At 36.9% G+C, this 125,411-nt stretch overlaps 1 protein-coding gene across 1 annotated transcript; it reads left to right on the top strand.

Annotated features, from left to right (window-relative positions):
* The first annotated feature begins 42,723 nt into the window (after window positions 1-42,723).
* Window positions 42,724-114,996, top strand: ZDBF2 (zinc finger DBF-type containing 2). Its single transcript, XM_078147467.1, is given in 13 exon segments — window positions 42,724-43,196; window positions 51,585-51,625; window positions 51,995-52,049; window positions 64,621-64,745; window positions 65,757-65,843; window positions 75,302-75,353; window positions 76,309-76,354; window positions 78,030-78,135; window positions 80,632-80,759; window positions 102,067-102,454; window positions 102,456-102,545; window positions 102,547-102,691; window positions 112,504-114,996. Coding segments are annotated over 8 exon segments (3,075 nt in total). The 5' UTR covers window positions 42,724-43,196; window positions 51,585-51,625; window positions 51,995-52,049; window positions 64,621-64,745; window positions 65,757-65,843; the 3' UTR covers window positions 114,624-114,996.
* The last annotated feature ends 10,415 nt before the right edge of the window (window positions 114,997-125,411 follow it).

Here is a 125,411-nt window from a genome sequence, read left to right as displayed (position 1 = left end):
AGGGTGGTTCTATTAAGTGAGATAATATTGGCAAAGTGTTTAATACAGTTCTTGGCATGTAGCAGATGTCTAATAAATGCTTTTTCCTTCTTTCCCTGAAACAGCCTAGGACACTCAGCATTTCTCCACTGGATCCCTCACTGCCAGGACAATATTAGTGGAATTCCAAATTCATAGGATGCCCATCAGTTGGGCATGGCTGAACAACCTATGGTACATGAAAGTGACAGAATACCATTATGTGATAAGAAATGAGGAAATAGATGATTTCAAATAGACACGGCAAGACTTATATGAACCAATCCTGAGTGAAATGGGGCAGAACCAGAACATTTTATACTATAATATCAGTGTTATAAAAAAACAATATTAGGACTTTTATAAACTAATGAAGAATGAAATGAACAGAACCAGAGGATCAGTTAATACAATAACATTTTAAAGACAAATAGTTTTGAAAGCTGTGAGAACTTTGATCAATGCAATGACAATCCCGCTGAGACTACCTCTAATTTGCTCTTTCTATATCTACTATGTTCATAGTTGTTTGCATGTGAATTCCCCTACTAGAATATGAGTTTGCTTGAGGACTAGATTAAATGATGAAAAAGCAGGAAATATTAGGATAAAATCCAAAAATTGAAAATAAAATAGAAGAAAATGTAAGATATCAAATATCAGAAACACTAACCTGGACAATATCTCAAGGAGAAGAGAAAATTTAAGAATCATTTGACCCCCTTGAAAACCATGATTTAAAAAAAATGCCTAGATGCTAATGCCAAGAAATCGTTAGTGGAGCTGTCCAGCTATATAAGAACAAGAGTAAAGTAAAGATAATAAAAATCTACCATCACTCCCTGAAAGGAATCCCCAAAGGAATGTTATAGTCAAAATCTAGATCTTCCTTGTCAAAGAAAAAATACTGTAAATATCCATAAAGAAGTAGTTTTTCCAAAATTTTTAAAAATAAATATTAAAAATTGTTTTTACATGTAACTGGGGAAAAATAAAATACTAAATAAATAATTATTAAAATGGGGCTAAAAAAAAAAGTAGTTCAAACCAAGGAACTACAAGCAGGATTGCACAAGACCTGGGTTTCTAATACAAGTGAGAGAAAACCTTCAAATACAATATTTTAAAAGGTAAAAGAGATTGGTGTTCAACCAAGCAAATTGAGGAACTGGGAAATTACAGTGTTTGTGGAAAAATTAATATGTATGTTAAAGTCCTCTAGTATGAGAGCATAAATTGGGTTGCATAAAAAGACTATGAACCAGATAATGAACTCATTGATCAAGGAACAAGAGATGAACACACACAGACACAGAGACACAAACCCACAGACACACAGACACACACACACACACACACACACACACACCACACAGAGTTTAGTTTAGAATTACATAAAAATAAACAGAGAAATAAGTAGAGATGGTGGGGGAGGAGGGAAGTGGTTAGGGGAAGGATAATAATGGGAAAAGAATAGTCATAAGCAAAACTAATTTCCTGATCCTCAGTCAAGGATTAGAAGGTGGAAAAAAATAGAAAAGTACATAACAGAAGGAGTTCTAGCCTTTGAGCAAGGAAGATGTGAATTCACATTCTGCCTTATACATTTATTAACTATGTGACCCTAGGTAAGTCCCTTAATCTCTCTCAGCCTCAGTTTTTTTTTTCAACAGAAAAAAAAGTGTAATAGTAGTACCTACCCCACAGGATTGAGAACATTAAATCAATAAATCAATCCATAAACATTTATTAAGCACCTGCTTTGTTCCAGGAGCTGTACTAAGTATTGAGATAACAAAAAAGATAACATAGATCAAGTATTTTGCAAACCTCGAAGTGCTACATAAACATTAGCAATTATTATTGGCATTTTCCTTCATTTTCCAATGTTCTTTGTTTCTGCGTGCTCTATTTCAGTTTGAAGTTATGGTCCTTGACATAGGTGATGACTGAGTATAGCACACTTGGTCTTTTGCACAAGACTTTTCTTATGTACTTACTTGTATGGTCTATTATTCTGCATCACATACTTGACCAGGTGGATATTATATTGACATGGAGTTGAAATGGCTGGCTCATTCAGCTACTGAAGGGAATAACCAGACCAATTAATGCACCTAAGCTATTTTGTTCTAGTATATCTTGGATGTGCTTGTCTTCCAGATGTCAGAAGTTTGTAATGTTTTCAGGACATCATTACCTAAGAGACGAAGATGATCTCCAGGCCCTTCAAATAAACACACAGGCTTATTTGTGCTAGCGTTAAAAGAATCACAAGAGAGGAAAATAACCTGTATCCTGGCATCTTTCTGTTAAGAGCATATCTATGTTACAAAGAGAGGAATCATTAAAATCTTCTATAACTGAGGTCAATTTAACATTTGCCTTTTGGATCTTAACCAGACATCTCAATACACATTCCTCCACCTAGGAAACTCTACCATTTAAGGACACCTCAAGGGAAGCTATTGGAAGAATGGAGGTTAGAGAAGGCTTGACAGATGTAGGCCTCTCTGTCATTCTTTCTTTCAGCTATACTTTCAGATTGGGAACTCCTGTGACCATGCTATGAAAATAGTGGACAAAAAGTTGTTCAGAGAGTAGGCTCTATAATCAGAACACTGAAATTCTTGCTTATGGGAGTTGGATGGTGTTCAGAATATTTGGAAAGATGCATCTGTTTTGAGTTAGTGACTGCATCTGGTGATTTCAGGCATGCTTTCTGTTAAATGGTATGAGCCAATGGTGCCTTCTAGATCACCTAAGAAAGTATTGCTTAAAAAACAACAGCAACAACTTAAAACACCTGAACTAAACCCAACCCTTAACCCACCAATTGCAGTGCAGCTACACTGCAGTAAATTCAGGATTGTTCATGGAGACAAAATTGTGGAAGGTCACCTCAGCTGTCGACATTTTAACATTTAAAAAATTTATCTGAGATTGGATGTATTTTCTCATTCTAACTAATCTAAAAGGCAGGATGTATTACGTGGTACAGTTTTGCCAAACCACAAGTTGAAAAACAGCTGGCTGGAAACATCCAGGGACATGACCCATCATCTTGTAACTTGATTCTAGTCAGGTTTCTACTACAAATCAGATCTGGCAGGAGACTGGGGACATGATCTCATAAATCTACAATACAACAAAAATGTGTTGGATTTAGTAGAAGAAATTTTTTTTTAAGGGAGAAAGGATGAAGAAGAGTCAGAAAGCCAAGAATGTTATAAAGAGCAATGAAGTCTAAAGCTATGTCCCCTTTTGGTTTCTAAGAAGTTTTAAAAAACTTGTTAAATCAAAAATTTTAATTAGACTTTATGGAAAAATAAAATGAAAGCATTTCCCGCATTCAAAGACTCTATTCAAGATATGTTCCCAACCAATCCCTGGAAGGAATACTTGTACTTGTGTTTTTTCTACGACATTTGAAAATGAAACAAACATTGAATCTAAATTCCCATGTTCTTCAAGAAGGACCTGAAGTATGTCTCCATGGGACATACTTATTAAGTAGACAGCTTGAAATAGAAGTGCAGGTGTTCTTTGATGTATGCAACAGCTACATTTCTGAAAAGTTAAGTATATCCTGCGTTTAAATTTTGCGGGTTTATGTATGCTGATTAGTTAAAACTGACAGCATAAACAAAGGGAAGAACTTGGAGACAACTAACCACCATCTGGAATTCTCTACTTGATTTGGAAATTAACTTGATTTCGAAAAGGCCACTGAGGAACTCTTGGTTTCAGAGAATCTATTGTCTTCTGATTTCTCTACCTTCCTTATAAACCATACCTTCTGTCCTTAGCTTCTACTCCCCTCTTTGCCTACATTCTCTCCTTAGCAAACTCATTGACTTCTCCAACTTGAACTATCCTTTCTACAAAGATGATTCTGAAATCAGTATTTCCAATCCTCACATCTCATCTGAGTATCATACCTGCATCTCAAGACACAGCTCAAATTCTGCCTTATAAAAGAGGCCTTTCTTAATCTGCTCAAGCTCCTAATGCCTTTCTTCTGAGATTGCCTTTCATTTATCTTGTATGTTTATATCTTGTATGTATATAGTTATTTGCATATTTTTTTCACCCATTAGAACTTGAGCTCCTTGGTAGCTAGGGGCTATGTTTTTTGCCTTTCTTTGAATATTCAGCACTTCTTACAGTTCCTGGTACACAGTAAGCACTTAATAACTACCTATTGACTGACAGCAAGTGGAAATGCAGGTACTTGGGTGATGGTGCACCAGCACTTCAAACTCAAAATGTACAAAACCAAACTTATATCTTTTACCAAAACTGATCCTTCTTCTGATTTCACTATTTTATCAATAATAGTGCCATATACCTAATCTCTTATGTTCAAGTTTGGTGTTATTTTTGACTTGTCCAGCACTTAGTATAGTGCCTGGCACATAGTAGGTACTTAATAAATGTTTATTGACTTGACTGACTTGTTATTATCAATCAACAAACATTTACTAAGTGCTGGCTATGTGTCAGGCTAGGCTTTGTAGACAAATGGACAAAAATGTCTATCTTTTGTTTCTTACTTTCTTTTTTTTTTTCTTTCTTTCTTTCTTTCTTTCTTTCTTTCTTTCTTTCTTTCTTTCTCTTTCTTTCTCTCTTTCTTTCTTTCTTCTTTCTTTCTTTCTTTCTTTCTTCAGAAACAACCTTTTCTTTAATCCATGGCTAAGTCCAAAGTTATCCTTCCTCTCATGAAACAGACCTAGCTGCCTTTTCCTAGGGGACAGGAGAGGGAGGACAGGGGACTTTTTATTTATCTCAGTTTTTTAAAAAATTTATCTCACTTTTCACATCACATTGCCCCTCTTTCATTTAGTTTCTTTCTTGGGTAACCAATTAAGCCCCTACTCCCTTTCCTTTCTTTCTTTTCTTTCTTTTTTTTTTTTGAGTGACTGGCAGCCATGCTGAAGCTATTTTCTTTGGGCTGAAGCTCTACATTTGGAAATCCAGATAGACTGCTTGTTAAGGAATGTATATTCTCTGGTAAGTAGGTAGTTGTGTAGTAGTGGGAGAGAGCTGAGCTGTACCATTTCCTCCCAATCTGACATCGATTCAGTCTATCAATTAGTTTTTACAAAGACATATTTACTTAGAAGATATAGTAAGAACAGCCTACAACATTTTATACCTCCCTTAACATTTCAGGAGCACTCTTTCCCCCATACCATCTCCATCCCTAGGGAGAGTAGATTCAGACTTAATGAAGGTTCCACAAAGTATTGATCTCATAATGTGCATGACCAAATAAAATACTGAAGCTTGATGAGTTGTCTCAGATAACACCAGGCTGGGAAACAAAGATCATTTCCTCCTCCTCAAGGTCTGAGAGTTAGACCAGCTGGCTTCAAACCCTGGCTGGATTCTACTACTGAATCTCTTGGTGGCTAGCTCTCCTGAGCTTTTAAAACTCAAAAGATCAGACAATCTTCTTCCCCAAATTTACAGATGACACAAAGCTGAGAAAGATTTCTAATACATTGGATAATAATCAGGATCCAAAGAATATTGATAGGCTAGAAGCTCTGGGATGAACGTTCCAGTCACATTTGGTGAAGAGCTTGGTATTAGGCAGTTTTTCCCGGCGAACCATAGGATGAGGTCTAAAGGTCAGGGTGCTGGAACCCCAAGATCACAACGTATAAGGCCTGCCCAAAAGAATTTGACCCAAACCTTTTTTTGCCAAAAACAAGGTTTATTAAAGATCCACCATATTGCCAGACTCTTGAGGAATCTAGGAGTCTGCAAGTATTGGCTAGATTCTAAGAATCTGAGCAGTGGCTAGATTATAAGAATCCAAGCCTCTTATTTTCTTTTTCAATGGAAGATAGAGAAATACCTGTTACTGAAAAAAAAATACACTCTTAAAGAATGATTCTTAAAGGATATTTACATAAAAGAAAATTTATAAATAATTTTATTTAATATAAATTTTACTTACCTATATAATATAATATGGCAAGCATTATTATTTGCAAAATAACAAATTTTGACTATTATGCCCTAACCTCAAAACATATTGTACCTTGAACTTGCAAAGAAACCCAGCAAAAATGTCTGCTTATGCTAAAATGAAGCCATGAATGCCTAAGTCTCCCAAATCTCCCATAATGTTTCCCGTATAAACATTCAGTGTGCTTCATTCCTTGTGGCAAAGAATACTGTGCCATGAACAAATAAAAGGTTGAGCAAAACTGCCTTTGAAAGGATTGTCTAAAAATCAGGGAGGTAAAATGCCTAACAAAGTCCTTTCTCACTATTTCCTTGGTTATTCTTGAGTAGAATATCAAGAATGTTGTCTCAGTATTTACATAGGGAAACAAGTTTTGTTTTGTTTTGGTCAAAATATAGCAGCAAACCAACTAAGTTTTTCTAGGAACAGATCTACATAATAAAGGGAAGAATCTGGAGTACATAAGTAGAGAAGAATGACCATACTTCCTTAGTTCAACTTTTGTTCTGGCTCACATTCAAGAGAGGAGCCTGGGAATGTCTAATCCTAAGTCATATAGTTATCTGGAACAAAGGGCTATGATTCCTTTCCAGTCATAAAGTGTCAAAAAGAAAAGAAGATCTTAGCCTTTCAGGTGTGAGTAGACAATGGCTTTTATTAGTTATGTGAGTGGCATTGACTAAGGACTTGTGGGTTTACCCTTACCAGAGAAAAGTTCTGTGTACTATACCCTAGTAGACTTGAGCTGAAATGGGCCATAGGTAGTTTTGAACAGAACAAGTCCAGAAGCAAGGAGCCATTTCCAGAAGAGACTCCATGCCTAGCAGCCACCAAGAGACAACTAGCGACAAGTGAAGCATGACCCAGATGGACTCCATGCTCATTACCAGTTGAGGAAACATCAAGTGGAAATGCCATATTCAGTGAGGAACAGACCCAGAGCTTCATACCGACAGAAATTGTCAAAAGCATGAATTGTTCCTCTGCTCACGTGCCACATGTGTTTCCTAACTATGTTCAATAGTGTGTGATCCCTATGCATACAAATCTCCCCATTATATATTTCTGGGAAAATATGACCAGATTTATGGAGAAAAAATATACTGGGACTTTCTTGTTAGGCATTTCCACTAATACCTTTCTTTGAATGAATTGCATCTCTTACTGAGCAGAGAAAAAAAGTAAATACCTCAGTAGTGGCTCACAAGCTATGGTTTTGAATGGATGTGGCCCCACAGAGTACTTTGAACCTGCGGTATCTATTCTGGGGGTCCATGCATGAGAAAAGGGTACCCTAAGTAATACATTTCTATCTCATACAATGAACCTACCTACTCTTGTAACCCACATCACTACATTGTACTTTCATTGCTAGGATCACAGAAAACTGTATTTCAGAGGATAGTGCTGAAACAGACTGTTGGAAGGAATTCCAGAAACCATCTAGTTCAGTTTCCTACTTTTACTGATGATACCCTGAGTGATCAATCCACTCATACATATTTGAAACCTCTGAGTCATCTTTAACTGTTCTCAGGTCTCCTGTTGTTTATCCAGCATTGGATCGAATTAAAGGATCTGAGCCTGAATCCCAGTTCTGACACATACTCCCTATGTGACCTTGCACAAGTCAATTTAATGAGTCTGGGCCTCAGTTTCCTTATCTATAAAATCAAGTTTAGACTAGATTATGTTTTATTGGGTGTCCTTTCCAGATTTTAATCTGTGCTCCAAAGATCTTTTTCTTTCAAATTTGCCCTCTCTTTTCTGTCACTTTTGGTACTGCCACCATAGTACATGGCTTTCTCCATCCCAAATCTATCTTTCACAATATTGCCAGATTAATCTTCCTTATACAAAAATCTAAGTTCTTTACTTGACTGTTCAAAACCCTTCAATGATTCCCTCCTGTCTGTCAAATAAAGTCTAATTTCTTAAATTGACATTGATTGCTCACCATAACCTTGTGCTACCCTCCCTTTCCAGCCTTATCTCATGCTATTGCTAAGCCTCTTGATTCCTAGGCCAGTCATCTTTCCATGATGCCATGCTGCATCATGCTATCAGAAGAAAATAGGCCAGTACTATTTTAGGCTACATAGGAAGTGTCCTTCATCATAGCGCAGAGAAAGAAATGAGACAATTTTCTTTTAAGCAGACATCAAGCAATAATGAAGGTTTTCAATGGTAGGTGTGACAGCATGATGGAATCTGGGGTAGGTGGGACAGGGAGCAGCAACTACCACGTGAAATAATTAATACAAAATGCAGACATAATTATAATAGGTGATATTTTTGACACTTTATAGTTCACAACACATTTTCAGATATATCATCTTTTTTGATTTTCTAGAAGAGTTAAATAGCATGCTAAAATTGGCATGAATAGTAAGTATCTGAGTGGTAACTAGGACCAAGGTCTTCTGGACTCTCAGTCTACCTAGTACTTTGTCTACAAAACAAATGGATTAGACATTTCATATGGATTTGTCTCAAGAAGTTAAATACATCTCTACAGCCTTTGTGGCTCAGATCATTGGCCATCTATGGTATTTATCCAGGAGTGTTACACCTTGTCAGAGAGTCAATTGTTAAAATTTCAGTGTGAGCCTTTAAACTTGGAAATCTACAAAGGCTACAAATCAGGATTTAATTTATTGTTTTATTGATTGTTTAGATGTAAGACAGTGATGGATCAAACATTAACAATGTAGATTAAACTTAAAATGAGTCCTACTTTGGAGAGCCAATGGTTTTACATTTCCTAGCACAGCCCTGTGTCTATCCTAGATATATCTACTGATACACTAACTGCATATCAGAATCAAACTGGAGTGAATGGACTGGATTGCATTTGGGAAGTTGTACAATGCTTCTAAATGTCCCAAACTGCTCCCAACAATCATCTTTTTTTAATTACCATTTCACTTCTAGTGATTCCATATGATTGTAAATCTTGGAACAGCAGTCTCTGAAAAATCAAATTTCATGTGACTAGAAAAGCAATGTAGGTTGTAACATATTACCAAGGATGAACTATGCACAAGAAATGACTAGGAAATGAATAATTGGAAAAGAAGATAGGCTGATTGCATGCCAGAGTAAGATATTCCAGTTGGACAGTTTAAGTGTTGTACTGACATCCATGACACTTTTAAATTAAATTTTACTTTTTCAGTTAATAAGTATTTGTTTTCTCTTCCTTCCAACCCCTCCCCAACCCTCTCACTAGAAAAAGAAAACCCTTGTAACAATAAACACAGTCAAGCAAAATAAATTCCCATATGGGCCATGCCCCAAACATTTCTCGTTATGCATTATCTCTCTGTCAGGACAGTACCCACAAAATTTAAAAAGACCTTGAGGAAGACCAGTGGGAGAACATGGACAAGAATTTCACAGATGAAAGGCTATGGATAAGTTAGGATCTACATGGATGGAGGGAATATCTACATTGATGAGATCACAGATCTGTTAAAATAAGTGTACCAAGCATGCATGAGAACCAGCAGTAATCAGCTTAGCTTTTTCCTCCACGTTCCTACTTTACAAGGGTTGGTGAAGGGAGGAAGGAAGGCACATGAACTGATAGGAAAAGGATTTGTTTCCCCATAATGCTGAGGGCTGAGACACATGTTATTGATGTCGTTATCCATTCTTCATTCTCAAAAAGAACCAATGATATCATGAGGGTGATGCCCGTGCACAAAAAGACAGCAACAAAGCCTTCTGGAGACTGGGGAGTTCTGGATAGGAGGAGACTTCTGAGAGGTGGGGCAGCAGTGGTAATGTTGAATAGACATATGGCTGTAGTTAGTAGAGACTATATCTGGAAATGTGTAGCCAGAAGTATCTGAGGTAAGCAGTAAATATCTACAAAGCTGGTGAGATTGCAGACTTGGCCAAAAGATACGCACCATTGTTATGACAGAAGACAGATATCAATGCGGACTGCAGTAGGTGTGGAAAGCTTGAGGAGGTAAATGTTCAATGGAGACGAAGAACCTGAACCTGTCATAGGATTTGTCTAAGTGTATCCTGACTACTGAGATACATTCTTTTGGTGCTCTTTTTGTGGAGACCTAGATTGGGATGTTGGGGGGAGAGGAATAGAAGGAGGCAAGAATCAATGGCACTTAAGGAGAGGTGGAATATATAACTATTCTTTTGTTAAAGTAGCTGGGATTCTAGTCCTCCTCTAATCATTTTCTTAAATAATCTAATTTTAAATTTTTGGTAGCCACCATTGATTGCGGAAAGTGAATGACCCTAGAACTAAAAGAGAAAAATCTGGGTGTTGGTTACAATCAACTGGTATGATTATTGAGAAACTCCCAGGATTGAATTCAGGTCTGTGAGAGTACAGAGCTATTTTGGGCAATGGTTTACATAGATACCGATGCATATAGATCTTACAGAAAGTCCACATATTCATTAAGCTTATTAAATAAAGACCACTTGAACTGGCCATCAATAGAAAGTCTCTTGGAAGGAGGCATACTAAGGGAATGGAAAAAGATGGGGCTTCCAAATAAATTCTAAAACCCATAGATATTTACCAAAAGAAAATTTGTAAGCAGCCTCGTATGTAACATAGTGCTTGGCACGTGGGTAGCACTTAATAAATGTTTATTGTTTGATTGATTGATCTTACTTCAAAGCATGTACATTTTAGTGAGGATAAAATGGACTATTTGTAATCTTGTTCCTGAATCCCCACCCATAGATTCTCTTATAGAGATGTAGTAGCACCTGACACCCTGAAAATGTACTATCTTACTGTGGAGTATCTTGATGTCTTTAGGGGTAGAGATGACTATAGGATGAGAGATTGAGAGCCTTGAATATATAGATAGAATCAGGGCTCATTTTCTGCTTTTGGTCAATTGTTACCTGTTATTCCAATTAGAGTATTATATTTATATTGGAATTCTTCATTTTTTTTCTTTGCAAAAAAATGTTCCATGTAAAAATTATACAAAATATTTTATTTTCTTAATAAATAGCTAGGCCACTTGCCCTGCCACTAACTCACAGCCCTTTGTGTGTGTTGGAGGGAAGGAAAAGGCAGTAGGAGAGTAATCAATTGCATCTCAAGACAATACAGCAGCACTGGGAAAGGATGAGTTGATTAAGATGAGGGTAGCAACAACAGGCTGATTGTGAAACTCAGTTTCTTTTCCTGAGTTTTGTTTTTGTCATTTTCATAATAGTAACAGTAGAAATGTATACAGTGCTTTAAGTTTGCAAATCACTTTATATACATTTCTAACGCTTACAATCTTGTGGAGAAGACACTCTTATTATTCCCATCTTAAAGGTATGAAAATGGAAGCTGAAAGGTTAAGAGTAAGGGAATTGAAAAGATTAAGACAGCAAGTGTTTAATTGTGTGGGAATTGAGTGAACCACATTGACGCCATCTTGTGACTCAATTCTGGAGCTAGCTTAGTTTCTATTCAATTATGGACCAGTCCAATTCCTGTTTTGTAAAGAAAACTTTATTCAATTGTGGGAACTGGCAGAAAGCTTATTGCACTGTTTAAACCTAGTACTAAGTGGCTGGAAAGTGAACCACTCTCTGTGCTTCTTAGAGACCCTTAACCAAGGACCTAGGTCACGCTGACCAAAAACTCAGATCCAAAGATTGATGCACAGAGTTTTCTCACAATTGTACCTTTCTTTTTTTTTTAATATAAATTTATTTGTTTTTAGTTTTCAGCATTCACTTCCACAAGTTTTGAGTTCAAAATTTTCACCCCATCTCACCCCTCCCCCCACCCCAAGATGGCATGCATTCTGAATATCCTTTCCCCTAGTCTGTCCTCTCTTCTATCTTCCCCCCTTCTCTTATCCCTTCCTCTTCATTTTCCTGTAGGGCAGGATAGACTTCTGTACCCATTTCCTGTATTTCTTATTTCCCAGTAGCATGTGGAAATATTTTTTTAAACATATGTTTTTAAAATTTTAGGATTCAAATTTTCTCTCTCCTCCTCCCCATCCACCCTCATTGAAAAGGCAAGCAACTCAACATAGGCTGTACATGTGCAGTCATACAAAACACTTCCATAGTAGACATGTTGTGAAAAACTAACTCTATTTCCCTCAATCCTATCCTGCCCTCCCATTTATTCTATTCTTTCTTTTGACCCTGTCCCCTCAGAAGTATTTACTTCTGATTACCCTCTTTCCCAATCTGCCCTCCTCTCTATCATCCCCCTGCTCTCTTGTCCCTTTCTCCCCCTAATTTCCTGTAGGGTAAGACAGATTTCCATACCTAATTGAATGTGTATGTTATTCCCTCCTTAAGCCAAATCCTATGAGAATAAGATTCACTCATTCCCTCTCACCTTCCCTGTTTCCCTCCACTGTAAGAGACTTTCTTTTCTACAACTGTACCTTTCAAGCAACCCATATGTCTTATCGAAAATTGGCCCATACTGATCTATCAGTTTATTGCTTCCATGTTCTTTTGATTATTTACAGAAACTTAGGGGGGTGATACCTCTTTTTCTGATTTCAAAAATTGTACCTGTTTGCTCTCCCTCCCAATTTGGAAAATCTCCAATCTTTCATCCAATTAGAAATCAGATTGCCTAATGTATTGTTTCCTTTTAATTAACTGGACTTATTTGATTAATTATTTTTTAGTATAAAAGTCTGTCTTCCCCTGTATTCTGGGCCAGGCCTAAGTTGAGGAGGTCTGGTCCTGCTTTGTTAGGCAATTAGCATGCATTGCTTAATATGTGGATATACTTGGAAGATCAAACCTTTGTTCCCTTGGTCATTTCATCTATCACTTGCTACAAGAGGCTTTCCAGAACCATTACAACTATTAAATATCTGAGCCAGGATCTGAACTCAAGTCTTCCTGATTTGAAGTCTGGGGCTCATCCACTAGATCATGCTGCTTTCTTTAATTTGTAATTTTAAATTTTAAATTTTATTTTTTATCATGCTGCTTTCTATCCCCTTTACTTGCCAGACACAAGTTGCAGTACTGGCCATTGTAACTTACAACAATTTTACATATTTGGACATATTTTTCAATTTCATATCTTTGGGTTAAAGCCAAACAAACACTGGAAAACACTAACATACTACTTATTTCATACTTACATAATTGAATAAAATGATAGAACTGATGTTTTGAGTTTAAACATTATAGTTCATTGAATCTCCAGTTGTTTCCACCATTTACCTCCCACTCTTTCTAGGCAGCTCTCCAGATTACTGGATTTTGGCCTCTGGGAAGGCCAAGGAAAACATACTTTGTTTAAACTTTTACATTGATATGTCATTGCTCTTTTTCTTTATAATACAGGAATAAGAGTAAAGATTCTGGTTCAAGGCAGATACACTTCTAAGTATCTAAAGGCATAATGTTCAAATATTTTCCATTTATCGTATTAATCAGGTATAAAATGTCACATAAAAATAATATACAACAACATTTTTGTAAAAGAAACATTTAAAGAAAATATTTTAATTTAAAAACTTTGTTTACCTTACAAAAAGTCAACAATCCCTAAATAAATCTGAATTTCTTTGATGTAGCGTGACATGATTTGGGATAATCATCCCTAACCCCATTCACCACTCCTATAATGTGAGATTGTATTAGATCTGGGAACCAGGACTTCTTCCAAAGTATTTACATTTTATATGGTGAAAGAAATAATTTAGAACTCGGTTATTAAAGTTTTGCTTCAGAGTGCTCCACCCTATATTAACCATGACTTTCCACTCTTATTTCTCATTAGTCACCCATATGACTTTGTTCTAGTTAAAGGTAACAAGTCATCATCTCTTGGGCATATCTTATATCCCTTTCCCTCTATCCTTTTCCTCACCATATTGTTTATCCACCCCCACCCAAACCAGTGCCCTCACCAGAATTCCCATCTCTGTTACTATCTCTGGAAATCTGCCTTCTTCTCCTCCCTAACAACCCTAACTAGAAATGATCTCACAAAATCATAGAAGCTCTAATTTGGAAAGGATTTCAGAGGTCATCTACTCCAATTACCTCCTGACCAGAAAGCATCTCTACAATATGCCTGACAAGTGGTAGCCTTTTCATTTTTGGACAGTCTGATTTTTTTAGGTAAGTTTAAATATATGTATATATATATATATATATGTATATATATATATATATGTATATATATATATACATATATACATATGTATATATATATATATGTGTGTGTGTATATATGTATATATACACACACATATGTGTGTGTGTGTGTGTATATATGTGTACATACATACATATATATATATATAAGCCCTAAATAATCCTATCTTCGATTTCCATCTGCATTTTTTCTTTCCTTGAACTTCCAAATATTTATTATTTCTATCAGTTATCTGATACTTTATTATTATTGTGCAATATTTTCACCTTATTTTCCCAATTCAATTCAACCACATGCAGAATACTATGCAAGGTAATTGGTAAAACCCAAAATTTAAGTCCCTAAGATTCTAAATCAATGATCTTATGATCCTCTCCCTCAGATATCTTACAGTCTACAAAGGAGGATAAAACATGAACATACAAAAGTCACTACTTTTGCATGAGTACCCCTTGATTTTGGAACCCTGCTACCCCTGGCTCAGCATGGGATAGTTTAGGTAATCATAATTTTGCAAATTTGGTTCAAGCCTCCACCTTGTTCATTCTTTACTAACAGGTCATGTGGGAACCATAGATCATAGAGCAAAGCACTTAACTGAACCAATGGCAAGGTAAATTATGAGGGAAGAAATCAATAAAATTATTCTTAGCCCCATGCAAAAATGAATAAAATCCCCCACAAATTTCCACATTAGTAGGGAAAGAAACTCCAAAGTAAGCTCACCTCCTAGAATAGGAAGGGTTGTATTCTGATTGAAACACTTCTTATGAACAGGACTTTTTTCGGCACCTGACTGTGTTTCATTACTCTCAGCTTTGCCTCTTAAAGCTCCATTTTGGGGGTTCCAGAGCTCCCCTTTGCCACTGCTGTCTATTCCAGTAGAAATGGCTAGAATATAATGACCCCTTAGGATCCATTGTCCAATGTAGCAGAACCCTCATTATTTCTATGACATGTGGTCTTGTGAACCAAGGTTGAAAAAAAAAACCCAGAAAGTTGTAATCATAGAGATTAATCTCTTAAGGATCTGGGGTAGCCCCATCCCTGGCACTGTTTTATTTATTGATGCCAATCTGGTAGATTAATTTACCAGATTCCCCTCCCAAATGGGTGCATATCTTATTCACAGTTGAAACAAAATTCCACTCAGTTTATCTTCCTCTGTTGTTCTTAAAGGGGGCTGCCTCATTATCTAAACCCAAGCCTCCTTTGGCCCTCTGGAAGCAATGATTTTAAACAATGGCCTGTCAAACAAGAGTCTTGGTTGCGTCTGCAGGTTCTCCTTTATTTCAGTCTCAATGGATGACACCTGAGTAGATTGTCTGGATCCTGTGAAATTTTATTGATTTAGCATTCTATTTGTCCATACGCTCTTCCTCTACTTCCTAGAGTGAATCAGTTCTGGGTATTAGACAGGCAATTTCATCACATTCACAACTCCTAATCAATAGTTCTATGAGGGTCTAACCCCACCACTGAAGGTCAATCTCCTGAGTAGCCTTTGTTCATTCATTCTAACACATAAGTATGCAAAATTGAAGGAAATTTCAATACAATTCTATACTAGAACCTTGAATGAACTTACTTCTTGGGTCATAAACTTTTTCTAGAAAAAAAATGCTGGTCGCCTCTTCAACCACCTTATCCAGGGTCTTCACTTAGAAAATAAATTACAAAGTTCCAAGATGGTGGAGTAAAAGGTAGTTGCTGTCACTCTCCCTATCAACCTCTGAAAACCCAGAAAACATACCCCAGAAAAAAACCTGGAACAGCTGAACTAGAGAAAGACGGGGAGCAGCAGTGCAGCAGCCCAGCAAACGGTCTCCCAGTGCCTCAGCAAAAATAAGGGAGCAGACTACAAAGGGCCCCAGGCGGATAAGCACCCTGCAGCATTCATCTGAAAGGAGCTGAAGAAAGCAACCTAAAGTCTTCCTAAAGCCCAGCCTTGCTGATTCCAGCCCAACACCAGGTAGCTGTCAGAACCCTACAGCCTCCAATCATGGAAGAAATCCTGAAGCCCAGGTGGTAGAGCAGGCAAACACCAACACCTGGACCTCCGAGTGCTCAGTGAGGGCGGGGAACCGGTGGAAACCAGCTCAGAAAACCACCAGGTGCCTCGGCACTCTACTGCAAAGGAATCTCCCAGTGCATTAGCAGAAACAAGGGAGGCAGCACTGCAGGGCCCCAGGCAGATAAACACCCTGCAGCACCATCTAAAAGGAGCTGAAGAAAGCTAAAGGAAAGGAAAAGCAGGCAACCTAGAATTGCTGCTAGAAGAAAGTTCCAGCCTTGCTGATTCCAGCCCAACATAGGTAAGCTGCCAGAAACCTACAGCCTCCAATTGCCAATAAGAGGCCCAGCCACAAAGCCAGTGACCAAGACCTAGGCTCCCAACAAAGAAGCTTGGGTCAGTGCCCTCTGTCCCAGCAGGAGAGCTCAATCTCTTTAAAGGCCAGGGAATAAAGAAACACCATGAGTAAAAAGAAACGTACCATAGATTCATATTATGAGAAGAGTGAAGATCAAGACAGAAATTCTGAAGAGGACAACATTGTCAACAAACCCACATCTGCAACATCAAAAGGAATATGAACTGGTCTGAAGCCCAAAAAGCCTTCTTAGAAGAGCTCAAGAAGGATTTTAAAGTCAAATGAGAGAGGTAGAAGAGTCCTTCAAAAATACAATTGGCCAATTGGAAAAAAATACACTGAAGAAAACAAGTCCCTAAAAAACACAATTGGCCAATTGAAGAAGGAAGTACAAAAACTAACAGAAGAAAACAATCTGTTAAAAACTAGAATTGGACAAATGGAAACTAATGTCTCTATGAGCAAGAATCAGTCAAACAGAAACAAAAAAATGAAAAAATAGATGAAAAGTAAAATACCTCATTGTAAAACAACTGACCTGGAAAATCGATTCAGGAGAGACAATTTAAAAATTATTGGACTACCTGAAAAATCATGATGAAAAAAAGAGCCTGGACAGTATCTTTCAGGAAATCATAAAGGAAAACTGCCCTGAAGTCCTAGAACCAGAAGGTAAAATAACCATAGAAAGAATCACCGTCACCACCTGAAAGAGATCCCAAATTGACAAACCAAGGAATATAATAGCAAAATTCCAAAATTACCAGATGAAAGAGAAGGTGCTGCAAGCAGCCAGAAAGAAACAATTTAAATCATGGAACCACAGTCAGGATTACACAGGACCTTGCAGCTTCTACATTAAAAGACAGGGCATGGAACATGATATTCCATAAGGCAAAGGAGCTTGGAATGCAGCCAAGGATCAATTACCCAGCAAAAATGAGCATCATTTTTCAAGGGAGAGATGGATATTCAATGAAATAGGAGACTTCCAAACTTTCCTGATAAAAAGACCAGAGCTCAACAAAAAATTTGATCTTCAAGTACAACTCAAGAAGGACATAAAAAGGTAAATGGGACAGAAAGATACAATATGTTGTTAATAAGGGGGGCTGTTTATCCCTACAAGGGAATATGACACTTGCAACTCTTGAGAACTGTATTGTTATTACACCATGTTAAAGGTATACATAAAGAGGGTGGATATTAGTTGACTTTGATGTAATGATAAAAAAAATCTAATCAAGTGGGTTAAATGGATCCAAATAAGTGGATCAATCTGATCTTAGAAAAGTACTGAGAAAGGAGGAGGCAGACAAGGGTAAATTACATTACAGGAAAAGACACAAAATCCTATTACAGCAGAGGGAAAGAAGGGGGGGGAGCATTGTTTGAACCTTACTCTCATCAGATTTGGCTCAAGAAGGGCATAATAAATCAGTTAGGTATAGAAATCTAACTTGCCCTATAGGCAGTAGGAGGGAAAAGGGGAAAGAAAAGGGAGGGGGAAGAAGGGAGGGAAGAAGCAGTAAGAAAGGGGAAGAAAAGGGAAAGGGATAATAAAAGGGGAGGGACTGAAGGAGGCGTGGTCAAAAGCAAAACACTAGTGAAGGGGGAAAGGAAAAAGGAGAAAGAAAAGCATAAATGGGGGAAAAGGATGGAGAAAAAAACAGATAGTAATCATAACTGTGAATGTGAATGGGATGAACTCTCCCATAAAACAGAAAGATTGCAGAATGGATTAAAAACCATAATCCTACAATATGTTGTTTACAGGAAACACATTTGAAAAAGAGTGACACATACAGGGTAAAGGTAAAAGGCTGGAGCAGAATATATTATGCTCAGCTGAAGTAAAAAAGCAGGGGTAGCAATCCTGATCTCAGACAAAGCAAAAGCAAAAATAGATCTAATCAAAAGAGATAAGGAAGGAAACTACATCCTGCTAAAAGGCACCATAGACAATGAAGTAATATCATTACTAAACATATATGCACCAAATGGTATAGCATCCAAATTCTTAGAGGAGAAGTTCAGGGAGTTACAGGAAGAAATAGACAGCAAAACTATACTAGTGGGGGACCTGAACCTCCCCTCTCTGTAGATAAATCTAACCACAAAATAAACAAGAAAGAAGTTAAGGAGGTGAATAGAACATTAGAAAAGTTAGGTATGATAGACCTCTGGAGAAAACTGAATGGGGATAGAAAGGAATATACTTTTTTCTCAGCAGTACATGGCACATACACAAAAATTGACCATGTACTAGGGCATAAAAACCTCACAATCCAATGCAGAAAGGCAGAAATATTAAATGCATCCTTTTCAGATCATGATGCAATAAAAATTATATGTAATAAAGGGCCATGGAAAGATAGACTAAAAAATAATTGGAAACTAAATAATCTAATCCTAAAAAATGATTGGGTCAAACAAAAGCACATAGAAACAATCAATAATTTCATTCAAGAGAATGACAATAATGAGATAACATACCAAAACTTATGGGATGCAGCGAAAGCAGTTCTTAGGGGAAGTTTTATATCTCTAAATGCTTACATAAATAGAAAAAAGAGGAGATTAATGAATTGGGCATACAACTAAAAAAACTAGAAAAAGAACAAATTAAAAATCCTCAACTAAACACCAAATTAGAAATATTGAAAACCAAAGGAAAATTTAATAAAACTGAAATTAAGAAAGCTATTGAACTAATAAATAAAACTAAGAGTTGGTTTTATGAAGAAACAATAAAATAGATAAATCTTTTGTTAATTTAATTTTAAAAAAAAAAGAAAGAAGAAAACCAAAGTACTAGTATCAAGAATGAAAAGGGTGAAGCTACCACCAAGGAAGAGGAAATTAAAACAATAATTAGGAATTATTTTGCCCAACTATATGCCAACAAATTTGACAATCTTAGTGAAATGGATACATATTTACAAAAATATAATTGCCCAGATTAACCAGAGGAAGTAAAATACTTAAATAACCCCATCTCAGAAAAAGAAATTGAACAAGCCATTGATGAACTCCCTAGGAAAAAATCTCCAGGGCCAGATGGATTTACATGAATTCTATCAAACATTTAAAGAACAATTAATTCCAATACTATATAGACTATTTGGGAAAATAGGTGAAGAAGGAGTCTTACCAAATTCTTTTTATGATACAAATATGGTGTTGATACCTAAACCAGGAAGAGTCAAAATAGAGAAAGAAAATTATAGACCAATTTCTCTAATGAATATAGATGCAAAAATTTTAAACAAAATACTAGCAAATAGATTGCAGCAACTTATCACAAGAATAATACACTATGACCAGGTAGGATTTATACCAGGAATGCAGGGTTGGTTCAATATTAGGAAAACTATCAGCATCATTGAGCATATCAACACCAAAACCAACAGAAACCACATGATCATCTCAATAGATGCAGAAAAAGCTTTTGATAAAATACAACACCCATTCCTATTAAAAACACTAGAAAGCATAGGTATAAATGGAGTCTTCCTTAAAATAATAAATAGCATCTATCTAAAACCTTCAGCAAGCATTATATGTAATGGGGACAGGCTAGAAGCATTTCCAATAAGATCGGGGTGAAACAAGGATGTCCATTATCACCACTGTTATTCAATATTGTACTGGAAACCTTAGCTTTAGCAATAAGAGAAGAAAAAGAAATTGAAGGCATTAGAATAGGCAAAGAAGAAAAAAGCTATCACTCTTTGCAGATGACATGATGATATACTTAGAGAATCCTAGAGAATCAAGTAAAAAACTACTTGAAATAATAAACAACTTTAGCAAAGTTGCAGGCTATAAAATAAACCCACATAAATCATCAGCATTTCTATATATTACCAACAAAGCCCAACAGCAAGAGATAGAAAGAGAAATCCCATTTAAACTTACTGTAGACATTATAAAATATTTAGGAGTCTACCTCCTGAAACAAACCCAGGAACTCTATGAACACAATTACAAAACACTTTTCACACAAATAAAATCAGATCTAAATAACTGGAAAAACATCAGTTGCTCACGGGTAGGCTGAGCTAATATAATAAAAATGAAAATCCTACATAAGCTAATTTACTTATTCAGTGCCATACCAATCAAACTACCAAAATTATTTTATAGAGTTAGAAAAAATAATAACAAGATTCATTTGGAAGAACAAAAGGTCCAGAATATCAAAGGAACTAATGAAAAGAAATGCAGGGGAAGGTGGCCTAGCAATTCCAGATCTTAAATTGTATTATAAAGCAGCAATCATCAAAACTGCTTGGTACTGGCTAAGAAATAGGGAGGTGGATCAGTGGAATAGGTTAAATATGCAAGACACAGTAGTCAATGACTATAGTAATCTATTATTTGATAAACCCAAAGACCCCAGCTTCTGGGATAAGAACCCACTCTTTGAAAAAAACTGCTGGGAAAACTGGAAAAGAGTATGGCAGAAACCTAGCATAGACCCAAATCTCACACCACATACCAAAATAGTCAAAATGGGTTCGTGATTGAGATATAAAGGCTGATGCTATAAGCAAACTGGGAGAACAAGGAATAGTTTACCTATCAGATCTATGGAGAACAGAAGAATTCATGACAAACAGGAGATAGAGAACATTACAAAAAGCAAAATGGATAATTTTGATTACATTAAATTGAAAAGTTTTTGCACAAACAAAGCCAATGCAACTAAGATTAGAAGGAAGGTAGAAAATTGGGAAAGAATTTTTACAACCAGTCTCTCTGATAAAGGCCTCATTTCTAAAACATATAGAGAATGAAGACAAATTTATAAGAATACAAGCCATTCCCCAATTGATAAATGGTCAAAGGATATGAACAGACAGTTCTCAGATGAAGAAATTAAAGCCATCTATAGTCATATGAAAAAATGCTCTAAATCATTATTGATTAGAGAAATGCAAATCAAAACAACTCTGAGGTACCACATCACACCTATCAGATTGGCCAACATGACAAAACAGGAAAATGATAAATGTTGGAGAAGATGTGGGAAAATTGGAACACTAATGCATTGTTGGTGGAGTTGTGAAATGATCCAACCATTTTGGAGAACAATTTGGAACTATGCCCAAAGGGCTATAAAAATGTGCATACCCTTTGACCCAGCAATAGCACTTCTAGGGCTATATCCCAAAGAGATCATACAAATGGGAAAAGGACCCACATGTACAAAAATATTCATAGCAGCTCTTTTTGTGGTGGCAAAGAATTGGAAATTGAGAGGATGCCCATCAATTGGGGAATGGCTGAGCAAGTTGTGGTATATGAATGTAATGGAATACTATTGTGCTTTAAGAAATGATGAACAGGCTGACTTCAGAAAAACCTGGAAAGACTTGTATGGTCTGATGCTGAGTGAAGTGAGCAGAACCAAGAGAACGTTGTACACAATAACAGCCATGTTGTGTGATGACTAATATTGATAAACTTAACCCTTCTCAGCAATACAAGGATCTAAGACATCTCCAGAGGCCTAGTGATGGAAAATGCTATCCACATCCAAAGAAAGAACTATGGAAGTTGAATTGCTATCATTTTTTTTCTCTTCTGTTGAGTTTTGTTTCCTTTTTCTGATGGTTCCTCCTATTGGTTTTAATTTTTACTTACAACTTCACTAATGTGAAAATTTGCTTAATAGGAATGTAAATGTATAGCCTATATCAGATTGTGTGCCGTCTTGGGGAGGGTGGTGGGGAGGAAGGGGGAGAAAAATTTCAAACTCAAAAGCATATGGAAGTGATTGTTGACTATTCAAAATAAATTAATAAAATTTGAAAAAAAAGAAAAAGAAAAAAAATGCTGCCAAATTATAGCCCGGACCTTGATGGGAAAAAATATCTTCATAAATTTTAGCAATACCAATCTAGGTAGCTTTCATCATCAAGAGATGAATGACAAAAACACTTATTAAGTCAAGTATTGTTTCAAGTTCTGAAGATGAAAACACAAAAGCCCTCCTAGAGCTTACATTTTAAAAGGGAGTGACAACATATTTAAGGGTGTAATGGCCTGAGTGGCAATTTTGTCCAGAAAGTTACAGGGATGGTGTGTAGGCTAATAGGGGAATAAAGGGATTAAGAAATTACATGATTCTTGACACATCCTTTCCTGAAACAATGGCAGAGTTGATTTGACTCTGGTTCCAAAAAAAGGAGAGGAGAGTGTGTTTTGGAGAGGTGGAAAGGCTGTTGGGGAGGACGTGAAGAATTTAGCTAGGGAGTGAGTGAAGAGTGCGTGGCACTGGCTTGTCATCATGGCAACTGAGACTGAGGCCAGGAAACCCAGGAAGGGGAAGCCCTGTAATATTCTAGGGATCTTGGACAACCAAAATGTACTCTGTGCACGAGACTCTGTACTCTATGGCTCATCAGGATCTGTCGTAGCTGGCTTTGGACATTTTTTTATTTATCAGTAGAGTTAGAAGATCTTGTGACATTGCGGTAGGAGTGTTTATTTTGGGAACTTTAGGATGCTGATATAATTATGCAAAGCAAAGAATGCAGCAAAGAATTGTCCAGGAAGGACTGCAAAACAAGATTTTGTTTGAAAGCACCCACCTTGATCTTAAAGAAAATAAATCAGAAGGAAAACCAGCAATTCTTAATCTAGGCCAGAAGGCTGAGGAACAACTTAGAGCCTTCCTTGAAATCACGGACTATGAGCAAAGTTGATCAGCTGTAGAAACATTTAACAGGGACACTTGAAAAAAATGCAAATTTTATTTTTAAAATATCTGCAGTGTATAAAGGTGGTTTACATTTCATTCTCTGTATTGTAAATGTCAAACCTTTCTGCTAGTACAACATGATCTAGAATTTGTTAGCATTATAATGGTGAAATAAAGGACAAAATTAAGTGTCTAGATACTTGGGGGAAAAAAAAGAAGATAGCTAGGGAGAGAAATGAAACATGGTTCTGAAAAAGTGGGCTAGGTGAACAAGTCACCAGTCAGGACAGTAGAGCCCCAGGGTAGAAATTCCAGAGAGTAAAGGGTTAAAACTTCCAGCTTGTGTTTTCTAGTCCAGGCAGCAAGGCTGCTTCAGGTCTTTAAAAATCATAAGCAACCCTTAGTGAGGCCCTAGAAATATAGCAATGGTCTCTCTCAATTCTGGAACTTTTTCCTATTTGAGATTCAGGGTGGTATGTTTTGGTTAGTCCTAATTATGCAAATATGATTGGTCCTTATCCAGTCCATTGTCCATCAACAGAACAGACAGACACCATAATTTAAATAGCAAAGCAGTTAATTGAGACAGAATAGCAAAGTAAATAAATAAGTGACAGAAAAAACCACACACATATTCAAAGTCTAGGCTCCCATGCATTCCCTGACAAGCTCATATTCTGAGATGAGGAATGGTTGTACTATGGCAGGAGACCCTTTTCTGGCCCTGTCTCCTAGCAACCAGCTGGGCTTCATTGCTTCAGAACTCTTCTGCTTGTAATTCCCTCAGTGCCTCTCAGAGCCATTTGTCACTGTCATTCTACTCTGCCTCCAGAATACTGTAAAATAATATATTTTGAATGTAGGAGATGTGAAACAAAATGTGAAATATGAATCTATGTGAGATTCAGGGAAGGAAAGCTAGTACTGATGGGAGAGATCAGGAGAGATTTCCCAGAAATGCTAATATTTAATTTTAGGGATATGTAGGAATTCAATATGTGATAGCAAATGGTAGGTAGAATACATCTGATGTGTAGGGTATGGTGTAAACAAAAAAATAGAAGAAGAAAAGGGCTTGTTTGGAGGAAAGGGTATAGCCTAATTTTTCCAGAGTACAGAGTACACGGCAGGTGGTATTATATCATGAGATATGACTAGAAAAGTAGGGTTGCAGCAGAATATGAAGAATCTTGAATGCCAAACAAAGGAGCATACATTTTATTTAGTAGGCAATATGGAGCCATTGCAGATTTTTTGAGCAGATGATTCTGTCAAGAAGCATTTACTAAGCACCTTCACTGTGCTAAGTACTGGAGATACAAGTAAAGGCAAAATACACACACACACACACACACACACACACACACACACACACAAATAGTTCCCGCTCTCAAGGAGTTCCCAGTCTGAAGAAGGAGATGACGTTAAAATAACTACATGCAAAAAAAAAAATATATATATATATACATGTGTATATATGTATATATATATACATATATATGTATATATACGTATATATGTATATACGTATATATACATATATGTGTATATACGTATATATGTGTGTATATATGTGTGTGTGTGTATATATATATATATACATACACACACACACAGAGGCTAAATTGGAAACAATCTCAGAGAGAATGCACTAATATCAAGGAAGACTTGGGAAAGGCTTCTTGTAGCAGGTGAGGCTTTAAGATTTGAAGGAAGCCAGGAGGAAGAGATGATGAAAATGCCAGACATGGAATTCACAGCCAGTGAAAATGAGCAGTCAGGAGATGGAGTGTCTTGTCTGAGAAACAGCAAGGGAGATCTAGACCACAGAGTATGTGTGGGTGAATAAGGTGTAAGAAGACTATAAAGGGAGGAAGTGGTCAGGTTATAAAGGGCTTCAAAAGCCAAACAGAATTTTATAGTTACAACTCAGGCTGTTCGGGGCATGTTTATTTAATACGGAGGCACCTTCAAAGGGCCTTTGGAGCACGTCCAGAATGCTTAGCATAATGGCCAGCGTGTCCTCTCCCATGTGAGTCAGAGTAGCGTACTTCGATTGGCTGACTGCGTCATTAAAACTGGTGAGATTGAGCCCATTGCTTGCTTTTTAATCACTCTTTTCAGCCTCTCTGTCTTGCTGTGTCCAGAGGATGAATATCCAGGTTCACCCACAGCAGGAGTGCCCCGAACTGAACTAGACATAGGGGAAAGACTGAGAAATGGGTCTGCAGGTGTTCGTTACTGTTTTGTTGTTTGTCCTCCCTAGTTTCAGGTGCTGGAGGTGAGATCCTCATGGGACCTGGGATTTTGAGCCATGATGACCTTGGAGCCAAAATTGCAGGGAGGATGGTGTAGTTGGAAGCCTGGTAAAGAAGCCCCAAGAAGCAAGGGTGCCTGGGACTTGAGCCTGAGGGGGATTTTTGAACTTGAAGCTGGGACTGTGCTCTAGGACTGTGCTCTATAGGAAATGAGCTAAACTAGGAGCCTAATATTCTTACTCTCCTCAGAGATAGAAGTGGTATGGGGGAGAGGGATAATCATGCCTCCCACCTTTTGAAGGGTGGGTAAATTTGTATGTTTGTGATTATATTTTTGGGGGCAAACATTCTTTTGTAAAAGCTAATCTGACTGTTACTGGCTAAATGGAAATGGTGTGAGAGGACCACCTCCTACATTTGGAGGGAATACCATTGATGAGGGCTGGAGCAATTGGGAGAGAGTTTAGACACTCCCAATCCCCTTAAGGGGACTGGAGAACCCTGGGAGAAGAGTGGAATCTAACCTACTTGACCTTCAGATAGTGGGGTCAGGATGGTCTGCGTTACATATATTCGATACTAGAAGTAATAGGGAGTCACAGGAGTTTATTGAGTAGAGGGTTGATGTGGCCAGACCTGCATTTGGGAAGATTACTTGGCAGTTGAGTTCAGACATCTCTCATCTGTCTAATCCATTCTATTTTAACTGCTACTACTCTAATAGAGGACATTATTGTAATTTATTTGAATTATTGCAATGGCTTCTTAATAGATCTTACCCCTCTACCCATTCATCCTTCACACCATGCAGCAAGACAATCCTGTTATACTTCCCTAATTAACTCATTATCTCACTCACTACTGTGGCTTTTCCAAACCTTTCCTTGTTCTGACCTCCTCCCCACCGAGGTTCGCCATTCCCCCTCTCTCAGTTGAGATCTTTTCTCATACTTCATCTCCTTCCTTACAGTTGTCTGCATGTTCTCCCACAGCAAGGTCTTCTTCATCATTCTCTCAGGGTTCCAGGCAGGCGGTGCTGAAGCCAGCTAGAGCTGATGGGGCTAGGGAAAGGCAATTGTTAAAATTATCAGTGTGAGCACTTACGCTTTGGAGACCAGCGAATGCTACACATCAGGGCTTGATTGACTGTCTTGTTGATTTTCTAGACTTAAGGAAAGTGATGAAGAAAATTCTAACAATGCATATTAAATTTAAAAGTTAAGTCACGGTACATTTGACTCCATGAGATAACAAGAGATACTAAAACAAAGTCCAAAAGCTGTAAAAATAGAAGAAAATGTAAAGTACTCAAAGCAAAAACAATTGACCTGGAAAACAGATTGAGGAGAAAAAAAACAAAAACAAAAAAGCCCTAGATAGCACATTTCAATAAGTCTTAAAAGAAAACTGTCCAGCTCTCAGAAACAGAGGTCAGAGTAAAAACAGAAAAGAATCTACCCAGCCTCAGACACTTTACACTTACTAGCTGTGTGACCCTGGGCAAGTCACTTAACCCTGATTGCCTCACCAAAAAAAAAAAAACTCCCAGAAATATTATAACCCTAATCCAGAACTTCCAGGTCAAAGAAAAAATACTGCAAGTAGCCAGAAAGAAAGAATTCAAGTACTGAGGAGCCATAGTCAGGATCACACATGATTTAGCAGTCACCCCTATACAGGACAGGAGAAATTAGAATATGACATTCTAGAAGGCAAAGGATACGGGCTTACAAATAAGAATAACTTACTCAGCAAATTGAGTACAATGCGAAAGGGGAAAAAAGTATTTGTAATGAAATAAAGGACTTCCAAGCATTCCTGATGAAAAAATTGGAGCTGCATGGAAACTTCGAAGTTCAAACAAAGGAGTTAAGAACATAAAAACATAAACAAGAGCTAGCAATGGTAAGGGACTAACCAAGAATGAATTGCTTACATTCTAATATGGAGAGATGATAACATGTGTCCCTCAGAACCCTGTGGTCTTCACAGGCAATAGAGAGGCCTAATTAGACAAGGCCTGAGATTGGTTCTATTATGTCTTGATCATCCTAAAAGAAGAATAGAAAGAGATGTAGAAAGGAGACAAGAGAAAAAGGAAGGCTAGGGAGAATTGTTTCACATGATGATGGTGCACAACTATACAAATGAGGAGGGCATGAGGGAAGCAGCTGGTATTTCAACCTTACTGTCACCTGTACTGGTTAAAGGAAAGAACACACACACACACACACACACACACATACGCACACAGAGTAGAATACAGAAATAAATTTCACTCAACAGGGACAGAGGAGAAAAAGGGGAGGAGGGAGAAGGAATTAGAAGGAGGATAGATTAAGGGAGAGACTAGGTCTAAACAAAACAAGCTCTAAGGATGTACAAGAATATTCATAGGTCTTTTGAGGTGGCAAAGAATGGGAATCTGAGGGGGTGCCCACAAATGGGAGAATGGATGAACAAATTATGGCATATAAATGTGATAGAATACTATTATGTTGTAAGAAATGATGAAGGTGATATTTTCAGATAAACCTGGAAAGACTTGTAAGAACTAATGCAGAGTAGAGTGAAGAGAATCAGAAGGACAATTTATACAATGATAACAATAAGGTAAAGGCACAAAATTTTGAAAGAACTAGGAACTCTTCTCAATGTAATGACCAGCCATGATTCCAGAGGACTATTGATGAAACATATTACCTACCTTCTGATAGAAAGGTGAAAGACTCAAAATGCAGAATGAGACAAAATTTCCTTTGGATGTGGCTAGGGTGGAAATATGTTTAGATTGACCATACATGTTTATAACAGGTTTTATTGGGATAGAGGGAGGAATGGAAAGGTCAGAAGGAAGATTTTTGCTAATTAAAAAAATAAAATAAAAACTTTTAAAAGAATACATTGGGAGGATTGCAGAGTTCTGGTGAGGAGGCTAGGTTATGACTTATCTATTTATAGCAGGTGTATTCAGCTCAATTTTTATGAGATTATTTGTTGAAGCTCATCATGCTGGGGTCTAGAGCAGAGAATATGGGTGATGAGAATTACCTTGGGAATAGCAGAAGGCAAAGAGGGAAAAAATTCAAGGGTGGTTGACTAGTGAATCATGAAAGTGGAAAATCACGGGATCAAGTCTGGGAATAGGGATATAATAAATAAACATACACATAGTGGTATAACAAATATACATGTATAGTAAAGACATATGCATATAGCTCTCTACATTTATACTTCTAAGGAAAGTTTTTAATGTAAAGGATGGACTCCTGTGTTTAAAGCGAGCTTTTGGTTTTGATTGATCTTACATACAATAATGATTATGGCCTGAGTGTAATAATAATGCTCACAGCTAGTCTCATTTGTGAGGTTAGCTAGCTGGCCTGGTGCAAGAAATCTTTCCAGCTAGTTGACTAACTACACCAATCCAAACCCAGGCAGCCTCACTGTCAGTCAGTAGCTGCAGTATTCCTTTTCCAGCCCTCACCCTGACTGAAGTCTCCTCTCTGGCTCATATTTGCCTCAATGGTTACTCTTATTAAAGGTGTCTGCAGCATAGTGACTGACAACTAACTAATTAAACTCTCTCTCTCTTTCCCACACTGTTTCTCTCTCTTTCTCTTCCTCTCTCCCTCCCTCTCTCTCTCCCCCTCTGTTTCTCTCTTTCTCTTCTTCCTCCCCCTCTCTCTCCCTTCTGTTTCTTTCTTTTTCTCTCTCTCTCTCTCTCTCTCTCTCTCTCTCTCTCTCTCTCTCTCTCTCTCTCCTCTGTTTCTCTCTCTATCTCTGTCTCTGTCTCTCCCCTCCTCCCTCTCTGTCTCTCTCATTCAAATCCTCTTCCCAAATCTTGCCAAAACCCATCATCATTAAATTATGTCAATCAGGGCTTTATAGGCTACTGGATTTTCTTTTGGATCATTGAGAACAAGCTTATAAGCAAAAAAGGAAGATTAATCAGAGAACAATAATTTGGAATGCTGGCTGGCTGTGGCTGTACCTGGTAGGGAAGAGAGTGAGTTTTTATCACTTAGATCTTCCACTTTTTAGGAGGGCGAATAGTTTAGACTGCCAAAGGAGGACCACTTGCTGCCTGGGGGTGGAGAGGGGGTAAAGGAAGCTAAGGTGTCGAGGACTTGGTGTGTGCATTGCTCCCCATCCAATCCCGGTATGGCTCAGAGCCTTTTCTCATGTCATCACCCTCCTATTGTTTGTTTCAGACAGCAACTTGCACAGTAGTGTGTGTGTGTGTGTGTGTGTGTGTGTGTGTGTGTGTGTGTGTGTGTGTGTGTGTGTAATAGTCCAGGGGGGTCAGTAGCAACACTGATTCCACGGGCTCTCCTGAATCACTGCTTCCCTCCCTCCATGCCACTCACTTGCCGCCTCCCCCCATCCCCCACCATTGGCCAAGATGGATTCTCCACATCCTTCTTCTTCCCACAGTCCTCTCCTTCAAGGTCGGCATAACAGGTCCTATGAAAACTGGGTAAAAGCCTGCTCAGTTGCCATAGATACTCCCGGGCGTCTGCTGTTTCCATGGAAATGCTCACTAAAATGGCAAGCTAAGAGGGGTTACAGAGGCAAGTGAAGCCATAATAGGGAAGATGAATTAGGTGAACAGGAAGGAATGAAGACAACAGAGGTCATGATCAAGGTGAAGGGCAGATTTATTATGAATGAGGGAGTGGGAAAGGTGGAAAGATAAGGAGATTGTGATTAGAAAATGACATTTTGAAGTCCAAGATCTTAGAGGTGGTATAGTTGTGTAAAATGATGGGGTTTTAGGGGTGAGCCTGTTTGGTGTGAGTGGGCCCTGGGAGGAGTAAGGCTATTCTGAATAGGCAGAAGATAGTAGAGGACAGATAACTTGTATGTAAGGTGGTGAGAGTGGGTGACTGGGGCTGGTGAGCCAGAATAATAGGAAATAGATGGTCATGGCATGTTAACTGTAAGAATATTTTGAAGGCAGGGATTGTTTCCTTTCTTGCTATTGTGTTCCCAAGGCCTAGCATTGTGCTGTTTCTTTTATCAGGGAACTCAATGGGAAGGTGGTTATCAGTTTAAGTTTAAACTATAGATGTCAAAAGGGAATAGAACTCAAATTGTAGAACTTAGGAAACAATTTTTTTTTCTGTTTGGTAAATATGCCTTACTTGTAGAGCATTTTAAAATTGTCTTTGAATTGTACCATAAGAAAAAATTGCAATTATATTAATTCTGGGCAATGGTGTCATTCCTAACCCAGTGCTTCAATTTAATTTAGTTAAACACTTATTTATTCAATGCTTCCTATTGGAAGGTATCTGTATTAGGTTCTGAGGATTTATGAAGAGCAAAATAGTCCATGACCTCAAGGATTTGAAATTCCATTGGGGGCATACAACAAGAATAGTGATCTTCAAATAGGTCCATGATTTCATCCATTGAATGGGTCTCTCCAAAACTGCAAATCTCAACTTACTCTTGCCTGTCCATCCTTTGCTACTCTTGTCCATGTTCTTCTAGAAATTCGACACAGAAGGTCCACTCAGCATGCTGGAGGCTTCCCACGATTTATCCTGAAAGAGCAGCAATGAAGCACTCTGACTATTCACATGTCATACCTCACTCTTGCCATGTGACCATCTTCTTTTCCTATCATACAATTCCTTTTCTTCTTTTCCTTTCTTTTTTTAATTAATATTATTAACCACTCTCTTCTCCTCTCTTCAAAACCTTCCCTTAAAACAAGTAAGTATTGTCAAGCTAGACAAATTTCCTATTATACAATTCCTTGATGATGTCTTTTACTCCTGTTCTTTGAAGTCCCTCATTGGTTGTGTGTTCTAGCCTGTCTCCACTCGTAATGGGCCTCTCCATTGTCCTTCAGTTTGGTTTTGCAGAAGTAGCTGTGTTTCATGTGTTGCTGTCAGGTAGCAATACTTGTAAAATGTTAGCATTGAAAAGATGGGTTTTTACTTTCATGGGAAGCTTGAATTAGAAAAAGAACTTGGCAGTTTTCTGAAAACAATCCAGCCTTGTTCTCCTCCTGTTCAACTCTGGGCTCAACTCATTGTCCATCTGAACTGTCTCTCCCAGAGAGATGTACTCCCACACTGATGGAAAATCTCTATAGGATGTCTATCCAAATGCATGCCAAAATCCAAGTGACAGACCATTCTTCATTTACTTCGTCTTTCCTAGGTGGATGGGCAGGACAAACTTTGGAATGATTAAAAATCTTTTTCAGGAGGCTCTGAAATGTTCCCGGGTTTGATGCATTCAGCACAATGTCATCTGAAAATAGGAGCTTCTAGAAGACTTCACCATCCACAGGGAATCACTATCCGACCTGGAATCTACACTGGATACCCTCCATCACAGTGGCAAAACCTTTTGGTGAGAACACATCTCCCTGTTTTATTCCTAACTGTATGTTTATAATTAGAGAGCTACCGAACAGGATTATTTCTGTTGTTACATCTTCCAAGGAATCTTGAATGACTTTGATGTATGAATGGAAGATGCTTTGTAGTAAAAGAGTTTGTCATTCATTTCCCATTTTTTTTCCATTACTTATTTGAGAAGTTCAGGGGTAGGTCATATCAATTATATGCCATATTTGCCTCATTATCATTTTTTTAAAAAAAACTAATTGTGATATTAACTGACAATTTGACCGGTTAATTTGGTGCTCACCAAGTCCCATTGACTTTTTTTTTTTAAAGAAGTCATGATATAGAGATGTGAAGCTTCTGTGTAATCTATAATTCTTTGTCCTCTCTCATTCTTCTTTCCTGAACCACACCTCCTCATATATTTCTCCCAACCCTCACTTTTCCCCTTTTCCCTCATCTTTTTTTCTCATATGTGTCCCACCTTAAGGTAGATGAGAGATTTGATAACAGATTTTATATGCACGGTGAGTGAAAGTGAGGAGTTAGGATGACACCAAGATGGTAAGCCTGGGCAGTTTTTTTGGTTTGTTTTTAAGGCCATTGGGGTTAAGTGACTTGCTCAGGGGTCACACAGCTAGTAAGTGTCAGGTGTTTGGTCTGAGGTCACATTTGAACTCAGGTCCTCCTGACTTCGGGGCCGGTGCTCTACACACTGCGCCACTTAGCTGCCCCTAAGCCTGGGTAATTGGGAAGATGATGGTACCCTCGTAAAGAGGGGAAGGGTTTCTGGGAGGAAAGTTAATGAATTCTATTTTGGACATGTTGTGTTTGAAGTTAAATGGAAGAGGATGGATGAGAGAGATATTGTGATGCTTCAGCCTATGAGGTTGGTTAGGAACTCTCCTGTGAGAGTCAAGGCAGTGTAATGGAAAGACCTCAAAATGTAGAATAAGAGGACCTGAGTTAGATTTCTAACTCTGCCGTGTATTACCTGAGTGATTTTAGGCTAGTCACTTCTGCTCTGGGAGCCTCAGTTTTCTCATCTGTAAAATGAAGGAATTGGACTAGATGGCCTTCAATTTCCCTTTCCGCTTAGGACCCCCTGTATAGGCACAGAGATGAAAACAAATTCTGCATGTCTGTGGCACAATGAAGAGTTTGGTTTGAATAGAGCAGAGAGTGCATGTTTGCTGAGAAGTGAGATAGGTAGGGTGTGGCCAGATTTTAGGCAGCTTTGAAAAGAAAGCACAGTACAGTAGTTTCAACTTCATACTATAGAAAACTGAAAGACACTGAGAGAGGCTTGAGTATGGTGTGTGGTGCTTAAAGATTAGTTAAGTGATAATATAAAGAATGGATTAAACTCATAAGGAAAGGCTGAACTTGAAGGCACAGACAAGAAGTAGGGAGGAAAGGATTGATCTTCAGGCTTTATGAAGGAAAAAACTGATAGGCATTGGTGGCCAATTAGATATGGTAGATGAAGAAAAGAGATGATTCACTGGTGACGGCTAAGTTCAAGCATCAGTGACTGGGAGAACTGTGGAGTCAGTGACAGGTGAGGTGGAAAGGGAACCTGATTTTTTTGGAGGAGGAGGTGGGGTGGAACATATCTTCTGTTTTATAGACTAGGTTGTTGAATCTCCTAATGGAGTTAGGGCTTGACCCAAAGTTCAAGAGACCCCTGACTGTGGCTCTAAAATAAAGTGGAGAATACTATGAATTCTTGTGGCCCTCCAGATTGAGGGTTATGAATTTTAGATTCTCTGAGTCAATTCATTTTTAAGTTTTTAAGCACCTACAGTATTTAAGGAATTATCCTTGGTACCAGGGCATCACAGGAAAAAACAAAACAAAACTAAACTAAACAGATCCTGCTTTCACTGAACATACATTAAGCCTTCCTTAACTTTATGGTCAAGTTTAAGCCCTTTTCTTTGTGACAGCCCTTCAAATACTTGGAAGACAACTATCAGGCTATTCCTAAATCTTCTCTTCTTTAGATTAAATATTCCAAATTCAAAAGATTCTTGAATATATGATCTTGAGAATTTTCTTCATCCTAAGTCACCCTTCTCTGGTCACTCTGTAGCTCATTAATGTCTTTCTTCAAATGTGGCATCCTAAACTAATATTTCAAATACGATCAGATTTTTTAAAAAAAGGACAGTGGAACTATTATTATACTGAATAGTGAATGCCTGAGAGCATGTTAGGTTTTTTAGTTGCTGAATACTGTTGATTCATATTGAGCTTGCAGTGCACTATGACCCACTTATCTTTTTCAGGCAAACTGCTTTTTTAGTATTACTTTGTATTTGTGAAGTTGATTTTTAGGGGGTCTAAGTGTAATATTTTATCCCAATTAAATTTCATCTTATTAGAATCAACCCAATGTTCCAGCCTATTTTTGGATCTTGACAGCCCTCCAACATATTAGCTATCTCTCTTAGCTTTGTATTATCTGCAAAATGGAACTATGCCTTCATCTAAGTCATTGACAAAAATGTCAAAACAGCATAGAACAAAGGACAGGTCCCTGGATATGCCACTAGAAACTTGTTTCTAAGTTGACAATCAACCATTAATCACTACTTTTTGGGACTACTCATTTGACTAATTCTGAATCCATCTCCTGCACTGTTGTCTATGTTACATGTGTTCATCTTTTCTAAAAGAACAGCATAAGACACTTAAGTCAAATGCTTTGCTGAAATCAGGATATAGTAGGTCAAAAGCATTCCTTTATAATTCTCTAAACACTCCCTCCTCAAACCTCCTAAAAATTAGGTGAATTGGAAATGACTTATTCTTTCTTTTTCTTTTTTTACATTAAATTTTATTGATGCTATTGCTTTTTCATTAGAATAATTTCTAAATATACTTTGCTGCCCTCTCCCATACTCATCCCCTTGGCATGAAATACCTCAGTGAAACAAAGAAAAATAGTTAAGCAAATACAATCAATAGGATGATTGTTTCTAATGCATACAACATATACTTATAGCCTTCACCTTTCTAATGAAAGAAGGGAGACATGTTTCTTTATCTGTCTCTAGGACCAAAATGGGTCATTATAACTAATGTAAAACTTGTATTCCTTTTTGAGTTCTTTTTATTTATTTATTTGAATTCTTATTTATATTATTATAGTCCTTATGTATATTGATTTCCTGGTTTTGTTTACTCTGCATTACTTCACACACATTGTCCCATATTTCTCTGAATTCTCCATATTCATCATTTTTGAAGTACAATCTGTGCCATTACATTTATATATATCACAGTTTGTTCAGTTATTCTCCAGTTGATGGGCACCTCTTTTGTTTCCGGTTTATTTGCTACCACAAAAAAGCTGCTACAAATATGTAAACGATCTGTTCTCTCTTTTTTTTTGGGTTGTTTTGTTGATCATGACTTGTTCTTGATTAAACAATGCTGGCTGGCCCTTTGTGATCACTAGATCCTTTTCCAAATGTTCAATAATAAGCCCTGTTCAAGAATTTTGCCAACAATCAAAGTCGAGCTCACTGGTCTCTAGTTTGCTGACTCCATTCTTTACTTATTTGAAAGTCAGCAGAACATTAGTGCTTCTTAAAACCTTTCCCGTTCTTTACTGTTCTTCAAACATCACTTAAAAGCAACCAATCAATACCATCCACTAGTTATTTTGACATATTGGGATGGGTTTTTCTGAGCCTTAGTGACTAAACTCATTATGAACATAAAGGGTATGTTATCATATTACTAATCTTAGTTTTCAATATTCTAGTCAATAAAATGAATATTTATGAAGTATATACACTGTGAAAGGCACTACAGAGACACTACATACAAATACAAAAACATTACTTGCCCTCATGGAGCTTAGCTCAGTAAGGGGATACAACCCATACACAAATTAAATAAATACAAAATAACTACAGCAACAACACTACAACTAGAGATATTAGAAAAACCTGCCTATATGGATGTACATTCTGAGACAAGTATTTAACCACACTAGGGAGTCTGAGAATGAGAGGTAAAGAGAGAATGCATTTCAGGCAATGGGGGACAAACTACCGAAAAACATACGATACAGTGTGTTAAATTCAAGAAACAGGCAGTAGGCTGTTTTGGCTTAGTAAGTTTAGTAGGCATGCATGGAATAGAACACATGATTATTAATTATTTTCAGCCCTAGCTCCATCTTCTACATATCTTTTTAAAAACAAAATTTTATTGGTGACTTTTTTTAAAAACATCCTCCATGTTTTCTGCTGTTTCTACTCCAAACTTCTCCTACAGACCCCCTTTTGTAAAATAAAGGAAGAAAAAATGTTCAGCAAACCAATTAACCTATCTAAAAAGCTTGACATTATATACAGTGTTTAACATTTATGGTCCCTGATCTCTGCAAAGAAAGTAGGGCGGGGAGTATTGTCTTCTCATATTTCTTCTTTGAGGCTAACTTGGTCATTAGAATTTTGCAAACATTCAGTTTTGATTGTTTTATTGTTTTTCTTCCTATTATTGTATTCTGTATATATTGTTTTCTTGGTTTTGTTTACTTCTTTTTGTATGAGCTCATAGAAGTCTTTCACGCTTCTTTGTCTTCATAATCTATCATAACACAGGAATATTTCATTACATTCACATACCAAGTCTTGTTAGCTATTCTTCAATCAATAGGCATCTAATTGTTTTTAGTTCTATGCCACAACAAAAAAGGGATATGATACATATTTTTATGTATATGGAGCTTTTCTATTTGTCATTTATTTCCTTAGGGTCTATAGCAGTAGAATCTCTGGGTCTAAGAATATGGACCCAGAGATTCTAAATAAAATATATAATATTGTTGTTACTTCAAATAATTCCAGATAGCTTTCTAGATTGGATGTACTAATTCACAGCTCCAACAACAATGTATTAGTGTTCTCACCTTTGTACATGCCTTCCAACATTGAGTATTCCCATCTTTCATTATTTTTGCCAATTTTCTGTGTATGTAAGTAAGGTAAAACCTTGGTATCATGTTGATGTATATTTATTTTATCGTTAGTGATCTAGATAGCTCTTTCATATGGTTATTAACAGTTTAAAATTCTTTTGAGAACATTTCCATATCATATATTTTTATTAGTTGTCTATTGGATGTCAAACCATGATGGAGCTTTTAATATGAAGATTTTCCCCCAGTTGATCACTCCCTTCTTCTCCTTAATTGCGTTAATGCAAAAGCTTTTCAATTTCATGAAACTGAAATTAACTATTTTATTTTTTGAAATTGCTTCCGTGCTTTGTTTAAGAATTCACCACCTACCCATACCTGTGACATGTATAGAATCTTGTTTTCTTCTAATTGTTCATGGTATGATCTTTAATATTCAGGTAATGTCCATTTTCAAATTATTTTGAGATATAGTATAAGCTGTTGATCTACACCAAATTTCTGCCAGACTTCTTTCAAATTTTTTTCAGTAATTCTTGTCAAATAGAGAATTCTTTCTCTGGTAATTTATATTTTCAGGTCTTCCTGTTTCATTGGTCTAGTTTTCCATTTTTTAGCCAGTACCAATGCGTTTGATGACTACTGCTTTATAATATAGGTTGAAATCTGGAAATGTTATTCCTCCTTCATTCCTATCTTTTTTTTTCATCATTTCCTTTGATAATCTTGATCTTTTAATGCTGCTAAATGATTTTCCTTAAGCACAAACCTGCCCATATCACTTCCCTACTGATTCGACTCTGGTGACTTCCCATTGATCTAAGATAAAATATAAACCCCTCTGCTTAGTTTAAAACCTCTCCAAACCTGCCCCCCCCCAATATTTCCAGCCTTATTGTACATTACTCCCTCTCCTACACTCAGTGTGATTCAGCCAAGATCTGCCTTTTCTGTTTCTCATACATAACACTTCATCTCCAGTTTCTATGCTTTTGTACTATGTGCTCCCTATACCTGGAGTGTTCTTCTCCCCTCACCAGCACATTATGAATCCCATTTTTTCTTAAGCATCTATTTGAGGTGCTTTTACACGAAGCATTTCCTAATCTTCTCAACTGCTAACCTGCTTTTCTAAACTACCTTGTATTTACTCTCTTTGTATTGATTCTGTATATACTTCTATATGTACTCTCTCTCTCTCTTCTCCCCCACTTTCTGCCCCCACCATAGTATGTAAGCTCCTCGAGAATAGGGATATTTTTATCCTTTGTTATTTGTATCACCAGTCCCTACCTAGCACAGTGACTGATACAGAGTAAGATTTTAATGCACATTGATGGACTGTTTAATTGATCCAAATGAATTTTATTCCTTTGTATAACTCTGTTAGGTATCCCTTTGGTGGTTTGGTACTTCACTAAATTTATAAATTAGCTTTGATATTATTATCATTTTTATTATGTTGGCTTAGCTCAGCCATGAGCACTGAGTATTGTTCTTTACTTTCCTAAGGAATATTTTGTAATTACATTATCTGTACATCTCTCTCACTCTGTGCATTTATAGACTGACTCCCAGATAGTTTATGAATTTTGTAGTTATTTTGAATAGATGTCTCTTTCTATTACTGCCTCCTGGATTTTGTTATTGTTATACACAAATGCTGTTGATTTTTATGGGTTACTTTTGTAGCCTACAGCTTTACTCAAGCTAATTCATCTCAATTAATTTCTTCAATGATTCCTTAGGATTTTCTAAGAACACCATTGCGTCAGCAAATAGGGAGAGTTTTTTCTCCTTTTTGCCTGTCTTTATATCTTTAATTTCTTTCGTCATTACTATTACTGGTATTTTGAGAACCATGTTAAATGACAGTGGGGAAAGGAGTATTTTTTTTTCCTCCTCCTGTATTTATTAGGAAAACTTCTAGTGTTTCCCATTGCATATAATGAAAGCTCTTGGTTTTAGATCTATCAAAGAAAAAGATTAATACTGTACTTGTGTTTTAGGGTGAAGTTTATCATAAACACTTTTATTTAATTTAACATTAATCAACTATCCAAGAATATCTAGCTTGGAGAAAGAAATGACCAAACTGGAATAGTCTTCCATGCTCTCAGATATTACTTTCTTCCAAGATGATTTGAGGTAACATTTGTCAGAATCTTGCACAAGACAGTGATTGATAAAACACAGTTTTGGGTTAATTTTCCAAAACAGTTGAGCAATAAGGTTCCCATCTTATTACTTCTTTAATCATTCCCTTTAAGAAATTGGTGGCTGAAGCAAAAAAAAAAAGACTTTATCTCTTCCATCAATATTTTAATTCCTCTTCAATGAAGAAGGCTGGGTTCTAGCCAATCACTTCTGGGGTAAGGAGGACAATAACGTAAGCCTAATAAAAGTTGTTAGGTTATGGTTCTCAACTATTTCCCTATGAAAGGTCTCTTTGTCTTTAACCTATCACTCACCTTTTCAAGGGGCAACTTAGGAGTCTGGAAAGGATTTTAGAGTCCACAGAATCTTAATATTTTTGGTTCTACTACAAAAGAGGTTTTAAAAAGCTTCTATGGATAGATGCTTTTTAACATGTAAAAAAAAGATGCTTCTCTACCTATGCTTTGTAGGGCTTTTTCTTCTTTAGTATAAATGAGAGCATTTATTATCTAACATTTATTAATTATTCTGCATCTATTACCATGATCATGTGGTTTGGGATGTTTTAGGTTTTAACATAATTGTTTTCCTAATGTCGAACCCTCCTTCATCTCTGGTATAAATTCAACTTAAGCATAGCGGCTGATTTTTTTTTTTTTAATAAATTGCTGCAGTACATTTTGCCAGGGTTGGTTTTATTTAAAATTTTTGAATTTATATTCATTAATGATTTGGTCTGTATTTCTATCTGCCTAAAAAACAATCTACATTGGTTGAAATATTCATTGTGTACCCAAGATTGGTTTCTTTGGACATTTCCCTTTTTTTCCTCATCAGGATTGTTTCTTTGTGTCTTGAGAATTTCATTCTTGGGAGCTTCTTCTGTTCCTGGGCTGACTTGTCCCAGTAGAATTTTGGCCTGTGGGATTGGACCTATACTATCTCTTAGCCCTTTGAAATATGCTGGCACAAATTCTAATACGTGTGTTAGACCATGGTTGGCTTTCTTACCTTTATTACAAACTCTAAGATGAGAGACTACTTCCCTCCCAAGGTTACTCTCATTTCTACTTCAGCAACTAGTTCCTTCATATTAAGGAGAATCTGGTACAGCAGCATAGCAGTTTTCTTAGCTGCTACTTCTACCTTTTGAAGAGTGAAATTATCATTAGGGCAAGACAAGAAATTATTAGCAACTTTGCTTTTGGCAGAAAGCTCCAGAAAGTGTCCCAATTGTTGAAACTCTTTATGCTGTTATACCTCAGTCTTCGGTTGGTGATGTCTTTCTAAAACCTCATCTATTTCCTTTGGCACCTTCCTAACAAATAAGGCATTGCACTGGTAACTTTAGAATACAGCCACAAGTGCTATAACTTTTAAACCTGAGCCTTCAGCAAGAATATGATCAATTTGTAATCCTATTTAGCTTGTTGGGTTTTAACCTTTGAATATTACTAATGGATTTTATGTTGAATGTTTATAAAACGTAACTTACCTATAGGTCTTTTCTTTTGTTAACATATCCATATGATCTTTTAAAAAATTAACACTTTAAAAATGAATTTTATTGTAAGTCAGATACAGAGAAAGTATGGATCATTTTCAGGGTTGGAAATCAGCAAGATAAGGCTGTAATATTACAAATAAGGAATTAAACAGGAGAAATGGGATAAATAATGTCATTAAAATGCATCAGTGGTTAAAAAAAAGATGGGCTTGTCACATAACAAGAAAAATGGACAACTGATGTACAGCTTATATGCTTTTCTGACTTCTGCCCAACATACAGAGAATGAAAGGAAGGCTCCCAATACATTGAATGAATCTCTTTTGTAAAAAATGTTTGGGAGGTGGCAACTAAAAAAACATGCAGTTGCAAAGCTATTAGTTATCTGAGAGGTGATAAGGGCTTCAATTAAAAACTAAGCACTATGAATGGAAAAAAGGAGAAGGATGGGAGAGATGCTTATTAGTTCTGAGGAATGTAGGTGAAAAGAGGGAGAGGAAAAAGTCAAAGATGAAGAGGAACTGCTGAGCATGGGTGATGATAGCAAACAAAACTAGGGAAATTTGGGTGGGAAAAAGATGACGATTTTAGCTTGGGATATGTTTAGTATGGCATAGCTGGGTAATGTATAGGAAGTAGTCGGATATGTACAATTGAGTTTGTGAAACATTAGTGCCGGATATAGAGATTTTGGAATTGTTTCTGTAAAATTGAACTCATGAGAGGGATAAAAAGAGAACTCAGTTCAGAGTTTCATGCTACCACTTTCAGAATACTAGTTTGGCAGGACAGACTGCTGGTTTGACCTAATATATGCTAGGTGACATTCTTATATTTTCATGTGGCAGTATCAGAAAAAATATGATTATTCATGAATACAGGAATAAATGGGGCTGAAACATTTATTTCTAAATAAGGGCAAAATTTCTGTTGTTTTACTCACAGGTAGAAAAATTCGGAAGAAAGGTATCAGGTTAAAAGACTAGTAAGTTGGCAGCAGGAGGCACCCTTGTTTAGTGGATAGAGCTGTCCACAAAGTGAAGAAGCCAGGTGCAGATCCCATCTCTGATACAAAGTAGTTTCAGGAACTTTCGGCACTTTTTAAGACTTAAAGTTGTAGAAAAGATGCAGACCTGCAGTGGAAAGAAATTCCTTTACCACAGAAATCACAGCTCTAGTTTCTATCTTTACCTGGTAGCATTATACTCTAGGTGTTTATAAATATAACACCTCAAAACAACAGTGGTTACTTGGGAAAGAGAGCAAAGGACACCAGGAGGCAGTAGGACCCTGCAGAAAAGAGATGATGATATTAAAAAGATTGTAGGAAAGTGAAAAAATAGAACAAATCAAAAAAGTCCATTATGTTCTTTAATGAATGGAAGTGTTACTCATCTGAGCTGATTAAAATAAACTTCTGACAGATAAATATCAATAGCCGACGTGCAATTTAGCAATTTCTACAAGGAATATTAATATTACTCATCTCTTAGTGGTCAAAATTTCGAATTAGTTGTTTCATAGGTACTTATGAGAGGGTTATTTGAGCCCGCAGGGCCAGGTCTCAAGTGAATTAAAAAAAAAACTATTTGGCAAGCATCTGCTAATTATAAGGTGCTTAATGCTAGGCCCCGGGGATATAAAGCTGTACACTAATGACAAAGTAGCAACATGATTAGCTGCACATGAGCGGTTGGAGGGAATAGTCTGAGATTTGATAGGGATTACCTATAGGTAGGATAGGGAGAAATCAAAAGAGGTAGCACCTCCACGACATATAGCAGTGACCTAAATGTTGCTTGCTTTTGTTAATAATAGCTAGCATTTATATAGTGCTTTAAGATTTGCAGAGCATTATATGCATATTATCTCATTTCCTCCTAACAATCCTTCCAAGTAGGTGCTATTGTTATCCCCATTTTATAGACGAGGGTGGGCTATTATCATCCCGGTTTTATAGATGAGGCAGTCTAAGTGGCTTGCTGAGGGTCACCCAGGTGGGTCTTCCTGACTCCAGAGGTCCAGCGCCCTAGCTGCCTTACTAATAGTATGACGCTAAAAAGATGTTCGCAAATGACGTCACAGGTTCGCCTCCTTTTGGGTCTGGAGTTGCAGTCAGGAGAACCTTGGTTCTAGCTGCGTCTAGGGCTCGTTTTTCTCACGGTAACCGGACTTCGGGGGCGCGTGCGTGTCTGTGCGTGTGGTGGGGGGCGGATTCTCAGGTCCCTCTCTGGGCCTGCCCTCTTTCGTCAGTGCATTGCGGGGGTGGGTACAGCCACCTGAGGGAGCGGGGGCCGATCCCTGCAAGCTCTGCATCCTCGATGCTGATACAGAGCGGGGCCAGAACGGTCTGTGGGCGCAGCGGGGGGCCGCCTGGCTGGAGGCCCCGCCGAGAAGCGAGCGGCGGCGCGGCTGGGGGTGGGGTCAGCCGGCCGAGGGCGCCCAATCCCGAGTGGGCCGTCAAGGCCGCCGCCGCCGCCGATCCCCAGGCCCAGCCCGGGTGAGCGTGCCGGACGGCGGCAACGCTGCCTCCTTCCTTACCCTGGGGAGCGTTCGGGCTCGCGCGAGCCGACCACGGCTTCTCTCCCCCTTCCCCTCCCGCCCCTCTCCTAGCTTAGTCCAGGCACTCCCCGCCTCACTGACCCCGGAAAAGGAAAAGAGAAGGCCCCCCCTCAACCCCCCCACTCCTCAAGCTCCGACCCCACTGCGGCCCGGAAGGAGTCCGCGAGGGACTCGGCTGAGGTGAGTGTCGGGGAGGGGGAGGGGATGAGTAAAAGACAGGGGCCCAAGTCCCCCCCCCTATTCCGCGCGGGGGCCCCTAGGCGGCCGCGGAATGTCCCTGGCCATCGCCTGGGAAGGGGCCCAGGGGCCCGAGGCACTCCAGGGCGCGGCTCCGAGCGGGCGGCCGCAGACAATCCGCTCCGCCCGACGGGGGGCGCGCGGCCGCCCCTGAGCGCGCGCCGCCCAAGGGGCGGGGCCTGGTCTGCTCTCGAGGCCCGGGAGGAAGCGACTGCCTGGCTTCGGTTTGTTCTGGCTTCTGGTCCCACGTGTAGGGCGCGGGTTCCGGGCCTCCTCCGACTCGCCGGCCCTTTGCATCGACTACCCCACCTCTACTTCAATCCCTGCCCCGGCCTCACGCCGCCTGGCGGCTCTTCTCCAAACGAGGCTCGCGCCTGCGTGGGGAGAAGGGAGGGAAGAAGGGAGAGAGAGGGCCGATAGAAGCGCCGCTGTCTCCCCCCCCCCACCCGCCGCGGTCCCGCCCCTCCTGGCCCCCTGACACCTGCCGGTGTACTCAGCGCTCCGCCTAGGCTTTGGGGAGAGGAGGCGGGGAAGGCCCGGAGCGTCTCACGCCCCTCCTCCCCCTCAGTTCTCCCGGAGAGACTACGCAGCCTTCGGGGGTTGGGGCCGGAGCACTTGGGTGCCGTCCCTGTCTCCGCCACTTAGCCGCGTGGGCCACCTAGGGCCACCTTCATGTACTTCCTCCCATCTGAAAAAGGATCGGGTTGGGCCCGACGGTCCACAATCCTAAAATTTACCCTTTGCTCTTCTTTTCTCTGAGGACGAAGTCGAATCCTTCCTTCCTTCCCCCTGTCACCAGGTGGAGTCTTCATTCCATTAGTCGCCCCTTTTTGTCTTTTGAATTTTTCCGTTTTCTCTCTCTCCTCTGGCTCTTTAGGGCACAGGTTTCCTCTAGCCTTTAAAAACAAACAACTAAAAAAGTGTCTCCACTCTTGTTACCTCCCAAAATGCATCTCCATCTCTCCTCTTCACTCCCTCCTCCGACCCCCCCCAATAGTCTTTAACTTCCTTGTCACCCACCTGCAATCTTTTCCCAGCGCTTTACTGAAAATGTTTTTACAGGTGGCCCAAAACCTATTACGAACAAATCTCAAGGGGTTTTTCTCCCCTTGGCCCTTGATCCTTTAACATCTTGACACTGTGGACCATTACTTCTTCCTTGTAATTCTTCTCTTGGTTTTCTTTCTGCACTGTGCTGTTTCTTCTGTTTTTGTTTTTTGGCTGGGCAATGGGGTTAAGTGACTTGCCCAGGGTCACACAGCTAGTAAGTGTTATATGTGTGAGGCCGCATTTGAACTCAGGCCCTCCTGAATCCAGGGCCGGTGCTCTATCCACTGCGCCACCCAGCTGCCCCCATTTTTTTTAAAGCTTTTTATTGTCTTTTGTTTTTATGACAGTCATTTCCCCTTAAATCTTTTTCTCTCCTCCTTTCTCCGTTGAATTCTTCCTTGTAACACAACCAGACTGCATTTGACAGCTTAATGAACATTTTGTATTCCTAGTCTCTCACCTCCCAACTGAGTTGAGAGAAGTTTTTCATCATCAGTTCTCTGGAACCTTCTCTTATTACTTTTATTAATTTAAATTTTGTTTATTGATAGCTTTATTTTCACATATTTCCCTTATCCTTTCCCCAACGCAGAGAGCAATCCCTTAGAAGAAAGATTAAAAAGCAAAAAGGGGGGAAAAAGCAGTTTTACAAATCTAACACAACAACCAAGTGTTCATTCCATAGAACATTCCTTCAGATGTTCTGGGTTCCATACCAATATGCTTTCACTTCGGCAAAGAAAAGGGGAGAGAAGCACATTTTCTCATCTGTTCTTTAAGGTGAAGTACGATCATAATCACATAGTATTTGGTGTCACTTTAGGGGGCTTATTGTTTTCATTTCGTGAAAGTCTTCCTATGCTTTTCTGAATTCTTCCTGTTTATTATTTCTTAGAGAGTAGCAATATTCCATTACATTTATATAACTTGTTTAGTTGTTAACCGGTAGATGGGCATCTACTTTGTTTCTGTTTATTTGCTTCTACAAAATGTTCTGCTATGACTCTTTTGAAATATATGGATTTTTATGTCTTTGACCTTAACCTGTATAGGGGAGGTATATGCCTAGCAGTGTGATCTTCGGGTTAAAGGATATAGATATATTTAGTCATTTCAAATAGATTTCCATGATATCTGTGATGGGATCTGGACCCCAGGAAGGAAACCCTGGACTTTCCCACCTAGCCAAATCTCTGGATTTCACCTGAGGCCATAATCCCGTCAACTGGCCTCATCACCTATGCCCAATCTCCCAGTTCTGTTACCTTTAACCTAGCCTAGCACTCCATTGTTTTACCTCCTTATGGGCCTCTCCCCCCCTTCCCACCATTAGGTTCCATTCTCTGATGTGCGGGTGGTCTAGGTTCCAGGTGTTCAGTTCCCACTCCCATCCAGATCTTCCTGAGACACCTCCTCCTAGATCCAGCCCACAGTCTTTCTGTATATAACGTCCATCTTGTCTCCATTAGAGTGCTCAGATTGCTTAAGAACCTAGCCAATAGCTCACAAATGTTCAGATTCCAGAAGAGTCTGGTCAGTGTGGCAGATCCTTAATAAAGCTTGTCTTTGACTGAAAGAAAGCTTGAGTCGAATTCTTTTGTTGTGATGTCGGGGTCCCAGCACCTCTAGACCTCATCATCTGGAACAATTTATAGCTTTAGTATATTCATTCATAGCTTTTAGAAAATGTGGGCCTATCTTTCCACTGCCCCTCCTACACTGACTTTCTATCTTTTTTGATATTTGCCAGTTTGCCGTGTATGAAGTAAAACCTCAGTTGTTCTGATTTGCATTTCTCATTATTAGTCACTTAGAACAGTCTTGCATATAGTTAATAATTTGTAATTATTTTGAGAGATGTTTGTTCAAGTCCTTTAATCACTTATCCATTGGAGATTGACCCTTTGTCTTGTATAATTGTGTTATTTGTATAATTATGTTAGTTTTCTGTGTATCTTGGTATAGGATCCCTTATTGCATGTTTAATTTAATTTGAAGATTTTTTCCTTAGTCTGTATTCATACTTTCCTTATCTTAGTTGTGTTGATTTTCTTTGTGCAAAAACTTTTAAATGACCTGCTTTATCTTTGTGATAACCCATATGTCCCATAATTGATTGAGATATTTCCCTAGTTATAACTGAATATATCTGATCCAGTTCTCTTATAATTTTTTGTGGTGTGATCTTTAGTATTCAGGTTACATATGCATTTTGCTTTTATTGTGGCATGTGGTGTGAGATGTTGGGTTACTGTAAATCACATTTTTGCCAAACTGCTTTCCAGTCTTCTCAGAAAATCTTTTCAGTTGGGAGTTTTTTGTAAAGCATTTTATGATTTATGTTCTTACATTCTGAACACTTAGTTCAGTTGTTTCTGATGCTTCCTTATCTAATCTGTTCTGTTTTTATTTTCAATTTTTTAGAAACCAGTACCAAATAGTTTTGGTAAATACTGCTGTGTAGTGTAATTTGAGATCTAAAAGTGCAATCACCTCTTCATTCCCACATTTTTTTCTCCTTTGAATTTTTTTTTGTCTAGTTATATAAAGTGTCTCTTTGGGAATTTGGTAACATGCTAAATCTGTGAATGAATTTAGATAGTATCATCATATTTTATCATATTGCTATATTCCAAACATGAACAATGAATCATCTCTCCAATTATTTGTCATTCTTTATTTCTTTAAAGATTATTTTGTAATTGCATTTGCATGTATTTTGGGAATGCATTCTCTCATTCTTTAAGAAGACAGTGTTGGGTAGTGGAAAGAAATAATTTTGGAATTAGAGAATTTAGGTTCTAATCCCAGTCTGACCACTTATTGTAATAAGTGGGAATGTCACATTATCTCTCTGGCCTTCAATTTACTAATTTGTAAATGAAGCCCCCAATGATATCTAAGGTCCCCTCTAGCTCTAAATCATACAGATTTTTTTTTATCCTTCTTAGTTTCTTTCTTTTCTGTGAACCTGGGTATTACCCCAAGGTTGTTCTTCACTCTTTTTTCTTGTCGTTTTCTCTCCCTTGGTAGTCTCATTCATTTTTGGCTTTACTTCATGCCTTTGCTTATCCCATACTCGTGATCCAGAAGTCACCCTTGACTTATCTTTTTCTTCTCCTACATGTCCATTTAGTTGCCAAGTCCTGTTTCTACCCTCATAGTATCTCACATATCTAGCCCTTTCCTCCTTTTGACTACAGGCACTATCACACTAATTCAGACCCTCACTTTAGTGTAGACTGTAGTAATAGCAACTGGTCTTGCTGCTGGAGTAACCTTCCTTCTAACACCTTGCTTTATGATCCTTCACTTGTCCGCTCAAAAGTATTCAGTTGCTTCTCATTATCTATATAATAAGTATAACATATTCATATATTATATTGAAAATAAATATAAAAAAAATAAAAATAAAAAATAATAAAAATAATAAAGCATAAATTCCTGACATTCAAGGTTCTGTCCAGTCTGCCTTCAGCCTACTTGTTCAAGTATCTCATTCTGTGTTATTTCACATGAGATGACATGTAAAAACACTTTGCAAACCTTAAAGCACTACGCTATTCTTATAGCTGGTGGTACAGTGGATAGAATGCCGGTTCTGGAATAAGGAAGTTGTTCAGTCATGTCTGACTCTTCTTGACCCCATTTGGGGTTTTCTTGGCACAGATACTGGAGTGGTTTGTCATTTCCTTCTCCAGTTCATTTTATAGATGAGGAAACTGAGGCAAACAGAATTAAGTGACTTGCCCAGAGTCACATAGCTAGTAAGTATCTGAAGCCAGATTTGAACTCAGGATTTGACTCCCAGGCCCAGCACTCCATCCACTTTACCGTCTAGCTGCCCTATATATAATAAATACTATTTTCAAAAAGCTCTTTTGAAAACTGTGGGGGAGGAGAGGAAAAAATCAGTATAACTGATCAATGTATATTAAAAGTTTGAAAATAAGTGCAGTTGGAACACTTTTGGACCTCCCATGGGAGGTGAGGCGAGGAGAGGAGTATCTTCTCATATCTCTTCTTTCAAGTCATGCTTTTTTTTTAGAGTAATTTTGTAGCATCCACTTTTGCATTGTGTGTGTGTGTGTATGTGTGTGTGTGGTTGTTTCCATTTGTATTGTTGTAGTTGTATATATTGTGTAATTGGCTCTACTTCACTATGTCAGTTCATGTAAATATTTCCATATTTCTCTGTATTCATTACATTCATCATTCTTACAACATAGTAGTATTTTAATACATTCATGTACCACAATTTGTTTTGCTCTTTCCCAATTGATGGTCATCTCCTTTGAGTTGCTATAAATATTTTATTTTATATGGGGGCTTTCTTTTTATCAGTAGCTTCCTTAGGGTATAAGCCTAGTAATGGAATCTCTAGTTCAAAGGGCATGGACATCTTAGTCACTTTATTTACATAATTCGGTATTGTTTTCCAGAATAGTTGTATTATCTCACAGCTCCACCAACAATGTATTAGTGTGCCTATCATTCCACAGTTCCTCCAACACTGATTATTACCATTTTAAAAATCATTTTTGCCAGTTTTCAGTGTGTGAGGTGAAGCCTGAGGGATGTTTTTATTTGTGTTTCTCTTATTATTGATTTGGTGTATTCTTTCATGTGGTTGTAAATACATCACAGTTCATCTTTTGAGAGCTATTTGTTCCTGTCTTTTGACCATTTACCTATTGGAGAATGGCTATTAGTCTTATATGTATTTGTTAATTATATATCTTGAATACCAAGCGTTTTTCAGAGTAATTTGATACAAAATTTTTTTTCCTATTTAGTTGCTTCCTTTCTTATCCTAGGTTCATAGATTTTTTTTCTATGCTGAAGCTTTTCAGTTTCAAGTAATCAGAGTTATCTCTTTTATCTTTTGTAATTTTCTCTGTTTATTGTTTGATTAAGAATACATCTGTTACCCATTGCTGGGAGAAGTATGTGATCTGCTTCTCTTATTATTTTTTTATATTCTGATCATAATATTAAGGTCATATATCCCTTTAGAATGTATTGTGGAATATGACATAAGTTGTTGTTCTAAGCCTAACATAAAGCCTTTCTGTTTTCTCAGCAGTTTTGTTTTCAATTAAGATTTTTTTCCCTAGATAATTTATGTTTTCCGCTTCTGAAACAGCGGTTTATTGAATTTTTTTGTTTCTGATTCTGCCTTGTCTAGTCTCTTCCATCGATCGAACTTTCTGTTTTTTAACTAATATTAGATGATTTTGATGATTGCTATATGTTTTGAGGTCTGGAAGTTCTATAGAAAAGTATTTGATTTTTGAGGGTTTGTTTTGTAACCTGCAGCTTTGCTGAAACTGTTAATTGACTCAGTATCTTTGTTGATTCCCTAGGAATTTCCAAATTATACCATCAGATTATCAGTTTAGCACAGCACCTGGCATGGAGTAGGTACTTATAAATGTTTTTTGATTTATTGATTGATAGCTTTAGCTCCTCTTTACCTATTTTTATGCCTTTAATATCTTTTTCTTACCTTAAGGCTGTTGCTAGCATTTCCATACATGTATCAAATAATGGTGGGGAGAGTGGGCCTCCTTGCTTTACTTCCATATTTTTTGGGAATAGTTCTAGTATATCCACATTGCTTAAGATATTTGCTTCTGTTTTTATCCAGATAATTTTTGTGATATTAGAAAGGTCCCTCTATGCCTACTCTTTGTAGCATTTGTAGCATAAGAGTATGTTGCACTTTGTCAAAGGCTTTTTCTTTATTTAGATGTTCATGTGGTTTTGGATGTTTTTGTTTTTAATATTATTAATGATATTGATTGTTTTCCTAATGTTGAACCATCCTTGCATCCCTGGTATAAATCCAACTCGGTTATAATGAATGATTCCTAGGATAAATTGTGGTAGTCTAACAAGTTCTTGTTTAAAATTTTTGAGTCAATATTCATTAATGGTATTGGCCTACAGTTTTCTTTATGTATTTTTATCTTTCTCTGGTTTAGGTAATTAGGACTGTATCTGGCTCATAAAGGGATTCTGGTAGAGTACTTTCTATCTTAGTTTTTGAGAATAGTTTGTAAAGTGTTGGTACTAGCTGTTCTTTAAAAGTTTGATAAATTTCTCTGGTGAATCCATCAGGACCACTTTTTTCCTTTGTCAGTTCCTTTAAAACTAGTGATATTTCCTGTTCTGAGATTGCATTATTGAGGATCTCTATCTGGCCTTCTGATAATTTGAATATTTTATATTTTTTAAGGTAGTGCTCTATTTCTTTTGTGTTTGCAATTTTTTTTTAGGAAATAATGCTATTTTCAGATGTATCCTTGACCCATATCCATGGCATTTTATTTATTTATTTATTTTGATTTATCAACAATCACTTCCATAAGCTTTTGAGTTTTAAATTTTTCTCCCCCTTCTTCCCCACCACATTCCCTAAGACAGCGCACAATCTGATATAGGCAATACATATATATTCCTATTAAACATTTTCACATTAGTGATGTTGTTAAGTAAGAATTAGAACCAATAGGGGGAACCACTAGAAAGAGGAAACAAAACAGAAGAGAAAAAAATATAGCAAATAGTATGCTTCAATCTGCATTCAGATTCCATAGTTCGTTCTTTGGATGTGGATAGCATTTTCCATCACGAGGCCTTTGGAGATGTCTTAGATCCTTGTATTGCTGGGAAGGAAGTTTATCAATATTAGTCATCGCACAACGTGGCTGTTATGGTATACAATGTTCTCCTGGTTCTGCTCACTTCACTTAGCATCAGACCAAGTCTTTTCAGATCTTTCTGAAGTCAGCCTGTTCATCATTTCTTATAGCATGATAGCATTCCATTACATTCATATACCACAGCTTGCTCAGCCATTCCCCAGTTGATGGGCATCCTCTCAATTTCCAATTCTTTGCCACCACAAAAAGAGCTGCTTTAAGTATTTTTATACATGTGCGTCCTTTTCCCATTTGTATGATCTGTTTGGGATATAGCCCTAGAAGTGCTATTGCTGGGTTGTTTGTAATTTTTTTAAACGTATAACTGTATGTAGTATGTTATGATTATTATTTTTGTTCCGATTTTGTTGTGATTTCACTTTGCTTATTGGCTTTAATTTTATTGATTTGATTTTCTGCCTGTTTTAGTCAGATTAGCCAAAGGTTAATCACTTTCATCAGACTTTCCAAAGAACTAGATTTTACTTTTATTTATCATTTCTATAGTTTTTTTCATTCCAGTTTATCTATTTCTCTTCTAATTTATAATATCCTCTTTTTATGCTTATTTTAGGTTTATTTAAGGACTGTGTTACTGGCACCCTCAAAATTTTGGTATGTTTTTCATCATTATCATTTTCTTACACATAATTATTGTTTCCCTGATTTGTGCTTTGAAATGCTCATTATTTAGGTTTTCATTGTTCAATCTCTGAGTGTCTTTTGTTTGTGGCCCCTGAACCAATGACTATTTTTGTTAAACGTTGTGTGTAAGGATGTGTTTATTATTTCTACTTTTTTTGTTTGTTTAGACTGTCTCTGTGCCAAAATACATGGTCAAAAGTAGAATATTTCATATGGTGCTAAGACATACACATATTTTTTTAAAGTCCTATTTATAAATTACCATAGGTATTTTAAGTCTAGCTTCTTTAGCAGTTTGTTCAGGTCTGTATTTTCCCTTTTGTTTTATCTTTCCATTAGATTTATCCAGAAGTGAGGGAGAGACATTGAAAACCGTCATCTTCTTGTAACTCAGGTAATATTCACAATGTGAATTTATATCCTAAGTTATTTGGACCATATGAATTTAATACTGATATTGGTTTGTTGTCTTTGGTTCCTTTCAGTGTAATGTGACTTCCTTGTTTATTCCTTTTTATGTTTTAAATGTTTGTTTTTTGCTTTGTTGGCATGATTGCAGCTACTGCTTTTTTGGGTTTACTTCATGCATAGTAATTTTTTTCAGCCCCTTATTTTTATTCTGTGTATGTTGCCAGCAGCTGGCGGTGAAGGAAAAAGGGGAAGGGGAATTGGAGAAAGAAAAGTTGGGCTAGGCAAGTCTGAGACTGATGCTCATAAGACTAGTTTATTTTCAGGTGTTACAAGATTGTATACTATAGAAAACCGTGAGAAATGTACCGTGAGAAATGATCTACAAGCGCTAATTAATAACATAATAACATAAACAATCTAAGCAGCTAAAGATCCTCATTTCCTCATAAGAAAGTAGTTTTAATGCCAAATTTCATATCTATTGTACATAAAGTTGCAACTTCTTAGTAAGCCAAATTAATTGTTTAGGAACTGTATAACACAAACAATTTCTTTTCTCAGGGCAGATGACCTTGCCCACATAGATGGTTTCTAGGAGCCTTGGCAAGTTTACAAAGCAAAGGGAATTGCCTTGTGCCCCTCACCTCACCTCCTTTTCACTCATAAGTAATTAAAAATTCTAGGTTTTAACATTAAAACAGTAACTTCAGATAACTTAATTAACAATCTGGTAATTTTCATAAGTGATAGTCAAATTGTTTTTAGCTATAAGCTGTTTTTTAATTACAGGTAAAGATGAAAATACTTGATTTTCTAATTAACAGTTATAAAACATTATAAGACAAGATTAGCAGGGCTTGATAAAGTAATTTAACTGGCTTTACACAATTTTCCTACTATCTTTTAGTTTCTTTTAGTTCACATTTTAATAACATCCAAATTATGAAAAACTGATTGACATAACTGATACAAAAGTTTACCAGTTGGAAACAATACTAGATTTTTAAAACTTGAAATAAACACATTACCAATTAAAATGAACAAAATTATCTTTTGGTTGTGTTCCAATACATAGAAACTTTTCTTTTTGATCTGAGGGAAAAAGTTCACCCTCCTTTCCTCTTTCTCGTCCTCTGTCCCGCGCACCCCAGCCCCGGCCAAGTTGGGCGCCACAACCCGGCCAAAGCTGAATATGGGAGAGGGGAAGAGAAAATTTTCCAACAGCTTATCTTTCCATCTGCATTCAAAAACTTGGCCAGAGTTCAGAATGTAAAGAGAAAGAGAATTTTTTCCTAACGGATTGTCCAAAAGTTTCCAAATCTTTTATTCTCAAACCCTCTGTTCACACTGTTCATGCACAGATTGTGCTCTTCTTCCTACCCATACTTCTCTCATTCCTGCATGCTTAAACTTTCTTGCCTTTTACCAATCATATAACCTAAATAATAAAGTATTTTTCTCTCCTTCTCTCTCCCATTCACCCACTTCTGGGAGGCAGCTGGTATTAGGGGGGGAGAAGGGGAGAAAGAAAGTGGCATTTCAGAGTCCGGCTACAGTCCCTGGAATGCTATTCTTACTGCCTAGTTGCAAAGGTTATCAGATTACATGCACGGACACTCCACTCATACTACACAGATGAACACAGAACAAATGCAGAAAAAATATAACAGGGAAAATTCAAAAGCTCAGAGGGGTTTGTTAGAAATTCCTTGCACAAATCAAGTAATACTTATTTTTATTTTTATGTTTATTTTTTCTTTTCATGGTTTTCCAGATGTTATGGAAACCGGGCAAAATTTTCCACAAGGTCTTGGAGAATGAGTTTTCTCCAGGGAGAACATGCTTTAACCAAATGAGAGGAAAGAAAGCTTGAAGGTGTTGCTCTCTATTTTTAAACTGAGTCTGACCCATTTTAAAGGAGAGCAGAGAAATCCCCCAAATAACCCTAGTGTTGTGTTTCTTTCAACATGACTGACCCTTACCTCTTCCCATCGTTGTAGTGGAACTCCGAGTCAGTAAGGTGCCGCTGTGTCTCTCTTAACCTCTTCTACTCCCCCGGGGTCTAAAACCTTCCCATCCAAGGATCGAGAGTCCCTGTTTGGGCGCCAGCTGCCAGCAGCCAGCGTGATGTGCCACAGAGCGGTGAAGAAAAAAGGGGAAGGGGAATTGGAGAGAGAAAAGTTGGCCTAGGCAAGTCTGAGACTGATGCTCGTAAGACTAGTTTATTTTCAGGTGTTACAAGATTATATACTATAGAAAACAACTTTTACCATGAGAAATGATCTAGCGCTAATTAATAGCATAAATCTAAGCAGCTAAAGATCCTCATTTTCTCATAAGAAAGCAGTTTTAATGCCAAATTTCATATCTGTTGTTTTCCCTGCCCAGTTCTTAGTATTGTATACCCAAGTCAGCCACCTGGCCTCAAGGCTGGACTTGAGTGAGAACTTAGAATCGACAAACCATAACAAACGGAGCTAGGGCAAGCATCATGGGAGCGTTTGTCTGGAGGCAAGCCTCTGAATGTAAGGACTCCTAAAGTCTGTAAGGACTTAGAGATTTTCCATAAGGACTCGGCCTCCCACAGTATGTCTTTTAAAAAATAAGAAAAATGAAACTCTTGTTACAAACATGTATAAACAAAATGAAGTTCTATATTGGCTATCCTACATTCATCTATATTTACATGTCATTCTGTACTCTTAAGTCGTTCACCTCTCTGTCAGAGGTGGACAGCATATTTCATTCCCTACTAACAATGAGCTTATGTTCTAGTGGGGGAGACAACACACACACACACACACGCACACACGCACACACAAAGCATAAGTTAAATACATATACAAAGTAATCAGATAGAAACATTTGGGCAGGGAGAGTACTAGCAGTCAGAAGATCAGGAAAGGCTTTGTGCCTATGATGGTGCCTGGGCCGCATCTGAAAGGAAGAAAGGGATTCTGAAGTAGAAGTAAATTAGGGAGTGCTTTCTGGGCATGAGAGAAAGGGCAAAGGATGGCAGTGGGAGAGAGAATGGTGAGTGAGGAATAGACAGAACCTAAATGTCCATTGAAGCTAAAACGTTAGGTTGGGGCCAGATTTTAAAGCACTTTAAAAATGTACATTTTATTCTCGGGGTAATAGGAAACCACTGGAGTTGGTTGAGTTGGTCACATGATCAGATCAGTACATAAAGAAAATTACTTTGGCAGCAGTATGTAGGACAGATTGAAGTGATGAGAAGCAAAGCAGGGAGACCATTTAGGAAACTATTGCTAAATGTTGCAGTAGGCTAGTACATATCTGTCTTTGCACTAACAGCTCTTTGTTTTGGTGATAGACACTTTTAGAGCATGTTATTGACAGTGACATAGAGGACATTTTAGTAGTAACTTTTATGAGGAAGCTATCCATTAACCGTGAAATCATGATCCGTATTTTCCAGAAGATTATGGATTAGTGTAAAATAGCTGTGGCCCCTGTAGCCTTAGTCCAAGGCTCAAGGTCATATTTGAATCCAGATGCTTTGGCTTTGAAGCCAGGGCTCCTTCCGTTATACTGTATTGCCCACCTTTGGACAAGTGTCATACTGGCACTATTTCTTGAATGGGTCTGGAATTTAGAAGTGCTTAACTGCTGCCTCTAGTCTACTTCACTTCTTCTAAAGATGTCTTTAGCTTTAGCTTTATCTCATTCTTATGTTAGAAGCTATAGGTTATATAGATAATGTGTGATTGTGCCTCATATTTTTATTTTTTTTTCTCTCGCTAACGGTAATGCCTTTATTTTCAGGAGTATCTTAGGCTCTAATGTTGTCCATTTCAGTGTGTGTATGGTGGGAAGAGAGGAGGAGATTAACACTCTGTAGAAGCTTAGTTGGTCAGGTTTTTTTTAAGTGCTACTACTAATGCCTCACTTAAAATCTTAACTTTTCATGGTTAGTAGAGGGACCACTAGAATGGTGTAAACTGTAGTCTTAATTAAGAAACCCTTTCTTTCCATTTACCTGCACCCAGGAAGGAAAATGAAAGACATTAGTCTTTCTTCCTTTCGGAATGTATTTTTGATGTACAGGGACATATTTCACGTCAAATTATGTTTATAATTCCCCAGAATAACATTTCTTAATTTGTTGCTATGAATTCTAAGACTAAACTTAACATGTATCTTTTACAATGACTTATCATTTGCCTGCTCATTATTTCATTATACGTGAATATAAAATTTAAATTAATTCCATTTGTAAAATAAAAGAAGCTTATCTAATTCTGTGCAGGGAACTACTTTGGGTACCTATTTTCTTGGCTTTCCTAATCAATTCTCTGTGGCCTGGAGCAAGTCACTTTAGTATCTTTGCCTAGTCTATAAGATGGATAGAATTACTGTTTACTTCCTATGCTTATTGAGAAAGTGAAAGAAATTATTAGTTTTTAGTGTTGCTAATTTTCGTTTTAGTCAAAGTAAGTTGCATATGAGATAAAAACACAATATGAGTATAACTTTGAAACTTAGCTAGCACTATGTTTTACTAAATGTCCAAGATTTTTCAGGTAGTATGATTCAGAGGTAGGATTTGAACCCAGCTCTTCAGAAACCTAAGCCTGCTTCCATAATGTATATAAAGATTTGACATAAGGAAGTCTACTTTGATATAGTTAGCAGAATCTGCAGGAGAATCATTCTGTGTCAGAGTCCTTTGAAATTCCGAGGCATTTTGGGATGATGGATAGGTGTATTAGCTTCACTGGGACCTCTTATTCTACTTTAAGTTAGGGGCTGGGAGAAAGGGTTCAAGGATAGAAGGAAAGACAACAATTGGCTTTAGACAAGTCAGAAAGCCTCTAGTTAGGAGCAAGTCTGTCTGAAACACTTAGGTGATTCTAGGTGCCTAAAGGCTCCAGAATGGAGTGGGGCTCCAGAGTTATTCTGGGTATCCTTACTTTAAAGGCGACTTGTTTGGGCTGGGATGGGTGGGGAAGACAGTTGGAGGAAATGGGACTTGAGATGGTCCTTGGAGGGGTTTTGGCAAATGGAGCAAAGAGGGAAGACATTTTAGGTAGGGAGAAGCTGCGGTACACGCTGTGTGTTTGAATATCAGTGAACATTTTGACGGTGCAGAGACTTCTTGTAGGGTTGATGTGTTGGGAGTAAATTGTGGGGGAGACAGTGAAGAACCATTGAAGGGTTTTGAACAAGGTTTGTGTTCGCAGGGAAGTTGTGGGTGGGGGAGGTGGGGACTGGATTGAGTAAAAAGTTAACATGTCCAAATAGAATTTATCATTGTATCCAAATTGACTCCTCTTTCCTCCTCCCCCCCACCCCCATTCACCCTGGTATTTATGCTTGAAAACTGTATTACTTTTGTTTCTCCTTTACTTCCCATATCCCAATTATGTACTAAGGCCCGTTGATTTTACCTCCACTCTTTTTCTCAGTTCCATACATTACTTTGAATTCCCATTGTCAGCACCTTAGTACAGCAGCTCATTTCCACATGCTAGGCTATTGCTTCAACCACTTACATAATGATAATAGCTAACGTTTATGTAGCGCTTTAAGTTTTGTAAAAGGCTTTCTATGTTAATTCATTTGATTTTTACAACTGCCCTTGGAGGTAAGTGCTGCTACTATTATTATTAGCTCCATTTTACAGTTGAAGAAACTGAGGCTTAGTAAGATCTAAATGACTTACCCTGGGTCTCACAGCTAATAACTGTCTGAGGCAGGATTCAAATTCAGATCTTTCTGACTTTAAGTCCTACACTCTATCTACCTAGCTGGTTCTCCTTTTTCAGTCTTCTGCTCTAGTATATTCTTTAGACTCTTCTTGTATTGACCTTTCTTTTATACCCACAGATACAATTAGTTAACTCCTCTGCTCTTAACCCCTGAACATCTTCCTATTGCCAGCCATATAAAGTGCACATACCCTCTTAGTCTGGCATGTAAGGCCTTCCACAATCTGGTATGGCCACCTTTTCACAGTACTGCCCTCTATATTCCCTGTACTCCAACCAAATTAAATTATTCAGCATCTCTTGTATGTGTTGAGTGAATTCCCACTTTTTTACCTTTGTTTATGTTATTCCCTACATTTCCCTTCCTCTGTCTCCTCCATACTCTCTATTCCTTCAAAGGCTAACTCAGATAACCTCCATGAAATTTTCCCTAAACTCCTACTTGAAATGATTTTTCCTTTCATAACCTTCCCTGATTTTGCATGACATTTTGTGCCTCAACTCAGTGAGCATATATTAAGCACCTCCTATGTTCAGGTCACAGAAATGGGAAACATTGAATTTGTATAAAACGTGAATAATGTGATGTAGCTGGAGTGTGGGGCATGTGGAGGGGAGTGGTGTATTGTTACTAATAGCAACTGATATTTGTGCAGTATTTTAAGGGTTGCAAAGCACTTTAAAGACATTATGTCATTTGGTTTTCACAATAAAACCTGTTAGGTACTGCAAATATTCAGTTTTACAGATATGGAAAGTGATAGTCAGGTTAATTAAATTACCACATAGACCAATAATGATATATATAAATAATATGTAAATATAGTAATATATCAATATATAATAAATCATAGTCTTTTTGGAAAGAAGTTTATTATTGTTAGACACAGATACACATATATACATATATGTATGTATATAGAGTGTTCTAGTGCAATTCTAAGCTTTATAAACTCAAAACTCCAAGACTTTGCAAACACCCTATATATATTTGCAGTCACAGTGTTATATCACACACACACACACACACACACACACACACACACACACACACATATCCATCATCTGTAGTACTTCTCACAGATTTCTTGAAAAGTTATTCTGTGGGTCAGCATTCACATTAAACCATGTGAATTATAGAATTTTAAAAATTGGAAGGAATTTTAAAGAAATTCAGTTTCTTATTCAGTGTAAAAATGCTTGCTTTAGTATCCCCGAGAGATAGTTATCCAGTTTTTGCTTGAATAGCTCTTTCCTGCTATTGATCCCAGTGTTGCTGTCTATAATTTTATGATGCATTGGGGTGAGATAAAAAGCAAGGAATTTATATTTTATCATAGAAGCAGAAGGGAATCACTGGAGTTCGTTGAGCACTGGAGCTCATTAAGGGGAGGACATGATCAAACCTACACTTTAAAAAAACATAAGAAGTTAAGGGCAGCTAGGTGTCTCAGTGGACAAAGCACTGGCCCTGAAGTCAGGAGGACCTGAGTTCAAATCTGGCCTCAGACCAAACACTTGACGCTTACTAGCTGTATGATCCTGGGCAAGTCGCTTACTCCCAATTGCCTAAAAAACCAAAAAACCAAAAAAAAACCCCCCATCAGTCACCTTGGTAGGTGAGTAGGGAATGGATCAGAGTGAGGAGAGATTTGAGACAGGTAGACCAATTAGAAGGCTATTCCAGTAGTCTTGTCAAGAGGTGATAAGAGCCTGAACTAGGGTTTGGACTTTGTGAGTAGAGAGAAAGGCATGTATATAAGAGATGTTGTGAAGATAGAAAGGACAAGATTTGACAGCAGATTGACTATGTGGAGTGACTGCTAGAGAAGAGCTGAGGTTGGCAATGAGGTTGTGAGCCTGGGTAACTGGGATTATGTTGTAGACATGTTCAGTCTGAGATGTCTGCAGGACATCCTGTTTTAGATGTCTCAAAAAGAAAGTTAGTGACTGTGCTGGCTCAAGAGATGGACTGCTGGGGCTGAGTATATACATCTGGGAGACATCTGTATAGAGATGATGATGGAAGTTGATGAAACTGGGGGAGATAGTATGCCTTGAGGCCGCAGGTTCCCCACCCCTGGATAGAGGGAGAAGAGAAAGGATACAGAACAGAGTCTTAGGAACATTCACAACGAGTAGATGAAGAATCAGCAAAGGAGACTGAAGAATGGTGAAACAGATCAGGGAGGAAGCAAGGTCATGAAAACCTCAGAGAAGACAAGGTGACCATCGGTGTCAGATGCTTCAGAGAGCTCAAAAATGATTAGAATTGTGAAAAGGACATAAGATTTGGCAGTTAGTCATTTAATTAGCACCTGCTATGTGCTGGGCACTGTGCTAAACACTAGAGATTCAAAGGAAGGAGGCCAAGAAAATCAAGAGGCAGAGATGAGGAGAGAGCAATTTCATGCATGTGAGACAATGAAAGAAAATGTCAGGAGATAGAGTGCCTTGTTTGAGTAACATCATGGAGGCCAGTGTCACTGGGCTGTTGAGAAAGGGAAGGATAGGATATAAAAAGACTAGAAGAGGGGGCAGGGCTTTGGATACCAAACAGGATTTTATATTTGACTCTTTTTTTGGAAAAAATAGAGAGCCACTGGAGTTTATTGACTATGGGATGGAGTGGTGGAGTGGGAGGTAGTTAGAACAGTACTTTTAGGAAACTTGCTTTGATGGTTGAGTAGTGGATGAACTGGAGAGACTTGTGTTAGGCAGACCATCCAGCAGACTATTGCAGAGTTCAAAGGTCAGTTCCACGTTGGTGGCCAGTGTCAGAGGACAGGAGGGGGCATGTATAAGAGATATTATGAAAATAAAATTAACAGGCCTTAGAGATGGGATGGTGGTGAGAGAAAATGAGGAGTTGAGGATGACACATATGTTATAAATCTACTTGCCTGGGAGGACTGTGGCATTTTCAAAGTAATAGGCAAGTTAGGAAGTGGGGAGAGTTTGGGGGAGAAAGGTTCAGTTTTAAACATGTGAGCTTGAGAGCTCCATAGTATATCCAGTTTGAGATGTCCATTAGGCAGTTGGAGATGTGAGACTGGAGGTGTTTTTTCTAGATTTCCTGGAGAAATGTCTGGATTTCTAGAAGGTTGATGATGCTTTGAATGCATCGATTGGGGAGAAAAGCTTAATACTATTGTATCAATTGCATCTGAAGTCCTGTTTTTTTTTTCTTTTTTTCCCTTTTAAACAAGTCGGTGAATCATCATAGATGCCACTGCTATTTATCTCTCTATGGAAGATTTCAACTACTCCATACCCTGCTGGGGGCTCTAAAGCAGTGTCCAATGGATAAATATCTGGTGATATAGTGAAGGTGCCTGGGTCAAATAGGCACTTGAATTTGACTGTAAATTGATTTTATATGAATTTTTTTTTGCAAGTTATGTTATTAAAAGAAAAACCAATGGCACACCCTGGAATTGCTGCTGCTGTTGTTTTTCTTTTTCTAGAATGTATTTATCTTTTTTGAGGACTGGTTTTTAAGTTTGGCCTACTAAAGATTTGTGGCAGTGAAAATGTCTTATTTCCTGCAGAAGCCCTGCTTATTTTTATATCTCTCAATCTTTTATAATACTATTTTATAAACTTTTCTGAATATTTTCTTGTGAAAAGTTATAAGAAAATCAGAAAGTTATAGAATACTCTAAAATCATGAGCTTCTGATTTTTAAAAAAACTTTTGTTAAGTATTCATTTTATTTAATTATGAAATGGTAACAATATTTCAACGAAGTGACTTTGGTCAAACTTTGTTGTTTTTTTAACTTGGTTCTTTTTTTGCTTTTAAGTAAATGAGAAAACAATCTAGGGAAATAACTATGAGTGCACATGAACAAATATTTGACATCATGTCTAAAGTCCAAAACTGCAGTGAAAAGTTCTTTAAAAGACAATATATTTGTGGTATCTTTTGTGTCATCTATTAAACTCAGCATATAAATATATCTTTTTTATTTTTTTAAGCTAAAAAATAAAAGGGAACTAGGGATTCCAAGGAAACAAAGGTAAAAAGGAAATGTTTTGTAAATAGACTACAACAACCTATACAAGGGCACAGAAATTGGAGATGGAATGTGAAATTCTAGGAACAGTTAATAAACTCAGTTTGGCCAGAACGGCAAGTGTATGAAAGAAAATAATCTAAAATAAGTCTGGAAAGATAGATAAGGGTCAGATTGTAGAGGGCTTTCAGTGTCAAGCTCAAGAGTTTATGATCCTTGAGGTTGTAGACTGGGTCATGAAAGTGGAGGCAGGACTTGGCTGCCCGTCACAAATTCAGGCAGGTCAGAGAGAACTGAATATTCTGTAGGCATCTCAAACTCAAATCTGTCTAAAACCACACAGCCCACACCCCCAAATCTACCATTCCATCACCTCCTCTGTGGTCCGACCAGATTGATCTTGCAGTTCCTCATACACAATGTTCTGTTTCCCGTCTTTGTACATGTTGTTCTCTGTGCCTTTCTTCTCCTTCTCAAGAAAGTTCCTTGAAAGTTGTCTACACTTGCTGCCTCCTCTTCCTCTGTCACCCCTCAACCTTTTGCATTCTCACTTTTGACCTCATCAATCAGCTGAAATTGCATTCCGCAGAGTTACTAGTGATCTCTTAATAGCCAGATCTGATAATCTTTTCTCACTTGCCTTCCTTCTCAGCTCAGATCTGACATGATTGATCATCTTCTCCCTTTGCATACTCTCTCAGTTTTCATGATGTTTCCTTTCCCACCTGTTAGACCATTCCTCAGTATCCTTTGCTGGTGGAGTGGCCATCTCATGTGCGCTGATGGTGGATCCTCTTCTCCCCTCTACACTTTCTCTCTTGGTAATCTCATCAGTTCCCATGGATTAGGTGACTACCAGGGTATTCATCCAGCCCCAGTATCACCCCCAAGCTTCAGTCCCAGAATACCAATTGTTTCTAGGCATTTTGAAGTGGTTGCCCTGAAGACATCTTAAACTCAACATGTCCAAAACTGAGCTAATTATCTTTCTGTATCTTTCCCCTTTCCAAACTTAACTGTTCCTATAAAAGTACCACCTTTCATCCAAGTGTCTTAGATTTATAATTCTCTTACCTTATGAATTTATTTGATTGCCAAATCTTGCTATTTCTATCTTCACAATAACTCATATTTAACCCCTTTTCTCTACTCACACAGCTACTTGTAGTTTAGGCTGTCACTGTCAGCTATTCCTTATTGCAACAGCCTCCTAATGGGTCCTTCTGCCTTAACTGTCAACCACTTTAGTTTATCTTATACACTGCTGTCCAAATAATTTTTTTTAAGTACAAATCTGAAAATATGATTACTCTTCTTAATCACCTCCAGACTTATAGTTGCTTCTAGGATTAAAATGTAAAAACTCCTCTTTTTAGCTCTTAAAGCCCTGCACAGCTGTCCTTGTCCTATCTTCCAGCTTCATTGGACATTACTCCGTGTCCGATACTTTTCAGTCCAGCCAAACTGGCCTTCTCTGTTTCTCATACGTGGTAATCCATCTCTGGTATTTGTTCCTTTTCACTGGCTGTCACTCGTGCATGGGGGCCATCTCTAGATGTCCTGCTCTTGCAAGGACAACTTATGAAGGACTTAAAAACATTGATAATTGTAATGACCAACCACAGATCTAAGGGCCAGTGATGATTCGTATTACATATCTCCAACAGGTGATGAATTTAAGGTGCAGAATGAAACAAACATTTTTGTACGTGGCCAGTGGGGAATTTGTTTGCCTTACTATTCATATTTCTTTGAAAAGTTGTTTTTCTTTTTTCCTTTTCAAAGTAGCGGGGAAGGTAGAAAGGGAAGGAAAAAAAAGTCAGTTAGTTGGACAAAAAAAGATGCACCTCAGGCACCATCTTCATGAAGCCTTTCCTGATCTCCCCAGCTGCTAGTATCCTCCTTTCTAAATTATCTTGTACTTAATTACTTTGTATATACTTGTACTTATTAACTTTCTATTTATACTGAATATATTTTATACATACTTATTATTTCCCCCATTAAAATGTAAGCTTATTTCACCTAGGAATTGTTTCATTCTTTGTAGTTATATTCCCCACTCCTAGCACAGTGCCTGAATTCACATAGTTCTTAGTTAATACTTGTTGACTGATTGAATAAAATAAAAGTAAACTAGCTTTACCTGAGAGCAAGAGGTACTCACCTATAAAATAGAATACATGAGCTTGGTGCATGAACTTTTTGGTATCAGTAAGTTCCCTCTGAATTTCATTTATTTGTCATTTTGTATGCAACACTCTGTTATACTTTCTAATATTGTGTATTGTAGTTATTTGTGATTACTTTGATGGTAGGGGTTATGTCTTATTTAAACTTTGTTTCTTTCAGTGCCTAGACTAGTGATTTTTACACAATAGACATTTAATAAATGTTGATTTATTGAATGAATGGATGGTTGCATTGTAGATGGTCAGAGTATTTTTGCTTATTTCCTGATTCTTAGCTGTGTCCTAGATGTATGAAGTTGCAATGAAGCTAGATTCTGAATAGGTGGATAGATATGGTATTTAGCTTTATAATTAACTTATGTCTTACTTTCCCAATTAACTCTTTGAAGACAAGGGCACCATGTACCATACCTTACATAATAAGTATTTAGTAAATATTTATTGATTTGTTTTTGTCTTTTATATAAAATTATCATTAAATATCTTTATAAATTTTTCATAAACATAAGGGAGACTTATGGTTAGTATACTTTTAAGAAATTTAACCTTTTTTAATGATTGCTGGAGATGTCCATAAACAATAAGTCCTGTGGTTTTCTGCATTTTTAGGTTTCCAACTCAGATGTCTGTACTGACTTGATGTCCTAAGACTGAAGAAGGCTGCAGCTTTGAAGTCTAATGTCTGATATATTTGAAATAGTCTTAATTTTGTGGGGGAAAGGGCTACTATCAAGGTTAGTGTCTAGTAATTTTCCTTTGGTTTATATTTAAGACTTATAAGGCTAAATTAGCAATTTGGGCCCTTTGTACTTATCTTTCCAACAGGTTATTGATGAAAATACCAGCACTTACCTTTCTGGTAAGAAATGTAGGTGCCTTACTGCTTCTTCTGTTTTGCATGTGAATGTAATGTAAAATTTGCATGTAAGGAAGAAAACTTCGAAACGATTCATTTTATTTTCCAGTCTGAGTCAGAGTGGATTTGTGATCTAGGGTTTTCTTTTTCTTTTCTGGTTTTAAATAGTTATAGGAAAGCTCATCTCTTCAAAGTAATGCTAGATTAAGGGAGCTCCCTTAAAAAGTTAAAGATCTTCTTTTATTAAAATAACTTATTTTTGATTAGACTATTTTGACATATATATATATATATGTGTGTATATATATATATATATATATATATATATATATACATATATTTATTTATTTTTTTTTTGGGGGGGCAATTGGGGTTAAGTGACTTACCCAGGGTCACACAGCTAGTAAGTGTCAAATGTTTGATCTGAGGTCTGAGACTCAGGTCCTCCTGACTTCAGGGCCAGTACTCTATCCACTGTGCCACCTAGCTTCCCCTTGATGTAGTTTACTTGTGTAATTTGATAACAAAGTTATCATGAGTTTTAATTTTCTTTTGGGAGTTTTAACATTGCTGGCAAGTCTCTAAGTTTTAGTGTTATTTAAAAAAAAAGAGGAAAAATTTCGGTGAATGCTATTAAGCAGATAATAAACACAGGCGTCTTACTTTCTTGTTTGTGTTTGCTCCAAAGAGAAAATGACTTTAGATTGTGGTGATTTAAAAACATTTCTATTCCACTCCATGGTGTTGTTCTGATTTTCCTGACAATATGTAAACTCTTTGAGAATAGGTACTAGTTTGGTTTTTGTCTTTGTAATCCTGTGCCTGACGTGTGCTTAATAAATGTTTGTTGATTGATTAACTTGTGATTTTTATCCCTTTTTGATCCTAGTGTGGTGCAGTGGCAAGAGTGTTGGGTTTAATCAGAGGACCTGGATTTGATTCCTGGCTTTCCCACTTATTCACTGTGTGGCTTTGGGTAAGTCATTTAAATTTTCTAGGCCTTTATTTCCTCATTTGTAAAATGTTGAGATTGGAGCTGGTGACCTCTTTAAATTGATCTTCGAATTTACGATGCTATAAAGCCTGTGATACTAGCTGGTTAAGTTTCTTGAAAGCAAGAAGTATGTCTTATTTATCTTTCTGTTCTCATGCTTAGCAAATTGCATTGCACATGGGAGCCACTTGTTGAATTTTAGATTTGAGACTAGGAAAATGTAAAATTATAAAGATGAGAACCTTAAGTGAAGATTTTTTTTTCCCCTCATGGAGTTAAAAATATTCAACAGCAACTCATTTGATTAAATGCCCTTAATTTTTCTTTTTAAAAAGAAAAAATATAAAACAAAGTTGGCAAAAACATCAATCTGCTCTTTTAGATTGTATCCTGGAGCTTTCTTTTCTAGCACTAGTGCACTTTAGAATACTTTTTAATGTTTCTGGTTTTCCCTGCACCAGTTGCTTGATGAGTAGCTCTAACAGTTACCCTCTTTAGGTACTTGTAGTTCTTTACCTGCTTCATCAGTTTGCAAATTTTCAAAAGGAAGAGAGAATAAGAACATACCATAATAGGAATATAGTGGGCAACCTTGAGTCTTAGCTATTCTTCTTCTTTTAGACAAGACTGTAACAAGACTTAAATAGTAATGGATAAATAAGCTATATTTGAAAGACAGGGAAAGAAATGTCATAATTTTCCTCATTAAGCATTGGTATTTGATAATTTGTGCCATCAGATGGTATAGGAAAAATTATTGTCAAAATATCACATTCTTGTTTATCATGCTTGTGAAAGAAAAACTTAAAAGAACTTTGAAGATTGTAATTGAGAACTCAGAAAGGTAACCAAGTAACTGAATTGTTTGATTAAAATTAGGTATGAGTCAGAAAGATAATATTTAATTTTAAAAATCTAATAATAATCATTATAGCTAACATTTATATAGTGCTTCCATGTGCCAGGCACTGTGCTGAGCTCTTTAGAGATATTATCTCATTGGATTCTCACAACAGCCTGCAAGGTGGGTTCATCCCCATTTTATAATGTCTGAGGCTGGATTTGAACTTAGGTCTTCCTCACTCCTGGCACTCTGTATACTGTGTCACTTAACTTCGGCTAATGAATATTATTTATTTTTGGTTGGACACTAAAAGATCAGTATCCATGAAAAAGAAGTTTTAGCAGAATAATAAATTTTATATTTTGCTTTTTCTTTAAGAAATTTAAAATACATGTTTTGTTTCCCAACTTAAAATTTGTTTGATATGAATTTAAAGCTCCTTCTAGCCTTTAGAATATAGGATGACTTTGGGAGCCCTGTAGGAATGAGGTAAGATGAAATCTATGTAGTAGAAGGCATGAGACAAATAGAACCTAGAGTATTCACCACTTTGGCCCTTAAAGATCCTGGTTTTCCAGGAGAGCCTAGAAATTGCAGGAAAATTTTGATCTCTCTTTGGGGGTCTTAGTCAAATATGGATAAGTTTTGAGATACTAGACTGTACCAAGGTATACCATAACCTTTTGTGTATATTATAAACCTTTGGGAGAACCTCTAGAATTCTCACATTTGTCTGGCTTCTTCTCAGCTGAACAGTCTTTTTAGGTATTAAGGCAATTCTCAGAGAATCACTGGATCCTTTACATTAAATATATGTTTATTGTAGCCTTGTAGACTGCAGTGTGGGAAAGGGACACTTCTAATTTTACTTCAGTTTTTATCGATGCCTTTAGTTTTTACCCATAGTCTTTTTCTAATGTACTGCCCCCTTCTTCCAATTTCTGCCATTGAATTCTCTCCTTTGTAATCCAGAAAAACAGTAAATCAAAACCAACTGGCGTGGCAATTGCTTCTGACAGGTATGCACCCATCATCTCTTACTCTCCTACCAAGAGAATGGATGTGTGTTTCAGCACTCGTATGGATGTGATTGGTGATTACAATTAATCAACTGCCTTTTAGTGGCCTCTGCTTTTCATAAGAAAATTCTGAATGGTTAGTTTTTTTCACCCCTTAAAAAAACCCTCAGTAATTGTAAAATAATATAAATACGTTGGCATTGCAGTTATCTGATGTAGGTAGGGAAGTTATGTTTTCTAAATAAATGAATTTCCTATATAACTGTATTTTTGTTTTCACTCTTTTTTAATGGCAGTGTTACTCAAGTAAATAACACTGTTTTTGCTTTAGTAAACAATATATTGGACATAATTTAAATTTTGCTTGATCATAATTATGATTTATCTTATATTGCATAGATACCTTCTGCCACTATTTCTACCACCTGTCTCCCATGAAAAGGTGGCCTGTCTTGCCAAGGCAGACTCTTCTATGTACTACACAAATTGTCCAGTTCCATTCTGTCTTCTTCCATAGATAGCCCCCTCTGTTATTCCTATTCTCTCAATAAATCTTCAATCTCTTCTTGTCTACTGGTTGTTTCTCTGCTGCCTACAAACACATTCATGTGTCTGTCATCATTTTGAAACCCTCACTTGGTCTGATCTTGTCTACTACCTATTGTCCTTCATCAGTCCTCCCTTTCATGGCCAAACTCCTTGAGAAGGCCATCTATAATCATTGCTTCCACTTCTTCCCCACTCATTTTCTTTTGAACTCCCAAGAAGCAGTCTGACTTCTTCTTCTTCTTTTTTTTTTTTAAAGGCAATTGGGGTTAAGTGACTTGCCCAGAGTCACACAGCTAGTAAGTGTTATGTATCTCAGGCTAAATTTGAACTCAGGTCCTCCTGACTCCAGGGCAAGCGCTCTATCCACTGTGCCACCTAGCTGTCCCCAGTCTGCCTTCTGACGTCATAATTCAGCTGGAACTGCTCTGTCCAAAGCTACCTATGATCTCTTTGATTTCCAGATCTGATGCCTTTTTCTCAATTTTTATTCTTCTTGAGCTCTCAGCAGCCTTTTAGACTGTTGATCATTCCCCTTTCCATAGTATTCTTTTCTCTCTAGGTTTTTGTGATTTTTGGCTACCTGTCTGACTGCTCCTTCTAGTTTCCCTTACTGGATCTTCACCCAGATCATGCTTACTAGCCTAACCCTGGGTGTCCCCTATAGCTCTGTTCTGCGCCTCTTCTCTTCTCTTTCTGTACAGTATCACTTGCTGATCTTGTCCTCCCATAGATTCAGTTATCATTCTTATGTAAATGATTCTCAGATTTGTTCAGTCTGACCTTTTATTTATCTCTCTACCTCAAGTCTGACTTTTCTAGCTATAGACAGCTCAAACTCGATGTCCTAAAGACATCTTAAATTCAGCATGTTCAAAACAGTTCTCATTATCTTTCCCCCCCTTTCAAATTTTACCATCCTACTACTTACCCAGGATCACACCATAGGTGTCATCTTCCTTTCCTTAGACTTTTCCCTCTACTTCCCTCCATATCTAATCAGTTGCCAAGTCCTCTTGATTGTACTCTCATAACATCTGTCTTTCCCTTCTTTCCTCTGACACTGCCACCACCCTGAGGTAGGCCCTCCTTACTTCACGCTTGCAGTATTTCAGTAGGCTTTTGGTTGATCTCTCTGCCTTAAATCTCTTCATCTTCCAGTCAGTTTTCCACTCAACCTGTCAAAATGATCTTCCCAAAATGAAAGCCTGACCCTGTCATTGCCCTGTTCGTTCGACTCCAGTGACTCTTTATTATCTTCAGCCTTTCTACAAAATTTATTATTGAATACAAGCCCTATAAATTGTTGTTCTCATTGAAACCATTGTATTTATTTTCTCTCTAAACATTTTAGCAAGATTCAGACTTCTTTTTCTTCTGCATTAGAAATTCAGCCTTGTCATCTTCAACTCATTCTATCTTACTTTTGTCATATTATCTTATTGCTCAACTAAGTGGAGTATATTTAAAATTTTTTAATTAATTTATTTTGAATTATTAACAATCACTTCCATAAGCTTCTGAGCTTCAAATTTTTCTCCCTCTCCCTCTCCACCTCCCTCCCCAAGACTGGCACTCAATCTAATACAGGCAGTACATATACATTCCTATTAAACATATTAAACATTAGTGAAAAGTAGGGTATTTTTCTTCTCTGAGTTTACCATAGGGCTGTCTTGTCTCTCCTTAGAGAGATAGTTATATCTTTAAATGATGGAAGCAGTGACAGGGAGAAATGCTATTCTAGGTTTGATTGTGACTAATATGGATGCATTGTTGGCTGAGTAGAAATGATGGAGCCTTTGGAAGGAACTGACTCTCTTATCTTAGAGATCATAATAACAGAGAAGAAAGCTGGGCATGAATACATGATGGGAGAAGAGATTTCATATTCAGAGAAAAGAGGCAAAATTCCATGGACTAAAATTTTAGGGGGAAGTTAGTCTAGGAGTAATGTGAAATATAAGAATTTTATTTTGAAGATTAAACAGAAGTTATTCCAGTGAATAGAAAAAGAGGAATGAAAAAGGTCTAGAGAGACTTCTATAACTGCAAAGGGTATTTGCACACCAAATTAGATGAAAGGAGACATACTGAAGATAGTAAAAGGCACTCTTGGTGCAGTGGGGAGAAAGTCCACCTGGCAGTCAGGAACCCTTAGCTTCAAAGTCCTGCCTCTAACATATTCTGGCTGTGTGCCCCTGGGGCAAGGCCCTATGCAACTCTTGAGACTTGAAGTGATAGCCTTTTTAAACAAAAACCTCATTTATCTGTTTTTTCTCTCCGTGACTCTGAAGTTCAGCTGAATGAACTGTCCTTCTCATTCTTTTACATGGCACTCCATCTCCTATATCTTTGCCTTTCTTCAGGCTGTTTCTCATGTCTAGAATGCACTCCTTCCTAATCCCTGCCTCATAGAATCCCTCTCTTCCTTCAAGACCCAAGTCAAGTCTCACCTACACTAAGCCTTTCCTGATCCATTTATTTCTGTGGCCCTTCCTTCCTAAGTACTTTGTTTTTAACTGCCTTGTATTTGCTACACATATACATAAATATGTGTAAACTGTCTCCCTAAATAAAATGAAAACTCCTTGAGAGCAGAGATTGTTACAGGGCAACTAGGTGGTGCCAATGGAGCATTGGCCCTGGAGTCTGGTGGACCTGAATTCAAATGCGGCCTTAGATACATAACACTCATTAGCTATGTGACTCTGGGCAAGTCACTTAATTCCAATTGCCTTACTAGAAAAAAAATTATTTTTACATCCACAGTGCCTAGCACAGTACCTAGCGCTTAATAAGTGCTTAAATAAAAGCTTGTTGACTGATAAGGCTCAGAGAAGGTGCTTAACTACATTTATGATTGGCCAAGTCTAACTCAGGCAATTAATTTAAGCCCAGAGTGGTTGTAGGGACGTACGCTTGGACTATTAAATCAAATAAAAATAGTTTTATATGGGATATGATAAAAAAAAAAGATTCCTAATTAAATTTGTATAAAATGTTGTTTCCCTTTGACTCCATGTTTACCATATCATTTAGCAGTACTTATTCTGAAAGGAGTTCCTGCAGACAAGATGGGAGGATAATATAATTAGCTAAATTTGGAAATGATTAAATGACTGCACCTATGGGTGGCTACCCATTAGGGAGTGGATGTTGACTTGGAAGCTGTTGTTGGTTCTTTGTAGTTCTTTGTACTAATTTGTTGTCTGTGACTTAGTTGAAGGTATAAAAGGAATGCTTATTAGATCTGTGAATTAGGTGAAGCTTAGGAGACTCATCAACACATTGAATTATAAAGTTGGGACCAAAGATAGATTTGATTTGCTAAAATGATAAGCCAAATTCATAAGGCAAAATTTCATAGAGATTAATGTAAAGTCCTACTCTTAGGTTTAGAGATCAACTTTGTAAATACATGATGAGGGAGGTGTGTCTAGATAGAAACAAACTTCAAATAGAAATAATCTGCATTTCAGTACACTGCAATCTCAGGATAAAGCAATAATGGGATCAAGCAGCCAAAAAAGCTGTTTTGATCTTAGGTTGCACTGACAGTTGCAAGCAAGGTTTTTCTTTACTGTGCTGTCATTAGACCATATCTGGAATCTGCTGTTGTATTTGAGGTACCATGTTTTAAGGAGGACACTTATAAGTTGGTGAGCAACCAAAATAAGATGTTGAAGAAACTATAGAACTTGCCGTATGAGAATTGGACTGAGGAACTGGAAATGTTTAGTTTTGAAGAGGGTACAAATAGGAATAGCTGTCTTCAAGTAGTTTAAAGACTGGAATGTGCACAGGGTTACATTCTATAATGTAAATGCTTGTTGATTGATTTGACTGGGAGAGGAATTAGCTTTGTTCTACTTGGTTCCAGGGAGTCAGAACTAAGAACGATGGATAAAATTTGCAGGGGAACAGATTTTTAACTGGATTGTAAAGAAATGGTCCCTAACAGTTAGAGCTGTCCAGAAGTGGAATAGCTTGCCTCAAGAGGTAATCAAGCAGGTTTTCAGAAACTCACTGGGGCGGCGGAATAATCTCTTGTTGGAGATATTGTAGAACAGACTCCTGTTCAGTTGTGGTTGTGAATGGAATACCATTGTGAAGACTTCTCAGTGTAATTAAGATTTGGGACAAGACTATCCTGGATCTGGTAGTGGGTCCAGGAGGTGGGATAGGGTTAAGTATAGATTTCTGTAAGATCTTTTTTTTTTTCTTTTCCTGGTACCAGATATTAGTGGTTGGAATTTGTCTAGTTGTTAAAGCTCTGGCCTTTGACCTTACCTAGATGTGTGTTCTTTTTTGGCTCCCGTTTGTCTACCAGTCCCGGGAAACCCAAAATTCTTCCAGTCCCCTTATCTCCCTTTGACAGGATTTTACTTAGATGTCTTCCTGTTCCCAACATTGTCTGTTCAATCCCTAAAACCTTCCAAAACAATTGTAAATTATCTTCCTAACTGCACATTTTTTTTTATTGCTTCTTTGACATCTCAACAAACTAAGAAATATAGAGATGTATACTATGTCCTTTATCCTATGTTAGAGTCTGGCTTGTGAGATTGTGAGCCGAGTTAATGGACAGCTGTGAGGGAGGGGGAGCTGAGTCTTCAGGGTTATATAAGCTGATTTCTACCTCTGTGGGCCGTCTCCTGTCATCAGAGCTTACTGATGGACTGGTAGAGGGACACCCAAATCTCAAAATTTGAAATAATAATAATTATAGCTATAATAAATTAACTTTCTGTTTCTCCTTGTACACCTCTGTGTTTTGTTTTATTTTTGATTTGAGTGGCATCCCACACAGTTGGACATACATCTGAAATCTCTTGCAATGCTGATATTCCGTGATTTTCTCATTTTTTAAAAAGAAAACATTAGCATTAAAAATCATTAAAGTCAGACTATATTTTTGCAATTAAAACCACGGATAGCTTTCACCTTTTGGGACTGAAAAGCAGTGCCAGATTTTCATTGATATGAGTTAATTGTAGCATTGCCTGCTTTAGAGTTAGACTTATGGAAGGTGAATACTTGAGCATTTTATTATGCTAAATAATTCCTTAATGTTTAAGACCTGGTTTGGAGGAATTATTCCATTGAGTCAGGAGAGCACTAATGCCAAGAAATCTTCCTATAATACCACTTAAAATGCCTTGCTTGAAAACTTTCTCCTTATTGCCTATAGGATAAAAATCTGAATTTTTAAAGCTTGTATTCAAGGCTTTACATAAATTGAACTTAGACCATTTTTCTTTTTATTTCTTCAAAATTTTATCAATTAGAACGCATTCTTTTTCTTTATCTCTTCTTTATACTTTGTATATATTTTTATACATGCTTGCATACGTGTACTTGTCTATCTCAATAGAATATAAGCTATTTGAGGCCAGAGATGGTTTCATTTTTTTCATTGTATCCTTGTTGCCTAGCATACTGACTGACATATTTGCCAGATACTTAATAAAGTGCTTGCTTGATTGATTGAACTGCCTTGTTATGCATCTAGGCTAAGGACCATAGTTGCTACCTCCAGCTGCCTTCCAACCCCTATAGTAATTCATAGGTGGGACGAATAAGATGTTGTTTTTTCCCTCTTTGTGCTATTATTAATGTCAGTAATGGAAAATAGATTGATCCTTCACATAGTACCTAAGATTTTGGTTTATTTTGTATAGAATAATTCTTTCTTTCTTAGATAGCAGAATGCCTTCACTGGGTTTGGGTTAAAGAAGACCTGGGTTCATATCCTTCCTCAGATGTTAATAGCTATATGTCCCTTACTTAACTTCCTTGTGCCTCAGGCATGGATTATGATGTTATCTGTAGGGGTGGAAAGAATTCTCACATTGGAAATTCCTTACATTTAATGAAATAAATGATTTTTTGTGTTCAGGTAATTTATTTCTTCCTTCTGGTCTTGAAGATCTTTTGAGATTACTATTTTCTTTGCCTCCTCTTTTTTTTTTAACTTTACATATGATTTAGTCTTTTATGTTGACTTGATTATTACTTGTGCAAATAATAAAAAAGCATCAGAGGAAAAAAAGCAATTCTATGGAACTAACCAACATGTCAGTAGATTACAATTGCGTATTCTATTCAGTGTTCCACACCCATAGTCTCCCTCTTTTGAACAGAAGGAGTACATTCTCATATCTCTTTTTCAAGGCCAAATATGACCATTAAAATTCCTGTGTTCAATTTCAGTTTTTTTTTTTTGCTCTTTATATTATTGTTTTCTGGTTATCCTTAATTTCACTTTGTGTCAGTTTATATAAGTTTTCCTTTTTCTCTGTATTTTTGTTTTTTTGATTAAATTTTATTTTTTCATTTAAGCATTTTTTTCTCCTTACTATCTTTCTTTCCTCCTCCCCCCATCCCAGAAAAAAGAAAAACAAAATCCTGATAACAAATAAGTATAGTCAAGCAAAACAAATTCCCATGTTGTTTGTCACCTTTTCTTATCCTAGTTAAGAGCTATGCTATGTTCTGTATAGCTTATATTGTGTGTTGTATGTTTGGCAACTACGGTTTCTTTTTCTAAAGTTTTAGGTTTTGATAATGAGTTCAATGGCCCAAGCATCCTTACCAAACCCAGCATTCTTCTGATGAAGTTATGTTGTGAGACTCAGAGAAAAGTTGTTTGTTTGTTTGTTTTTTGCTAGGCAGTGGGGTAAAGTGACTTGCCCAGGGTCACACAGCTAGTAAGTGTTGTGTGTCTGAGCCGGATTTGAACTCAGGTCCTCTTGAATCCAGGGCCAGTGCTCTATCCACTGCGCCACCTAGCTGCCCCAAGAGAAAAGTTGTTGAAAAATAATCTTTCCAATTTTGTCTGGTTTGAAATATTGCCTAATAGTGAGACTTTATCTTTACTACTGGAGATAGCATTGGGTCTGCTTAAAATGAAAGTACTCCTTTAGTCAATGAAAGTACTCATAGTCAGTGGTAAGCTGGAGAGCAGACTGAGGGGGTACTCCAAGGTACTCTTCTAGGGATTTTCATTTTTTCTTTTTAATTCACAGATGTCTAACAGGATTAAAACGGCTGAGGTGGCCTCTGCTTCTTCCATACAAGGTGAAGTATTTGTTAATTTTGTTAAACTACTCAGTACCAGTGGAGTTCTGTAAAGCTACTAACATCAGTGCATTCAACCCAAATCCAGAGTAGTGTAAGCATAGATTCTGAGTGAAACCCTTTTCCACTGGTCTGCACTGATTAATTAGACAGGTGTTTCACTGTTCATTTGGTATCCAAATGGTAGGCTTTATTACTACAACTGTTTGGCTTTTTGGGCTAAAACCTCTGTTCTCTGTGTGTTTCCTTAGGCCTATATAGGTAGTGCATAGGATGACAAATATCTCATTATTACTTTTTTTGTCATGTTTGTGCTGTTAGTGTGTCTAATGAATTTTACTCATCATTTAAGTTTACACAGATTATACCTTAAAATTGGACATTCAAGTGCTTAAGCTCTAGTTTGAAGAAGTTTCATTATTTCTTTCATTAGAAGTCTATTTTGAGTGTTAAGTATATGTAAGAATTATAATATTTAATAATTTTATTAATAAAATAGAATTGTAATGTATATGGTAGTTCTGTGTTTTCAGGCTTGGTTTTGTTCACAGGTATTTTATGTGTAATCATTGGTGTCGTAGTGGGGAAAATTGTAAAAATATTTGCATATTATTAAATTTGGATCATTAAAGGTTGTTTTGAGGAAAACTGGAAAAATTTTATAGACTTGAGACTTTTCTGTAAAACTGCACTTTATCTTCAAGAATCTCATTGCATTTAAAAATACTTATTTTTTAATGGGCCAGATTTAAAACTAGGCTTTTGAAGTCTAGTGATTATATGTCTGTGATTATATCTATTATTATACTTGTTAAAATAAAACTATTTGAGGGATTTTGCATTGTAGTTTCCATTCAGTTAATGGTAGTAAGGCAGTACAGAGAAATATAAACTTGGAGATCATTTCTTTTGTCTTCTTATTTCCACAGTATGCTTGATTCATTTTTTTTTGTAGGTATTAGAAGGCAGGCTCTCAGAGGAGAGAAAGAAATCTCAGGTAAGTTCATTCCAGGGGTAGAAATGGACATTTTAACTTAAAGTATATAAACAGTTGAACAATTTAGGCTTTTGTATTTTGTATTTTATTGATTTTAATGATACAGATCATTTTAGTTGCAGGATAATAGCCTGTTTATTCTGCTTTAATCATAATGACCCAAATTATAGAATCATATAATAATACTTTAAGTATAAAGAGAAGCCAGTGGAAAACCAGATGTCTTCTCTATGCAGTGATTTAAATATAGGCAAGCCATCACCTTCCTTGACCTCTGTTCCTCATCAGGAAAATGGAGGGATTTGGATTAGATTTTTTCTTTTTTTGGTTAGGCAGTGGGGTTAAATGACTTGCTCAGGGTCACACAGCTAGTGAGGGTCAAGTATCTGAGGCCTGATTTGAACTTAGGCCCTCCGGACTCCAGGACTGATGCTCTATCCACTGCGTTACCTAGCTGCCCCCTGAATTAGATATTTTCTAAAGATCATTCTACCTCTAAATCCTGTGAAATCCTTTGAATAATGTCACAGAATACATAGTGCCAAATGTTTGTGAAAGATTACTATAGTGGTCTGTAGTAGAGATTACTGTAGTAGATTTTTCAAAACTATATTATTTCCAGAGAAAATGAAAACAGTTTAAAAAACACACCCATATATTGTTATTTTTTTGGTAATCTGAGAAAAATGTTTATAGTATAATTTGTCTAAAATTTCAAATATTAATTTAAAGTCCCACTAGTGTGGCATAGAGGAGAGAGACCACCATTGACATCAGGAAGATCTGCTATGAATGCATAAGTATTGGGTGACTGAGGAGGTTACATTACCTCTTAGCATCCCTGACAACTCTCTGGGACTGTAAGTAACAGAGGAGTTTCCTGTCTGCATTGATGGAGGGAATAAGACAAGTCCACTTGCGTGGACTTCCTCCTCTAATTATAAAAATCTGTAAACATTTGTGTTCTTTATTTCTGAGCTAATTAGGAAAGATCATGTGGCATGGGGACGTTTAAAATAAGGAATCAGAGATTGTAAGAGTGAGTTGTTAATATCACATTTACAGTGTTCACTTGTCATTGTATAATAAATCTTCTATTTGAATATTTAATTAAAAAGCAAAGGAACTTTGCAAAAGTAGAAATGTATTGCAAATATTAAAACAATAAGTTCAAGGTACATGCTGTAAGGTGAGTAAATTATATTAGTACACTAGTATCCTAGAAGAGTTAATTATTCTTAAAAGACTGATTGTGGTATTGCCCAGGATGATGTTTTTCCCACAGAATCAAACCCTAATGGTAAAAATGACTAGCTCTCAAAAAATTATTATAAATCTAGTCTTTACTTTTCCCAAATTCTGGAAATTATTCTTTAGAAGACCCTCATTTTTCAGCAATCATTGCAGTTGTCAAAGGGGGGCTAGATAGCCTGTTTAGCCTCACCAGATGTAGCACATACCACCTTGGGAATAGAAAAATATAGTATTCAGAATAAAGTTGTGTCCACAGATATTATTTCTTTAAATTTTTAGAAAATTTACTTTATTTCATTAAAAAGCATTTCGGTTTGCTCCCTTCATAACTTCTCCCCCCCCATTAAAACAAACAAATGAATGTAACAAATATTTAGGAAATTTCTTATTGGTATTGTGATGCTATTCATATCTCTTTGTTTTAGTTTAAGGGTTCGGAACCACGAGACAGCTAGCTTTAGTAGATCCATCATGCAGAACCGACAAGGGTATTGTAACTGTTGCCATGTGCACTATATTAACCTTGAACAGGTGAGAGCTGCCTAATAACTTAGCAGGGCATTACAGAAACTTGCTTTTAACCCGTGTTTTCTTATTTCAAGTGTTGTTGACAATAGCAGTGTTTTAGAATTTCTGTCTTTAGAAATGACATTCAGGTTTTTAAAGTTAAGACTTTCTTTGCATTCTACTTGGGCCATATACTTGAAAGGTTTCTTCAGGTTAAAAGATGTCTGATTAGATTATATAAGGTTAAATGTTATAATGAAATTCTTCTTTCCCTTTTAATTTTAAATTCATATAAAATTTTTTACATCACTTTCATTCCTGATCTGTTATCCCAGTATATATACTAAGAGACAAAAAAATTAAGAAGCAAAAAACTCTTTACCGAAACTAAGCAACATATCAACTGAGTCTGACAGTTTATGCTCTTCCACTGTAGTTTTTCAATTTCCCTAGTTCCCCACCTCTGTAAAAAAGAGAGAGGTTCATTTTTTGACGTCTTTAAGGCCAAGCTTGATCATCACAATTATGTGATATTTACTTCTTTTCCCTTTTCATTTACATTGTGGTAGTCGTGGGGCATAAAAGTTGTCCCATGCTTCTTCATTACTTCTTATGATATAGTAGTATTCAGTTACATTCACATACCACAGTACCTCAATCAGTGGATATCTATTTTGTTTCCAATTTTTTGCTACTACAAAAAGTGCTTCTGTGGATATTTTGGAGTATATGATACCTTTCTTTCTGTCTGACTTCCTTTGGAATCTATGCCTGGCGGTGGTATCTGTGCATTAGAGGGTCCATGGGTACTTTAGTCACTTTTTTTTAAAGCATAATTCTAAATTGCTTTTCATAATGGTTAGATCATTTCACAATTCCGATAACAGTGTGTCTGCCTTCCCTTCTTTAATCTTTTCCTTTCCAATATTATCACTTGATGAGGAATTTTTTGTCTCTTCTTTTGCTAAACATAACAGGTAGACGTAATAGGTTTTTACTTGTGAAGTTGACATAATAGAAATTCAAGTACATTCTCTGAAGTTTAGAATGTTAATGTTTTTTTGTTAATTTTGATTTACACGTGTATTTGGTTACAGCTTTAAAAGTCTATTTGAGGAGTCTTAGTATTTCCTGTTGAGACAGATAGTGGCTATATTGGAAACAAAGGGAGGAAAAATTAAAGTTTGTAGGTGAGTTTTTAGATGTGGCTTGTATAAGTACAGACAGAGCCATTATTTGTTATCATCTGTTTTGCTATGTGGACATAACCTTTCTTGGAGGAGGAAGATAAGGGCTAGACTAAGTTTTTAAAGTGTGGCTTTGCTTGTTTTTTCCTCTCTGGGCTTGTTCTCTTCATCTCTGAGGTTACTTTTCAGTGTCAGGGCCTAGAAGAGTAAGCCTCTGGAAGCCTGGAGCCAGATGGGGTTGTGATAGTCATGATTAGTTGAGACTATGAATGGGACAAGATTGTTGTAGGTCAGGACTTTTAGATAACCCTGGGAAGGAAGTGCTTCTAATAGTTCTCTGTGTAGATTACATTTTGGAAAACATCCTTCTCCATAAGTATATATAAGCTACCTGTTAATGAGACAATTCAGTTTTCCAATATTGTTAATGTGACTTAAGCATATCACAGTTCTAAGTCTTGTCATATTGCCAAAGATAATTAAGCAAAAGTAACTGAACCTTTAGTTATGTAATGAATTCAGTTCAATCCAGCAAACATTTATTAGCCCCTTTAGCTAGACCAGGGATGGAGAACCTGTGACCTTCTGGGTCCTTGGGTGCAGCCTTTTGACTGAGCCCAAGTTTTCCAAGTTTTATAAACAAATCGGTTTATTGAGGAGATTTGTTCTGTGAAGTTTGGATTTATTCAAGGGACCTCACTTGAGGACCGAGAGGGCCATATGTGGCCTCGAGGCCACAGATTCCGCACCCCTCAGCTAGACCAAGGCATGTGCCAGGTTTAGAAAGTGCGAAGACGAAATCAGACATAATCCTTGTGATTAAGGAGCTTGATTTCTTAGAAAAAGCATTGAATTTTTAAAAAGTGCTTGCTTTAGAACTGATACTGCTGCTGGGGTGGGGTGGGCAGTACCTTGGATGGGTTACTTTACCTTGGTGGACTTCACTTGCACCTTTCAAATTGGCAGGTTAGATCTGATGATCTCTCAGGCCTTTTCTTGCTCTAAATTATGTGTATTTACACTCTAATAGGGAGAATAAAAAATGTATAGCAGTGAATAAAAGACAAGGCAGAATGAATAGAGTGCCAAGAAATGCTCTGAAGTGTGAGAAATTCAGGGAAAGAGTAGAATTTAGAAACAACCGCTCAAGCTTTTTCTAGCATCTTTTATTTTAAAATGAGGAATTTTTGTCTTCACTACCTCACAGATAATCAGCACTCAATAAACGTTTGTTGGCTTGAATGGAATTGAACCTTATAACCTTTTCATGAATACATCTTTGTTTTATTTGTGCCTCCCTTTCAGTAATAACCCAGTCTCTCTTTCTTTGCAGCATATAATCAGCCCCCAACACAGATACTTTGCTACATACTGTAGGTATCGGCTGGGTACCAATAGCCTTTTGGATCGTTTTCTTCATGATGTCATGCAGTATCACCCACATCAGTATTATGATGACAGGTAAAATGGTGGTGGTGGGTGGGGTTAAGGAAGATATTAATAGGGCATTGCTATAGCCCACATCATGGTAAATAAAAGTGTGAAATGTTTTAGTGCAATACTACTCTAAAGGTGAATTTTTACATCAAATAACAAAGGTTAAAATGAAAAGTCTAAGTAGAAAGTTTCTTTGGTAATTATTTCAGGTTTTTAAAAATAAGAAATTTCACTTGCTTAGACTTGGTTTCTTCTCATGCTTTTTTCTAAAGAAAGCCATAGCTCATTGATTATAAAGGATGATGTCTCGCTGCCTCACATTGGAAATGAGTGTGTATCATAAGGACATCATTCACCGTCAATGTAGGATTCAACAGAAAGAAGTAATGCATTGGAAACTGGTTTTTAAAATATTAGTGAGTGAAAAGTTAGTGAAAAAGAATAACAAAGTTAGGCCAAAAGGCATTGTTAAATTTTGTAATAATAGAAAAACTGACAGAAAGGACCCTTAAAGAGAGCTGTCCTTTACTGTGATATTTTATGTAAGCTCCTTTGTGGCAGTGATTGTCTTCATCTTTTTATCCCCTACATTACCCAGCATGGTCATAATATGAACTTTAGATCAGTAGATAAATCTTTGTTGAATTAGGTGATTATATTATAGTCATTATTTTGGACTTTTTCTTTTTTTTTCTTTTGCGAAATGATAGGATAAACAAAAGTCTTACTTTCTTGGTGCTTTGTGGTTTAACAGTGATCTTGTGTTCTTGAGGCACAAGTCTGGTAGGTTCTACCAAGTGAGAAGCTTTTGACCATAGGCCTGGTACTGGATTGTGTATAAGTGTGTCTGAGGACCATCCTAGCTGAGTAGAATCTTAGTATCAGAAGGTTGGCTAAGAGGTGATGATTAAAAAAAATTATTAAAGAAAAATTTAATCATTTGGTAACACAGTGGAGGGCTTGAGTTCTACATTGTGGAGGGAAGACCTATATAGATGAAATCACACATCCTTGAAATATGTTAGAATGCAGAAAATCAAACTGGTGGTGAGTTTGCCACATTTAAACTAGTTGGCACAGATGGAAGATACGGCTGAAAATGCTGGAAGTAGGTCTACCCAAAATTAGCTATGACATGGAAGTATCAGAAGAATTTTTAAAAATGGGTGCTTGGAACATAGTGTAATAGTGAAAAGAAACTGCTATGGAAATCTCTTCATGGACCATGTAGGACCTAGTTGGGATAGTCTTTTGGCACATTCTGCATCCACATGTCAGTGCTCAGATATCTGTAAGCCCATTTAGTAGAAACTTTTTTTTGCTTCAGAAAGTGTTTTATTTTCATGATGTGGGAAATCTACCAGTATTTAATTTAACCTGTAATGGGAAAATGGTTATTTTGCACTTTTTTCCACTCTGGATAACTACATAAACTTTACATGCGTAGTGAGGATATGCAACGAATCAAAGTACTAGAAATAACTAAAAGTGTGGGATTGTACAGATTTACTATCAGGAAAATCATGAATTTTTAACACCCTAAGGTATACGTTATAATAAAGGGACAGTACTGACTCTGATGGTATAATATAAAAATCACTTTTTCCTTTCTCTGGAGCAACTAAATGATCCACTATTTAACCATTCTCTGGCAAAAGGAATCCCCAAAGAGCCCCCTCAGTATTAATATTCCATAAGGAATCCCCAAAGAGCCCCCTCAGTATTAATATTCTATAACCCTTCATGAGGAGAAGTTGACTGAAATTTCTCTTGGTCACTTAAAAAGAGGTCATCTTAGAAACGTTTTGTCTAAGGGACTACTATATGGATTCTAGTAACATTTATTGCTTTTTAAAATAATATTAATGAAAGCACAAATTTTATGGAAAATGGATAAATGGATGGATGGATGAATTTAAGAAGTATAAAATGCTTATTATGTTCCCAGCATTATCTTAAGCATCAGATATAAAAAGGAGAATAGTTTCTGCCTTCAGAGACATTATATCTGAATAAAAAGAACACATATAATGGAGTGGAGGTCAGGGAGGGGTGTTTTGACTGGTGAGAGAAGTCAAAGACAGTCATAAAGTAGATCCAGAGAGAAATTGCATAACATGTCCTTTCCAGGTTACTGGGTGATCAGTTTAGGGTTGGAGCCCTCTTCAGGTGACAGATGCATCCAATTTTCAACTCCCTTCAAATTCACAGCAGGGGATTTGGTCAGGAGGACTTTGTAGGGCCCTTTCCACTCTGGCTTCAAGGAATCCTTGTGCAGGTACCTTTTCATAACCAGTCTCTGGGTTCCAACTGCAAGGTAGACTTGATTCAGGATTGAATCCCTCATTAAGGTTGGCTCTGATATGTCACACTTGGTATGAAAATACAGTTTACCCAAGTTCAAAGGTCAGCTTCTTTGCCTTGAGCAGGATGTGTTGAACCTGGATGATGCTTCCAAGCAAAGGTTGCCCTAGGGCCCAAGGCCATTGCCATTGGGGCCCATGCTGTAGCTGCTGCCCCTTCCCCCTCCTTCCTTTCCCCAGGTGGGGGAGGGTGAAATCAAAGGTGAGGAGGAAAGAGTGAAACTCTCTTCTCCTATGAGAAGGGTTAACAGATACCCTTTTGACTCAAGGGAAGGGAGTGACCCACGTTATACAGAATTTTTTTTTTTTTGCTTTTAGGCAATTGGGGTTAAGTGACTTGCCCAGGGTCACACAGCTAGTAAGTGTCAAGTGTTTGGTCTGAGGCCGGATTTGAACTCAGGTCCTCCAGACTTCAGGGCCAGTGCTCTATCCACTGCGCCACCTAGCTGCCCCCGTTATACAGAATTTTGAAACACTCCTTAATAATCATAAAATCTCCACAATCTGCTAAGATGTTTTTTGCTGTTCTAACTTTCCCCTTTTAACCTCCATGAAGGAGGATTCAGGGATGTAGAGGGAATGGAGTAAGTAAGCTTCAGGGAACCAAAAAAGCACCTGCAGTTTTCCCATTTCCCTAGCGCCAAGAGATTTGACAGAATTGGGCATACGCTTCCAGATAGGGTGTCCATCCTTGTCCTCCTTGCTGCGGAAGGCGTACCCAGGTCCATGGCCTCAAACCAAACCAGTGGACCAAGAGCCTGAGAGTGTCAGTCCGAGTATGAGACAGCTTTGTAACTGTCTGGCTGAAAAGCACCTTCAAGCCTTCCTGGGTGCTTGGAGAGCAGCCCAACTGCAGGGCAAGAAAGAAGGGGGAGAGATTTAAATACCTTCCAGTCTTGGCTGGAGAACATCTTGGGGTTAGGCAGTTTCCCCATACAGGCCACCAAAATGTTGAGGTTTGGGGGTTCTGAGACCCCAAAATCACAACCCACGCTCCTGTCCAAGAGAATTCAGCCCAAGCCTTCTTTCAGCCAAAGACAAGATTTATTAGAACATCCTTCATAACGGCCAGGTCTTAAGGAATCCGAGCATCTGTGAGCTATTGGCTAGATTGTAAGAGTCTGAGCCCATGGCTAGATTATAAGAATCTGAGCCAGTAGAAACTTTTAAAGTAATAACTTGGAAGACACTGAATCATATTCTTTGCTTTTGGCAAGTTTTATTCATAAATACTGTTAGCCTATTTGTTGAATGCCAGTGATGCTTCAGGATCTGAGTTATTTCAATCTTGACATTCTTTTTGTAAATGAAAGCAGAAGACAAAAGGAACTTGCAGTTAAATGGAAGGACAGCTCACAGGTTTTCCTTAGAGTGGTAAATAAAGAAGTTAGGAGAGTTGGTTTAATCGTGCATCCAAGGATAATGATAAGAAAAAGATTTCATGGGACATGTTGCCTGTTTTGTTATTTCAGTGCTTGTGATAAACATTTGCAAAAGTCTTTTATGAAAATATCAGTAGCTTATTTATATACCAGCATCTGTTGTAGAGAATAAGGAGCTAGAAAAATTCTGTGAAGAACACAGTAAGATCCTTCAAATCAAATCAACATAACTTCGTGTTCCAAGACTTCAGCTACAAAGATGGGCAGAGAAGAAAGGCAAAAAATATGTCAGAAAATTTGGTTCAGGAATAATACTGAAAAAGATGCTAAAGTCTTATAGAAGACTCATACCTATTTATCATGAATATTTTCTTTGACAAAAGATTTGGAAGTGAGCACCAAATAACATCATAAAAACTTGTTAGGCAACAATAACATTAAAATGAAATTGATTGTATTTTAACCAACAGCACAAGATTAGTAACTGATGTGAGAGTCCTTTCCAAGTCAATTGCCTGTGTATAATTAGACAGCTGATTTTATAGGAGCACAAATGTAGAGCAGGAAGGGGTCCCCTTCATTTAATAGGTGAAGAAACTGAAACCCAGAGAGATCAAATGATTTATCACATAGGTATGAACCCAGATCCTTACTAAATCCAGCACTGTTTACCAAAAATCAAATTGGTATTGATGAAAGCATACTCAGTGTATTTCTTGTATGTACCTATCTATTTAGATATCTCTACCATTAGAATGTAAGCTTTTTTTTGTTTAATTAATTCATTTTGATTTATCAACAATCATTTCCATAAGTTTTTGAGTTTTAAATTTTTCTCTACCTCCCTTACCAAATCAGCACGCAATCTAATATAGGTTATACATATACATTCTTATTAAACGTATTCTCACATTAGTGATGTTGTAAGTAAGAATTAGCATTAATAAGAGGAACCACCAGAAAGGGGAAACAAAACACAACAGAAAAAAAAATAGCAAATAGTATGCTTCGATCTGCATTCAGACTCCATAGTGATTTCTTTGGATGTGGATAGCATTTACCATCATGAGGCTTTCGGAGATGTTTTAGATCCTTGTATTGCTGAGAGGGGTTAAGTCTATCAAAGTCAGTCGTCACACAATGTGGCTGTTACTGTGTACGACGTTCTTCTGGTTCTGCTCACTTCACTGAGCATCAAACCATACAAGTCTTTCCAGATTTATCTGAAGTCTGCCTGTTCATCATTTCTTATAGCACAGTAGTACTCCATTACATTCATATATCATATTCACAATTATGATAATTATATGTGTCTTTCTCTTCATCCCCCCCCATTAATGCTTTTCTTTCTCCTTTCTCCTTTGCCCTCCTCACTAATGTTTTGCTTTTGACCACCGCTTCCTCAGTCCCACCTCCCTTCTATTAGTCCCCTCCCTTTTCTTTCCCCTTTTCCTTCCTACTGCCTATAGGGCATGTTAGATTTCTATACTTAACTGATTATGTTATTCCCTTCTTAAGCCAAATCTGATGAAAGTAAGGTTCAAACAATGCTCATCTCCCTTCCTTCTTTCCCTCTGCTGTAATAGGTTTTTGTGCCTTTTCCTGTGATGTAATTTACCCTTGTCTGACTCTTCCTTTTCTTTTCTCTCAGTACATTTTCTAAGATCAGATTAATTCACTTACTTGGATCCATTTACCCTACTTGATTAGATTTTTTTCATCATTGTATCAAAGTCAATTTATACCCACCTCCTTTATGTATACCCCTTTTACACGTTGTAATAACAATACAGTTCTCAAGAGTTACAAGTGTTGTCTTCCCTTGTAGGGATGTAAAGAGTTTGCCCTTATTAATAACATGTTGTTATTTTCTGTCCCATTTACCTTTTTATGTCTCTCTTGAGTCTTGTATTTGAAGATCAAATTTTCTGTTGAGCTCTGGTCTTTTTATCAGGAAGGTATGGAAGTCCCCTATTTCCTTGAATACCCATCTGCTCCCCTGAAAGATCATGCTTATTTTCTCTGGGTAGTTGATCCTTGGTTGTAATCTAAACTCCTTTGCCTTACAGAATATCATATTCCACGCTCTACAGTCTTTTAATGTAGAAGCTGCAAGGTCCTGTGTAATCCTGACTGTGGTTCCATGATATTTAAATTGTTTCTTTCTGGCTGCTTGCAGTATTTTCTCTTTGACCTGGTAATTTTGGAATTTGGCTACTATATTCCTTGGTTTTCAATTTGGGATCTCTTTCAGGAGGTGATCAGTGGATTCTTTCTATGGCTATTTTACCCTCTGGTTCTAGGACCTCAGGGCAGTTTTCCTTTATGATTTCCTGAAAGATACTGTCCAGGCTCTTTTTTTTGTCGTGATTTTCAGGTAGACCAATAATTTTAAAATTGTTTCTCCTGGATTGGTTTCCAGGTCAGTTGCATTTTCATCTATTTTTTCATTCTTTTGTTTTTGTTTGACTGATTCTTGCTCTCTCATAGAGTCATTAACTTCCATTTGCTCAATTCTAATTTTTAACAAATTGTTTTCTTCTATTAGATTTTGTACCTCCTTCCCCATTTGGCCAATTGTATTTTTTAGGGACTTGTTTTCTTCAGTGTACTTTTTTCCAGTTGGCCAATTGTATTTTTTAAGGACTTGTTTTCTACAGTTAATTTTTGTCCTTCCTTTTCCAAGCTATTGACTCTCTCTTGCATACCTCTCATTTCTTTTCCCATTTTTTCCTTCTACTTCTCTCATTTGGCTTTTAAAATCCTTCTTGTGCTCTTCTAAGAAGGCTTTTTGGGCTTCAGACCAGTTCATATTCCCTTTTGAGGTTCCAGATGTGGGTTTGTTGACAATGTTGTCCTCTTCAGAATTTCTGCCTTGATCTTCACTCTTCCCATAATAAGAATCTATCGTATGTTTCTTTTTGCTCATGGTGTGTGCTTATTTCCTGGCCTTTAAAGAGATTGGGCTTTCCTGCTGGGGAGCAGAGGGCACTGACCCAAGCTTCTTTTGTTAGGAGCCTAGGGCCTGGTCGATGGCTTTGTGTGCTGGGGCCTCCAATGTTGGTAGTTGGAGGCTGTAGGATTCTGGCAGCTTTATCTGGTGTTGGGCTGGAAACAACAATACTAGAACTGTAGGGATAGGATTGGGTACTGTGGCTCCTGGAGATTTCCTGCTCACCCAGGCCTTTCCTTTCTTTTGCTTTCTTCAGCTCTTTTCAGATGGATGTTGTAGGGTGTTTATCTACTTGGGGCCCCTTGGAGTGCTGCTTCCCTTAGTTTTGCTGAGGCACAGGGAGAGCCAGTTGCTGTAGAATGCCGAGCCACCTGGTGTTTTTTTGAGCTGGTTTCCACTGGTTTCCACCGGTGTCGTGCCACCCTGCCTCCCCCCTAATAGGCACTCAGGGTCCAGGTGTTGGTGTTTGCTTGCTCTACCACCCGGGCTTCAGGATCTCCTCCTGGTATGCTGAGGTGGGGCTTTCCACTAGTTTGCCAGGATGCCTCCCATTCTATGCTGCTTCCCTTCCCCCAGGTTAAGAGGGGCCTTTCCAGTAATCCCTCAAGCTACCTGGCTACTGGACTGCTGTACCCCATCTTTCTTCTGGTTCAGCTGTTCCAGGGTTTTTCCTGGGGTGATATTTTCTGGGCTTTCAGGGGTTAATAAGGGAGAGTAAGAGAGACTCACCTCTTACTCCATCTTGGCTCCTCAGAATGCAAGCTTCTTGATGGCGTGAACTGCTTTTGTCTTTTTTTGCAAACCCAGTTGTTAGCCCAGTGCCTGGCACATACTTAATAAGTGCCTGTTGCACGATTGGTGAAAAAATAACGATAAAAAGATATGGTGTGCTAGTAAAACAATTTCTGTCTGATTTATTTAAACAAAATAATGTAATGGAAAATAAATGGAAATTGAAATAAAGAACATAAATTACCCAAACTATTATTATTTCTTAATGAAGTTGAACAAGGGCAAATCTGTGGCTCTAATGAGATCCAAAGTGCCTAGAAATTTCCTGTGCCATTGAAGTCTGATCTCATTGCTGAGAGATAGGACAGCCAAGGGCAATGCCGGTTTAAAATATAAACTCATTTGTAAAATCTAGTAGAGGAGGGTGGTATGGAAGATTACAAATAATATTTTCTCAGTGAGAAAAGCAGTAAAGGGGGAAAGAATTTTTTTTTTATTTTTACTTTTAGGCAGTTGGGGTTAAGTGACTTGCCCAGGGTCGCACAGCTAGTAAGTGTCAAGTGTTTGGTCTGAAGCTGGATTTGAACTCGGGTCCTCCTGACTTCACGGCTGGTGCTCTATGCACTGCACCACCTAGCTGCCCCTTGGGGGAAACTAATTTATAGAAAGCTTGATGAGAGCAAAGTTATTTTAAGGGCATTTGAGAATGAAAATAGGAGAATAGAAAACTGATGAAAAATGGAAGAGATCTGTAAATGTTTTCATAAAAACTCTTAACCCTAAGTGATGGTGGAGCTGTCACATTTGGATTGTAGCATCATAGCCCTGGGTGTATTGAGGGAGGAAAGAGAAATGTCATTGAAGAAAAAATATAAAAAGAGAACCTGGACTAAAATGATGGTACACAGAAGAAGTCCATACTGGAAGTTAAACAATTTGAATGATGTTGAGAGGTTGGTTGTCAAAGGATTTGAAGACGGCTTGAAAAAAATGTGGACCTATTACCAAAAAAGGATGATTTAAAAAAATCAATAACTATTGACCAGTATCCCAATTTTCTCGCTTCTACAAAATTTTTATGAGAATAATCTGAATACACATCAAGACCATCCTTGATGTAAGCTTGAGAAAGAAACATTGTAGATTGTAACAAATTATATTCTACTTCAAATTTCATCTTTATAGCCACTCATTGGCCTGAGAGAGAGAGAGAATTCAAGATACTGATTTCTTCTTACTTATTGGCTGTAAAAAGATTTGAGCTGGCATAGCAAATTGTTGTAAGTTATTCAACACATTATGTGAATTGGGTGTGGCTTATTGGAAGCAAGGAGTTGATCAGTCAAGCTCTCCTGCTTGTATTCCTCATGCTTTAGGATCAAATGTTTTCTGAATAGTGATTTTGTTAAGTCAGGGGCCATACCAGAAAATGAAATCTAACATATGTACATACACAAAGTTCATCTTCCTGAGTCCAAATTTATGGGAAGTATATTTTGGGGAACAGTTGCTGGCTTTTGCCCTCATAGTGAAGATATGGGAACATAGCTGTATAGTCTTCCAGGCTTTCAGTGTGTCTGGCTTTGGATCTGCTTTCTGATCCCACTGTTGTATTTATGTCAGTGCCGTCAAACTCAAATAGAAATGGAGGCCACTGCTATGTATTGATTTAGCAAAACACATATTAATACTATTTCTAGTGTATAATTTAAAATATTATTTTAAGTGTTTCTCAATTACATCTTAATCTTATTCTTGCTCTGGGTATTTGACACCTCTGATGTAAATGATAGTAGCTGGGGAACAGGTCTGTGAAGAAATCTTTAAATTTACAGTAATTATTTGTTTTCATGGACCTTGGGATTGATTCTCTAAGGAAACCTTATTATCTACCCACTATCATGTGACAGTAAGGAGTATTCTCCAGATGACTACCTTGTGTTTGCACTTATAACTCTTGTGGAGAGATAAGGCCCCTTTAGTCTTAAGTGTATAAGGTTCATCATGAGCAAAAGATCACTGGGGAATATTCGGTAGGAACAGAGTGTACAGCTGTGTGTGTGTGTGTGTGTGTGTGTTTTAGACCAGTCCTATGATTTTTCACTGGTATAGGACCTCCCAGATCCATTTTGTTGCCGGATCTTGTTGTTTCTACCTACCCAACATTTCTCAGGCATCCTCTTCTCTCTACTCATATCCGCTGCCTTTATACAGATGGCCTTTATCATCTTTTGCCTGGACTATAGCAGTAGCTTTCTAATTGGTCTTTTGGACTCAAGTCTCTCACCTCTCCAGTCTATCCTCTACTCAGTTGTAAAAGTGGTTTTCCTAAAGGAAAGGTGTGACCATATTCTCCCAAGTGGTAAAGAGGAAAAAACAAATCTTAACTAAGGTGCTTGCTCTCTCTTTCTCTCGCTCTCTCTCTCTCTCTCTCTCTCTCTGTATGTATGTATATATATATATTTTTTTATATATGCATGTACATACATACATACATACATACATACATATATCTTTCCTCCCTCCGTGGGCCATGAATGTGTTGCAGTTTGTTTAGTTTGTCATACCTCTTCATTTTTTGTTTTAGCCCTTTATATATTGTTTAGTATGGTCTTTATTTTAAAACTCTAGAAGGAGAACTTGAAGTTTAAAAAGAGCTGTGATTTCAAGACCGCAGATTCAGAGCCACCTTAGAATGAAAATAGTAAACAGAACCTTCCATTCTTCCCTTCTTATGCCCTCTTAGTGCTTTGGTTTTATAGATAATGTGTGTGTGCATGTATAGAGAGATATGTATATATGTGTATATATATATGTGTCTCTGTGTATATGTATGTACACATATGTGTATGTGAATGCATATTAATTCGTTTGTTTATTAGTCATCACAAGGTGGGCCTGAAGCTATTCTTGTCTTGAAATAATAGCTCTTTTCAGACTTTACTTTCTTCCTCTAGGGCTTTAAATTTGAAACCATACTCAGTAATTTATAAAAAACTAGTTAAGTGCTGGAACAAAAAATGGAGAGGCATAACAGACAAAACAAGCTGCAATGCATTAACAACCAAGAATTGCATGTAAGATACAGAGAAATATATGGCCATAAAGATGGATCAGTCATGTAGTGAATGATGTTGAGACATTATTGATGAATATTCTGTAGACAAGGTGACCTGAGATCCTCGCCACAGTAGAAAAGCCTTGAACAGCACCTGGTACAAGGCAGCTCCAGAGACCCATGATACTTGGCGAGATTTCTTGAGTAAAGTCCAATTTAAGTTGTCCCTGGATTCCCATCAAGGGGCAAGAGAGGGGCCCTACCAGTTGGGAAGCCTCCTGAGTTCCTGCAGTAGTAGAAGAAGGGCCCCAAACAGCACCCAGGAAAGCTCTGTTTTAGTCATAGCAGGTGACAAGGCCAAATAATTTCTTTAGTAGGTAAGACTTAGTCTTAGCAACTATGCACAGGATCAAGTTGGGCCTGCTCATGCTATACAAGAATACATGAGCAGAATTTGATTCAAGCACAAAACCTCCAAACTAGACACTTGAGGCTGGTGATATGAGCAAATCAAAGAAAATTACAAATATGTTGAAGAAATGTCTTGCACTAAAAGATCCTTAAGGCCTAAACCCAGAAAAAGAGTGTAAAACCACAACAATTCCAAGTAGAAGTTCAGAGAAAAGAACGTTCTAGGCATGAGCAATTCAGAAGTACCTGTAAGAAATTAAATGAGATACAAAATGGAATAACTAGGGAGGAAAGAACAGGAGAATTAATACCTTACAACAAATGGTGGGAAACCATACCCAAGAACTGAATACTCTGAAAATTAAAATTGACCAAATAGAAAAAATTGGATAGTAAGAAATAATAAAATAAAAACATTGAAAAAACAATAAGAAGTTGTAAGGAGTATAATATTGAAAACAACTGACCTGGAAAACAGAGGAAGAGATAATCCAAGAATTTTTGGACTACCTGAAAATCATGACTAAAAAACCCCAAAACAAAACATAAACTTTAACTCAATATTTCAAGAAATTACAAATGGAGAGACTATCCAGATCACTTAAAAACAAAGTTGAAAGTGGAACCCTAGAATGAAAACACCCAGGAATATCATAGCCAAAATCTAGTGCTTTCAGATCAGAGAAGAAATATTGCAAGCAGCTAAAAGGAAAGAGATGAACCACAGTCAGAACCATACAAGATTTGGCAGTTGTGATGTTAAAGGAGAAGGGAACTTGGAATGATATTCAAGAAGAATAACCTGTCAAAACGTGAGTATAATTTGATTGGAGGGAAAATGGATCTTTACTGAAATAGAGAATTTCCAGGAATTCCCAATGAAAAGGCTATAACTGAGTGAAATGGAAATGTGGTAGTCAAGAAGAACATAGAAAGGCACATGTTTGTTCATTTGGAAGGGACCAGATTGGATAAAGACTTATTTGTTGATAGGAGGACAAGAAATGTATTCTTGGAACCGTAATGTCTTTAGGGGTCATTGAGAGAGGTACGTAAGTTATATGGGAGGTCTGGGGCAATGAGTTTAGTTTTGTTCTGTATTTTGGTCTTAGAAGAAGACTGAAATGGGAGGGATAGGTGACAATACAGGGGAGGAAGAAGAAGAGGGAATTCACTATACAAAATAGAGATATAGGAGAGGAAGAGTATTCATGCAGGAAGGAGTAGGAGAAACCATATCTCATGAACCTCACTTTCATCTGAATTAGACAAAAAAAAAAGGTTGAACATAATTATACACACAGACACAGACACAGATCATGGTATAGAAATAGAAATCAGATTCAACAAGGAAATAGAAATCAACAGGAGATGGGTGAGAGGAGGTTTTAAGAAGGAAGGTGGGATTGGTAAGAGCAAAACAACCTCCAGTATTGGAGGTGGGGGTAGAAATGGGAAATTGAGAGGAAAGGAAAAAAAAGTTAAAAAATCTGTGACCAGGGGAGGAGAAATCATTTATCAGTCATAAGTGCTATTTGTAAAAGGGAGTGGTGAGGTGGGGGCGCAGAGAAAAGCAGGTACAAATAGATATAGAGAAATACACAATAATCATAATTTTAAACTTGAATGGGATGAACTCAGCTATAAAATGGAAGATGATAGTAGAATGGATTAGGAGGCATAGTTCAATAATATTTTCTTTACAAGAAACACATTTGAAACATTAAGATTTACATGGAGTTAAAGGAATTGGTTGTAATAGAATCCATTGTGTTTCAGGTGAACTCAGAAAAGCAGGGATTCCAGTCATGATTTCAAATAAAGGTACAGTAATTATAGACATGTTAAGAGATAAGCAGGGAAGCTATAATTATTCTTAAAGCCACCATGGATAACAAGTCAATGTAAATTTTTATTTTTGTTTTGAATAGCATAGCATCTAAATACTTAAGGGAGAGGGAGAAATAGGCAGTGTAGCTATAATAGTAGAGGACCTCAATGTAACTCTTTCAGACCTAGATACATCTTAACAAAAAGATAACCAAGAAAGAATTTAAAGACCTAAATAGTACATTAGAACAATTAAGTGTTGACAGAACTGTAATGATTATTTAATGGGAGCAGAAAGTAGTTTAAATATGTCAGCTGTATGTGCATTACACCTTTATAGAAATCAACCCTGTATCCTCATGAAAAAATGCAGAAATACTGAACATATTCTTTACTGATCATAATGTTAAAAATATATTTAATAAAAAGCCTTTGAAGAAAGAATTAAAAATTAAAATAGATTAACTCTAATAAACTAGTACATCAAAAAAATTATAGAAACAATAGAAAGCTTGATCAAGGAAAATGAAAATAGTAAACAAAAATTATTGTGTTCAGGTAAAACAATCTTGAGGGGAAAATTCATATCTTAAAGTACTTTCATTGACAAAAGAAGGAAGAAAAAGCTAATTGGAGATTCAACTAAAAAAATGAGAATGATGAAGACAAAACCCTAACTAAACCACAAAGTAGAAAATCAAAGAAGAGATTAATAAAGCTGAAAGTAAAAAAAAACCCAAACCATTGCATTGATATATTAAAAACAAAACACAATAAATAGACATGGCTAATGTGATTAAAAAGAGAAAAAATCTCCACCAGATTGTTCTTATAAAAAATGAAACGGGAGAATCCATAACAGCTGAAGAGGAAATAAAGAAAACAATCAAAAATTATTTTGCTTAAGTGTTTACTGAAGCCAGTGACTTAGATGAATTGGTGAATATACAGAAAAATATAAAATAGCCCAAATAAAAGAAGAAATAAATTGTTTAAACATCCCAATATTATGAAAAAAAATTGAATAGCTCTAATTGAACTCCCAGAATGGGGGAAAAGAGAACTAAATGCTACTACCAGATGGATTTACAAATGAATTCTATTAAATATTCAAAGAACAAATATTTCTGACATTTACAGTGTTTGCAAAAATAGGAAGACAGATCCTTCTGATCTCATTCTTTTATACCAATATGGTTTTAATAACCTAAACCAGACAGCTAGAGGAGAAAAAGAAAACTCTATAAACCAATATCCATAATCAACACTGGCATAAGATTTTTATATAAAATATTAGCAAATAGGCTACAACAACATACTTTAAAAATTATATACTATGATCAGGTTGGATTTATAAGAATTCCTTCTATCTGATTAAATATAAGGGAGACTATAAACACAATAAATCTTATTAATAACAAATAATAAAAACCCTATTATTATCATTAGATGCTAAAAACACCTTTGATAAAATCTGATATTTGTTTCTGTTAAAAACACTGGAAGGTGTGGGAACATGTTAATTTTCCCTTAAATAGAGTAAATGTGTCTTTTGAAAACCAAAGGCAAATACCACTGACAAAGGTTGGAAGTCTTTCCAGTAGGAGCAAGGTTAAAATAAGAATGTTCATGGTCACCATTGTCTATTGCATACAGTACTAGAATTTATTGGGATACCAGTAAGGGAAGGAAAATAAATTGAAGGAGTAAGCATAGGCAAAGAGGAATGAAAATTGTCACTTTTTGGAGATAAGATGGCCTACCCAGAAAATGTTAGTCAAAAATTGATTGAAATAATCAAGTCAGTGAAGTTTCAAGATATAAAATAATTTATGTAAATCATAATAATTTTAGTATATTACCAACAAAATCCTACAGGAAGAGATAATGAAATTCAATTTAAAATAACTGTGACGTGTCAAATATTTAGAAGCTAACTTACTAAGATACACCCATTATGCATATGAATGTAACTCAAAAATACACTTTACAGAAATATAGACCTAAATGTATGGAAAAACATGAGTTGTTCATGAGGAAACTGAGACAATATAATAAAAATGACAACAGTACTGAATAATTTACTTATTAAGTGCCATACCAATCAGATTACCCAAATATTATTTTATGGCATTAGAAAAAAATAATAAAAGTTAATCTAGAGGAACAAAAGTCAAGAATCTCAAAGAGAGTAATGAAAAAAGGAAGGAGACCTAGCAGTACCATATCTCAAATTGGTTGAACAGTAGAGAGGTCAATAAATGGTACATATTAGGTCCACAACATATAAAAGCATCTTAACATAGTGGCATAGTGTTCAATAAACTCAAAGACTCCAGTTAGTGTGGTAGGAACTCATATTCTACCACAAAAACTTGCATCTAAGCGAAATTAGGTGTTGACCAGCATCTTTTACCATATACCAAAATAAATTCTTAATGGCTGTATGACTTAGAGAAGTAATTGACCTTCTTATCTTTCTATAGACAGGGAAGAATTCTTGACAAAAAAGGGACTGAGAGGATTCACAGACAATAAAGTGGACAATTTTGGTTCCATAAAATTGAAATAACTTTTGTATAAACAAAGTCAATTCTGTTAAAAATCTTTTCAACAAGTTCTCTGATAAAGTGTCATATCTAAGATATATAAGAAACTGATTCAAGTTTATAAGAATTAAGGTTATTCCGTAGTTGGCAAATGGTCAAAAGATACAAACAACCAGTTTTCCAAAGAATTCCAACCCATCAACAACTATATGGGAAAAAAGACTACAAATCACTGAGAGAAATTCTCTAATTCTATTTCATATCCATCAGATTGTCAAACATGAGAGAAAAGGAAGATGACAAATGTTGATGGTGCTATGGGAAAAGAGGCACATTAATAACATTATTGAAGCTGTGATTGGTTTAACAGTTCTGAAATGCAATATGGAGTTTGCCTCCTAAAATCACTGAACTGTGCAGATCCTTTGATCTAGTGATAAAAACTAAATCACCTCAAAGAAATCAATTAAAGAGGAAAAGGAGCAACATGTACAAAAACATTTATAACTTCCCTCTTTGTAGTGGCAGAGAACTGGAAAGTAAGGGATTATCTATCTATTGTAATAATAATAACAACATCAACAATAGCTAATTACATAGTGCTTACTATGTGCCAGGCACTGTGCTAAACTCTTTACAATTATTATCTGATTTGATCCTCGTAACAGACTTGGGAGGTAGGTGCTATTACTATCCTTACTTTTACAGATGAGGAAATTGAGATAACAGATTAAGTGACTTGCCCAGGGTCACAGAGTTATAGTACATGTCTGATACCAGACTTGATCGCAGGTCTTTCTCACTACAGGTCCAGTGCTCTGTGTGCTGTATCACCTACCTGCCTCTAAGCTAAACAAATTATGGTATGTGTTTAGGGATGTTATTGTATTATAAGAAATGAGGACGTGAATGGCTTTGGGCAAAATGGGAAAGTCGCATGTGAGCTGATAACAAAGTAAAATTAATAAACATAGGAACAATCTATACAATGGCAACAACATTATAAAGAAAAACAACTTTGAAAAATTCTAGAATTCTGGTTAGTGCAATGACGAATTTATGATTCCAGAGGACTAAACATGACAGAAAATTCTGATCTCCTGACAGAGAGTTGTTGGGTTCATTTTGAGCAAAATGAGGTATAAATTTCTTGACATAGCAATGCAGGAATTTGTTTTGCTTAATTATCTATATTTGTTGAAAGGATTTTCTTTCTTTTTTTTTTCTGTTAAATTGTGAGGGGCAGAAGTGAGAGAAAAGGGAAGGGAACAAGTATTTATTAAGCACCTGCTATGTGCCAGGTCCTGTCCTAAGGGCTTTACAAATATCTCTTGCTCCTCACAACAGCCCTGGAGGTTGGTACTGTTATTGTCACCATTTCATAGTTGGGGAAACTGAAGCAAATAGAGGTTAAGTGACTAGCCCAGAGTCATACAGCTAATAATTGTCTGAGGCCAGATTTGACCTCAGTTCCTGACTTTAGGCCCAGTGCTCTAACCACTGAGCCACCTGATTACCTCTCGGTGGCATAGTGGATTAGAAGGAAGAAAAGAAAATGAATGTTTCTACAAAAACAACAAGATGATAAAAATGTAAAGCTGGGTAGAACAAGTATTGTTTTAGATAATAAAGAAACAAAACTGATACATTCTTTTCAGTATTAGAAAAGATGGGTTGCATTTTCTTTTTATTATATTAAAGCTGAAGTTATCCCAATAATAACATCTATTTTATGGACATTAACTTTGAGATAAGATAGAATAGCAATGCAGTCAAAATCATTATAAATTTTAGCTGTCATATTACATGCCTTACACACATACATAAACACAGAGCATTTCAAAGTACTAAATCACTCATGCCCAATCATTTATGAAGCTATACTATCCTATTATTTGATTTATTTTTATGATTCTTTCCTCTTCTAATCATGCTCTGTGCGACCCAGGGTTATTATTGAAACTCTAAATAAGGATGTTCTTGGGAATTAGCCAGGATTAGTAATAACTTTACTAAAGTTTATTTTGTTATAAATGAAGATATCAATACAGTTTAACTTTTAAAAATACAGCATAATATTTTAATAAAGGTATTTTATATAAGGGTAAACTTTTTGATTGCCAAAATGCAACCTAATGTTAATGAAAATGACATACTTTTCATAAGATAGGAAAGGTAGTGGCAGTAATTAAAGTTAGATTAATTATAGATGACATTCACAAAGGCATGAATACATATGCCTCTAGACAATTGTCATCAATTTCAAGATTAAAATACACTTTAAGAATAAAATGTTTTGTGGATAAAATAATTCCACTTTTTATATAATGATTTTGTAATTAGTTTACAATGAGTAAAAATAAACAGTGTTTTACACTCATCATTATATTGTGAATGTTTCATTGTCACTTTGTTTATCTATTAGGATTAGTTTTTAAGCACAATCTTCCCAATGGAAACTAGGGATATTTATCAAGAAGGCTATTTTGACATATTAGGTTTTTGAAATAATATTGCTAAATGAGCACTGATGTGTAGAGGCATTATATAACTTTTAAAGAGAGTGACGTACCAGTATGTTATTCAAATACTTTGATTTTAACTTAATTAGAATGCAAATGTACATCTTGTTTACATGCTTATATGTATGTGTGAATGCATGTGTGCATGAATATATGTGAATGAATGCATGAACAAATGAAAAAGAGTATTTTAAGTTCTTACTATATGTCAAACATTGCACTAAGTTCTGGGGATACAGATACAAAATTGAAGACAGTCTCTGCCCTCAAGGAGCTTACATACTAATAGGGGAAGACAAAACGTATAGATGAGTGATCATCATGGGGAGGTATTTTGGTTTGGAAAGTTGTGGGGATGATAAGTAACTTATAGAAAAGTATATGAATTCACTTTTTCCAATTGCAATTGCAGTATTGATTTCATTATAATTCCGGTACTGGACAGAGTGATTGGGCTGCTGAAGGGCATCCATCTTGGTAAAGTGGATGGTGAGAAGGTGGCCAGGGATTATATACATAGACAGGCAGAGATCTGTCCAGTGCATGCATGTATACATATTGCATATGTAGAGAGATAGGGAGACACACATAGATATCTATATATAGGCATATTTGGATACATATCTATATACAGATCTAATAGACACATTTTTACAGATGAACACAAATATTTTTTAATAGATGAATGTTATTTAAAATTCTGAGGGAAAGCGTTTTCTCTACAGTGCTTTTTGTTATAATGACCATAATCAATTGTAGCTGCAAAACTACAGTGTTACATTAAAGCTTCTCAGCAGCAAAGGATTAGAGTCTCTCTTTAGCCTCTATCTCTCCAGAATAACTCATCAGAGAGTATTCCCTTAACTGCCTTGTAATTCAGATCTCTGTTAATTATAGTGATTGAGATTTCTTGGCATCAGCAATGGTTCTTGTTCTGGAAATAGTATTAGAATATTTGTTGAAGCAGATTTATAAGGAAACCCTTACTCCTTTACTCAGATTTTGCCGAAATTCCCTATTTAGAAGGTATGGTCAAAGAGTAATTTGAATTACTTTTTACTAACTAAAGTTAACCAGAAAGTTAGGAAATTTCAGATTAAAACTATTATCTGTTTTAGAATACAGTTTAATTCAGGAGGTAAGAACCCAGGGGGTAGTGGAAAGAGTGCCAGATTTGGGGTTAGTCCCAGTTCTGTTACTTAGAATTCCTGTGTGACATTGAGGAAGTTACCTAAATTACCTATGCCTCAATTTCCATATGTGTAAAATGAAGAGGTTTGAGTTGAGGCTCCCTAAGGTTCTTTCTGGTTCTAAACCTGTTATCCAGTGATCCATTTATAACATGATATACTTGTGTTCTGTTGGTAACAGTAACCTTTTTTCTATTATAATAATTTACATAGTACTTAATGGTCAGATGGTCTAGAACTACCTCTGCCTTAAATTCTGTTTTTCAGGTAGGACATTTGACAAAACATTTTGTAGGGGCAGCTAGGTGGCGCAGTGGATAGAGCACCGGCCCTGAAGTCAGGAGGACCTGAGTTCAAACCTGGCCTCAGACCAAACACTTAACACTTATTAGCTGTGTGACCCTGGGCAAGTCACTTAACCCCAATTGCCTAAAAGCAACCCCCCCCAAAAACCAAAAGAAACATTTTGTAAACATAAGAGAGTATATATATCTTTTTTTTTTAAAGATGCAGAGTGGTTGATCCCATAACATTCCAATGTATAATAGCCTTCACTGTTGGGTAATTATTCTTCACATCTCACCTAAGTATCTCATGTTGCAATTTAAGCCCTTTTCACTTCTGTAGTTCTCTATGGGAGTAGAGAATAATTACTGTAATAAAAAAAGGTAGTTACTAATCTGGCCAATTTTCTGATAGTCATATCAAAGGCAGAGTTGACACTAGTTGGCTCAAATTCTTAACATATTCCTGCGACATTTACTTTGGATCCTTTACTTTAGCAATATCTATGGTTTTATAACTTTTAAAAAAATTCTTACAAAAACAGAAAAATACCCCAAGGTTGTAGATTAATTATGATCTCTGAAATTTTAATCTGATGATAATGAGCAGTTCAATATAATTATTTCCTCTTCTTTTTGGTAATATATTTCAGGTAAGTTAAATTGCTAAATCAGTTCTGTCACATGATCAAGTTGAATGTCCACATGGTACTTAGAAGGATACATGAATATATAGCAAATAAAAATACTTGATGTAGTCTTACATTATGCATATCATGTAATTTAAAAAGGGAAGAGTTTTGTGATGTTTTAGTCCCTCAGAGGAGGCAGATTTAGCCTTCTCCAAGGCCCAGAAGCTGTAAGACTATAGAAGTGGCTGCAACTGCCTAAAGTTTGTCCTATAAATGAGGAGTGCAGGTTGCAAGGGATAGGAAGTAAGGCATCCTGGTGCTGTAAGTTACCATGCTTGTTTGAGCACAGGGTTTTCCCTTAGCAGATTAGAGACTGGTGAAAGTAGCTGGGCAAATCCAGTAGTACTAGAAGAGTTAATCAGATTTGAGGGATGGACAGGAATCATGACTGTGTTCAGCAGATCTTCAGTGTCACTGCCACTGGAACCATTGTTTGAATAAAGTAGTCATTAACTTGCCTGCCACATCTTTTTGTACTGAGGTGTGTGGCTGAACTCTCTTCTCATCCCTTCCTGATGTGTTCTGGGCTGGCTAGCGCCGAAAAAATAATAATACTAATAGTTGACATTATGCTTTGAGGTTTGCAAAGCACTGTACATAAAAGATTCATTTGATTATAGGTTCATAGGAATTGATGTTATTTGGTCTATTTCATTTTACAGATGAGGAAATTGAGACCTGGAGAAATTATGACTTTTCCAAGATCACACAGTAGCCCCATTGAGATTTAAATCTAGGCTCTCTAACCCCAGATTCATTGCTGGGAAAAGTTTTAGTCTAGCTCCATTACATAATACCAAAATGTCCTTAAAAGTTAATGTAACAGTTTAATAACATACATGATTCTTCTGTGGGTAACAATTTTTTTTTATCGAGTCTAGAAATAAAACTGTTTTTAGTATTTAAATTTTTCTGAAAAATCAGACTATTACTGATAATCCTGAAAATTATATTATAGTAATTGTTTTCTTGATGATGTTCTTTCCACTCTGTGTCCGATTGTTTAGATAGTAAGTGCCTGCTTTGCTCTTGCTGTGTAGTTGTAGTGTCAAGCAAGTCACATAGCAAGTGCTTAATGATTTTGTTGAATTGAATGTTGTTGAACTGATTAAGAGTCTTAGGGTTTTGGTTTTTTTTACCACCAGCTGGAGAAACTATTTCTTTCTCCTCTTAACAGGTTCCCTGAATTATTTCCCAGCTCCCAATAGCACAGAGACTGATTCGGTCACCTCTTGATTTGTCCTTTCTACATAGGAGTCTTCATTTCTGAAGTTCTTGAACATCTTTTATTTAAAATTTTAAGTGTACTGTAGAATATATATGTATATATATGTATATAATGAAATTTTTTCCCCCATATTTTAGACCAGCTTCTGATGACATACCACTTCTCAGCCATCCATCACCTCCCAAGGAGGCTCAATTGGATATTGATCAGGTTCCAGAAAAGGGGGCTGAGATGGGAACTCTTGGTGATGAAGAAGATTCATCTATGAAGGACTTGAAATCCATTGAAGGTTCATGTTCTTCTTATAAATCGCAGAAGGATATGGAGGAGGTTTCTCTTCGACATACAGTTATCCAAACAAGAATGAATGAACAGCAGCTGCCTACAGAAGACTCTCAGGAGGAGACCATGTGCATCGATAACAACCTGCAAATTCCTGAAGAAAACATTCAAACTACTAATAGTAGCCATAAAATCCAATTTACACCAGTGATTACAGAGCTTTCCAGTTCTGTTAGTTCTTTACCCTCGAGATCCTGCTGTTACTCCAGTTATGACTGAAAATGCCAGTTTATCATCCCCAGAAACTCAATCGGTTTCAGTAATCAAATGTACCCCCAAACAGGAACGATACGTGCAATAACGATATACGGTTCGACAAATGTTCTAACTCTTTTGAGTCATCACTGCAGTTAGGAACCTCTTCAGTTTTACGTCAGAGCCCTAAAGTTGGACAAGGGAACTCTTTCGATATGACCTCAGGTAAATCATTTTTGCAACGAGATGGTTTACAATCTCAGGGTAAAACTTGGGAGGCTGACTTTCGACTCAGGAAACCTATGGGTACTGGTGGCTCACTAAAATTTGATTCAGTCCCCAAAATAGGTGAAAATACAGAAACAAAATTGAGCAGTATGGGTATGGGTGCTGGTGGCTCACAAAACTTTAAGTCTATCATCAGATTTGGAAAAAACTCAGACACAAAGTTGAGCAATATTGGTATGGAAACTGGTGGTTTACTAAATATTGATTTAGCTCCTAAATTAGGAAAAAAGTCATACAGAAAATTGAGAAATATTAGTATGGGTACTAGTGGGTCACTAAACCTTGATTCAACCCCCAAAGTAGGAGAAAACTCTAAAACAGAGTTAAGTAATACAAGTCTGACTACTGGTAGCTCACTTAACATTGAGGCAACCCCAAAACCAAGAAAATACTCAGAAACAAAGTTGACCAGTATGTGTATAAATATTGAAGAGTCACAAAATTTTAAGTCAGTCATCAAATTTGGAAAAAATTCAGAACCACAGTTGAGCATTGTTGGTATGAGACCTAGTGGCTCACTAAATTTTGAGGCAAATCCCCAAATAGAAGAAAACCCCAAAATTAATTTAGGCAATATTGGTTTGAATAGTGGTGGGTCACTAAACCTTCACTCAACTCCCATACTAGGAGAAATCTCCAAAACAAAATTGAGCAATATCGGTATGAACACCAGTGGCTCACAAAACATTGAGTCAACTCCCAAAGTAGGAGAAAATCCAGAGACACAGTTGAGCAGTGTAGGTATAAGTATTGGTAACTCACAGAAGTTTAGATCAATCATCAGATTTGGAAAAGGCTCAGAAACAAAATTGAGCAGTATTGATAAGAAAAGTGATGGCTCACTAAATTTTGAGTTAATCCCTAAATTAGGAGAAAATTCAAAAACAAAGTTAAGTGGTATTGAAAAACATAAGAATGACTCACTAAACTTTGAGCCAACCTCAAAATTGGGAGAAAATACAGAAACAAAGTTGAGAGGTATAGGCATAGGTACCGGTGGCTCACAAAACTTTAAGTCAATCATCAGATTTGGACAGAATTCAGAAACAAAATTGGGGCATATGGGTGTGGAAACTGGTGGCTCAGGAAATATTGAGTCAAACTCCCAATTAAGAGAAAATTCAGAAACAAAGTTAGGCAGTTTTGGTATGGGGACTGGTGGCTCACTTAACTTTGAGTCATCCTTCAATCTAGGAAAAAAATTGGAAACAAAATTCAGCAGTGTGGACACTGGTAGCTCACAAGATGTTAAAGTAACTCCCAAATTAGAAAACTCAAAACCAAATATGAGCATTATTGATATGGGAACTGGTAGCCCACTAAACTTGGAAGTAGCCACCAGACTAGGAGGAAATTCAGAAAGAAAGTTGAGCAGTATGAGTACTGGTGGCTCACAAAATTTTAAGTCAATAATTAGATTTGGACAAAACTCAGAAACGAAATTGAGCAGCATGGGTATGGATACTGGTAACTTGGGAAACTTTAGGTCAATCATCAAATATGGAGAAAGCTCAGAAACAAAGTTGAAAAGCATTCATATGGGGACTGGTGGCTCACAAAACTTTGAGTCAACTTCCAAATTAAGAGAAAACTCAAAAACAAAATTGAGCAGTACTGGTATAGATACTGGTGGGTCAAGAAATATTGAATCAATCCCCAAACTTGGAGAAAGCTCAGAAGCAAAGTTGAAAAGCATTCACATGGGGACTAGTGACTCACAGAACTTTGAGTCTACTTCCAAAGTGAAAGAAAATGCAAAAACAAAATTAAACAGTATTGGTATAGATACTAGTGGCTCAAGAGACATTGAATCAATTCCCAAACTTGGAGAAAGTTCAGAAGCAAAATTGAGCGATATAGGTATGGTTGGCTCACATAACTTTGAATCAATCATTAAATTTGGAGTAAGTTCAGAAACAAAGTTGAGCAGTGTGGGTATGGATGTTGGTGGCGTACTTTCAAACACTGAGGTAACTCCCAAATTAAGAGAAAACAAAGAAACAAAATTGACCAGTATGAGTTTGAGAACTGGTGGCTCACCAAACTTTGAGTCAGCTCCCAAATTGGGAGAAAGCTCAGAAACAAAGTTGAATAGCATAGAAATGGGTATTTGTGGTTCACCAAACATCGAGGCAACTTCCAAGTTAAGGGAAAACTCAGAAACAAAATTGAGCAGTGTTAATTTGGGTCCTGGTGGCTTACAAAACCTTCCGTCAATCATTAGATTTGGAGAAAGCCCCAAATCAAAGTTAAGCAATATTGGTGTGAGTACTAATGCCTCACTAAACTTTGGGGCAACCCTTAAACTAGGAGAGAAGTCAAAAATAAAGTTGAGCAGTACTTCTATGGGTGGTGGCTTCTCAAGAAACTTAGAGTCAGCTCCCAAATTAAGAGAAAACTCTGGAACAAAATTGAGCAGTATTAGTAAGGATTCTGGTGGTTCATTAAACTCTGACTCAACTCTCGAACTAGGAAAAAGTTCAAAAATTAATTTTAGCAGTGTGGGCATGGAGCCTAGTGGCTTATTAAATTTTGAATCAGTCATCAGACTAGGAGAAAGCTCAGAGAGAAAGTTGACCTATATGAATACGGGGACTGATAACTCACTAAAATTTGAGTCAACCCCTAAATTAGGAACAAATTCAGAAGCAAAGTTGAGTACTACCAGTATGGGAATTGTTGGCCCACAAAAATTTGAATCAGTCATCAGATTAGGAGGTAGCTCAGAAAAAGAGGTGAGCAGTTTTCATAAAGGTACTGGTGGCTTTCTAAAAGCCAGATCAGTCATCAGATCAGGACAAAACTCAGAAACAAAGTTGAGCAGTATTGATATCAATACTGGTGGCTCACTAAAGGCAGAGTCAGTCATCAAATTAGGACGAAGCTCAGAAACAAAGCCGAGTAGGATGCCTGTGGATACTAGTAGCTCATTAAACTTTGAGGCAACTCCCAAACTGATAGAAAAATCATTAACAAATTTGAGCAGTTTGGATATGGACACCTGCAGCACTGGAAAAGCCAAGTCAGTTATCAAGTTAGGAGGAAACTTAGAAACGAAGTTGAGCCGTGTGAGTATGGGAACTGGTGGCTCACTGAACATTGAGTCAACTCCTAAATTAGGAGAAAACTCAGAAACAAGGTTAATCAATATGAGTATGAGCACTGGTAGTACAGTAAACTCTGAGTCAACCTCCAAACTAGGAGAAAATTCAGAAACAGAGTTGTTCAGCATGGGTATGGATATTGGTAGCCCACTAAACTTTGAGTCAGCTCCCACACTAGGAACAAAGTCAGAAACAGGGTTGATAAGTATGGATATGGGCACTGGTAGCTCACTAAACTTTGAGTCAACTCCCAAACCAGGAGCAAATTCAGAAACAAAGTTAACCAGTATGGTTCTAGGGACTGGTAGCTCACTTAATGTTGAGTCGTCACCCAAAGTAGGAGAAAACTTAGAAACCATGTCGGGTTGTGTAGGTATGGGTGCTGGTAGCTCACTAAACTTTAAGTTAGCTCCAAAATTAGGAGTAAACTCTGAAACAAAATTTGTTAGTATGGGTATGGGGACTGGTAATTCATTCAACTTTCGGTCAACTCCCACATTAGGAAAAAACTCAGATACAAAGTTGAAAGGTATGAATACTGGTGGCTCACTAAAATTTGAGGCAACCCCTGAACTAGGAGCAAAGTCAGAGACAAAATTGTGCCATATCAGTATGCAGACTGGTCGCTCAGTAAAATTTCAGTCATCTCCCAAAACAGGAGAAAACTCAGAAACAAAGTTGATCAGTATGGGGATGGGGACAAGTGGCTCAGTAAACTTAGAGTCAACTTCCAGACCTGGAGAAAATATAGAAACAATGTTGAACCGTATATGTGTGGGACCTGGTGGCTCCCTGCACATTGAATCATCTCCCAAATCAGGAACAAACTCAGAAACAGAATTTGCCAGTTTTGATGTGGGAACTGGTGGCTTAATAAAGTTTGAGTCAACCCCCAAATTAAAAGCAGAATCAGAGACAAAATTAAGTAATATGGGGATTGGTCACTCACTAAAATTTGAGTCAACTCCCAAACTCGGAGAAAGTTCAGAGATAAAGCTGATCAGTATGGATATGGGAACTTTTCACTCAGTAAATTTTGAGTCAACTCCTGAATTCAGAGGAAAATCAGAAACAAAATTGGTCAGTGTGGGTGTGCAGACTTTTGATTCTATAGACTTTGAGTCAACTCCCAAGCTAAGAGGAAACTTAGAAACAATGTTTAGCCGTATGGATGTGGGAACACATAGCTCATTAAACTCGGAGTCAACTTCCAAACTAGGAGCAAACTCAGAAACAAGATTATTCAGTGTGGATACGGGGACTAGTTACTCAGGAAACTCTAAATCAACTCCAAAATTAGGAGAAGACTCAGAAACAAAGTTGATCCATATGAGCATGTGGACTGATGGCTCGCTAAACTTTGAGTCAGCTCCCAATGTAGGAGCAAATTCTGGAACACAGTTGTTCAGTATGAATATGGAGACTGGTGGCTCAGGAAATTTGGAATCAACTCCAAAGTTAGGAGGAAATTCAAAAACAAAGTTGATCCATATGGGTATGTGGACTAGTGGTTCACTTAACTTTTCATCTACTTCCAAATTAGGAACAAACTCAGAAACAAAGTTTGCCAGTTTTGGTGTTGGGGCTGGTGACTCACTAAAGTTGGAGTCAGCTCCCAAAGTAGAAGAAAACTCAGAAAAAAAGTTTACCAGTGTTGGCATAGGGACTGGTAGTTCGTTAAAATTTGAGTTGACCCACAAATTAAAAGAAAGGTCAGGATTAAAAGTGAGCCGTACAGGTATAGGGGTTTGTCACTCACTTAAATTTACTTCCACTCCCAAACTAGGACAAAACTCAAAAACAGTGATGACCACCATTGGTAAGCAGCCTAGTGGCTCATCCAACCTTGAGTCAACTCTTAAAGGGACTGGTGGCTCAGTAGGCTTTGAATCAACTCCCAGACTAGGAGAAAATTCAGAAGCAAGGTTAATCAATGTGGTTATGGGAACTGGTGGTTCCCCAGACTTTAAGTCAGTCCCCAAAGTAGGAGAAAGCTCAGAAACAAAGTTAATAAGTATGGATTTGGGAACTAGTGCCTCAGTAAACTATTTGTCAACTCCCAAACTAGGAGAAAACTCAGAAGCAAAGTTCATTAGCATTGGTGTGGGAACTGATGACTCAGTAAACTTTGAGTCAAATACCAAATTACCAGAAAAAGTTTGTGAGAAACAGAGTTTGTCAGAAACAAAGTTTGTTGGTAAGGGTTTAGGGACTGGTAGCTCATTAACTTTTGAATCCCCTCCCAAACAAGAAGAAAACTCAGAAAGAAAGTTCATTGTTACTAGTGTGGGAACTAGTGGCCCACTAACTGTTAAACCAGCTCCCAACCAAGGAGAAAATTCAGAAACAAGGTTTATTGATATGGGTATGGGAACTAATAGCTCAGTTAAGTCAAGTCCCAGAGTAGGAGAAAATTCAGAAACAAAGTTGATGAGCATGAGTTTGGGGACAGGTAGCTCTGGAAACTTGGAGTCAATTCCTAAACTGGGAGAAAACTCACAGAGAAGGTTTGTCATTGTGGGTGTAGGGACTTGTGGCCCACTAAATGTGGCTTCACCTCTCAGATTAGGAGAAAATTCAGAAACAAGAGGAATCAATGTGGGTATAGGGCGTGGTAGCTCACCAGATTTTCAGTCAACTCCCAAAGTAGGAGAAAATCCAGATACAAAGTTGATGAGTATGGGTTTGGGAGCTGGTAGCTCAGTAAACTTGGAGTCAGCTCCCAAAGTAGGAAAAAACTTAGGAACTGCATCAGGCTGTATTGTTATAGCAACTAGGAGCTCACCAAATCTTGAGGCAACTCCCATACCTAGAACAAACTCAGAAACATTGTTGACTGATGTTGAAGTGGGAACTCGTATCTCACTTAATTTTGAATCAACACATAGACTGGGAGAAAACTCACAAAGAAGATTGGTTGTTATGGGTCTGGGGACTAGTGGCCCACTAAACATTGATTCAACTCCCAGGTTAGGAGAAAATTCAGAAACAGATTTAATTGATGTAGGTATAGGAATTGGTGGCTCAAACTTTGAGTCGGCTCCCAAAATAGAGGAAAGCTCAGAAACAGAGTTAATCAGTATGGATTTGGGAACTACTGGCTCAGTAAACTTTGAGTCAAATCCCAAATTAAGTGAAAACTCAGAAACAAAGTTGATTGGTATGGATTTGGAGGCTGGTAGCTCAGTAAACTTTGAGTCAACTCCTGAAGTAAAAAGAAACTTAGAAACTAGGTTGAGCCACATTGTTACAGCGACTAGGAGCTCACCAGATATAGAACTAAATCCCACACCTAGAGCACACTCAGAAACATTTTTGACCAGTGTTGCAGTGAGGACTGGTAGCTCATTAAATTTTGAGTCAATTCCCAAACAAGGAGAAAATTCAGAATCAAGGTCAGGCAGTATGGCTATAGTAACTGATGGCTCACTAAACTTTGAGACCACCGCCAAACTGGAAGAAAACTCAGAAAGAAGGTTGGTAATTATGAGTGTGGGGACTAGTAGCTCACTAAACTTTGATTCAGCTCCCAAACTTGGAGAACATTTGGGTGTGGGAAGTGATGGCTCACCAAACTTTGAGTCAACTCCCAAATTAGGAGAAAACTCAGAAACAAAGTTGATCAATATGAATTTGGGGACTGATAGCTCACCTAACTTTGAAGTGGTCCCTAAATTAAGAGAAAACTCAGAAGTAAAGTTGATCAGTATGGATTTAGGAAGTAATAGCTCAGTAATCTTGGAGTCACATCCCAAATTAGAAGAAGACTCAGAAACAAAGTTGGTCAATATGAGTTTGAGGACTGGCAGTTCAGTAAACTTTGAGTCAATGCCCAAAGTAGAAAAAAATTTAGAAACGATGTTGAATTCATCAAACCTTGAGTCACATAGAGCCGACTCAGAAACAATGTTGACTGATATTGGAGTGGGTACTGGTAGCCCACTAAACTTTGAATCAACTCCCAAAGTAGGAAAAAACTTAGAAACTGTGTTCAGCTGTATCGTTATGGCGCCTAGAAGCTCACCAAACATTGAACCAAGTCCCATGCTTAGAGCAGAATCAGAAACATTGTTGCCCGAAATTGGAATGGAGACTAGTAGCTCACTAGATTTTGAGTCAGTTCTTAACCAAGGAAAAAATTCAGAACGAAGGTTAATCAGTATGGGTGTAGGAACTGATGGCTTACCAAACTTTAAATTATCTCCCAAAGTAGAAGAAAGAGAGTTGTTCAGTGTGAATTTGGGGACCGGTAACTCAGTAAACTTTGAGGCAATGTCCAAAGTAGAAAAAAACTTAGAAACTGCGTTGAAATCACCAAAACCTGAGCCAAGTCCCATACCTAAAGCAGACTCAGAAACATTGTTGACTGAAATTGGAATGGAGACTGATAGCTCACTAAATTTTGAGTCAGTTCCCAGCAAAGGAGGAAATTCAGAACCAAGGTTAATCAGTGTGGATGTAGGAACTGATGGCTTACCAAATTTTAAGTTATCTCCAAAAGCAGAGGAAACAGAGTTGATTGGTATGAATTTGGGGACTGGTGGCTCAGTAATCTTTGAGTCAGATCCCCAATTAAAAAAAGACTCAGAAACAAAGTTGGTCAGTGTGGGTTTGAGGACTGGTAGTCCAGTCAACTTTGAGTTAGTGCCCCAAATAGAAAAAAATTTAGAAACTAGGTTGAAATCACCAAAACCTGAGCCAAGTCCCATACATAAAACAGACTCAGAAGTATTGTTTACTGAAATTGAAATGGAGACTGATAGCTCACTAAATTTTGAGTCAGTTCCCAGCAAAGGGGAAAATTCAGAACCAAGGTTAATCAGTGTGAATGTAGGAACTGATGGCTTACCAAACTTTAAATTATCTCCAAAAATAGAGGAAACAGAGTTGATTGGTATGAATTTAGAGACTGGTAGCTCAATAGACTTTGAGTCAATGCCCAAAGTAGAAAAAAACTTAGAAACTATGTTGAAATCACCAAAACCTGAGCCAAGTCCTGTACTTAAAGCAGACTCGGACACTGATACTGGAATGGGAACTGGTAGCTCACTAAATTTTCAGTCAGTTCTCAACCAAGAAGAAAATTCAGAACCAAAGTTAATAAGTGTGGGTGTAGGAACTGATGGCTTACCAAATTTTAAATTATTTCCAGAAGCAGAAGAAACAGAGTTGATCAGTGTGAATTTTAGGACTGATGGTTCAGTAATTTTTGAGTCAAATCCTCAATTAGAAAAAGACTCAGAAACAAAGTTGGTCAGTGTGGGTTTGAGGACTGATAGTCCAATAAACTTTGAGTCAGCGCCCAAAGTAGAAAAAAACTTAGAAACTATGTTGAAATCACCAAAACCTGAGCCAAATCCCATACCTAGAGCAGATTCAGAAACATTGTTGACTGATATTGGAGTGGAGACTTGTAGCTCACTAAACTTTGAGTCAACCCCCAAACAAGAAGAAAATTCAGAATCGAGGTTAATCAGTATGGGTATGGGGATTGATGACTCATTAAACTTTGAACCTACTTCTAATCTAGAAGAAAACTCAGAAAGAAGTTTAATCAATGTGGATATAGGAATTGATGACTTGTTAAACTTTCAGTCAATGTCCAATGTAGGAAAAAATTCAGAAACAGATTTTATCATTAAGAGTATGGAAACTGGTGGTTTACTCAACTTTGAATCACCTCCCATATTTGGAGAAAATGTAGAGAATATGATAAGCTGTATTGTTATGAGGACTAGTGACTCAGTAAACCGTGGGTCACCTTTTAAACTTGGAGCCAACTCAAAAACAAATTTGACTAATATAGGTGTGGAAATTAGTGGCTCACCAAACTGTGAGTCAGCTCCTAAACTAGGAGAAAACTCAGAAACAAAGTTGACCAGTATGGATATAAGGACTGATGGCTCACTAAACTTTGAGTCAACTGACATTTTAGGAGAAGATTCAGAAACAGTGTTCAGCATTATGGATATGGGGAATGATGATTTAATAAACTTTGAGTTAACTCCCAAATTAGGAGAAAACTCAGAAACAAAATTGAACAGTATGCCTATGGGTACTGATGACTCTTTCAACTTTGAGTCAACTCCAGAATTAGGAGAAAACTCAGAAATGTTGTCAATTACAGATATAGGGAATGATAATGGCTCATTTAACTTTGAGTCAATTGCCAATTTAGGAGAAAATTTAGAAATGGGCATGGGGACTGATAGCTCACCAAAGTTTAAGTCAACTCCCAAAATGGGAGAAAATTCAGAAATAGGTTGATCTCTATGGATTTGGATACTGATAACCTACTAATTGAGTCAACTCCCAAACTAGGAGAAAAATCAGAAACAAAGTTGAGCAGTATGGGTATGGGGACTGTTGGCTCACTAACCTTTGAGTCAGCTCCCAAACTAGGAGAGAATTCAGAAACAATGGTGAGCAGTATGGGTATGGGAACTAATGACTCATTAAATTGTGAGTCAATTCCCAAACTAAGGGAAAACTCAGAAACAATGGTGAGCAGTGTGGGTATGGGTACTGTTGGCTCACTAAATTTTGATGTAACTCCCAAAGTAGGAGAAAACTTAGAAACAAAATTGAGCATTGTGTGTATGGGTACTGGTGGCTCACTAAACTTTGAGTCCACCCCCACATTAGGAGAAAACTCAGAAACAAAGTTGAGCAGTATTGGTACAGTTCCTGTTAACGAAGTCGTTGAAGACGTCATTCTGCCCAATATACAGTCCAGCCAAGAGGAGGAGAGTTCCTTTTTTAATATATCTGCCATTTTGGATCATGAAAGTACAACAGATTCTGAAATGAGTTTTGATTGTGATACCCCATTTGAATCAGTAGCTGACCAGCATACATTAGCTGTGAAAGAAATAGACCTTCTGACAGAGGTGCATATTGACCTGGAAGATGAGAACTATCAATCCCGTTTGAGCTCTGTTCTCAAAGTTAGTTCCTTAGAGGACACACAACAAGCAAACGTGAATACAGTGGAACACTGTGATGAGCCAGTGCTTCCTGCACTTCCTCATGTGCCTCCTTCCTTTGTGGGAAAAACATGGACTCAAATAATGTATGAAGATGACTTAAAAATTGAAGCTATGGTGCGTGAATTCCGGGAAGGCCGGAATTTCCGTTGTTACTTTAATGATGAGCCTGAGACTAAGAAAACAAGCAAAAATAAGCAAGAAGGTGGGACATCAGCTAATGCAGTGCCAGAATTTAATGATACTGCAAGTGTTTGTAGTTTTGACAACTTTTCTGAGGCCTCAGATACGCTATGCAATGCTCCACCAGCTAAGAGGCCTAAGAAGCGAACATGGCGCATGGCTTCTCGATGCCAGGTTGTTAAAGTCAGCCATGGGACTCAGACAAGTGTGATAGACTATTCAGTATTTGGAAGACACATGTTTAGTGAGCAAGAGCTGTTGGACAATGAGACAGGTATTTGGTTGGAGAATGATAGGACACCAAACACAAGTACCAGATTTTGTACTCTTAAACTCCCAGAATCATATACCAAAATTTTGAGCCCTGTGCAACCTGAAACAGTAGTTTATGTTCTTTCTTGCCCAGAGACTAATCAGAATAAGGCAATTCTTGATGAACTTAAAATGAGAAGAAACCACAATTCCGTAGATAACGATTCTATAAAATATAAATACAAACGATGTTCTTTTAAATACTATGATCCAGTGACTAATCGAATTCTGAAAACAACTCCTACCGACTTATTAGGAGAAAAGGGTAAAAAACCTGCCCATGTGAGACAGCTGTTTAAAAGTCTCAATCTAAATGTCAAGTTGAACAAAGGTGTTGCTTCTCAGAAAGAATGCTTACCAGCTAGCCAGTCTTCTAATTTGTTAGACCTTGATAGTTCTACTTCAGACCCAGATAAAGGAGATGATTTAACATCAAGCCAAAAGTTGAATGGATCTTCCCTTTCCTCAGCTGAAGGAGATGATTTAACATTAAGTCAAAAGCAGGATGGACCTTCCTTTTCTTCAGAGGATTATGAAGTTTCGGTTGATAGCCCTGCAAATGAATCTTATCAGCAGTCTGCAGTCTCACCTTTAGACACTATGCATGTTCAAATAGAAAATTATTCCAGATCAGCTTCATTTAAGCAGAGGGTTGCAAAAACACCTGTAAAGTCAATCAGAAGTGTGCTACTAGTGAAGAAGAATCCAAAGAAAATCTGGAAAAGGAAGGAGGCAAATAGTAAGAACACAGGTTTTTCCAAAAAGGCTTCTGGACCTATGGTTCTCCATCATGGAATTGCTAGAGTAAGAACTAAGAACACTTCGGGAAAACAAATACCCTGGGTTAGGAGCAGAAAGAATGAGATAATAAGAAAGTATATATCACCTTTGCTCTCTAAATATTCTGCTGTTTTGGGTTGTGGACATCTAGCTAGAAAAACTATTGTGGGAAAGTACCTGAGGACGCAAAAACTTGATTTTAAAATGCTAAAGAAGAGGAAAAGACCCAGGAAAATGTTTTTGAACCCCACAGTCACAGCAGGTGCTAGTGAAACACCAGAGAGAACCTCAGCAGAGTCTGTTCTGGAACAGTCAGAGTGGACTTCTTCCAAAGTTACAAGGTGGGAGGTGAGTGATGATCAAAGACTTCTTAGCACAGAAAAACAGCCTTCTAGAACTGCTACACTACCTGCTTTATCTTGTCCTACTGGGACACCCTTATTTAACACAGAAACTCTTTCCTTGCCAACAACCAGTGGCAAGTTGAATGAGAAAATGAACTAGAGATTTTTGTGCTGTCTAGTTGAGGCATCACCCTCAGCTAAATTATATTTTAAATTAATAAGCTAATAACTCAGTTCACATGGCTGGGATATGGGCACAGTACACATTGCACTGTTTTGCTATAAATGTTTTTTCAGAAGTTTTGTATTTGTTTGAATTTAGCACTTAGGGCCTTATTTTTAGACTTAAATGCACTTGTCCACCCTTTTCTGCAGAAAAACTGTGATCTTGTATAATATTATAATTTAATATAAAATATTAAAATCGGCCCCCACTTTGATGCTCTCCCTCTCAGTCTTTGTGATTGTACCTCCCGTATCCTCAGATTGTAATAAATTGTCAAAATGACGCCCAGGAAATATAGTAAAACAAATGCTGTCATATTTTTAATGACAAATTGGTGGTTGTTTGCACATACATTATATGTGTTTTAGGACTGCTTTGGGAGCAGTGTCAGTACAGTATGAGACTAGCAAATGAAAATGAAGTACAGTTCAATCATAAGACTGGAAGGGACAATGAGATGTCAAATAGAGTATCCCCTGCCTTGTTGGTAGAATCTCAACTAAAGTATTAGGCAAATGAAAATTAACTTTGTTTTTAAAGACCTGTATGGAAAGAAGTTCCAAAATCTCCCAGTTAACAAAAAATTGTCAAGCAGTTCTTTTAGCCATTGAATGTGAAATCTCTTATGCCCTAATTTCATTCATTTGGACCAAATAAAAACAAAACAAAACAACAAGAAAAAAGCAAAGCCCAAATCTTTGTGACTTTACAATTTAGAAACAATTTAGGTTTGTGGGTGGGAGGAAAATCCTTTTTTTCCCCCTAGTTTCTTTATGTCTTGCTTCTGCTTTTTTTCCTTTTTTTTCCTTGCACATTAAAAATTGCATTTGATTTTCAAAAATCTTAAAACCACAAAGGGCATATAATTAAAATATGAAGATTCAGGCTACCTTATGACCTTATATTATCCAAAACTAGAGATAGGGATAGAGACTGAGGTCATTGATGCTGGGAATTCCATGATGAGAAAACTCCTTCTAGCAGTGCAGGTAGGCACCTCCTCAGTAAAAGTCTTAGAGAGTACTGCCTAGAGCACTAAAAGTTTAAGTCATTTACCCAAGCTTACATAGTTTGTGTCAGAAATGGGACTTAGTCCAGGTTTTCTTTGTGCTGAGATCAGCTCTTTATTACCTACAACACATTGCCTCTCATATTTCAACAATATATGACAAGCCTATTTAGTTTTTTAGCTCTAATCAGATTTAATTGATAAGTTTACATAAGACGGTATTACTTAAATGATTTAATTATTAATTCAGATAAAAAAACTTGCTATTTCAAAAAATCTAATAGTAGTTAGTATATTGACATTTAAATGCTACTATTTTATAAACACTCACCTACATTCTTTCATTATTGATATTTCTTAAAATTGTTAGCTGATTGCAGTGACTCCACAGAAAAGCAAAAAGAAATGTAATGTTTATGGTTTGTGATAACCATGTTGACTTAAAATGTTATTATATCTTTATTCAATAGACACCTTGGCCTGAAGAATTTGTTTTTCCTGGCATATGAAAATTCTGAAGTAGGTCCCTTTTACAATAACACTAATATTAGGGAATAGGACTAATTCATTTTGTAGGGTAACTTAACAGTATACTTTTAATGTATGCAGCTATGTTTCAAAGAACATGATCTTAGTAACAATGGGGTAATACTATATTTTGCAAATTCTTACATTGAATAAGAAATAAGACCTAAAGAAAAGGTAATATCTTGAAAACACTAACACTCATATGTAAATGTGCAAAACATGTTTTAATTTCTTTGCCCAAAATGCCATGGACTACTAGCCCATGATGGCCTATAAAACTTTGGTCTCAGAAGAAAAGCATATCCTTTTACAGATGGGAAGTAAAATTATTGGTATGTAAAAATACTCCTGGTGTGGGATGGGGTTGGGGTCTGTGATGCATATGCATTATTTCATTAAGTACTCTTAATAGTAATTCTGCATGCTTTTGTTAAAAGAAAAAAAAGGAATAATATATATAAAAGCATTTTGAAAATAAATGCGCTACATAAGTGCAAGGTATTATTATTGTTATAGCCACTATGAAGGAGAATTCCTTATAATTCAGAAATGACCAAACATTTTAAATTTTGCAGATAAATAACTCTTAAAAAAGGATAGAAATGCATTCTAAGCCTCAGTTTGGAAAATAATCTTGTAGTTAAGTCTAACACTGTTGAAAATAAGAGGTTATGATACAGTATTGATTATTTCTTTACAGATTAGAATTCTGTGTTAGTATTTTAGTAATAATAATAGCTTTCATTTATATAGCGCTTGGTTAAAAAGCACTTTACATACATTATAAGAGTGTTTTAGAATAATAATTTAACTCAAAATTAATATTATGTGGAAATTTATTGCTAGCAAAATTTTGTATGATACAAGAAATGCCTTTTCTGCCAAAATATATTCTTGCCCTTTTTGCAGATAACACAGTGAATCCTGGTAGAGAGTGTGTAATTATTTTGTATGTTTTGTTGAGAATATACATGATAACTTTTAATAGTAGAAATCTGAGTGCCACTGTCATGAATAGTTAGTTAACTATCGTCCCTGTCCCGTGATAGAGCTTTCTGTTGTTAACTCTGGTAAGATACACAAAGTGCGTGGACCATGTGATGTAAAAGATTGTTTTGCATTTGTGCATTTAAGTTCTTGATGTAAATAGGGCTCTGAATCAGGGTAACACTTTTTTTTCTATAAAGATCAACTATATTTAAGTAAACATTGAAATAATTATATATTTTCTTTTAAAACCAGTATAAAGACTAACAGTGTACTATTTTTTTAAAGAAAGACATTTGAAGGGTAAGTCTTGGTAAATTTTTGTTTTCAGAGATGTCCAGATAACAAAATTTATTGTGTGTTGAACATTGCCTATATTTTTTGTACATGTTAGAAACCTTTTCTGGGAATGCTCAAGAAATCTGAGAATTATGACAACCAAAGTACATTTTAAAGTTGGTTTGACAGTAAAGGAGCCAGTAACTTAAAAAAAAAAACAACAAAAACTTAGGAAAAATGGTGAGTTGTGAACATTGATGGTGTGAAAAATACAGATACACTAAGAGGAATAATTTAAAAAAAAGAATAGAGTGTTCTTGCCCTAGTCAAATCACCCCAATTGAAGTTAGTAATTTGTAATGTTTCATTTCATTTATCCATAATAAATGGCTCGCTGTAACAATGATTGGTTTCACAATTCAAAATATCCTGCATTGGGGTATCTTCCATCCTGTTGCCATGTGAGGCATTATAAAATTGGCATCTGGCATTGATTCACACATCAGTGCTGTGCCTTTGGCCTCAGCAGTAGTTGCCTTTAGAGGTAAAGGACTCTGGGGATCTGAGGTTTCCTAAAGTAAGAAATTTCTATTCCCGTTCTTACATAGAAAAAATAATTAGGAGAAAAATAGATTAAAATCCATTCAAGAAAAGACTTAAAAATTGCAAAACATCCAATATAAATGTTTTGGGAATTTGGTATAAAATACAATTTAGAAAAATACGGGGTGGTAGTCACTTATTTAATACTCCATTTAGATATTAGAATAATAGCACATTTATCAAGCTGTGCCTTGAAGTATTCTTGTATCTATGTGTATATAGTACATATGTAAGTATATGTATGTGTGTATGTAAATATATGTGTGTGTATATGTGTATATATATATAGAATGTTTTATATATATATATAAAATAGACGTCATCCAGAAATATTTCATGGTATTTTCTTGCATTTGAGACATACACACACACACACACACACACACACACACACACACACACACACACACATCTGTGATTTAATTTTTAATTTTTTTAGTATAAACATACTTTCTTCTATTTATTGTATTGAATGCAGTTTGCCCATAGCCATTTCATTATATTTTCCTAATATCTGAAATACAGACTTTTTTGTTACTCATTTTCATCTATAAAAGAGATAAAGAATTATGAAATAATAGAATTTTAGTGCTGGAAGCGTTTTTACAGATTATTTCCTTCAACTTCCTCATTTTAGAAACAAGGATACTGAGACCCAGAGTGTTGAATACCTTGTTCAAAGTTACATAGCTTTACTGTGGCAAAGCTAGTTGTAGAACTCATTGCTCTGGGTCTTATTTTGTATAAGGCAGCAACAGTAGTAGAGTGTTAGAAGTTAAATCTGACAGGTAAGGTACTGAGAAAGTTTTCTGAAAACTTCAAGGTACTTTCATATCTGAAAAAAGATCATTGAAGTTAACATTATTTACACAATCTTATGGAATGAGGAGGGACCATGGAAGGAGAACTAAATTTCTAGTCAAAGAATCTGGGTTTGAATGTCAGCTCTGCCACTTACCTTCTTTATGACCTTGAGCAAATCACTTCAGCTCTCTGGGCCTCAGTTTCTTTATTTCTAAAATAAGGGTATTGGAGTAGATAATCTCTAAGCTTTCAACCTGTAGCCCTGCAAGCCTAAATATTTTTGATTTTTTTGTTTCTTTTCATTAATCATAGTCACAGAATCATAATTCTAGAGCTAGAGGGGACTTTGAGTGCATTTTATATGATCCCTTCATTTTACAGTTGAGGAAACTAGGCCTCAGGAAAGTTTAGTGACTTGTCCAGAATCATACAACTAGTCAGTACTAGAGATAGGATTTGGACCCTGCTTTTCTTGGCTAGAGCTGGATAGGATCTCAGAACCAACAAGTCCAACTCCCCTCATTTATAGATGATCAAACTGAGGTATGTAAGAGTTGATAAGGAACCAATCTCTGTTTCTTCTAAGGACTACATATTCAGAAATTTAACTTGGTGGTTTAAAATAGCATCTGGTTCTCCTCTTCCCCCACTCCTTCTGCTTCGCTGGTTTTTCCTTAGATTACTTTTTCTTTTTTCCCTTTCCAGTAGTATTCCTTCCTCCCTCACAATTTTATTTCTGATTTCCTGTTATAGAGCAAAAACTGTCAACTCCTCCCTGAATCCATTTTATGCCCTCTATGGCTTTGTCAAAAATAGCCTGGTAAATAACTAAGATAAATTCATCAAACGTATCTACCATTGAGCTGACTGTATAGATTTTTTTTTAAATAAAAGGAAAGAGTGGTGGAAATTGCAGGTCTTTCGTATATTTCAAATATAGAACATTTAACTCCTTTTTGTTTCTCATGAAAACAAAAATGCACACACAGTTCTGAATGCAAGATAGGATTTATTAAAATTTCTTTAGGAAATGATCTTAAATTTATTGTGGTGTCATATTTTAATCTTCCTTTTTTCATGAATATATTAATATGTGGCTTATAAATTATGGGATTTACTTTTGTGTATTTTGTCTTTGGAACCAGCCTACTCATTACTTCCTAGTCATGTATGTCCAAGACCACTGCCTTAAGTTGATTCATGCCTTGTTTCTTCCTTTAATTTACTTTTTTCTACTCCCTTATTTTTCAGTTTTGTCTTAAAATTCTTAATGATTTCAGTTGCTTATACTTCTAAGCTAATATTTATTAATTTTTCTGGCCTGTTTAATTTGTAAGCTTTTTTTATGCTCTCTTCTTGAAATTTTTGCTGTCTTAACATCTTACTTTCAAATTTCTTTTGTTACCTCTGTACATTTCGAAACTGACTTCTAGCTCACAAAAAAGTTGTTCAATTAACACTACCTGGCATTTCCCCTATTTGGGGTCTTAATGAATGCTACATTTATAGCTGTTTTACTTCAAATAAATTTTTTTAAAAATCTAGCCTTTGAAGGATTATTGATTTTTTTCTTCCCTCTGTTTCCAAATTCTTCTCATTATTTAGTGTTGGCTTCTGCTTTACAAATTTAAGATCATTGAGGACAGGCACAAAATCTCTGCTGGAATGTGTAGTTGTGCCTCATATATAACAAGTAATTTATCAATAAATATTTGTTGGTTTGGTTTGAATTCTGGAAATTTTGTTTTGTCTTTGAAGGTACAAAAAAATTGGAACAGAATTTCTTCCTAGAAAAATTGCCCAAATGGTACCATATCAATTTAAAGCATTACCTGGATATACCAAATGTTAGGTTTGCAGTTTAGATAGATGTTGCTATCACTGACAGCCATAATTAGAGAAATAAAAAATGAGAAGACAGTTTCAGTAGACATGGGATTTTCCCACTGGATTACCCAAGTATTTATCAGTGAGCATACCCAGAAATTAAGGTTTTGGAACCTGCAGTGTTTTAAACTATGAATCAATTTATTCTAACCAAATCTATTGAGAAAAATCACAGATTTGATTTAACAATAAAAGACTGGATTTTGGATGTTTGTGTTTCCTTTATTCTTAAAGTACTGTTTCATGTTATTAGTCATGCTGTTTATGAGGCAAAAAGTTTTCAGAGTCTTTAGAAGAAAATTAATTTGTTTTGTTACCTTAGGTAGAGACTATAGATTCTTTAGCATTTTATACTTACTAGAAATTACTTGAGTTCACTTCATAATCATACAATAAATCTCAAGTAGCTATGGAATGCTTTAGAATATTGATTGAGTAATGGTCAGGAATGATATCAACTTCTTAAAATGGTCCTACAAATAACTACACCCATGAAAAATCAGTCTTCTTTATATTTTTAAAAGTAGACTTCTTCCCCTTGGGAAAAAACACAGTAAACTCAATATTCTTTACTTTCGACACTGCACACACATAGCCATGTCTCTAAGGATAGGTGAATATATTTAATAATTTCTAAGGTGTTTGGAGAAACTGGCATCCAATATGAATGAGAAAGGCGAGGAAAACCAAGTGCAAAGGCTTTTCAGAGTGACTCTCTAAGCTTTGTCTTAAGGAATGCTGCCCCAACCCTTTCATGATCAGCCTTGGGCCAAATGAACACCCTTTGTACCCTTAAATATAAAATGTAACATTTCTTGTCAGAAAATGACCTTTTATTATAGATTTCCTTTGCTTTCCAGAGGTATGTGAGGATTACAGGAAAACGATTTTTAAAAGTTAATTGAAGTACCTTAAGAAAGTGTTATATAATCACAAAGATTAATATTACTATATTATATCAGTTTAATTTATTATCAGTGATAGCCAATTTTTTGTGGTTCCTTCATATGTCTGTTTGGTTCATTTCTGTTGAGTTCACTTCATATTTTTTGTCAGAATTTTATTTTATCAATAGCTGACTTTGCAAATGATATATATTCTGACCATGGTCATTTAACCAGGAACCACACTGCATTCTAGGATGAAAGCACAGAACGCATCATCCAACAAAAACTATAGAGACATTTTTAGGTTGGTGAAAAGAATTGTCAAGGATCGCATAAGAATCAAATGGAATTGACTAAGAAAATATTAGAGTTCAGAGACCCTGACTTGCAAGAGTACCATCAGGACCACTATGTGGGTAAGTCTAGATTTACCATTTACTGAAAAAGATGACAGCTACAGCACTCTAGTGTTTCCGAAACTGTGGCACGTTAGCCAGAAACACTTTAACTGTTGACTCAGAAATGAAAACTTTATTGGTATGCACTATTTCTCAAATAATTTGCATATTAGTATCAAAAGGCACAGAAATATCTAGCCTCCCCCCCTTCTTTTTTCAAAAGACCAATCTTATATCACTTTCTTAAATATTCATCGGTCACTACTCCAAATCTTTCTTGGATTCTTTTGCTTCTTGTGAGTACTTTTCTGTCCCTAATTTTCTAAAGTCACTGAAGCAGTCTAGAATGTTACTGAGTGTGTTTTACCTAGTTTGATTCTATACCAGTTCCTCCATGGCCCTGGGAAAATGCATTTCTTAGCAAATATAGAATTTTCCCACATAACAGAATTTTTTTTTAATCTTAAACTATATTATTATTCCAATTGGCAGAGTAAGTATGTAATTGATGTAAATCCAAGACTAGGTCCTCTACTACCTCTAGGCCCTAGATTATTATACTAGTCTGCCTCCCAATATCCAACTTATCCCCTTTCCGGTCCTCATGAAGTTGTTATATTGCTGGAAGTAAAGCATAGGTCCAATCATATCATTCTTGTTCATGAAGCGTTTTTGTTTTCCATTGCCATTAGGATAAAATACAACTTTTCCATTTGGTATTTAAAATCCTTCACAAATTGGCTTCAGCTTATCTTCCAGGCCTATCACTCCCTTTTAGGAACCCTACCATTCCACCAAAGTGGCCTAATGCTATCCATACACATATCTCTCACTTTCATGACAGCATAGGCCTTCCCTTGTGCCTAAGTGCTTTCCCCTCTCACTTCTGCCTTTTTTTAACCTTTTTCAGAGCTTATCTTAATTGCCATTTTCAAGATTCCTTTCTTGATTCCCCCACTAATTATTCCCACCATTATTCCACTTAATCATGGAACCCATATTTACTTATCTGATCAGCACCCATTACAATTACTCATCTGTAAACATGTTGCATCTCCTAAAAAAGAATATAAGCTCCTTGACGGCCAGGACTGTTTACTTTTGTATTTGTATCCTCCACTAGTAGGATTTAATAATTAATTGTTGAGTTATTTTTGTACATGTTATAAAAATGAGCCTTATGTATAAGAAAGATAGTCCCAGTTTTACAGAGATGTTGCTTTATTGCTTAATTGCTATTATTTAGTTAAATTTATTCTTAAGGGAACGTTCCCTTGAAGTTTGATTTTTAGTCATTAACCCATTTAGTAATTTATTTAAACATTTTTCAAGAATACTAATAAAGCAAAAAGTTTCTGAGGGAGTAAAAGTATTCAATTAGAGACTAGATCACTTCTATCAAAGAAAGAAGGCATTTCCATATTGGTAGGGATGAACTTTAAGGGCTTTTCCAAATTTAAGTTTTTGATTGAAACCTAGAAACATTTATTAAACTTTAACCTGCTATATTTGCAAGGCACAATGTGGATAAAAAGACAAAATGGAAAATAATCCTTACTCTCAAAGATCTTATATTCTGCTGGAGAATATGCCATATACAAAGATAACTAAATATAACTTAATTTCAGTTGGGAGAGGGCACTAATAGTACCTGAACTAAGCTTTGAAGGAAGCTAAGGATTCTAGGAAGCCTACTTAAAGAGGAAATGCCTTCCAAGTATACTGAGGAATGGTAGCTTGTAAAAGCTTGGAGGTAGTAGATAAGAATACTTGAAATCCTAAAGGACAAGAGTTTCGGTGAGAAAAATGCACAGAACCTTTGGGTTCATTCATTTATTGCAAATACCAGTTCCTTGAGGAAGGAGAAATAATGACCTAGGGCTTAATGGATAACTACCACAGAGTCTTGGGTATGTTGATACAGATATGTGAAATGAGTAGCAAAAGAAGGAAGGTTGCTAAGTGATGGTGGCTAAGGGAGGGTTAAGGAATACCAGCAAGGGTCATGGAGTATATATACTTCTTTCTCTTCCTTTCCTAATGTGATGGAGGCCATGAGAAAAGGTACTCAGCACTGAAGAGCATCAGTAGAAATTTGGTGTCTTCTGGGAGAAGCCAAGTTTCTTTGTGTGCCAGTAGATAGGAGGAGTGTATCCCTTAAAATGAAGGGAAGTTAAAGATAGGATAGTTCTGATGGACACAAGCAGGATAGAGACTTGGCCAGGGTAGGAGTGAGGGGGATGGGTATGAGAACTTGAAGTAGTAGTAGGAGAAGGTAGTTTTTGTCTAGGCTACTGGGAACCTTGAAGCACAGAGAATGTTAAAGAACTACATTGTAGTTCAATAATTATTGGACTAAGAAGCACCATTTGATTGGACCTATATCCTGAGAGGATATATATATATAGTGCCTTAGAAAGAGCATTGAATTTGGTTCATGTTGTGGGTTCAAATTCGGTTCTGCCACCTACCACCTGCTTGATCCTGGAAATCACTTTAACACACTGAGTTAATTTCTTCAAATGAGGAAATTGAATAGATGGCCTCTGATGTTCTTCCTATCTCTAAATCTGTCATCCTGTGGTTTTAACAGTTCTGTCATAAAGAGAATGGTATTAATTTTGTTCACTCAGATACCAAGATTAAAAGGAGATCTTTCCTGTAAGAACTGTTGATCAGGTCCTTAGGGTCCTGATTGAACTCATGTTCAAATTCTAGGGCCTTTGCCTTGTATATATAGTTAGAAGATATCCTTCATGTGGAGCATTTACTTGCCTTCTTGTTAGGTCTGGTGCCTGAGGCCCTACTTTCTAAATTAAATTGTGGTATCCTAGGTCCTGGAGGAAGCCTGGTGTTTAGCTGCTTTATGGTTATACGAGGCTGAGGCATCTTTGCTATATTTATGTGGTTTAGTGAAGAAGAGAAAATTAGTTAGTGACAATTGATTTAGGTTTCCAAATCCAATCATAGGTCAGTGGATGAAAAGGAAGGACTGTGTGCGTCATTTTTGTGGTGATTGACACAGCAGGGTAAATGTAGCCTCAACAAAATCTAGAACAAAGATATTTCCTATCCATAAAAGAGATGGGATTAATTACCTCTCCCCTTCTCAATTTTAGACCATAATTGGGAAAGGAGGAATAGGAGGGGTGTGATCCTTGGTGTTCATGTGGCCTCTAAGCACAGTGAGTAGATTAGGGCTATAGATTCTAGGACAAGGAGACCTGCAAATCCTGTTTCTGGGTGGGACTGGCATGGGATCCTTGATGATAGTAGAGGCATCCACATGCCTGGGAATTTGTTGCTAATGCAAAGTTATAGTCTTTTTTCAGTGATTCAG

The sequence above is a fragment of the Phascolarctos cinereus genome, unplaced genomic scaffold (genome assembly GCF_003287225.1).
Source record: "Phascolarctos cinereus isolate Bilbo 61053 unplaced genomic scaffold, phaCin_HiC Scaffold_7;HRSCAF=346, whole genome shotgun sequence".
Lineage (NCBI taxonomy): Eukaryota > Metazoa > Chordata > Mammalia > Diprotodontia > Phascolarctidae > Phascolarctos > Phascolarctos cinereus.
The sequence above is the reverse complement of the archived record's forward strand: the minus strand, read 5'-3'. Positions and strand labels throughout refer to the sequence as shown.